The 144,179-nt window shown below is 35.0% G+C and overlaps 4 protein-coding genes across 8 annotated transcripts; 3 read left to right on the forward strand and 1 right to left on the reverse strand.

Annotated features, from left to right (window-relative positions):
• Window positions 1-529: 529 nt before the first annotated feature.
• LOC123556421 (transcription initiation factor TFIID subunit 1-like) lies at window positions 530-76,195 on the reverse strand. 5 transcript variants are annotated; one of them, XM_053542628.1, is made up of 48 exons: window positions 76,049-76,166; window positions 73,374-73,521; window positions 69,710-69,899; window positions 69,364-69,475; window positions 68,707-68,829; window positions 67,225-67,332; window positions 64,876-65,033; window positions 64,514-64,640; window positions 62,155-62,316; window positions 59,416-59,624; window positions 58,978-59,193; window positions 58,048-58,273; window positions 56,675-56,758; window positions 54,895-55,016; window positions 52,903-53,025; window positions 51,809-51,877; window positions 51,350-51,466; window positions 50,472-50,645; window positions 43,905-44,078; window positions 43,388-43,578; window positions 40,668-40,782; window positions 37,667-37,808; window positions 36,667-36,687; window positions 36,037-36,167; window positions 35,460-35,540; window positions 34,326-34,448; window positions 33,317-33,463; window positions 32,506-32,705; window positions 31,823-31,943; window positions 30,841-30,960; window positions 29,589-29,725; window positions 28,934-28,993; window positions 28,468-28,579; window positions 27,465-27,673; window positions 26,806-26,914; window positions 18,979-19,077; window positions 15,698-15,790; window positions 14,800-14,884; window positions 14,531-14,598; window positions 14,060-14,179; window positions 12,892-12,984; window positions 10,938-11,090; window positions 9,276-9,399; window positions 5,025-5,140; window positions 4,477-4,557; window positions 3,735-3,819; window positions 3,169-3,290; window positions 530-1,969 (listed from the first exon to the last, which is right to left on the reverse strand). In XM_053542628.1, exons 3-48 carry the CDS (start codon window positions 69,827-69,829, stop codon window positions 1,727-1,729), a joined length of 5,925 nt encoding a protein of 1,974 aa, XP_053398603.1. In that variant the 5' UTR covers window positions 69,830-69,899; window positions 73,374-73,521; window positions 76,049-76,166; the 3' UTR covers window positions 530-1,726. The 5 variants fall into 5 exon arrangements, with proteins under 5 accessions (XP_053398603.1, XP_053398605.1, XP_053398604.1 ...); XM_053542630.1 differs by having other exon boundaries at window positions 69,710-69,913; XM_053542629.1 differs by lacking the exon at window positions 73,374-73,521 and having other exon boundaries at window positions 76,049-76,195.
• A 404-nt stretch (window positions 76,196-76,599) lies between these two features.
• LOC123556422 (histone-arginine methyltransferase METTL23-like) lies at window positions 76,600-77,814 on the forward strand. The gene has a single exon (XM_045347094.2). It carries the CDS (start codon window positions 76,647-76,649, stop codon window positions 77,298-77,300), a length of 654 nt encoding a protein of 217 aa, XP_045203029.2. The 5' UTR covers window positions 76,600-76,646; the 3' UTR covers window positions 77,301-77,814.
• Window positions 77,815-83,457: 5,643 nt separating this feature from the next.
• On the forward strand, window positions 83,458-101,820 carry LOC128556854 (uncharacterized). The gene is made up of 5 exons (XM_053542633.1): window positions 83,458-84,412; window positions 87,888-88,034; window positions 91,980-92,189; window positions 95,438-95,641; window positions 101,322-101,820. Exons 1-5 carry the CDS (start codon window positions 84,349-84,351, stop codon window positions 101,600-101,602), a joined length of 906 nt encoding a protein of 301 aa, XP_053398608.1. The 5' UTR covers window positions 83,458-84,348; the 3' UTR covers window positions 101,603-101,820.
• A 5,844-nt stretch (window positions 101,821-107,664) lies between these two features.
• LOC123556424 (multiple epidermal growth factor-like domains protein 10) lies at window positions 107,665-141,803 on the forward strand. Its single transcript, XM_053544427.1, has 10 exons — window positions 107,665-107,803; window positions 117,142-117,354; window positions 121,110-121,253; window positions 122,210-122,332; window positions 122,565-122,702; window positions 135,256-135,393; window positions 138,158-138,295; window positions 140,152-140,293; window positions 141,059-141,168; window positions 141,502-141,803. Exons 1-10 carry the CDS (start codon window positions 107,665-107,667, stop codon window positions 141,555-141,557), a joined length of 1,341 nt encoding a protein of 446 aa, XP_053400402.1. The 3' UTR covers window positions 141,558-141,803.
• The last annotated feature ends 2,376 nt before the right edge of the window (window positions 141,804-144,179 follow it).

Genomic DNA, 144,179 nt, shown 5'->3' on the forward strand with positions numbered 1-144,179 from the left:
ATAGACAAAAATGTCATTTTTATACAGATCTTGAATCTTTACATCCAGATAGATGGAACAAAGAGATTAAGAAGATTTGAAACAAAACTAGTCTTTGTGCATAAACATATGGATGCAGATTAAGCTATTAATGTGTGAGCCTTAAACATTAGCTACACATTCCTTGCAGAGTTAGTGTCATACAGCAGTTCACGTGTTGATGTTAAAGATGCCACAAATTAGGTGTTAATTCTGCAGAGGGCTGGAATACAATTAGCACTATATCGTGTTCTCACAAGAACACAAATACGATCCTGTGATGTATTTCTAATATTTTATTCTCAATGTTTTCTTTAGACATCAAATTGTTTTAGTTCTGTAAAGAGTACAGGTATTTATTATTGACCGAGATACATGTCCCAAGAGATGTTTTGAAACCTGCAATATAGCACAGGTTTTTCTGAGGTGAGAAGATTAATAATCTAGAACCTGGCAGATTTTAATGAAAAGGATTATGATATCCACACTTCGAGGGTTCAACGCAGTGATTTATATGCAATAAAAGTGAAAATGAAATAGCGCTGTGAAGTTTTACTTCTATCTCAGTTTTCAACCAATTAATCACTTCAGATTGTAAGATCGGGTCGGCAGTGCCTTCAGGGAAGTATGCCAACATTTGAAATATTGTAACTTGAAAAAATATTCGCTCGATGCCCTCAAGTCTCAACATGATTCATAACAACAGCATTGTGAGCTGTAAACACAGTTCATGTTGTGTTAAGTCACAACACAAAACATGACATCTATTTTACAATGATTCACAGATCTCCAACAGCTTCATATAGTCAAGTATATATATTAAAATGAAGCACATTCACATGTACCAGCACTCAACTTTTAGCCAGTTTCTTAATTAAAAACTTTACATGCATGTAAAGTTCAGTAGTAATCAACTTTATCTTCTTGTTCAATCTAATAGTAATACATCCATGCCTGATATCTATTTTGAATGCTTCACATGAACAAAACTTCCTTCGAACCACCTATTAACACTAACAAATATTTCCCAGTGCCAGAACACGCCTGTAAACTGTTGCAGATCACAGCTAAAATATGTCAAAGAACTGCTTACAGATCACTACTAAAACACACCTATGAACTGAACAACTAACATGCCTGTGAACTTTTTGCATGTCACAACTAACAGACCTGTTGTGAACTGTTTGCAAGTCACCGCTAAATCGCACCTGTGACCTTTTTGCATGTCACAACTAACAGACCTGTTGTGAACTGTTTGCAAGTCACTGCTAAAACGCACCTGTGAACTGTTTGCAAGTCACGGCTAAAATGCACCTGTGAACTGTTTGCATGTCACAACTAACAGATCTGTGAACTGTTTGCAGGTCACTGCTAAAATGCACCTGTCAACTGTTTACAGTCTGTTTCATATTTTCCTAGTATGAATCCAATCTTTTCTGTTTCTCTTTCCTGAATTGGTGAGCTTATCCTGCTTTTTATTAAAACAGTTCCTGCAGTTGTAGGTAAGTCAGAACGTCTGTATTGCACAAGTTGAGTACACATTCTCAGATATTATGAGCTGTGTACTGAAATAGGTTCATATGTCAAATTTACCTAAACATAGTACATATACTTGACACTACACTTTTCTCCATGTTCATAATCTGTGACCTGACAACTGCTTCAGCCTCTTACTTATCACTTCAATTGTCAGGTCAACCATTTCAGATTATTGCAGGAATTCTTCTATATCAAATCCCTCATTAGAATCTTCTCCCTGGTCGTTAGCCTGACCTTCATTCTCGCTCTCTGATTCCGATACCTCAAGGTCATTGTTGAGAACAGTATCCATTGGTTGATCCTCCAGCTGATTCTGTTCCTCCTCGGCTGCCGCTTGACTAGCAAGAGCACTGTGACGGAAAAACTCGGACGGATCAAAACTGTTCTCATCCTCTAGCTGTGGAGGCTGTACCTGCAAGTATATAAATACACATGACCTTTCTCATTTCTTTCATCAAAAATTAATGTCTATATAAAACCATGTATGAATGTAACCTTTTTGCTTTAGTCATACATTCTGACAACAGAAACTGTCATTATTTTTTAATGTTTGCAGTTTTTCTAAAAAGTAACCAGTATTAAGAAGATAACAACAAGCAAGTAACAGTTTCCTTATGTCTGAGTTGAAACCAACAGAGACAAGTTTATTTGTCAAAAGTTCTGTACAGAACTCAGGTCCTACTGTGAGTAACACTCACAACACTTGACTAGGCAGTAAGACACCCTAACATACTGTGCTGACCATTTCAGGTAGATGTTTGACTTACCTGATACTGTGCTGACCATTTCAGGTAGATGTCTGACTTACCTGATACTGTGCTGACCATTTCAGGTAGATGTTTGACTTACCTGATACTGTGCTGACCGCTGCAGGTAGATGTCTGACTTACCTGATACTGTGCTGACCGCTGCAGGTAGATGTCTGACTTACCTGATACTGTGCTGACCGCTGCAGGTAGATGTCTGACTTACCTGATACTGTGCTGACCGCTGCAGGTAGATGTCTGACTTACCTGATACTGTCGTGACCACTGCAGGTAGATGTCTGACTTACCTGATACTGTCGTGACCACTGCAGGTAGATGTCTGACTTACCTGATACTGTTGTGACCACTGCAGGTAGATGTCTGACTTACCTGATACTGTTGTGACCACTGCAGGTAGATGTCTGACTTACCTGATACTCTTGTGGCCAATGCAGGTAGATGTCTGACTTACCTGATACTGTAGTGACCATTGCAGGTAGATGTTTGACTTACCTGATACCACTGCAGGTAAATGTTTGACTTATCTGATACTGTTCATGACCATTGCTGGTAGTTGTTTTTTTTTGTTGGGTTTAATGTCGCACTGACACAATTATAGGTCACCACCGACCTTCCGTAAGCCAGCTTGATGGCTTCCTCACATGAAGATTTCAAAGCCTTGACTGAGGCTCGAACCCACATCGGTGAGGGGAAAGTAATTTGAAGTGAGCAACCTTAACCATTTGGCCATGGATGCCCCCTGCAGGTAGTTGTTTGACTTACCTGATACTGCTGTGACCACTGCAGGTAGATGTTTGACTTACCTTATACTGTCGTGAACATTTCAGGTAGTTGTTTAACTTACCTGATACTGTTGTGACGCAGCAGACTCCATGCAACTCTGTTCATCCTCCATGTAAGTATATCCTTGCTGTACAAGATCCTCCTGGGTGTTCTTCTCATCTTCAGAATCATCACTTAATTTACCTGTAACATGAGTTCTTATACCTTAATTCACTTGTAACATAAACAGAGTTCCCATTCCTCTTTTACCTAAACCATTCATCAAAAATATCTATATATCTGGTGAAAAGTAGTCAATAATTCCTCTTTGAGAATTTTCTAACTGATTTTTCTTATCACCTTAAGTACCATATTTGAATACCATTAAGAAAGTAGATTGTTTCTGGACCTCACTTGTTAAAAGGCCTGTCTTGTTTTTGTTTTGTTTTTTTAAATTTTAGTCATAACTTGATTGATTGAGAACAATTCTTATCCTTTAAAAAAACTGTTAGTTGTATTACTAACATTTTCATTGTAATAGGATATGCTCTTTGTTCCTTGCAAACACAGTAGTTTTTAAGTTCTGTAACCTTTCACCCAAACATTTTCTTAATTCTGTTCCGGCTCAAAATAAGAACATTTTCTTACCAAGTATATCATTTTCTTCCTCCATTCTGTCTGGTGTGACATCCATGTCACCTTCAAAAGCTTCACGCTTCATTTCCTTCTTTACCTGAACAATATATACAAAAGCTTTCTTTGTATCAAAGTTAAATGCTGATTTGTAACTGTACATTACTTTAGTAATAGTTTGTTTCAACATTCATACATATTTCATAATTGTTTGATCTCTGCAACCAGTATTCTTTAAGCTGGATGGCAATGAAATTTTAGCAAATATTATATATATTAAGACCACTTTTACATACAAAAGATCTAGCAGATTAAACATCTGGCCATTTCGCTGATATTTTTAGTTATTCATATTTCTGGTTACAGATTTCAGACAATCAGTGGTAAAAATGTGTCTTTCCAAATTAAATTTGTTTGAAAAGCTTGGCTCATTCATTAAAAAAAAGAGACTGATTTATGACCCCCAAAAAACTTTGTTTCTGGAGATGCATTTCTAAATACCCAATGAGTGGAATAGATCTTTATTGTTGGAAGTCATTTTTTGACATTGCTATTTACTGTTAGCAGGTAATTTTCTACGAAATAAATAATTGCCTTAAGCCACTGCCAGTGGCAGTTTGGAGTGTTCATGCTCACAAAGAAATGCAAGCAATAAATCAGAGATTTATCTTAGGACTGCAATGCTGTTACACTTGTAAATTAAGTTAGGTATAAACAATGAAATTACTGACTATACTTGTAAAACAGCCAATCTTACCTTTTTCCTGGTAAATGAGTCTTCGTCTCCTTCTATATCAACAAAGTCCGAGTCAGACATGCTCACTCCTTGGAAATATGGCTGAAATTGACAATATTTACTAAATAACTATCTCTTGAGCAGTATAACTACTGCCTAAAAGTACAGGTCATTTTGCAAAGCTAAGCATTATTCATACTGCCCACAGTACTATTAAGAATGCAGCAGACTTTTGTTGTTTAAAGGGGTCTACATGGCTAAGTGGTTAAGGTTGCAGACTTCAAATCACTTGCCCCTCACTGATGTAGGTTTGAAACACCTTGCTTGGGACACAGAATTTTTCATGTGATAAGCCATCCAGCTGGCAGTCTGAAGTTTAAATATTAAACGATCAAATTAGATCTAATATTGATAATCCTATTCATTTAAATCTGTGAAACTCATCCACATACTTCATTATTTCACAGTGAAACCTATGGAAGTGTCACCATTATCACATTATATATTTTCTGAAATAATCCAATATAATACAGTACTAGAGAAGGGACAGACACATCTTCCACATATACCTGTGAATCTTGTGTAACACCTGTGTTCGACTCATCCATCTCTGTATATTCCTTGATAGTTACACCTTCTTTAGAGGTGCCCATACTGTAGCTGTCCAGTGACTCATTGTCTAGACCTGTAATATAATAGTTGCATCCATTATAAACATGCAATACAAAGTCCCCTACTAGAAGGCACCTAATTTTTTCTACTACAGTATTACATAATGAACTGATATATGTCAATGATGTATAAACGATATTGTATTATACAATGTATATACAATATGTTATGATAAAACTTTTGGATTAAAATTTGCATATACAACAAGAGCTGTCCGTAAGACAGCGCACTCCACTTTTCGGCGATTTGACAGTAAAATGAATTTATTTCTCAATAAGAGACCTCTACTTTAATAGGAAGATACACCAAGATATAACAAGAGCACTGCCTTGCGGGTGCTGACGCTCATCTGATTTTTTTGTATAATAGAAATATTGTCCTACCCATGATTTTCTAAGTCCAAAAAGGGCCATTATTCTTGCAAAAAGCAGGATGGAGTTATGTTTCTTGATGTACAAAGTCAGCTTATGATGGTGAAAAACTGTTGCAAGATTCAAAGCAATAGCTTTGATAGTTTATGAGAAAAGCTGACCTAAACATACAAGAGGGTCATGATGACTCTGGATCGCTCACCTGAGTAATATGAGCTACATGTTTCAAATGTCAAACTGATGTTAAAATATTAAGAAAGTCAGTAGGTCACATTCATGGTCAATGAAATTCAGTTTTACGATTTGTGTGCAAAACTGTGTATGTCATCAAAATTTAAAGGCTGTATCTTAAAAAACAAGAAAGTAGGTCAGTAGGTCAAGGTCACAGTCAAGTGACATCATATTACTTGGGGTCATCAGGTAATTATAATTAAACAGTCTTGGAAATAGGATCAGATGATTTTTTAAGTATTTTTCCTATATAACTCAAATAATAACTAAGTGACCCCAGGGCGGGGCCTCTTTTAACCCCAGGGGCATAATTTGAACAATTTTGGTAGAGGACTACTAGACAATGCATCATACCAAATATCAAAAGCCTAGGTCATATGGTTTCAGACAAGAAGATTTTTAAAGCTTTTTCCTATATGTCTATATAAAACTTGGGACCCCCAGGGCAGGGCCTCTTTTCACCCAAGGGGTACAATTTGAACAATTTTGGTTGAGGACTATAAGACAATGTTACAAAGCAAATATCAAAGGTCTAAGTGTTGTGGTTTCAGACAAGAAGATTTTTAAACTTTTTTTCCTATAGAAGTATTTGTAAAACTTTGGACCCCCGGGGCGGGGCCATATTTGACCCTAGAGGGATAATTTGAATAGTCTTGGTAGAGGACCACTAGATGATGCTACATACCAAATATCAAAGCCCTAGGCCATGTGGTTTTGTACAAGAAGATTTTCAAAGTTTTCCCTATATAAGTCTATATAAACCATGTGACCCCCGGGGCGGGGCCGTATTTGACCCTAGGGGGATAATTTGAACAATCTTGGTAGAGGACCACTAGATGATGCTACATACCAAATATCAAAGCCCTAGGCCATGTGGTTTTGTACAAGAAGATTTTCAAGGTTTTCCCTATATAAGTCTATATAAACCATGTGACCCCCGGGGCCGGGCCATATTTGACCCTAGGGGGATAATTTGAATAATTTTGGTAGAGGACAACTAGATGATGCTACACACCAGATATCAAAGCCCTAGGCCCTGTGGTTTTGGACAAGAGGATTTTTAAAGATTTTCCTTTCGGTTGCCATGGCAACCAGAGTTCTGCATGGAATTCAATTCTTTGAATAATTTTGAATGGGGGCCACCCAAGGATCATTTCTGTGAAGTTTGGTGTAATTCTGCCCAGTGGTTTTCAAGAAGATTTTTTTAGAAATTGTTGGCGCACGCTGGACGACGGACATCAAGCGGTCACAATAGCTAAAAACTTAACCAAGAAATCTGATTTTCTATGTCCAAAAGGGACAATAATTCTTGAAAAAAGCAGGATGGAGTTATGTTTCTTGATGTACACGGTCAACTTATGATGGTGAACAAGTGTTGCAAGTTTCAAAGCAATAGCTTTGATAGTTTAAGAGAAAAGTTCACCTAAACATAAAACTTAACCAAGAAATCTGATATTTTCTAAGTCCAAAAGGGGCCAAAATTCTTGCAAAATGCAGGATGGAGTTATGTTTCTTGCTGTACAGGGTCAGCTATTGATGGTGAACAAGTGTTGCAAGTTTCAAAACAATACCTTTGATAGGAGAAATGCTGACCTAAACATAAAACTTAACCAGGCCGACGCTGAGGCCGACACCGATCAAGTGATGACAATAACTCATCATTTTTTTCCAAAAAATCAGATGAGCTAAAAAAGTAAAAATATAATCTATTTATAGTAACAACAAAGGGAGGTAATTATTAAAACCTCATGGTGGTGAACATTTGTGCCAAGTTACATCAAAATCCCTCTGCATGAAGAAGAAATGCTCTGGACAAAGTCATTCTTAAATTTAACCTTTGACCTCTAAGTATGATCTTGACCTTACACCTAGGGACCTTGTTCTTGCGCATGACAATCCATCTCATTTGTGCCAAACTACATCAAAATCCCTCCACGAATGAAGAAGAAATACTCCGGACAAAGTCATTTTTGTATCTGACCTTTGGCCCCTAAGTGTGTCCTTGAGATTAGACCTAGGGCCCGGGTTTTGCGCATGACATGATGCCTCATCCAAGGGAATACTTGTGCCAACTGAGCTTTAAATCCAGTCTTGCAGACAAAGTTATAGACCAGACAGGAAAAAATCCTATTGACCTTTGATCTCAAAGTGTGACGTTGACCTTAAAGCTAGGGTTCTGGGTGTTGTGCATGACATGTCCCCTCATCAAGGGGAACATTTATGCCAAGTAATACTGTAATCCCTTGATGCATGACAGAGTTCTGGAATGGACAGGAAAAAGCCCTGTTGACCTTTGACCCCCCAATTGTGACCTTGACCTTTGGGTCAGGGGTCCTGGTTTTGCCCATGACACGTCACCTCATCATGGGGAACATTTGTGCCATGTGACATTAAAATCCTTTAATGAAGGACAGAATTATGGACTGGACATGAAACAGACCCTGTTCATGCCGTGTTAACATTTGACTGTTAAGTGTGACCTTGACCTTTGAGTTAGGGGTTTAGACGTTGTGCATGCCACATCGACTTATTATGAGTTACATTTGTAATATTAAAATCCCTTCATGGAAGGAAGTATTATGGAGCAGACAGGAAAAAAGCCCTGTTGACCTATGACCTCCAATTAAGACCTTGACCTTTGAGCTAGGGGTTGGGGTCTTGTGCATGACACATCGTCTCATCATGGGGAACATTTGTGCCAAGTAATATTAAAGTCCCTTCATGGATGACAGAGTTATGGACCCGACACGAAATTGCGGACAGAATGACGGAAAAGCGCATTCCTATAGTCCCCGAAACTGGTTTCCAACCAGTAGGGGACTTATGTCACAGCAACATCAAAATTTTACAATTATCACTGCCACTTGGCTTCCTTTTGCCAGTCTATTCACAGATATTTTGTGATCACATACTAATTCTTTTCAGGCTATTTTGTATTTTTTTGAGAAAAAGAAAAACATTACCGGGTACCTGCAATTATAGGTTATGGTTTCTTATATTGAAATTCTCATTCTAGCATAAAACTGCTGTTATTGCCACTTTTTGGGGGTCTTTTAACAGTAGAGAAAATGTGTGTTTAAGGCGAGATTCTCGTGCTCACATGCTGTTTTAACACCTTTTTATATATATTCACATTCTGTGGCAAAGCATAAACCTATAACAGCCCCAAAACGAAAAATTCAAAAGGAAATGACGTCAACCTGAAAAAACAATGTAGACTTTACCACACATTTCATGGAAATTTAATGACGCAGAGGGACCTTCTGGATTCCGCAGATGTTATAACACAAAAAAGCATGTTATCCCTACAACAGATTATGTGTAACCTAGATCTGTCAAGCAGAGAACTTGTTAGGTTATTTTAATGTGTAAACAGTGAATTACCCTACTGTAGAATAGATGTTTTAACTAGCAAGAATAAGAATTAACTACATGTATAAATAAATAGACTTTAGGGATGCTGTTCAGTACAATTCCATTCTGGAAAACTTATGAGATCCTGTCCTTTTCTACAACCAGAAAAACACACAATATAAACCTACAAACCTTGTGCAAGATCATCATGTGTGATGGATGTACCAGTAACAACACTCTCCGATTCTGCAGCCTCCAATGCAGCCTCCTGGGCAGCCCGGATATCTTTCTCCAACTGGGTTATGGTCTCATCATTCTAAAGTTAACATGAAGAGCTTTTTCTTTTACTTGCTATACAGAACTTAGAAACAGAAAAATATACATTATTCAGATATTTGGCCGAGACCCGATGATGTGTCCGAGCAAAGGAAAGTGCATGATTTATCAGAGTTCTAGCTAAAAATGTCTGACTGTATTTAGATATTGAAAATGAAATTGAAGGTCCTGCATATTCTCCAAACAACATATCATCTGTAAAAACAGGTTTCATAAAAAATGCTCTTGTACTGTTAAAGTTATAAAATCTGTGAAAGGATCCTTTGGAAGCACATAATGCTACCAATCAACATAACAGCAGACTTGGTTTGACTCAACCTGTTTATAAGAGGTAATGAAACATGCAGTGCCCTCAAGCTCCTAGCGCCAGCTTAGGCGGGATTCAATTATAGCAAAATTGAATGCTCTCCATGATCCAAAAGGACCAGAAAATGTAACAACACATGATCTGTCTTTTGTAAATGATCAATTGACAGACAGATGGTTGAATGAACTGATAATCTGACAAAATAAAATAGGTATGAGCCGTGCCATGAGAAAACCAACATAGTGGGTTTGCGACCAGCATGGATCCAGACCAGCCTGCGCATACGCGCAGTCTGATCAGGATCCATGCTGTTCCCTAACAGTTTCTATAATTGCAATTGGCTTTAAAAGCGAACAGCATGGATCCTAACCAGACTGCATTGATGGGCAGGCTGGTCAGGATCCATGCTGGTCGCAAACGCACTATGTTGGTTTTCTCATGGTGCGACTCAATTATGCATATTGTCCATGTTGCCTTCTTTTTATGTCCCGGGTTTCATGACAAATTCTCTTGTATTTTTACAGTTATGGAAGAATCTGCCATTTGTGACTGGTGACTGAACAGGGAGATGGATGAATGGACAAACAGAAAAAACAACAATATACCCATCTTCTTTAAAGAGAAGCATAATAATATGAGCCGTGCCATGGGAAAACCAACATAGTGGGTCTGCGACCAGCATGGATCCAGACCAGCCTGCGCATCCGCGCAGTCTGGTCAGGATCCATGCTGTTCGCTAACAGTTTCTCCAGTTCCAATAGGCTTTAAAAGCGAACAGCATGGAGCCTGACCAGACTGCGCGGATGCGCAGGCTGGTCTGGATCCATGCTGGTCGCAAACCCACTATGTTGGTTTTCTCATGGCGCGGCTCATATAATTATGTGTATCATCCCCTTTTCACTTTCTTTTTATGCACCAAGTTTCATTAAAAATTGTCTTGTACTTTTAAGTCATTACAGGATCCACATTTTTGTCATAAATTTGGATTATGTTGACATAGCAACCACAGAGTTTCAAGATTAAACATTTTGTAGTTTTAATGTAATAGCAAGATCTGACTTTGCCACTTTTTGTCACTTGAAAAAACATCATTTAATTTAACTGTCTTTGAACTGCATCAAATTCATTTTGTCTCTTACTGTTAAGTAAATATTCTTTTAAAACCCAATGTAACATCTATCTAAACTCTTAAAACCAACAATGACACCTACCTCCTGAATGGCAGACCTACATACATCCAGCATTTTCTTAGCTGTAGTGGTGAAGGCATGGTCCTTGCCATTATACCTGATACTATTGTCTAAGATCAACTGTATATCTCCAATAAACCCCTCCTTACTCTGGTACTGGTGACTCTGAATTTTCTGTAGTCAAAAATATATTATTAACATGCAACACAGATAAAACAAGAGTGCCAGAATGTCACAATATACGCCCGTCACAGCAAATTTCTTTACACTAGCACCTGTATTTGCAAATGGAATTTTAATTTTCTAGTTGTTTACAATGTTTTGTTTTTTAAAAATTATTGTAATTCTTTTATTTTTCTAAGTCTACAAAAAAAATCCTTACCAGGTAGAGATACCTTAAAATACACCCAAAATTTGAAAGTAACATCAATGTTGTACCACAGAAAAGTGGTCTTGGTTTTTCCCTACGGTCAATTATAAAAAAGTTACAATGTAAGTTATTTATAGTAACAACAAAGGGAAGTTAATCTTTAAAGAGAAAAAAAAAAAAAAAAAAAAAAAAAAAAAAATTAAAAAAAAAAAAATTACGAGTCCACAAAAAAATCCTTACCAGGTAGAGATAGCTCAAAATACACATTAGAACTGGATGTAACATGCATGTTGTACTACAGAAAAGTGGTCTCGATTTTTCCCTACGACTTGTAATGAAAAAAGTTACAATATAAGCTATCTATAGTAACAGCAAAGGGAAGTAATTCAAAAGAAGGGACCAGTGCATGACACTCCTTCTCATGATGGTGTACAATTGTGCCAAGTTACATCAAAATCCCTCCATGCATGAAGTAGAAATGCTCCGGACAAAGTCATTCTTGTATCCGACCTTTGGCCTCTAAGTGTGACCTTGACCTTAGACCTAGGGACCTGGTTTTTGCGCATGACACTCCCCCTCATTATGGTGAACAACTGTGCCAAGCTACATCAAAATCCTTCCATGCATGAAGAAGATATGCTCCGGACAAAGTCATTCTTGAATTTTTCATTCTTGTATCCTTTGGCCTCTAAGTGTGACCTTGACCTTAGACCTAGGGATCTGGTTTCTGCGCATGACACTCCGTCTCATGATGATGAACAATTGTGCCAACTTTCATCAAAATCCCTCCATGCATGAAGAAGATATGCTCCGGACAAAGTCATTCTTGAATTTGACCTTTGACCTCTAAGTGTGACCTTGACCTTAGACCTAGGGACCTGGTTCTTGCGCATGACACTCCGTCTCATGATGGTGAACAACTGTGCCAAGTTTCATCAAAATCCCTCCATGCATGTAGAAGATATGCTCCGGACAAGGTCTGTGGACGCCGCCCGCTCACCCGCCCATCCGCCCGCCAGGGGCGTTCCCATAATACGTCCCGTTTTTCAAACGGGCGTATAAAAACTTATATTACAAACAACAAAACTGAAATATCACAAATTATATGGGTCAGTGTATATAAAAACAATTATGCCATAATTCTTCTCGCAAATAATGGAACTCCCGAGAAAAATCCAAAATGGTCTTCACCATAGAAACTGCTGCATGATCTTTTAAGGTAAAGGTTACTTCAAAAATATGTACCCACTGGTCAAGCATCAAGAAATATTGTTTGTCTGAATGCAATTTTGTAACTGTAAGAATAAAACTAATTTATTTATTTATTTTGTTGGGTTTAACGTTGCACCGACACAATTATAGGGCATATGGTGACTTTCCAGCTTTGATCATAGATGAAGACCCCACCGACGAACCACTGACCTTCCGTAAGCCAGCTGGATGGCTTCCTCATATGAAGAATTCAATGCCCCACATGAGGCTTGAACCCATACTGATGAGGGGCAAGTGATTTGAAGTCAACAACCTTAACAACTCGGCCACAGAGGCCCCGAATAAAACTAAATCTGATAACATTAAACACAAGATACACATATAAAACAGTACCTTTAATATGGAGGCAAGGTCCATTGGCTGCTCTATGACATCATAGTAATCCTTGATGATTTTTTTGTTTACTGGATTTTGGAATGGCCATGTCTGAAATACACAAGTGCAAAAGATATATATGTACACCTTATATATTTAAACATAACACTTGTGAAATGACTGACATAGGTTGTAGTACTGACAAAGTTGCCAATGACACAGAACTATATAATATATTATAGAGAGTATAATATGCAGCGGAACAATTTTAGGTGCCAATGTCATCACAACTATATACACAGATAGCTTAAAAATGCAACTATACAAGGGTAGTTGACAATGGCACCTGAACTATATACCAAGTTGTAAATGGCTCCAGAACTAAATTTTGGGAGTGAAATTGCAGCTAAACAATAATAAAATTCCAAATCGCACCAGAAATACAAAACCAAACAAGAAGCAGCGTTCAATAAACGCTTGGTGTCCCCGGTGGCATCCTTGTCGATACAAAGCAACCTAAGTCCAAAACGAAGTCAAGTTCAAGGTCAAACTGAGGTCAGGTGATGTCTGAAGATGAGGAATTGTCACAGGTTACATCTGCATTAGTATCAAGTCATTCTAGTAAGGGATATTGATGCTAGAAGAAACAGTCCCATTTGGTTAACCAAGAGATGGCCCATATAAAGCAACCTAAGTCCAAAATGAGGTCAAGTTCAAGGTCAAACTAATGTCTGAAGATGAGGAATGGTCACAGGTTACATCTGCATTAGTATCAAGTCACTGTAGTAAGGGGTATTGATGCTAGACGAAACGGTCCCATTTGGTTAACCAAGAGATGGCCCATATAAAGCAACCTAAGTCCAAAATGAGGTCAAGGTCAAACTGAGGTCAGGTGATGTCTGAAGATGAGGAATGGTCCCAGGTTACATCTGCATTAGTATCAAATCATTCTAGTAAGGGGTATTGATGCTAGGCGAAACGGTCCCATTTGGTTAACCCCGTACGGACGGACGAACAAACGGACGGACAGGACAATCACTAGATGCCGGGGGCATAAAAATATAGCAAAACAATTCCTTTATTGGGCAAGACATCTGGCATTCATTCTGTACCATCACTGTAAGCGATCTGACGCTGATGTTCAAAGAAGATGACAAGGAAATAATGTATTGGTAACTTTACTCACATTGTCGACCAGTTTGATTCTGTTGAGTATATTTTCCAGGATGAAGGAGAAGGCCACCTGATCATTGTCATCCAGCAGTGGGTTTATAGCTTTCTCTAGACGCATTAACTTATCTTCTTTCTGTAATGATCAAAATGTTATTTGTGATTTAGTTTCCAATGAAGACTTTACTATCAGCAGCTGTAAGTGTCTTGCTTAGATTAAGGAAAAGACATGAAGTAGTATCAGCAGCCAGTGGGATAGACCTTACAGTGTAACAGCTCTATAGGTAACAAATTATAAATATAGTATTTTGAAAATAACACTTGCTACATGAAACTTGTTATGGAAGAAGTACTAATTTGGTCATTACCACGGCACAAGGTTATAATAACAGAACATGTTTGAACCACAATTAACACCGATTTGGTATTGAGATATGCCAGCTTTAAATATACACATATTGCACAACTTAAGACAGAGAGGCCCTACCTCTGCCAGTCTCCTGAGACAGTGGTCTAACATACTCTGTGCTGTCATAGTCAGGGTACTCTTTGGACCTGAAATCATCAAATCAAACATGTGTAACAATACTATAAACAAATGTCCTGTTTATTTCCAAATTCAATCAAAATATCAAAGCAATGATATTCAAATGTATCTCATACAACTTTCAACTTAAAAAAATGGTATAAATCTCCATTTCAACAACAATGTATTTCTACTTTATTGAATTCACTTCAAGTTCATGTTACACATACCATTATACAAGCTACTATTCTTCATAATCAAATTTACATCCAACAGAAAATCCTCTCTTGACTTGTACTTCTTTGCTCTCAAATTCTGAAATGAAAAAGAACAATTTTCCATTTTAACAAATCAAAAACTGTCCTGAGCAGGGTAGAAATACAAGCTCCTTTTATAGATTGACAATTTATTTTTCTGGGTTTAACGCAGTTTTCCACAGTATCTCAGTCATGTAATGACGGGCAGCTAACCTAACCAGTGTTCCTGGCTTCTGTATCAGTACAAACCTGTTCTCCCCAAGTAAATGCCAACTTCCCCACATGAATCAGAGATGGAGGAAGGATGATTTCAGACACAATGTCTTTCATCAAATCATCATGGAAAACATACGCCCCGCCCGGGGATCGAACTCACGACCCCGCGATCTGTAGACCAATGCTCTCCCTACTGAGCTAAGGGTGTGGGCTTTAATAGATTGACAAGAAAGATCAAATCTGCCACAATTTATTTTGCATCTTACTTTGATTCTTTCCTTATAACTTATTATACTCCCTTCATAAAAGTTCCTAATCAAACAATTTCAGTTATTTATCAATATACAAAGACATTCAAAATGGAAATGCATTTAAGGCCACCAATGCCCCGAATATGAATGCTCTGACTTAGAACTGCAAAATTCAAACAGCCGTATTGGTTTACCGCAAATCTAAACTATTGAAATTTTGAAAGCACTTTATAAATGTACATGTAACTAACCTGAGAACAGTATATAGGAAGCTCTGTGTCTGAAATTTGTGACAAAAAGAACCACTAAAATATGCAATTCCTGGTAACAAAAACAAACCCAGTTTGATAGCTAAATGTTTATCCTTTCACTACCATGCTTTACAATATCTGTATCAACCATACCTCTCTAATATGTTGGAGATCCATGGGTTCCTTGACAATCTTGAAGTAATCTGGAACATTTTTGGCACTAACTGGGTATAAAAATGGGTGGGTCTACAAAAACATTAAAAGAATTAATGAGTTAACAAGCACATACATATTTCAAAATAACACAATACATTATCTAACTTCCTTCTCTTCAATGTTAGAATTTCAACTGGACAAGAGGCAATGTACATCTTGCTGAAAAAATATCTTATTTACAATGAAAAATACTAAAATACAAAATCTCTTATCTGCAAAGTTTAAAGCACTACTATTTAATTACCTGGATATCTAATAAAGCTCGAAGTTAAAGAATACATCAGTATTAGTTGCAAGTTTCTATTTCCTACATTTTGAAAGCCTGTCTCATATTAAAGATGATAACCTATTTCAAAATCAGGAACTTCTATCGCCAAGTGGTCAAGGTCCCAAACTTCAAATCAACTGCCCTTTTCCAGCTAAATGTGGGTTTGAAACCCCACTTACGAGGCAGAGTTCTTTGAAGCAGGAAAATTATTCATCAGGAAGGGTAAGTGATTCTGCCTCAGCACCTGTGCCTTAACTCATGCCTTAATTTCTTTTACCAGTATCTAGGCTGGAAAGTCAACATCTGACTTAAACTTGTGACAAAAACCAAACAAATCAACAACAAGAGGGTCATGATGACCCTGGATCGCTCACCTGAGTAATATGAGCTACATGTTTCAAATGTCAAACTGATGCTAAAATACTAAGAAAGTAGGTCAGTAGGTCAAATTCATGGTCACTGAAAGTGAGTTTTAAGATCAGCATGCAAAACTGTACATGTCATCCAAATTTCAAGGCTTAAAAGACAAGAAAGGTCAGTAGGTCACATTCATGGTTACTAAAAGTCAGTTTTAAGATCAGTGTGCTAAACTGTACATGCCATCCAAATTTCAAGGCTGTATCTTAAAAAACAATAAAGTAGGTCAGTAGGTGAAGGTCACAGTCAAGTGATCCCTAATCGCTTGGGGTCATCAGGTAATTATAATTAAACAGTTCAGGAAATATGATCTGATACTTTTTGAAGTATTTTTTCCTATATAACTCGTATAACAAGTGACCCCCAGGGTGGGGCCTATTTTCACCCAGGGGCATAATTTGAACAATCTTGTTAGAGATCCACTAGGCAATGCTAAATACCAAATATCAAAGGCCTAGGCCTTGAACTTTCAGACAAGACAGGGTTTTTTTTCGGCCGTTTTTATAGCCGTTATTGGGCTATATTCCCAATGCCAAAAAGTTTTTTTCCCAAAATGAGTGCAAAAATTCCCAATCTACATTCTGAAAAAAAAAATCATCAAAATTGCACAAACATTGACCAAATTATGGACAATTTTGTAATGGCAGTATGTTAAAGAGGTTGTACAATGTGAAACAAGTGTATGAGAAAGTGCTTAAACACATCCTTACTATATCCTACGGGACTAAATATTTCCCAATCTGGAATATATACTCGTCAAAATTCCCAATTTTGGGGGTATAGGCTATGTTCCCAAAACAGCAAGAAAAAACCCTGCAAGAAAATCTTTATTTTTTTCCCTATATAAGTCTATGTTAAACTTGGTACCCCCAGGGCAGGGCCTCTTTTCACCCCAGGGACATTATTTGAACAATTTTGGTAGAGAAACACTAGGAAAGGCAACATACTAAATATCAAAAGCAAAGGCCTTGCAGTTTCAGACAAGAAGAGTTTTAAAGTTTTTTCCTATATAAGTCTATGTAAAACTTGGGACCACCGGGGCAGGGCCTCTTTTCACCCAAGGGGCATAATTTGAATAATTTTGGTAGAGGACCACAATGCAATGATACATACAAAATATCAAAGGCCTAGGTCTTGCGATTTTGGACAAGAAGATTTTTAAAGTTTTTTCCTATATAAGTCTATGTAAAACTTGTGAGCCCTGGGGTGGGGCCTCTTTTCACCCAAGGGGCACAATTTGAACAATCTTGATAGAGGACCATAAGATGATGTCACATGCCAAATATCAAGGCTCTATGCCTTGAGGTTTTGGACAAGAAGATTTTTAAAGTTTTTCCTTTCGGTTGCCATGGCAACCAGAGTTCTGTATGGAATTCAATTCTCTGAAAAAATTTGCAAGGGGGCTACCCAATGATCATTCCTGTTAAGTTTGGTTTAATTCTGCCCAGTGGTTTTCTAGGAGAAGATTTTTTAAGACTAGATGCCCACGGGCAACATGTCGGGCCCGCCAGCTGTCAAAAGGACTGGGAGTTGCACATGACACTCCTTGTCTCATTAAGGCAAACATTTGTGCCAAATAAAAAAGAGATTGCAAAAAGTTACAATAAAATTCTAAGTCCACACAAAAATCCTCACCAGTAGAGATAGGTCAAAATACACCTGAAAATTGGATGTAACATGCATGTTGTACTACAGAAAAGTGGTCTTGATTTTTCCCTACCACCAGTAATAAAAAGGTTATGAATATAAGCTATTTATAGTAACAAAAAAGGGAAGTAATTCTATGATCTTGCGCATGACACTCTGTCTCATGATGATGACAATTGTGCCAAGTTACATCAAAATCCCTGTATGCATCAAAAAGAAATGCTCCAGACAAAGTCATTCTTGTATCTGACTTTTGACTTCTGTGACCTTGACCTTAGACCTAGGGTCCTGGTTCTTGCGCATGACACTCCGTCTCATGGTGGTGAACATTTGTGCCAAGTTACATCAAAATTCCTCCATGCATGAAGAAGAAATGCTCCGGACAAAGTTGTCATTCTTGTATCCTTTGACCTCTAAGTGTGGCCTTGACCTTAGACCTAGGGACCTGGTTCTTGCGCAAGACACTCCGTCTCATGATGGTGAACAATTGTGCCAAGTTACATCAAAATCCCTCCATGCATGAAGAAGAAATGCTCCGGACAGTCATTTTTGAATTTGACCTTTGACCTGTAAGTGTGACCTTGACCTTTGAGATAGGAACCTGGTGTTTGCGCATGACAATCTGTCTCACTGAGGTTAACATTCATGCCAAATATAAACAAGATTGCTCCATGCATGTCAAAGTTATGGTCTGAACAAACAAATCCGGATGGACGCACGGACGCAAGCACATACACCGAACAGCCATTGGACAACTATGTCTTCACTTCCACAAGCGGGCTCGACAAAAATGTTGATGGAAGGACGATGCACGACGGACATTGAGTGGTCACAAAAGCTCACCATGAGCCTTTGGCTCAGGTGAGTTAAAAATGTTAAAACTTACATTTGGCATATCTCTCATTTCATTGAGCACCTGTTCAAATATGCTTGACATGGTAACCACAGGATCAGCTCTCCTTCTGTTGGCTGACTGTCGAGGCTTCTATAATATAAATTATTTCCTTAAAATAATTTCATTTATTCCTCGAGACTTAAAATGTTTGTTAGTTGCTAAGGATTCGGGATTAATCGGCCTTTATTATTCAGTTGAACTGGTTCTCGTTTTGTTAATACAGTACTGATGTGCATGTTCAGCGAGCCGAGAACACAGCCAGTTGTTCGATATAAAAGCAAAAAGCCGTGCAGATTTCTCACATTGCGTCTGAAAGGGCGAATAGACCGTTATTATACACTGACAGAATCTACAGTTCTTCTACATGTCGTTCAGTAAAGATAAACTTAAAGTAATCTTAAATTGAGATGCCGCATGAACGTGTTAGACCTAAACGACAAGCCGGGAAAAGGAAGGACGAAGGTCACAGGCAAAATGTAAGAGCAAAATCGTCAACAACAGGAATATCACCATAGGACGAGAGGAGAGAAACAAAAGGCCGGCCAGGAACGAGGTGCGGAATCAGATACCACCAAATGACCTTGGAGCACGAGGGACCGGTAATTGTGCAAACGATATCGAGAAGGAAGAAACAGACAGTTACAAGATAATGCTGGTGGGTGTATTGATAATATTATTGATTTTTAAGTATTTTTACATGGTTCGGGTATTTCACAAGACTATGTCATGGTTAGAGGTAAAATTTCAAGGAGGGTGTGGCGGTGTAAGTGTATAGGTCATCTATACTAGGCTCGTCTGTATGGTCAGCATGTCTAATATTGAACAAAAAGTTACAGTCTGTAGGAAGATGCGCAAATTAAATCATACCTTCTGTTAGTCTTACCAGTGTCTTATTGGCGGCACATCTGCTTTCCTCCCTTGAACAGATTTTCAGAGACGAATATATCAATTTGGCATTATTGCCGGTCAAAGGGGGCACTTAGTTATCAAAACGTTTTTTGTAAGAAAGACATTTTAGACTGTCTACCGACGGTCAGGCTGAAAACACTCGGGCAGAATTATTCTATATGCAGTGGTCGTAAGCGTTCATTATTTATGCGGCGACATATCTAACCAATCAGTGATAAAGTTCAGAAAATGCTTTGTTACATGTACAAGTTTTAGCATGGCGTGTGCTCGGTGGGCAGTTTCAGTTGCGTCGGGTGATATCGCCCGCATCCTGGTCTTAAAACATAACAGACTTGTGGTGGCGATGTGTGCAGGTTAATGACGCAGCGGAAACGGTTCGGGCGAGTACACGTCACTGCATGTGCAATTACTTCATTAATATTCAAATTTTCCATAAAAAAGCACATACTTCGCTCCACATTCGGGAGTGTCCTGCAGTCAGTATAACTTTTCAGTGAAGTATCAAAACCCACATCCCGGGATAATTTGCAAGTAGAACATTTCAGAGACATTTTGAGGGTCAAGATTGGGGTCGCGCCCGGAGATGAAGTTCAAATGAAATTTCGTCTCAGAGCTCAAAAAAAAAAAAAGAAATATCGATATAGTTAACTTAGCAAATTCACCGGTCAAAGTAGACTATATCGACCCAAAATAACAGCTGTTAAATTTCTAAAATAGGTCAAGATCTAGGTCAAGGGACTTGTCATCAAAAACGCAAAACGCATACCGTCTAGTACGTTTAATAGTCTTCTCTGCTAACACAAACACTGGACTGACACAGAAAGTTTTTATTTGATACAACACTTCCTTTTGAGGAATGGATAACATTGCAAAATTTGCTAGGATTTAAAGATACGCCACAAAATACCTGTATTCTTTTGTATTTCCACGACGGTAGTTTTACATGATTTGCATGAAAAGATTGAAATATACAAGTATTTAGTAACAAGTTGACGGTGACATAGATTAGGCCAAAACAAGGCGTTTAATGACTTAATACTATATTTAATCAATGTAACAATATGTACAGAAATTAGTGTATTAAGTTAAATTTCGAACACATTTGGTTTCTTCAATGTAAAGTAGTCATTCTATGCTATGCTCTTAAAACTATGATGATAAGAGATTGATTGAATAAGTTTTTGCATACGAAGCTGTAAAACTCATTTATTTAAGGAAGGGCCTTGATTATCCATCATGGCTGTATATTACTTGTAATTTAAGAATGATTTTCATGAAGTTTCCGTGGTTAAAAAGAAAAGGTTACTAGGTCGTGGTGGGCATTTAAGAATTTTGTGTTGGAATCAAACATGAAATCAGGCAAACAGCAGAACTATCTAGACGATTTTACTGGAGGTGGTTTTTGCGGCTTTAAAAGTATTTAAGGATTTGATAGCAGTTGGCAAACGAAAAAACAAAGCAATAATGATTGAAATTTTGGGTTCAGAGCCTGATTTGTAGACCTACAGATGGTGATCCGAATTCTGACCACTACATTTCAGAAAGTAAATTAAAAAAAAAACAAACAAAAAAAAAACGATTGTTTCACAGAATAATTTTTATTCAGGACTGCAAATGTATGTGGATTGTTTCGTCTCTGCTTCATCCGGCTCATTCTGTTGATTTAGCAAGCCTATCACCACATAAGGGTTGAGATTTATTTAGATTTAACAATACTAGGATTCTTGCGATATTACAGTCGGTATACCCGTTTTTTTTTTTTTTTTTTTTTTTTTTTTTTTTTTTTTTTTTAGGACTATTTTTGGACTACCAATCAGGGTAAACAGTTGTTTTTTCTGCAAATGCTTGGGGTGAAGGTTTGGATTAAAGGTCATTGGTGTCACGCAAACTGTTGCCTGACACGTGGCATAAATGTGGCATAACTTCCGATAGAATTGTTCTAGAACTATTATATTATTCCCCATTTATCTGGGGTACCGACTTGTCGAATAAAGAAATCAAATTCAGTGGCGATTATGTTTGGGTGCCTTCATATAAATATTTTATTCAAAACCAATCACGTGCCTGGTCGTTTTAATGGCATTTGAAATGGCCTGCTTCGCCTTCAAATTGAAAAGATCAAGACATTCTTTATTTAGAACAAAGAAGCATAAAATACACATTTTATTTCATTGGTCGGAAATCTCTACCGATTCTCTGATAATGTGTAGCACTGCTTTTAAAAGCATTTGAAATATTTCGACAATTATAACCGGTAAAAGTATAGCCTATACTTAGTGAATACGTCATCATGTTTATTCATGACGTATGGTTTAGTGTAAGGGTTCTCATCAAAGTTTATCATACCTTACGAGCATTATTTTCATTAGTTTTTATATGAGAGTGTTTTAAAGTAATCTATTACAGGGTTGTCATACGGAATCAATTCATTTTTGCGGCGGTAGACATAAACCTGTTTTATTGCAGATTTATTATAACTACGAATAAAGGATGTTTTACAGTTGTTTTCATATTAGCCTATTTGGCAGGCCACCTATTCAGATTAATTAAGTGTACTGGTAGATTCAAAGCGTCGGTGGGATCCGGTATTTAGAGAAGAGGCTGACCTGTCTTTTACGGACAGTATTTGGTTATACGTTTAATAAATTCTAAGACAAATCAGAAAGGGGATTTTATTTTGTTGAAAATACAAAACGAAACCCGTGTAGCTTGCCCATAATTCCATTAATTTAACGCGATTCTATGAAATATTAAGATACTATTTTCTTATGGGCAATATCCCCGAGTCAAACATTCAAAAGACCAAATAGTTCAAGCAGTTTCTGAGAAAATGTTCATCGCTACCGACGCTTTACATGCTAGAGGTTTAAATTTATGACAATTTTTTCACAATTTAGACACAAATTCAAATAAAAACTTGTGTGTGCCAAAAGTTGATACAATTCTTCATTGATTTAGGTAAACTATTAAACAATATCCGAAATTACGAATTTTGGTGATTTGAAACTATGTATGTACTTTTACCATGTATACACGCAAATAAAACAAATAATTTTTCATGACTACTTACTGTGATTCAGAAGTTCTGACGTCACAAATAACCTAACATCGAATTATTTTGTTAAGATCTAGTTTGCCCAAGATTTTTACGGTTAACCAAATCACACTATAATGTGTTATGCCACAGCAACTTTTTTCCCGGTAAAATGTTGTTCAGATTTATGCTATTAGGGATAAGTGCATCAATACGCTTAATTAGTTTTTCCTGTACGTACTGATCATTCGTATTAGAAATATTACAGTATCTTTCGGTAACACCGCGTGATATTTTCGACTCCAGCGGTTGGCTGGCCGTGTGGATTGAATGTTTACCTATATTTTATGCGTTCGCTATAATTTCTTTCGCGCGGATTCATTGCATTTTACTTGAGATTTGCCGCGGTCACAGAGATGCTTTAATAGAAAATTGTAAATGTCTAATATTTCTTTGTGTTGATTTTTTGGGGGATAAATTTTTGCAAAATTTATTGTGGCGGAAAAAATCAATAAATCGAGAGGAGACGGGACGCATGGTGTTTGTTAAACAGCTTTCTAGCACTGAGTGTTTGGTAGCAGCTCTTGACTTGCTTCGTGGCATCGTTTGGTGCGGAGCCGTGGTGAGCTGAGGTCTGCTGTCATACATTCGGGTGTGGTCCGTGTGCTGGGTGCCGTCTGCGGTTTTTAGGGGTCATCGCATCGCGTGTTGTCTCATGCTTGCGCCTGGTCTCCTCTCGCTTGAAGATTTGAGCGGCCAAAAACATGCCAACTTAACTTTTCAATGTTTTTCTCAGATCTATTGATGCATTTACCTTAGCAGATGTAGAATATATTAATTTAGAAATCAAGTATTTTAAGTCATTTGTTCGTCATAATGTGTTATATGATCTTAAAACATTTAACAGTATAACAATGAGATAAATAAAAGACAAAGAATGGTACATGTTCTTATTTTATGTCGAGTAATATGGAATAATATAAATTATTTCCTTAAAATAATTTCATTTATTCCTCGAGACTTAAATGTTTGTTAGTTGCTAAGGATTCGGGATTAATCGGCCTTTATTATTCAGTTGAACTGGTTCTCGTTTTGTTAATACAGTACTGATGTGCATGTTCAGCGAGCCCAGAACACAGCCAGTTGTTCGATATAAAAGCAAAAAGCCCGTGCAGATTTCTCACATTGCGTCTGAAAGGGCGAATAGACCGTTATTATACACTGACAGAATCTACAGTTCTTCTACATGTCGTTCAGTAAAGATAAACTTACCCTCCCGCCACACCCCTAAGGTTGCTAATGCAGTAGTTTTTATGGTTAACTTAGTTTTTTTGGTGAAAGACCTGACATTCTGGAGAAATTTGTGTCAGATTTGCTGCGTTTTGTATTATACTTTCAGGGTACAGATTTCTTATATGGCGTTTATTGAAGATGTCAGTGAGCTGTTAGTGCAACGTACACTGTGAAGTCTCCGATATCCCAATTATAATCATACTCAAAGAAGTTACGAATGAATGTTCTGTGATAGAAGCCAAGTCGAAGGAACTTCAAAGTACCGTAGATAGATAATTCCTGGAAATTAACTTTTGGATAGTTCCCGATTTATGGAATTCAGGTGTATTGTGTTGATAAATAACAGCATTCGTTAGAATGTTTTTAACTGGAGCTGTCTGCTTTTTTAGGATATCGGAAATTAAATTAATGTTTAAGACATTTTCTGTAAAAGAATATATAGGAAAGAAATTACATGAACTTGTGTATTACTTTAGCTTAGGTATTTTCATTTATATCTTAGCTTCTAGATAAAAGATAGGCTCACTGGCAGTTATTTATGTGTTTTGTAATTTTTATGAATCGGTAATTATACCTTAAATGTTAGGACTGTCGCTCAAATAATGTTGAATTGAGGGGATCAGGCGAGATATCGAGTTAATTAGATTGCTAAACAATAACCGGTTGGGTGTTTGTTTTGTGGCGATTTACACGGTAGACGCCGAACTAGAGATATATCTATGCGTTTGGTGTGATGAATTTTATTCCGAACAGTTCAGTGTAATTTGCGTTGTCGTCTGTCAGTTATGGACACGGTCCGCTCAGTTTGGTGAAGCTATGTTTGCCTTTATCGGGCCTATCACAAGGGCATTATTGTCTTAAACAGTGCACCAAAGGTTTTTCATTGCAAAAGATGCACCTTGCTATTTAAGGTTGGTTGACCTGAAGTTGCTTTGGGTCACTAGGATTTCGTCCTTATAGTACTGGCGAGTCCTAGATTGCATTGCGTTGCGTTGCGTTGCTTGCTTGTGAAGTGGTTGTAGTGCACCACTATAGGTTCTGGTGATGCCTAGGTTGCTTTGCTTTTTTGCGTAGTGAAGCTTCTATAGTGAATAATTACAGTATTGGCGAAACCTAGGTTGTGTCTGTAATGTATCACTATGGTACTGGTGAGGCCAAGTTGCATTCCGTTGTCCGTAGTGCTTCACTATAGTGTTGGTAATGCCTATGTTGCGTTGTTTCTTGCGATATGAAGTGTCTGTAATGCATCACAATGGTACTGGTGAGGCCCTGGTTGCATTCCGTTGTCTGTAATGCTTCACTATAATGTTGTGTGGTGCCTATGTTGCGTTGCTTCTTGCAAGGTGAAGTGTGTCTGGGGTGCATCAGTTGGTGTTTTGTGTGGTAGGCCCGGTCAGTCCGTATTTTGTTTTACTAGCTGAAGAATTGGGCTGTCTCATGAATATTTAACGCATGCCGTTTTCGTGGACAATAATGCCAATATTGTCGTTCTTGTTTTAGCACAGACAATATCAGACAGCTTTCTAGCACTGAGTGTTTGGTAGCAGCTCTTGACTTGCTTCGTGGCATCGTTTTGGTGCGGAGCCGTGGTGAGCTGAGGTCTGCTGTCATACATTCGGGTGTGGTCCGTGTGCTGGGTGCCGTCTGCGGTTTTTAGGGGTCATCGCATCGCGTGTTGTCTCATGCTTGCGCCTGGTCTCCTCTCGCTTGAAGATAGAGCGGCCAAAAACATGCCAACTTAACTTTTCAATGTTTTTCTCAGATCTATTGATGCATTTACCTTAGCAGATGTAGAATATATTAATTTAGAAATCAAGTATTTTAAGTCATTTGTTCGTCATAATGTGTTATATGATCTTAAAACATTTAACAGTATAACAATGAGATAAATAAAAGACAAAGAATGGTACATGTTCTTATCTTATGTCGAGTAATATGGAATAAATATAAATTATATTGTTGTGAATATTATGTGTAGGACTATGATACATTACAAAGTGTAAACCAGGAAAACTTTTCCCCGTCTTTGTTATCTATATAGGTTACTAGTATATTAACAGATTTTGACTAAACCACAGATAAATATGCTAAATATATGTAATGCAAGAAAATATGGCAGTACACATTGTTGATATATGGACAGCAATACTGTTAAAATATCCTTGATATAAGGGTGTTGCTAGTTAATATTTTAATTTACTTGGAAAATTATCTAGTTTCTATGGAGGTTTTAATTTACTTGAAAACTTGTCTAGTTGCTCTAGAGATTCTGATTTACTTGGAAACTTGTCTAGTTTCTATGGTGATTTTAATTTACTTGGAAACTTATCTAGTTGCTCCAGAGATTCTAATTTACTTGGAAACTTGTCTAGTCTCTATGGTGATTTTAATTTACTTGGAAACTTATCTAGTTTCTATAGAGATTTTAATTTACTTGGAAACTTGTCTAGTTTAGACAAAAATACAGGCTTTTTGTTGGGAGATAATTTTTTTGCAGAAGTTTTTTTATTAAAAAGTAGTACTATCAACTCTACAAATCTTGAACTTAAATTTTGAACATTAAAGGTAAGCAATGTTTCTACCTTCAAGTAATCACAGTGTATTGTTGTTCCTGCCTTTTTCCTTTTCTTGGATTCCATAGCTTGTTTTGGAAATTTCAATACTAGTGATTTTCTCTTTATCTGCTCAGCACTGAAGAGAAGATGGTATAGTAAGTATATACAGTAAATGTTTCAAAAATCTGAAAATACCAAAAATTCTGATACAAAGTATAAAGAATCACTGAATGTAACTACAGATATTCCTGACCCCAAAAGCTGTTTTGATAAGGGAAATGTCTATGTAAGTGTTCTGCATATTGTCTTCATATTTTAGATAAGTGATGCTAGTTTTATGAAAATCCTTGCAGCAGTTCAGGAGTCTTGAGGTCCTTTCAGCAGTTGAGTCTTGAGGTAGACACAAAATAAAGCTATATGACCTTTGACTGTATAAATGCAAGTGTTTCCTTGACATTAGAACCTGTGAAATTGGTCATGCATGTATCTTGCTGTATTACAAAGGCAAGCAATATGTGCATTTCTTTGAAAATCCATTTAAATGTTTCAGAGACAGACCTCTAGAAAGAAATGACAACAAGTCCAAATATATATGAATGGATGCCCATGACTCCAATTCAGCCCAAAATATACTTGTATTTGAGGGTACAATTTTCTCTCTTTTTACTGCTGTGATCAACACTTACTGTTCAATAAGACTTTTGCTGAGCTTGAGTTTAGTCCCTACAACATCAACCAGTCCATGATCCTGCAAAGTCTCTCCTTGTTTTTCTTCTTCCTCTTCTGTCATGGCAACCTGGACTGGTGCAGGTATACTCCCGACTGTCTTATTGTAGTTTGGACATTCTTTATTGGTTCTCATGTGACCAGTCTGCCCACATGCACCACACTTCATCTATAAAAGAAAACCTTGACTGTGCAAGTGTACAAGCTACAGTCTTGTTGTGTTAAGAATATTACTGGTAGATTCTGATATGCCTAGTATTTCTTTAGCATAACACAATGTAAGCCTATTAAAATGCATAAAAAAATAAAGAATGGCACAGAAACATCCATGTACATACTGTTTCATATGTATTTACACATCTATTAATATCACAACACTTGAATAATCATTCTTATTATATACCTATATAAAGTCTGTAAAAAAATCGGCTTGTATTTTACAATTAAATATGAACAGACAGACATAAATTCCGTATTGTACCTTTTAAATTCCGTATTGTACCTTCCGTATTGTATGCTGCCGGACTATTTTCATTAATATGCATGACCGGACACATTTCTATAAATAGCGCACATAAAAACTTCACAATAATCCATATAATATTAACATTGAAGATTTTGTTTAAGAACTATACAAGAATCAAAGTGGTAAATGTATATAATAAAAGGGTCATTATAACAGTAGCTAGATCTGGGACTTTGTATTCGGTTCTCGTGGATTTTGCAAGGTCGGATCACACTCGGCGCTTGTATGCCTCGTGAGATCCGATCTGGCAAAATCCACTCGAGCCGAATACTGCATCCCAGATCAAGCTACTGTTATAATAACCCTATTATACACTGGTAATCTTTAAGAGAAAGTATCAAATATTTCGACCCTCTTACCAATCAGAGAAACTATCAATGTACTGGTACACACTAGACTAAGTCATGCTCATCGGTGAGCAATGAAACATACTTTACCTTAGATTTCAACAACTGAACTTCTTTCTTTTTCTTCTTTTTAGCTGATGAATCAGGAGCAGCCTTATCTTTCTCCTCATTTCTTTTAATACGTCTTAACTGTTCTTGTAATCTATAGCAATGAAATTTTGTCAATCTTAGGTACATTTTTGACAGTCGTAGATTAATGTTATTTCATATCACACTATTTATAGGTTTTAGGTTTAAGCGTGTCATAACATGTATGATCCAAAACCTAAAATAAGACAGTCAGCCTAACAAGAATAGGCAAAAGACCATAGTACAATGGTCTAACTGTAGATAATATTCTGTTATTTAAGTATTTATTATAAGACTGCAAATAACATTGTTTAGTAATCTAATGAATAAAATATAATTTAATGACTGCTGAAACAAAACTGTTTCAATTTTGCTATTTTTGTAAGTAACTAAATTTAGGCAATTAGGATCTAGAGTTAAACATTACCTTCTTCTTTCTCTTCTCATTTCTTCCTTAGCAGCATCATCCATAGTGGCAAACTGTTTACTGAAATAATAAAACAGACATATATGTCTACTTAAACATTTATTACAAGACTCCAGCTCAATGTATTTACTATTAGAAATCTTAAACTCTATATGAAAAGCAAACGAATATAACAACTTTTTGCTTTAAAAAGCATGATAAATGGTTTTCAGTTCTAAAAGTGAAGTTAACCTCCACTGTGAGATTTTCTAGAAAGTGAACAATAACTTTCTGAACAACTTCTAGCAAAGTAATCTTTTCAATACATGACATAATTTATCAACAGGTAGCTCTATTTCAGGGTTCATCATTATGTTTTGTCCTGTATTCAGGCCATTAATTGAAACTCAGATTTTGCTGGCAAACATTTTGCTCATCAATCCAGTGAATTCAAAACTCCAATGTTTTTTCTCTGGCGGGCACCTTGGCAGAACGGCCAAATTTCTTTAAGTCAACTCGATTACTTCCTCAAATGAACAAATTCTAGCATGATTTCGAACCCTCAGTGAAGAAGTGCAAGTGAGTTGTGCACAGCAACCTTTTCCACTTGCCCATGATGGCTCCTCTGACCAACTGAAATTAATCCATCATTTATATGCCTAAAAATGTAACTTACATAAAATTTGGATCCTTTGTTTTCTGAATGCGGACATAGGCATCAATAACAGCTGGTTTAAGCACCCACTCTACCCTGGTGAACTCTCGACCATTATCATCCACAAACACTCGGGTAATCTTCAACTTCTTTCCTGTCTGTTTTAAAAGACAATAAACTGAATTATATGTACAACTTATTACTAGAGCTGTCACAGGAGTGATGAATTGCACTCCCACAATACGACCTTGTCACAGAAGTAAGCCAATGTCAAAAGCGAACCTTAAAATCAGTAGGTGTCATCTGCTGGTCATGATCAACTTCTCTATTAAGCTTCATGATCGTAGGCCCAAGTGTTCTCAAGTTATCATCTGGAAATGATTTAACTGTTCCGGGTCACTGTTACCTTGACCTTTGACCTAATGACCTCAAAATCAATAGGTGTCATCTGCTGGTCATGACCAACCTGCCTTTCAACTTTCATGATCCTAGGCCCAAGCATTCTCAAGTAATGTTAAGGATATGGTTTAACTGTTCTGGGTCACTGTGACCTGGACCTACTGACCTCAAAATCAATAGAGGTCCTCTGCTGGTCATAACCAACCTCACTATCAACTTTCTTGATTCTAGCCCCAACTGCTCTCAAGTTATCATCCGGAAACTGTTTATCTGTTCTGGGTCACTGTGACCTTGACCCCTGTCCTGCTGACCTCAAAGTCAAGCTTGACCTGTACTTTATGATGTTGAACATTGTACCAAAATTTATGATCCTAGGCCAAAGCATTCTCAAGTTATCATCTGGAAACCGTTTAACTGTTCCGGGTCATTGTGACCTTGACCGTTGACCTACTGACCTCAAAGTCAAACCTAACCTGTATTTAATAATGTGTATCAAAAATTATTTAAATCTGTTAAGCCTTTCATGAGTTTTGTCCTGAAACCATGAAAACCAACAGAACGACCAACCAAGCTCACTCCTATATACCCCTATAAATATTTGTTTTGTGGGGGTATAATAACTGCACACAAAGAAATCTTACCTATTAATGAAACTTTTATGTGCTGAATTGGTAATAACTTTTTCATATATTTCTTTTTATGTTATATTCTCAAAAGCTCGACAATAACTTAAGGGCTAAATACCTGAAGTCCATTTGTACAGTCATTTCTCATTTGTAAGTATATGATTTTTATGTAGAGAGGTCCAGTACGTCCTTTCCTGTCATTTAACAAAATAATCTTCTTCTAACTTGATAAGGTTAAGGACACTTACAACACTTGCCATAGGATCTTCCTCTTGTTTAACTGAGTCTTTCTTCTGTTTGTCATCTTTACCTTCCATCATCATCCTCTGTAACTCCCTTCTCTCTGCTTCCTCTCTCTCCATCTTTATCTACAATAATACACAATGCACTTCAAAAACATTTGTTTTCATATCTTCCTATTTCCATCCTTTTACTTGCTGCCATCTCAGTGATACCATTTGGTTTATATCTATTTGTTTCTGTCCTATATAAAAACATGACTCATTACAAACATATCCATTTTTCACTAACCAAGGTCCAGAGCAGCTTAATTAGGGAGACAATCTCACTGGAACTATACAGAATTTCAATTCTATCTCCGCATAGTGTGCAAACCTACTTTTTTGACCAATCAGAGCTAGTTATTTTTCAAAAAATGTGGCTTCTTATTCCTAAAGACCAATATGACTTTAGCAATAATTTTTGAAGAACGGCTCTACATGCTAAAAAGTGTTGACTGAATATGCATGCATACCAATGACAACCCCTTCATCGTATTTCAAAGAAAACCAACATTCTTTTGTTACTTCGAGGTGTCAGACAAAGGTAGATAGAGATTCCAATACAATCTGAAAACTTCAATTAAATGAACATGACTGATTCTGCAATTCTGATTTCACACTATGTCAGACAGAGTTTATGAAGAGAATTTTTCGAGAAAATGACATCTCGGTCGGTCACTCCCTATTGGTTTCTTTTTTACAAAGAATTCACTTCATAAACTCTATCTATAACAAGGAATTCAAAACAAACCACTATGTTTCAGCTACAGATTTTTATTTTGAGGCTAATGTGTTTGTGTCAGTCTTCCATAAACTGCTTCAAGTAATTTCAATTATAGCCAAACTTATGCACCAACAAGCTCCCATTGCAGAAAATACGACATCCTTTAAATTAACATACATGTGTAATTACACAGATGATAATTTTGTAGATTCAACTATATATTACCTGAGAGCTTGTTTTCTTGTTAGACAACATACTCTCCAAATTTTTCCCAATCTCCTCAAACTCTGAGTCCTCCGAACTGGAGGCTTCATCTGTAGACAGATGCTCTGTTGATGATAATATTCTGAAATATAAATATCTTTTCTTTAATTTTCTGTGACTCATAGATAGTGGACTTGCAGCTACAGATACTGACATTCATGAATTTCAAAGAAATGTAATTATATGTAGAAGTGTTTCCTGTTTAATACACTGGCTGGAACATAAATAATTCATGCACTGCCCTTGGCTCGAACTCATCGTCAGGTCCTGGCAAATTCCCTGTATAGTGTATATTGTTCACTTCTAGCTTGAACTACTGATAACTCAAACCAATTATTCCTGTTCTGTCAAGTTACAGCAAATGAAATTTTACTATAATACATATGAGCCGTGCCATGAGAAAACCAACATAGTGGGTGTGCGACCAGCATGGATCCAGACCAGCCTGCGCATCCGCGCAGTCTGGTCAGGCTCCATGCTGTTCGCTTTTAAAGCCTATTGGAATTGGAGAAACTGTTAGCGAACAGCATTGATCCTGACCAGACTGCGCGGATGCGCAGGCTGGTCTGGATCCATGCTGGTCGCAAACCCACTATGTTGATTTTCTCATGGCACGGCTCATATATCATTACGATGTGACTCACTTGTTCTGCAGATCAAACAATCTCTGACATTCCTCCTTATATCTCTCCTGGTGTTCTGCCACCGAGAACCTGTTACCTCGGGCAAACTTGTTCCAGCCGCCTCCCTCATGTCCAACTTCCTGCTGTGCTGCTGCCTTAGCCTGCTCTGTCGACATTGTTCTTACAACATCTATAACCTCCCATCTTGACAACTTTTTGATCTGAAAAAAATTTGAGGTAATAAATCAATTAGCTTTTTCCCTGTTTGTATTACAGTACGACATGCAAATCAAAGTCTGCTCACTAACAAAATGCCTTACTTCAATATAAACACATTTATAGGCTGAAAGCTGGCTTGATATATACATATTAAACAAATTCATGAAGACTGAAAACATCTTAAATAATTTTACTTGTAGAGTAGCAGCTACATCAATCCTCTATGATGTAATTTCATGCATGGCAAAATGACAAAGTATCAATAAAAGACCTTACACTTTATTTTCTAGGTATAACAAGCTTTATATTAAACAGATCTGAATCTCTCAAAAGAACACAGATTGAAATCTTGCAAGGCCTCATAAATAAATGAGATCTTGTTTATCAATGAAAATGTTTTCTTTGCACTTTGTTTTATAAGCATCTAGGCATTCCATCAATTCGTTAGTGTGATAAGATATTTCTTGAGAAAACTGCCAACAGTTTACTATTATTCTGTTTATTAATTTACTTTTTTTATTATTAGCAAAGAAGTTAGCATACCTACCAAAAATTGTGGAAAAAATCCATTTCAGATATTACTAGTTTTAAAACCACAACAAAATACACTTACCTCATGTTCTGGGACTCCAAATTTTCTGAGAAGATTTTTAGCATCCTTTAAGTAGAGTTTCCTGAGATCAGCATCTGTACCTGTCACAGTCTTCTTCTGTGGTGTGTTATCTTTACCCTCATCTCTTGGCTGTGGCTTGTTCGGTACCTTAAAGTGACAAACAGAGGTACAGTTCATTTAATTTTGCTTAGTTTAATAACTTCAGACAGCAGTTTTGAAAGAACTTGCAGATGAAAAAACACAAAACACCACTACTTCCTCAAAAGTCACTGACATCTTTACAACAGAGACTGAACTAAGTGTATCAAGACTCTAGATGCAGTATATGGCAACACTAGCACAGAGAAAATGTAATCCAAGGGATATCCTTACAGGGACACCAGTCATAAATAAAAGCTGTTGGAGGACAACAAGTCGAAAAAGGGGCATAATTTTGTAAAAAATGCAAAGAAGAGTTATGGAACCTGTGCATTGCATGTCAAATCAACACAGTGAACAAGTGTGTGAAGTTTCAATCTATTCCCATAAGTGAGTACTGAGATACCAGCTTACATACAAAAACTTAACCAAAACTTCGCTAAGTTGAGAAAGGGGCATAATTGTGAAAAAAGCAAAACAGAGTTATGAAACATGAGCAATGTAAGTCAGTTTATCACAGTGAATTAATAGGTGAAGTTTAAATCCATTCCCACAGGAGGTTACTGAGATATCGGCTTATATACAAAAACTTATTCAAATCTGGACAACGATGCGGACACCGACACACAGGTGACTTTTAATAGTCGAGCATAAAAGTTCTTGTCATTGATCAAGAATGTAGAAACTAATGTGGACTTAACTGATTAGATAAAGATACAATTTATGAAATCACCTTTTTTTACCAATATAAAAGATAGAACGCAGAAAAATAAGAATTTGAATGAACATACCATATTAGACATTCATAAGATGAAACAGCCGACAATTGTGCTGACTGTGTTTACTTAAAACATATTCATCAAACAAATACCTTGATATAAGAGAAACCTTCTCCAACCCCAGTGGGATCAGCTACACCATTCAGGTCCAGTAAACATTTTCCTTTCATTGCGGAGATATAAGCTCGGGTAGTGTTCCATGGAGCTGTCTTTACCTGGAATAACAGTGATTCCTCATGCATAAATTTGATATTGTATCTTCAAATATTAAATGCTTAACAAAAGTCAGTTCCGACCAGTTTCATTTAGTGTATCCAGTCTAAATGAACCAGGGCATCGGAAACTTGCCAGTTTGTTGGTTTTGGACCAATTTTTACATTTTCACACAGATTTATTTAATAAATGAAAAAACGGAATAAACTGTCCAATAAAAATGGAGAAAAAGTATAAAATTTGGTCTGAAATCTCAATACACAACCTGCCAAGCAGGAAATTGTTGATGGCACAAAAACTCAGATAATCAAGAAACATGTCAAACATTCCGACTGTCACTTTGGTAATCGGTATGTAATTAGTATGTGTCGCTACAGTGCTCTTGTGGCACATCTTCTAATGTTTGCAGGCAGCCGATTACAATGTCTTAAACACTTTTAACTGGGCCTGAATGCTTTTGACAGGGACCCATTTCTTTTGATTTCTATCATTAGCTCACTTTAAAAAAAAAAAATGATTTAATTACTTTGACCTGGGCCGCAACAGCCATTTTGTATGTTTTAAAGACTGATTAGAGAAATCTTTTGTATAAAACATTCTTTGTTAAAGCTTGGTAAATGGAATGCTTTAATGTGACGGTAAATCATTTTTAATGCATGACACACTAATGTTTTTACTTGTTCATGTTTTACAAATAAAGTATAAATGTATAATATGGTGAATGGGGTAATACCGATGTAGTAGGAGGTGATTTTATATCGGACCGATCGAGTTTTTAAAATTTCCAAAAATCTGTACTGTATGATAAATATTTCATTTTGCCTTCAAACATAGGTATAAACCATAAAGCACTAATATTTCTAAATTCTAAGTTTAAGTTATACATGATGTTACTTGAAAGCCTGCACTTCTCATGTGGTATCAAATGATCTTACAAAATCGAAATAGAAACTAATAAGGTGAAAACAAATATCGGTATCTTAAATGACTTTAACACAGATAAAACTGCAAACCTCATCTTCTATCTTGAGTTGTGTCTCTTCCTCATTATCCTCCTCTGGTGCAAGGAATGATTTCTCTCCATACCCTGCATCCTGGCAACATACAAATGGAAATTCCAATCAATCAAATGGAATAAAAAAAGAAAGATCCTAGATCTGGAATTTAAGCTGCCTGCATCAAAGATATTTTGTACATAATTTTGACCAAGTCCATGGCCATACCTCTGCTGTTGCTGTGTAAAATGGCAAACAAAACCCAACTTGTGCAACTTCACATGCTGAACAACATATATAAAATAGTTTCAAATGCATTTGACACTAATTTTGCCCAATAAACTGACAGATAAAAGAACATCTTAATGGCCTACCCCAACAAGACAAGGGGGAGGGGTATAACAGCAAACTTGTGTTATCATAGTGAAATTTGGTAAACATTATTTCTAGGTTTAAAATAGGGTACTTCATTTCAAAACTGCCAATTTTTGCAAATTCAACATACTGCATTATTGGAGGGAACAAGTAAATCAAAGAAACTGATCTTATAATCCACTCTGTCTAAAACATGTATGCCTGAATTAATGAGAGTTACCTTAAGTCTTTGTTCTGCAGCCAGCATACTGTAGTAACCACAGCACTGTTCTGGTGACACCATATTTCTCATCTCTTCCTCTGTCTTCAGTCGGAAATCTGGCTTCAACACCCACCAGTTAGAATCCATACCTATAAACCATTAACAAACAATGAAACATAAACATACGCTCTTCAGATGCACTGGTATAATTATATGAACTGTTAGAACAAATGTGAATAAATCTTTCCTTGCACATATATCATTAAATATGTAGACATTTTCTTTAACAGTAATATTCAAATAAAGACATCATAAGGAAAGTCCTTATTGATTAAATTAAATATGAACTTTTTGTGTATTCTGTGGAATCCCCATTTAATAATCTTACAACATGTTGCATGCATTTAAAGGAATAAAAGATTATTATTTCTAGATTTCTTCCTGCATAAATAAATAATTTTGGTGGTAGTTATAATGTACAAGTCTGAGACCCCATAGTAAAATGGTATGCAAAAGCAAAATACAAACAAAAACAAACCGTTTAAACATAAATACATGAAGCAACAAAAACATAAAACAAAAACAAAATTTAATAACTTTGTTTGAACAAATGTCTTAAGAAACTGTTTTTTGTAACATTTTACTTACCATATTTTCTAGAATAACTTTCTACACAGAGAAAATGGAAATGTGCTGTAATTTTCTACATTACTTGATAAATTTATTTATTTTGTTGGTTTTTCGCACTGACACAATCATAGGTCATATGTCAACTTTCCAGTTTTGATGGTGGAGGAAGACCCCAGGTGCCCCTCCGTGCATTATTTTATCACGAGCGGGCACCTGGGTAGAACCACCGACCTTCCGTAAGCCAGCTGGATGGCTTCTTCACATGAAGAATTCAATACCCCGAGTGAAGCTCAAACCCACATCGATGACGGGCAAGTGATTTGAAGTCAGCGACCTTAACCACTGGGCCACGGAGGCCCCTTACTTGATAAAATCACAATACTATAACCCTGATGCCCATCTACTGATTACAAAATATTTCCCAAATTCAGGCAGTCTTTAAGTGGCTTAAAACTTCTATCAGTGCAATGTGAAGCCAGTAGCAAATCTGTTTTAAGTATTAATCATTTCACTGTCCACATTTTTGTACTTTGAAATTTCATCCCAATTATTCAAAAACATTTATTTCAATTAGCTTGTTTGCATTATACATAAAAATTTACATTAATCCAAAATGTCCAGAAACAAGCAACATAAAAATTATTGTATCCTTTGAAAAAAATGTGTTGTCTCTGATGCCAGGACAGCTCATCATGATGTCAGGTACTACTAACCTTTAGCCTGCTGGCAGAAAGTGATTCTGCCTTTGTGACCAGTGCAGACCAAGATCAGCCTGCACATCCGTGCAGTCTGATCATGGTCTGCACTGTTTGCTATTCAGCTAGCAAATTTTCAGTAAACACCCCTTCAAATGATAAATGATACTGCCAAAATTGAATGATGGACCAGTCCATTATAGAAATTTAGCAGGCTAAAGGCTAACAATTCAACAGTATATTTGTGACTTTATCTGACCTTACTATACAAGGTATACAAGAAAGCTGGACAGAGGAGCACTAACAGGGTATTAGTTTCATACCAGTTCTTTTGAAATCTGCACACAGCTTTAGCCTTTTTCTGATACTGCTCTCAGAGTGGGAGGGGAATGCTTTCTTAATGTCGTCCATTTTGATTCTTCTAGGATTGTCTTTACTCTTCCAAAACAACCGGTATATGAACACCTGTTCAATATAAAAGCAAACATGAAAATACCTGTCAGAACCTAGATACAACATATTTTACAGAACTGGACCATTGAAGTCAATTTAATTTCAATTCAAAAAACAAGAAGCTGCGTTCAATAAATGCTTGATGCCCCCAATGGCATCCTTGTCGATACAAAGCAACCTAAGTCCAAAACGAGGTCAAGTTCAAGGTCAAGTTCAAACTTAGGTCAGGTGATGTCTGAAGATGAGGAATGGTCATAGGTTACATCTGCATTAGTATCAAGGCATTCTAGTAACGGGTATTGATGCTAGACGAAACAGTCCCATTTGGTTAACCTCGTATGGACGGAGGAACGAACGGACGAACGGACAGGACAATCACTATATGCCTCCCGCATCAGTAGATGCCGGGGGCATAACAAAAACCTGAGAGAAATTAAGTAGGCCTAAAAGTAAGTTCCGTCATTAAAAAGAAGAAGGAGCTGCGTTCAATAAAAGCTTGATGCCCCCGGAGGCATCCTTGTCGGTACAAAGCAACCTAAGTCGAAAACGAGGTCAAGGTCATGGTCATGGTCAAACTGAAGATGAGGAATGGTCACAGGTTACATCTGTATTAGTATCAATTCATTCTTGTAAGCGGTACTGATGCTAGACGAAACGGTCCCATTTGGTTAACCAAGAGATGGTCCATATAAAGCAACCTAAGTCCAAAATGAGGTCAAGGTCAAGGTCAAACTGAGGTTAGGTGATGTCCGAAGATGAGGAATGGTCACAGGTTACATCTGCATTAGTATCAAGTCATTCTAGTAAGGGATGTTGATGCTAGATGAAACGGTCTTTCATGCAAAATTTAACTCTTCTCGTAATAAATGTTTTCAAATCAAATGAAAACTAGAACTGTCACAGGAGTGACTCATACCCCCACCATACGGTCTTGTCACAGAAGAATGGCAACCATAGGAAATCTTAAAAATACTTAGTCTTTGGAGTACTTCATCCTGGGCTTCCACATGTAAGTAAAACTAGTATAATACTAGTATAGTAATACTAGTAAATATATTAAATCTCTAAAATTAGAGATACACTAAAAGTGAATACAAAAAAAAGTCTTATCAACCCATGTTACTACAGAAAAATGTATTTACTTTTTACATAGGACTTATAATAAAAAAGTTAGAAAAATACCTAAAATATTGAAAATCTAAAAATAGGATTTCTAAAAATAGACTAATTCCTGGAATTTAAGGTGAAGAAACTCCATACAAAAGTTAAAAAAAGGTCACTTCCCTTTGGCTCTAAGCCAATCAGAATGAGATATAGTGAATATACATCAAAATTAACCTTAAATTCTAGGTAAAAGGGGACACAATTCAAGAAAAATTAGTGTCAGAGTTATGCACCTTGTGTCACATGATGTGGGTGATGAGGTGGAACATCTATTTTAAGTCTGAATCAAATCCATTCAGTAGTAACTGAGAAATAGTGAAAATACATAAAAATTAACCTTAAATTCTAAGTAAAAAGGGGCATAATTCATGAAAAATTGGTGTCAGAGTTATGCACCTTGTGTCACATGATGTGGGTGATAAGGTGGAACATCTATTTTAAGTTTGAATCAAATCCATTTTGTAATAACTGAGATATAGTGAAAATACATCAAAATCAACCTTAAATTTAAAGTAAAAGGGGACATAATTCATAAAAAATTTATGTCAGAGTTAAGCACCTTATGTCACATGATGTAGGTGGTGTGGTGGAACAACTATTTTAAGTTTGAATCAAATCCATTTAGTAATAACTGAGATATAGTGAAAATACAACAAAATTAACATTAAATTCTAAGTAAAAGGGGACATAATTCATGAAAACTTGGTGTCAGAGTTATGCACCTTGTGTCACATGATGTGGGCACATGATGTGGGTGATGAGGTGGAACATCTATTTTAAGTTTGAATCAAATCCATTCAGTAGTAACTGAGATATAGTGAAAATACATCAAAATCAACCTTAAATTCTAAGTAAAAAGGGGCATAATTCATAAAAAAAATTGGTGTCAGAGTTATGCACCTTATGTCACATGATGTGGGTGATGAGGTGGAACATCTATTTTAAGTCTGAATCAAATCCATTTAGTAATAACTGAGATAGAGTGAAAATACAGCAAAATTAACCCTAAATTCTAAGTAAAAGGGGACATAATTCATGAAAACTTGGTGTCAAGAGTTATGCACCTTGTGTCACATGATGTGGGTGATAAGGTGGAACATGCATTTTAAGTTTGAATCAAATCCATTTGGTAATAACTGAGATAATAGATTTCGGGACGCGACGGGACGGGACGCGACGCGACAAAACTGACTCCTATATACCCCCCTCAAACATGTTTGGTGGGGGTATAATTATATTCCACTTCATTAAAGGAAAAGGTAATGTTAGTCTAATATTTATTCTTATGCTAGATATTCTCAAATCTTTAAATTTTCAAGAGCCTTAAAAACATCTCAACATTTGATACAAATGGCAGCCGTTTGTTTCCATGGCAACATAAAACATTAAACAAAATGACATTACTTGCTTTTAGATATTAATCTGAACTGTATTTATTAATTCTGAAAAATTTTCTCTTCTTTTACAGAAATTATAATGATTTACATTTCTTACTAAAAATGGTGTTTATTTAATATAAATTTCACTGTATGTGTGTAACTGATATCATTAGCACTGAAATGGCTACCCCCATGCTGAGCTTATATAACTTTAAACTAAAACAAATATCACTGCCATCAATAAAAATTTATTTTTGATAAAGAAAGAGAAAAATTAAATGAAAGTTAAATCTGGAAAATTTAAACAAAGTTTTATCAAAATGGTTACCTGGAGAAAATCTCTGATAAAATTATTGGCTCTCTTAGAATTTGGCCCGGGAACCTCATACAATGGATTTTGCTGCCCGACACAGAATATAGTCTCTACATCACGGATATAAAAACTGAAATAATCAGAAGAAGTACAGTGGTCTATTTACATACTCTTCCCTAGCGTCTCTACAAATATACGGTCAAACCTGTATTACGCAGCCTGCAAAGGAGCAATACAATTTAGATACTGAAATGGCTGCTTGACAAGTTGAAAATAAAGCAGGTCAATTTGGGAAGTAAGCTGACTGGCTACTGTTGATGTGCTTGCTCAATACAGGTGGCCTCTAAAGCAGGTTCAACTGTATTGTTTAAATAGAGATGGAGGTAGACAGTATAGACAACTTACATTATATGTGTATATCACAGAATATTTACAACCAAAATACATTTCCTTCCATGAGAACCTGTGTATTATAGTAGTTGTGTTTCAAATTATAAACAAGAGCCATGTTAGACATGGCTAATCCCCCTGCCGGGCATATTATAATTGAAGGCTAAAGTTCCTGGCAAGTTAGTGTCTGAAAGTATTAATGTTATTTATAGTAACAACTAAAGGAAGTTAATCTTTAAAAAAAAAAAAAAAAAAAAAAAAAAAATGCAAGTCCACACAAAAATCTTCATCAGGTAGAGATTGGTCAAAATACACCTCAAAATTGGATCTAGCATGCTGTTTGTACTACAGGAAAGTGGTCTCGATTTTTCCCTACGACTAGTAATGAAAAAGTTACAATAAAAGCTATTTAAAGTAACAACAAAGGGAAGTAATTCTAAAGAAGGGAACTGCGCATGACACTTCGTCTCATGATGGTGTATAATTGTGCCAAGTTACATCAAAATCCCTCCATGCATGAAGAAGAAATGCTTCGGACAAAGTCATTCTTGTATCTGACCTTTGGCCTCTTAAGTGTGACCTTGACCTTAGGCCTAGTGACCTGGATCTTGCGCATGACACTCCGTCTCGTGGTAGTGAACATTTGTGCCAAGTTATATCAAAATCCCTCTATGCATGAAGAAGATATGCTCCGGACAAATTTTTTTAAGAAAATATGATAAAGGGGAATAACTCAAAAAATAGGCAAGGTAGAGTTATTGTTCTTGCACACTGCACTTCCTCCCAATGTGTTCTATCAGTGTATGAAGTTTGAAGAAAATCCCTCCAATACTTTTGGGGTTATGCTCCGGACAAAATGTTTTAAGAAAATATGATAAAGGGGAATTACTCAAAAAATAGGCAAGGTAGAGTTATCGTTCTTGCATACTGCACTTCCTCCCAATGTGTTCTATCAGTGTATGAAGTTTGAAGAAAATCCCTCAAACACTTTTGGGGTTATGCTCCGGACAAAATTTTTTATGAAAATATGATAAAGGGGAATAACTCAAAAAATAGGCAAGGTAGAGTTATTGTTCTTGCACACTGCACTTCCTCCCAATGTGTTCTATCAGTGTATGAAGTTTGAAGTAAATCCCTCCAGTACTTTTGGAGCTATGCTCCGGACAAAGATTGTTGCGGACGCACGCACGCACGCATGCACGGAGAGCATTTCTAATATCCCCTTCGCCTTTGGCGGGGGGATAAACTAGAGCTGCTTTTGAGAAAAGCGCATGTCTCCCACAAATGCCTATATACGAGTCAACCATGCACTAAGACCTCATCACTGCCTAATCATCTGACATGTTTAGGTCTTGGGGCATAAATGACTCATATACTACTATTCACATGATTAGTAGTATACGAGTCATTTATGCCCCAAGACCAGAGCGATTTTCGGTAATCAAAGGGCCATAACTCTGAAGTGCCTGGGTCGATTTGGCTAGTTATCGAACTTGGGCGAGGACTTATTGGCAAACATATTTCGTTCAAGTTTGGTGAAGATCTGACGAGAAATGTTCGACTTAGAACGCGGACAAGATTTATGACAGACGGACACACACAGACAGGAGTAAATCAATATGTCTCCCACCACAGTGGTGTGGGAGACATAATTACAGAAATCTTATCTCTATGGTCACAAGAAATATTGTTTATTTTTTAAACGTGTTACATGCATTTTATCAGCCTATTCCTCTGTAATGAAGATTACATTAGAAAGACAATGCAATAAATTTTGTTGTTTAACAGATTTTTTTACTTCAAAAGTACATGAAAATGCCCAAATTAAACACTGAAAGTAAAATAGAGCTGGTGAGAGGCCAATTGCCAAAAGAAATTCTACCCAACTTGTAAACACACTTATTAACTTCATACCTAACTCAAAAACATAAAACTGCCAACAACTTCTATACAGAATGGACATAAGCCAAAGGTCATTTCATCGAAAATTTTCTCTTTAATTCTGAACTTGTTATATCTGTTCATCTAGTAATACAGTAGCACTTCAAACAATATCCACACCTTACCATTGTCAAATAACCTTGAAGCTTGAAAACTGTAATAGTTTAGTTTAAACATATTCTATTTCAGAAATTCATGATACATTTACAAAACATTTGTTAAGGAATTGGACAAAAAGCTATAACAGCTTACAGTTGTCCTCTCTTTAAGACTGTAATACACATACTTAATGTAAGGTCAGATTACTCACTGAATGCAAATTTATAAATCTTCAAGTAAACAGGTAACTACAGTTTCTATTACTCATCTCACAAACGGAATTAATTAACATGTTGAACACTTACTGGTTCCTGGTTCTGATGATAAGAAAATCTGTAGGTGCCATTTTATGTTCATATATGGGAGCTCTAAACATGTTGTTTTCCAGAGCTTGCTGGCACTGGCCGGGCAACAGTGTACCAAGAAAAGGAGAAGAGTGGGCATATGCTATTTCACCATACTTGTACTGTGGCGCAACACTATCTTTGCCCGGTTTCTAAAAGATTAAAAAAAACAAGTATTGAATAAAAGTTCCATTTAAAGCTTTCAAATTAAAATAGCCAGCATCTTTAAATGCATTTTATATTGTCAAGATCATAATGCAGACTTCATAAGTCACGCTGTAATTTCTAAAAAAAAGCTTATTTCTTTCTACATTTAAATTTTATAAATTATAATTATAGAAGCATCACTGCTTACTCGAAAATGAACGCAATATTCTTGAAAATAACAAGCATAAAAAGACATTCTTTCTGTGGAATTATGTACTTTATTACAGAGGATAAAGGTTCCAACATATAAATACTGCTGTAATTTACTCACTCTCTTGTAGTAATTTTTGATTTTGGTTGCCATGCCAATCTGCACCATAAGGGGAGGATACTCCTCAGAGTGTTCACACAGAATTAGCTCCCCATCTTGACCAGTTAAGTCCTGTGGTGTGCGCATGAAGAATATCTCACCACCACCAAATGCTTGTCTTTCCTGATCCCGTAACTGAAAAAAAAAAAAAAAAAATATTGGATATCCCTTTTTTTTTTTTAAATGTAAATAATTCAAAAATAAATTATAACAGTCTGCTGTAAACTCAACATATCTGTTTATGAATCACATGGAACCGTGTTTCACAATGACTTTAACTAAAACCTACTAGTATACATTCCAAGTTAAGTTAATACAGTGAAACACCGCTCGCTCGAGCATCCATGACTCGAGCACCCGGGCTGGCTCGAGCAGTTCATGTGGTTCCGGCCGATTTCCTTCTATTTTCTATGTGAAATTATTATGACTGGGTCGAGCATCGATAACTCGATCGCTCGAGCATGACACCTGGTCCCTGCATATTAATTTACTCTTTGTTGCTTATGGCAAACTCGAGCAGAGGTGTCAAAATTTTCACATCTTCAGCGGTCAGAATGCACCAGTTAATTCAAAATTTTCACACACCGTGAGAATTGCATGATCTATTCCCCAACTATCTTAAATGTTTGTTTGTCGGTATATTTGATCTGATAATGAGATTAATTATTGATGAAAGGTGGAAGAAAAATTTTATTGATCAAAATTGTTGTTAATTATTACTTTTTTCTGCGGGATCGAGAAGATAATTATGAGATCTTAATATTTTAATCAACAGTTGTTTGCATGCAAATAAAGCCTTTTCATAAAATTGAGACGATATTATGACATCTTAATTTGGAGAAGAAAATTGCGAATTCGATTTCAGTATTTCAAATAAAAAAAATGTCTTAGTTGTTTCTTCACATTTACGATCTATCATAAATAATGTTTGTAATACGTTTTTTGAAAATGTCATGACGCCTCAGTCACAATCAAATGCATACTTTTTAGGTGCTCTATGTTATACACCCAAATTTAAAAGTGCATGTTTATATATTCTGTCTTCAGCACTTCAGGAGTTACATATCACTACCCAGTTGCAGGTAAAACTACTTTCAGGTGTCTGATGTACATATAAAACGAACGCCATGCTGTCCAATAACAGAAACAAGAGGACCATGATGGTCCTGAATCGCTCACCTCTTTCCGCATGACCCAGTTTTGAGTATGACGTCGTTTTTTCTATTATCTGACATAGTGACCTAGTTTTTGAGCTCATGTGACCCGGTTTTGAACTTGACCTAGATATTATCAAGATAAAAATTCTGACCAATTTTCATGAAGATCCATTGAAAAATATGGTCTCTAGAGAGGTCAATAGATTTTAATAATTTTAGACCTACTGACCTAGTTTTTGACCGCAGTTGTCCCAGTTTCAAACTTGACCTAGATATCATCAAGATGAACATTCAGACCAACTTTCATACAGATCCCATGAAAAGTATGGCCTCTAGAGAGGTCACAAGGTTTTTTATTATTTGACCTACTGACCTAGTTTTTTACGACACGTGACCCAGTTTCGAACTTGACCTAGATATCATCAAGGTGAACATTCTGACCAATTTTTATGGAGATCCATTCACAAGTATGGTCTCTAGAGAGGTCACAAGGTTTTTCTATTTTTAGACCTAATGACCTAGTTTTTGACCGCACATGACCCTGTTTCGAACTTGATCTAGATATCATCAAGATGAACATTCAGACCAATTTTCATACAGATCCCATGAAAAATATGGCCTTTAGAGAGGTCACAAGGTTTTTCTATTATTTGACCTACTGACCTAGTTTTTGATGGCACGTGACCCACTTTCAAATTTGACCTTAATATCATCAAGATGAACATTCGGACCAATTTTCATACAGATCCCATGAAAAATATGGCCTCTAGAGAGGTCACAAGGTTTTTCTATTATTTGACCTACTGACCTAGTTTTTGACCTCACGTGACCCACTTTCGAACTTGACCTAGACATCATCAAGGTGAACATTCTGACCAATTTTCATGAAGATCTCATGAAATATATGGCCTCTAGAGAGGTCACAAGGTTTTTCTATTTTTAGACCTACTGATCTAGTTTTTGACCGCAGTTGACCCAGTTTCGAACTTGACCTAGATATCATCAAGATGAACATTCAGACCAACTTTCATACAGATCGCATGAAAAATATGGTCTCTAGAGAGGTCACAAGGTTTTTCTATTATTTGACCTACTGACCTAGTTTTTGAAGGCACGTGACCCAGTTTCAAACTTGACCTAGATATTATGTAGGTGAACTTTCTGACCAATTTTCATGAAGATCTTGTGAAATATATGGCCTCTAGAGAGGTCACAAGGTTTTTCTATTTTTAGATCTACTGACCTAGTTTTTGATGGCACGTGACCCAGTTTCGAACTTGACCTAGATATCATCAAGGTGAACATTCTGACCAAGTTTCATGAAGATCTTGTGAAATATATGGCCTCTAGAGAGGTCACAAGGTTTTTCTATTTTTAGACCTACTGACCTAGTTTTTGATGGCACGTGACCCAGTTTCGAACTTGACCTAGATATCATCAAGATGAACATTCTGACCAACTTTCATAAAGATCCCATGAAAAATGTGACCTCTAGAGTGGTCACAAGCAAAAGTTTACGGACGCACGCACGCACGCCATACGCACGGACGGACGGACGGACGACGGACGACGGACACCGCGCGATCACAAAAGCTCACCTTGTCACTTTGTGACAGGTGAGCTAAAAAGGCCAAAATTCAGTGTTATATTGTTTCACCTTAAAAAATGTGCTATTTGTCTTTTCATTTTAATTAAAACCTGAACCAGCAAGACCTTTTTGTGCTGTTTGGTTTACAGGAAAATTCGTCTTCTTTCAGCTGCAAGTTATTTCAACTGTCTATGTTACCCACAACAGAAGTTATGTACTGAAGACTGACATGACCGTTTTGTTATATATTTTGCCTTTTTGCTCTTCCTCATATCAGATAATGTGATTTCATTATAAAATAATTCTTTTTTACTGTCTTATTTGTCTCTGTGTGAACTTCAGTCTACCTTCTTCTGAAAATAATAGCATTCTTTCAGGTGGAAGTTTCTTATCTCCTCAAATTTGACTCTGAACAGACAATGTTAAATGCGCCAATTTTTTTGTCCTGTCCGTAGACACCTATTTTCTTTGTGAAGGATGCAAGATTAGAGTTTAATCACTGTGGGTATGAAAGCTGCTAGGATAGTGTCTAAGTTGATAAACATTAGACGGAATTAAGCTGGGTTATATAGATATAAATAGTTGCTGAATTGCAAAATGTCTTGTCCGTAGACACTAAAGAAACGAAGTTTTTTTGACAAATATCATTTATAAAATCATACTGGAGCTATTTATCAAGTTTCAATGATACACCACACTTAATGTTTTTACAAAATATAGAATAAATATATTTCTAATGAAACTTACTTCTTCCAAATGCAAAATGTTACCCATTTATTCTTGTGTGTACAATCTGAATCTGAGAAGTACAATGGATATAGAATATGTTTTAATCTTATACATGACTTATATAAATGTTAAAAGGTATCAAAAAAGGAATAATACATTTCTTTCTAACCCTCCCTTTGTTATGGCAAAAACAAGGCATGCAATGGAAGTGTCTACGGACAAGACATTGCACAAATACTATTCAATATATTTTCTGTTTTCAATAAAAACCAGCACTGGACCTTAGAAATATATCAAGAGTTCTTTGAAATAAATCAAGAGACTCTGAAATACAAAAAACCCCAATCTTTTACAAGTTAGTAGTAAAACAGAAAGAATGAGAAGATAGAAGCAAAATCATTTGACATTTGGTCATATTCTAGTGGAGTATGGATCTATTGTTAGACATGGTGTGGGCTGTCCACTTTCAACTTAAACATTTTGTTTATAATCCACTCAAGATGCATATTTCTGTGCTCTTCAGGGCCAAGATATAATGGTGATTGGTTTTCAAGATTTCATTCTATTCATCTGCCTATCAACTTTTATTCTGTAACTGAGTGAAATCACATAAAATTGAAGCAGTTTAAATCATCTTAAAAAAGAAATTACAAGCAATTTACTATGTGATTACCGTAGTCTCCTTGCAGCTTTCTCCCTTTCAAAAATGAGAGCTATTTAGATTTGTTTGTTTTTGGGGGGTTTAATGCCCTTTTTCAACAGAATTTCAGTTATGTAACTTAACAATTGTTAATTGATTCTGTACTGTACAAACATGTTCTCTTCAAGTAACTGCCAACTTCCCCACATGCATCAGAGGCAGAGGTCTAGAATTTTGAAATCATAGTTTGATTTACGATTTGAGTTACTAACATTTGTTCCAGTATTTTTCCAAGAAAATAATATTAATATAGGTGATAACATGAAAAATAAGAAGTAAATGTGATAAAAAGATAGTTAAAAAACGTTGTCTCCGGTCGTACTATCTTATACAATGGAAAAAGGTCAATATTAATCAAAAATATTACTGGCTAGAAAAAGAGAATGTATCTTGGGAATTTTAAGAAAAAAGCATAATATGTAAGTCATTAGCTGACTCAAAACTAAGTGATAAAAACTTATCACAGTGAACATTTAATTATTCTGTAAACAGGTTAAAATTCACAGGAATTTTATTTTGCAGGACTACTTAAAATATTAGTACGAGTTATGATTCTCACAGAATAAATGTCATATGAGTATTTTACAACATACAGCTATTTAAGCAGTCAGCAAGGGAGTTTGTTTCATTAGTTTTCCATTTAAGACACAGTTGCAATCTTTTTAAGATGTTGTTCTGAGCTATAAGTTTAACAAGTTCTTCCTACTTTTTTAATGTTTCTACTTTAATGAACATGTTTAGATGAACTCATAGAGTTCATCATGTTAAACTTTGTGTTTATACTTTTTTACCATTTCTTGATTGATATGGTTGATAACAGCATGTAAATATATTTGCCTCAACAAAGTCTAGTCAGGTGGTTTCTTCCACCATCCAATTTCAGGAAGATTGTGGTTTATTTTGTTTAGTTGATGTTAAAAGTTATTACAGATAAATAAACATAGTCTAAATGGTGTACATAACAGGCTGCAAGGTCAGTTCTTAAGCCCATTAAATGCATGAGCATTGATCAGAAACATCATTACTCTATCTGTCTTTTAGACAGAAATTATATTATGGTCAAATGTCTTGTCCGTAGACACCAAGCTGAAGGAGAATTTTAACAGCCTATTTCAGTGAGGATCCTTCCAAGTATCATTATTTTTAGTATATAGTGAAATATGAACTAATTCATGTAAGCAATAGCACAGAACTTGTCACATAATGACATTTTGATTTAGTCACAGTTGTTCAAATCCTTCAATTATTCGAAGACACATTCTGAAGACTGTCAATTATACTTCTTTTCATAAATTTGTTTGTTATTTACTTGTTCTTGATCATTTAAACATAAAAGTTCAACAGAACTAAAAGACTGTCTTCTAAAACCTATGTAGAAAGCATTTGGCAATGATGTCTTGTCCGTAGACTTTTTGGGTAAATTTCGGCTTTCATTTTAAAATTGCGATATCTCTGACAAACATAGTCGCAATCACAAAAATGAGACCATTATTTAAAGAGAAATGACTGAATTTTTAGAAAATAACATATTTGAGTTGAATAAATGCATTTCAAAAGGTATGCAAAAACTGAAAGCAAGTAGTAAACAAAAATTTCTAGAATTTTGAACTTCAAAAGAAGATAATAATTACAAATCTTTGTGTAATTTATTAGTTTTTGGGGTTTTCTACACTACTTTTATGTACCTTATCATGTGGTAACAATTTTGTTGGGTCTTAAAGAGTTATTTGAATAAAACAGTCCTTTAAAAATGGTCATGTCTGTTTTATTTTTTCCCTGAAGATTCATCTTTATATTGAAAAAAAAATATTGTCGAACTATCAGACAGCGACAACTACCATTGTTTTTGTAGAACCAAGGTATATGGTAAATTAACATTTCAAAATAAAAGAGTTTTACAAACTTTTATTTTTGACCCCAAGTGGAACAAAAAAATGCATTTGATTGTGACTGAGGCGATGAGTGTTTTATCATTACGCATCACAGTTTCCTCTGCAAATGGTCTCGATGACAATTGGTAAACCAAACTTCAATTTTCTTCGTATGTTGGTCAATGTTTGGGTCGCTCGAAACCATGGATAACTTGAGCATTTTGCTCATCCCCTTGCGACCTTGAGCGAGCGGTGTTTCACTGTAGCTTACACGGTCAAAAGAATTTGAACTCAATCTGAGATTGTTTCCTTTGGGATGACCTGATGAAAAGCATTGAAACAAATAATCCTGTTTCATGAGGAATGTCATAATTTACCTGCATAAAACAGATGTTTGCACTGTACTTATCATATATCCAGAACTACTGTTGTTTAATGAAAATACTTACGAACTTTGCATTAAGATATATTATCTTCACTTACCCTTGCTTTCCTTTTAATGACTTTAAAAAGGGAATCAACAGGGTGAGGTCCAGGTGTTGCTAAGGCACCATGAGAATATTTCTTCAAAGGATTACGGTGAAATGTTCGTAGTTTAGTTTCACTGAGGAATGTTGGGAAAAATGGCTGCTGTAACTCTACTGCTGGTGTAGAATGCTGCAAGAAAATATATCCACATATCTTGGACCTTGCTTCTATCTGAACAAAATACAATAGGGTTATTATACAAGCTCGATCTGGGAAGCTGTATTCGGCTCAAGCAGATTTTGCCAGATTGGATCTCACGAGGCGTGCAAACGCGGAATGTGATCTGCCTTGCAAAATCCATGACAGACTAATACAAAATCCAAGATCTAGCTACACCTGTAATGACTTTTTATTATATACATCCACGTTTTTGCTTGTTTATTCATAATCGAAAGAAATCTTAACTGTTTGTTGATGTTAAAAAGAAATGAATGATGTGCGCTATTTATATAACCATGTCAGGTCATGCATATTCAATGAAAGTAGTTCGGCAACATACAATACATAAGGTACAATAAAGAATTTTTTTCTGCCTGTTCATAATTACATGTGATATACAATCCGAATTTTTGACAGAATTTATATAGGTATATAATCAATGTGAATATTATCAATATTTATGCAGACTTTTATAGTAAATTGTTTAAAAATGCATCTTCACCTCCGGCAAACTGATTTCAATTCAATCAAATGATTAAATAATTATAAGAGATTCTACCATACTTAATTGTTCTATAATTAATAATTTCCATCACAAAGAATGCCTTGAATACTGATGCCTTGAAGGTACCTGGTGTGAAATAAATTAGTGTATAACTATTTGAGAAGCATACCTGTATAAGATTGACCCCCATGTTAGATCTGAGAGCTGTATCCAGTAATTTAGGGTTATAAAACTCATCATTAGACATATTGAATGGATCAATGTTAGAATTTGTCTGTTGGGGGCTCTGAAACACAAATTAATACTTTAAGCTTTGTGCTTATAGTCTCTAATAGACTATATTAGCTGAAGTCACATTTGGTTTATTTGACGGAATATGTCCAATTATTACCTCTTTTTTTAAGGTAACAGTACATTTAACAAACCAATTTTTCATTCTCTTAATATCTGAACTAACTTTAAAAAAATTTTTTTTCGAATCATAGGATACAAGGATATTACAAAGAAATTTAAAGTCACTGTGTCATACAAATTTTTACCTACAGAGTATTTAAAATGAAAACAAAATCCTTTCAGTTTTTAAAATTGAGCTGCTTAGTTAGGAAAGATAAATGAGCATGTAGCTTACATCTTCCTCCTCCTCGTCTTTGATGATGCCTGCCTTACCAAGTAATATACGTGACTTCTTCACCTCCGACTGAAACAAAAATGCATGTATATCACTATTTATGAATCATAGAATAATACATGACTTCTACATCTTAGGCTGAAACAGTAAAAATGATGCTGACATTTCACCAATGCATTGCTAGTTGACGAAAGTGTTGCATATATTGGCCATTTTATTTTAAACTAGATGTGTATCAAATGAACACTGGTGCCCCCAATTAATGTCACTGTACAGTCATACATGCAAGTTATCAGCTGATAATGCAATGCTGACTAAAGGGCTGTAACTCTTGCATGGCAGAGTGAAATCCAAAATAAAATCCAAGGTTCACAACTTCACATGTTGAATAATTTTCCTATATTATTTTCTTATGACTTTAGGCCAAACACTTCTTGAAATGCTACAAAAACTTTTAAACCATTTATATATATTTTTTGACTAAGTTAACGGTAATAATTATGGTCTTACAGTGTGAAATCACAAACAAAACCAAATGTGAACTTCACATGCTGAATGACAAACCTACCAGTATGATGTTTGAGGGCTATTTCAAATACTTTCTAACAGACAGACATCCAGATAAATGCAAAAACCAAAGCAAATCTGTCACCCATTCTAGTATACTAGAGGTCAACCATGGTTCCCTGGTTGGACGTGATTTTGACAAACCTATGATGAATGGAAATGATGTCTCCCCCAACTGTCAAAATTATGGAAAAGTGGTACAAAAAAAAAAAAGATGAATCTATAATAATAAACTGAGTATAAAGGATCATATTTCATAAAATTAGTAGGGCAGGAGAAAAAGATCTGATATACTTATTTGAATACATATAACGGTTATGTTTAAACAACACCTCAAGTATTCTTGATACATGGATCTGAAGTGCAAAAAAAAACAACACAAAAAGCTGTAAAACTCCTTTTCACCCTCGAATCAGGTTGATTCCTTCTTATTGTGATAACCCCATGCAAATTATCACATCATTTTGTCAGATTTTTGTATTGTTAATAGAAAATACACCTGTAAATAAATGAAAACATGGCACTACCTTCTCTTTCTTAGCTGGAGTTTCGGGAGCACTGGGGTCCTTATCTTCTGGTATCTCCAGTATAATGTTATCATCATTTGGATCTATTGTCAAAGTCTTTGGAGATGGAATGTAATCCATATTCTGAGAAATAAAATAAAACACACACACAAAGAAATGAGCAAGTGAAGTGTTTTCAATAACTAGCTTTATAGGAAATTTATTAAACATAATTTCCTTGAATGGTCTTTAAAAGAGTTAAAAGCTTTGTATGTCTTGCAGAAACAGTATTTGCATCAAAATCAGTTTCTTTAATTCCTCTACAAGATCAAACAAGAGGTTCGTTGACCCTAAGCGCTCACCTGTGTACAAGGCTTCAAGTGTGTTTGTGTAACGTAATGGTACAAAGTTAGGTTTCTTCTATGTTAGCCTATATTATATACATGTCACACACATTTTTGAACTAAGGGCATAATTTGATTATTATGGTAGACAGTACAACTCTGACATAACAAGCCAAATATCAAGGCTCTAGCTATTATTTATTCAGAGAAGAAGATTTTCAAAGTTTCTTATATATTAGCCTATAGTAAGTACATGTCACACACAGGGGCATGGTCATTTTATACCTTAGGGCAATACTTCGGACAATTATGTCACATCCTTATACCACATGCTAAATATCAAAGCTCTAGAGAAAAAGATCTTTTAAAGTCTGATAGCTGAAAACCAATTTCTAACCAAAAAGAACCATAGTTATGTTCAATGAACCGGAACCATTTGAACAACTTAGAAAGAGGGCTACCCAGAGATTATTTGTGTAAAGTTTCATCAAAATCCATTCAGTGGTTTTGGAGGAGATATTGTTCAAAGAAATTGATGATGAAAAGTGACCACGCTCTCTGGCAGCCATGTTTTTTTAATGAACCAAAAAATTTAAACATTATTTGTAGAAAGTCACACAAGGACCATTTGTGTGAAATTATTTTAAAATTTGACTAACAGTTTCATACAAGAAGATTTTCTAAGTTTCTACTACATAAATAAAGGGAAAAGTGACCATGCCCCCTGGCAGCCATGATTTTTGACAAATCGGAATAACTTAAACAATCTTGGTAAAGGGTCACACAAGGACCATTTGTGTAAAATTATTTTAAAATCGGGCCAGCAGTTTCACACAAGAAGATTTTTAAATTTTACACTATATACATATTAGGGAAAAGTGACCATGCCCCCTGGCAGCCATGTTTTTTGACGAATCAAAATAATTTGAACAATCTTGGTAGAGGGTCACACAAGAATCATTTGTGTAAAATTATCTTAAAATCAAGCCAAAAGTTTCACACAAGAAGATTTTCCAAGTTTCTACTGTACACATATCGGGAAAAGTAACCATGCCCCCTGGCGGCCATGTTTTTTGGATGAATCGGAATAATTTGAACAATCTTAAGAGGGTCACACATTTTTGTAAAATTATTTTAAAATCCGGCTAGCAGTTTCACACAAGAAGATTTTTAAATTTTCCACTATATACATAAAGGTAAAAGTGACCACGCCCTCTTTGAGGAATTGGTATAATTTGAACAAACTTGGTAGAGGGTCACATAAGGACCAGTTGTGTGAAATTATTTCAAAAGTGGATGAGATGTCGTTTGAAGTTTTTTCTATTTTTAGCTCTGACAGCCCCTATGTGCAACCAAGCGAATCTGTTTGAACAACTTTGGTAGAGGACCACCCAAGGAACATCATGGCCAAGTTTCATCAAAAGTCATTCAGTGGTTTTGGAGTAGATGTCATTTAAACACAATTGTTGACGATGGATGACTTGACGGATGAATGGACGGATGCATGACGGACGAAGGACTTAGCATGATCACAATAGCTCACCATGAGCAGTTTGTTCAGGTGAGCTAAAAATACTCTTTACATAGTGTAAAACACAAACAATTTATTAATTCAACATTGACAGCAATCAAGCACCTATAAGCCTGCCGAGTTTAAAGTGTTTGTTACCTCAGAATCCCAGATGATCTCATCCTCCCAGTTACCATACACGAGATCCTGATTCTCTATAGGGAATATTGAGAACCATTGGTTGTCCTTTCCCTGTTCCATTAGACCTCCTCCTGGGGTCTCTGCAGGAAAACAAGACTTCAAACATGATCAGCAATTATTCTTTACCATTGTTTAACAACAGCTGAGAGCATATTAGACAATTTCTATGCTAGATAGTGAAATTCATTTAAGTTACTGATTTTTCTAAAAGCAGTCAAAGAGCACAAACACATTAACCATAAATTCCAGGAAGGATTAGTTAAGAAAAATACTAGTGCCGACACATTGTCTCATTATGGGGAACATTTGTGTGCTGTACTAAGATTATCCATCAATGCACATTAGTTATGGAGCAGAATTTTTTTTACTTGACCTTCAATAGTGACCTTGACCTTTGACAGACAATCATGGATCATATGCGCAACAAATAGTCTTATCATGGAGAACATTTCTGTGCAGTAATAAAAAAATCCTTCAATGCAATTAAAGGTAATGGAGCAGAAACAAATTTTTACTTGACCTTAAATAGTGACCTTGACCTTTAACTGACGACAAGCAAAGATCATGTGCTGACATAATCTCATCTTATGGAGCAGAAACAAATTTTTACTTGACCTTAAATAGTGACCTTGACCTTCAACTGACGACAAGCATAGATCAGGTGCTGACATTATCTCATCTTATGGAGCATAAACAATTTTTACCGGACCTTAAACAGTGACCTTGACCTTTAACTGACAAGCATAGATCATGTGCTGACATACTGTCTCATCATGAGGAACATTTGTGTGTACCACTAAGATAATCGGTCAATGCATATAAAAGTTATGTAGCATAAACAATTTTTACTTGACCTTCAATATTGACCTTGACCTTCAATATTTACCTTAACCTTTGGCCGACAAGACTAAGGCATGTACATGCATAATGTACATGTTGCCTTCTATTTACATACCAAGTTTTATGAACTTAGCTTGAATACTTTTTGAGAAATTGCAGGATCCTGATTTGCGGTCAGACAGACAAACGCATGGACTAATGGACGTACGGAAAGATGGATGGAAGGCATTCCTATAGTCCCCTCTGGTGTTCCACTGGTAGGGGACTAAAAACCCAGTAAACATAAGATATAACAAGAGTTGTCAGCTGACAGCGCGCTCGAATATTCTCAGTGCTTGATAGTATAATATAAGCTGAGTAAAACTTTAACATTACAATAAGCATACTCTAAGTCGAAAAGGGGCCATAATTCAGTCAAAATGCTTGATAGAGTTGCCTCCTCCTTTTTAAAGACTGTGGTCATGATGGTAAACAAGTATGCAAATATCAAAGCAATATATATCTCAATGGACTTTGAAAATATTTGGGGTGGTACGCAAACTTTAACATTACAATAAGCATATTCTAAGTCGAAAAGGGACCATAATTCAGTCAAAATGCTTGATAGAGTTGCCTCCTCCTTTTTACAGACTTGGGTCATGATGGTAAACAAGTATGCAAAATATGAAAGCAATATCACAATGGACTTTGGAAATATTTGGGGTGGTACGCAAACTTTAACATTTGTGTAACGCTCATGCTAATGCTAACGCCGACGCCGGGGCGAGTAGGTTAGCTCCCCTAACTTTCAAACTAGCATGAAATACATTCAGGTTTTCTGCCTCCACATGTGTTAAACATTCCTTTGTATTTCATACTACTGAACTACAGTTCTATTCTGAAGACCAAAATTTCTTACCTGGCTTTTGTCCAAACTGTCCTGATATAGATCTCATTATAGGTAGATTACCTGGTCCTAACCTGGTTTGTATACCTGGACGATCTGTAACACATGTATAAACTTAATTAGGTATGCTTGAAATGAAATAGGACAAAGGCGTATTTTAATGTATAGAAAGTTCCTGGACCTGAACCATATTAAGCAAAGTTATCTGGAATTATGGCATCCACGTTGCATGCTTGAAAGTGTCAACCAATTTCCCCCTTAAAAGTATAAGAAAAGCGACAGAAGGTTTTATTAGCAAAAGGGCTGTGATAACTCTAGATCGCTCACCTGAGTTTCTGAGCTTAAACAGGCTGCAGATTGTTCAACTTAGGAAAAAGACTGTAATATGCTCAAGGTGTCTGAAGTTCTAGAGGCAGTAGAAGTTGATTCCATAAATTTGTGTGACTGATGAAAAACAGTGCTTCTTTTTTAAAATTAGTGGAAACAATTTTTGTAAAACATGTATGCCCCCTCCCTCATCATACCATGTCTCACTTCAGTGATTACTATGACCTTAACCTTTAAATTACTAACCCCAAAAATAAAGCAAAAAGGTCAATTTAGGAAATAAGCTGACTGGCTGAAGTCATCAACTTCACTTGTCTAACCATGCTATAAGGTTTGGAGATACTGGGTCAAATGGTTAAGTTATTCAGTCGACATGGTTTTCAAAGTTTGGGCCCCTGTGACCTTGACCCTTGACCTACTGAACCCAAAAATATAGACGTCATCTACTTCATAAGCCGTATTATGCTACCAAGTTTAAAGGTCCTATATCAAAGCGGTTCTCTAGTTACTGGGCGAAAATCGTTTTCAAGGTTCAGGCCCCTGTGACCTTTGACCTTATGACCAAAAAAATATATAGTTCATCTACTTCATAAGCCCAATCATGCTAAAAGTTTGACAGTCCTAGGTCAAGTGGCTCTCAAGTTATTGGATGGGAACCGTATAAAGGTTCGGCCCCCCGTTGGCCTTGACCTTTGACCAAGTAATCACATAAACTACAGGTTTCATCAACTTCATAAGCCCAATCATGCTACCAAGTCTGAAGGTCCTGGGTCAACACATACAGTTTTTACTCCAGTACAGCTTGATATGATAGCTGAGTGCAACCTTTAACCAAATTTTCTAAGTCAACTAAAGGTTATAATCTGATTGAAATGCAACAAGAGTAACCAAACTAGGAAACCTTGTGTGAAATTTAAATCCAATACATGCAAAGATTACTGAGAATCTTGCATGCAAAACATTAACCAAGGTGTGATGCTGCCATTGCTAATGTTGATGACTGTGTGGGCTGTCACACTGTTCTTGGATAAGTTGAGCTAAAAACTGTAAATGCTTACTTTGTTGTAGATACTGTGCAGCTGTTCTATGACTGGTACTGGGAATCCAGCCAGCAGCAAGAGGTCTTGTTTTCTGTGCTTGCATCACCCTCTGTCTAGCTTCCTCCCCACTCCAGATAATATCCTCTTCCCACTGTAACTGTGTTATCATCAGGAATGCTTCATCAGGAAGATCTTGGGGTGGTTCTACTTTCACTGACTCCTCAATGGTACCAGGCTCTTGCTTCTGGAAAATTACAGAGTTGAATATTTGATAAAGGGTGTTTATGAATATGCATGTGTATGTGGACCATACTACTTAAAACATCTCTTCAATACTATACAAGCATTCAATACCATGTTACCCGAGTTCACCTAACTACCTGACTATTGAGGTGAATTTATAGAGTTGAGGGAGGGGGGAAAGGCCAGAGGAGAGAAATCTCAATATAATATCATCATCTGGTACAAACTATCTGTCCTCAGGATTATTTACTGCTCAAAAAAAACTAGGTTCACAAATTCATATGCTGACTGACATTACTACAAAATTTCAAAAATAATCTTTCTGAGAAACATGCAACGTAAACTTTTAGGTCTGACATGCATTTTTCTGACTAAAGTAATGGCCATTTCTCTGGTATGGCTGAAAAAAACAACTCTAGGCACATAATTTCACTTGCTGAATAACAATCTGTTGATGACTGATGTCTCAAGGTCAAATACAGATGAATGGACAAACCTAATTATGTATTTAAAGGCAAATCTGAGTGCCTTCCATGAGTGGGAGGATGGGGCACAAAAATTTCCATAACCAAAAAGGACATCTGAAGAGACATAATATGATAAAACATGCAAGAGACAAATTTTTCAATTAAACTTTCATGCATTCACTCACAGCTGAAATTAACTTTAACATAAATGGACTGAGATTTCTGAATGCAAACTTACAATTTCTTCTGTTTCCTTCTTTTCTTCAGGTTCCTTTTTGAGCTTGAACCCATAGTCAAATCCTTCGCCAGTCTCATTGACCCCTAGCATATCATACCAGTACTGAGCTGGACCATACCTCCATGGAGCTACATCAATATCGCCTTCCTTTGTGGAACCATCAGCTTTCTTCTCAGATTTGGTTATTACTCCAGATTCCTTCATTTTTAACAGTTCCTGTTTGTGAAAAAAAGATGGGAATGTTGTATGACACAAAGATACAAGAAAATTAAGCAGTTTAACAGATCCCTGGTGAGAAGGCCAAGGTCAAGATGCAAGGAATGCCAGAAGTCATGTTGCACACTACAGAAACACTTAACCATATATCTGTACCAGTATTCTGCCATAAGACAAGTAATAATAATGCCTAGTTTCAAAAAATAAAAGAACAGGATATACCTCATCACTTGGTGCCATTTCTTCTGGTAGTGCTGGTCTGCCCATGTTCAGTTTGATTTTTGTACCAAACAGCTGAGCAACATAATCATCATAATCCTCCTCCTCGTCATCACCTACACCACTGATACCACTGTCTGATTTATCCTCCTGGGAACCAGACGTTTCCATATCCTTGTTCTCCTGGCTCCCAGCTTCAGATGGTTCTTCAACTTAGAAAACAAACCAATGTCAATGAAGCTTCCAACAAAATGATTATTTTGAGACAGTGTTACTACCAGCTGTTAAATTTAGATGCAATTAATATTCAAATGTAAAGAACTTACAAAATACCTTCCATATTTAAAGTGGTATTTCCAAATTGGTTTATTTTGGGACAAATCAAACACTCAGTCAAAAATATCTAATATCTTTGTACTGCAAAATTCCATTTTATGTAGTACCTCACAATTAAAATTTTTAAGTCTTTTTGAGGTTAAACTTTTAAGATTTAAAACACAAAGAAATCTTTATGTTATACATAATAATATCAAAACTATTAACAATTAGGCTCTGTATTGCTCACCTGCCCTCTACACTACGTTTTATGCCAAATATCTAAGTTCTATGCCCTGTGATTTATGACAGGACTTTACCTATGTAAGCCTATGTAAAACAAGTGACCCCCACGGACAGGGCCAATTTTGAACCTACAAGCAAGATCTGGACAAGCTTGACAGAGGACCACTAGACAATGTTCTATATCAAATGTCTAAGTTCTTAGCACTGCACTTTTAGAGAAGATGGTATTAAATGTTTTTAACTAAGTCTGACCTTCAGGCTTAGACAAAAAGAGTTTCAAAGTTTTTCTTATATAAATGCTATGTTAAACAAGTGAACCATGGGGAGAGGCCAATTTTGAAAACAGAGACATACAGGGAAATGATTTGAAAAAGATTGGTAGAAGACTACTACACAAAATCTAAGCTCTTGGCCTTGCTGTTTTGGAGAAGAACATTTTAAGGTTTTCCATCTGGTTGCTATGGCGTGACAATCCACCTATACAAATCGCTCACCCTGAACATAGTCCAGGTGAGCTAACAAGAGGACCACAGTGGCTGTAAGTCACTCGCCTAATTTTGACTATCTAAATGATGCCATGTTTGATTCTAGCAGTTCATGGGAAGGTTGTTTAAAAGATATTAGCTCCAGCAGCCCTTAAACAAGGCCTAGTACCCCCAATTGAACAAAATGATAAGAGTACCTTGTAATGATGCCACAGACCAAGTTTGACGAAATTTATCAAGCGGTTCCTTATCTTTTTTTTTTCAGCTCTAGTGGCTGCTAAATGAAGCTAAATGTGATGCATTAAAAGGGCCATGAAAAGATGTTGATAACAATTATTTCTTATTTTAATAGATCTAGTGATCCCTATAAGGGGCCAAGTGCCCCCATTTGTTTGGGATTAGACCTTATAATGATGCAACAGGCCAAGTTTGAAGTTGTTTCAAGCTTTTCTTTTTTAGCTCAAATTTGAGAGAGGACATTGCCAAGTTTTGGCTAATTCTAACCATTAGTTTCAGAGGAGAATATGCTTAAGTAAAAAATTAATTACTGTTGACAACCATGACGGATGACTTACTATCCATCTATGTTAATAGATCACACTGAACCTTTGATCCAGGGGAGCTAACAAGGAACATGTCCTCTGTGTTGTAGGCCGTGACTAAACATGTTTGATTTATTACCAAAGTAATGCATAATTTCTCATGGTCAGGGCGTCAAGTGCTTTTGGGAGTCAAAAATATAGGTAGGATCCTGAAATATAGGTATTTGGGGGCCAGAAATATATGATTATATAGGTTGCTTATAATGAAGAAAACAAGTCAGACAAGTGTTTTATCCTCCTCCACCACCTACCAGCACTCTCTTTTATTAAACATAAAATACAAAGGAACAGAAAAAGTGGCTACTTTTATGATTTTAAACAAATAACATTTTAACATGTATCTTACTTTCATAATAAACTATTAATACACCAACAGACAAAACTTTACCAATACTGGTACTCAAATCAGTTTAACAGGGAATTTGGCAAACCAAGCCATATTGCTAACAACATATATCAGTACATTGTTAATACAAGTATAAAATATTGAAGAATTTGTCTCAGTCTAGCATTATCACACTTTATGTCAGTTTTGCACAATGTACAGTGACCATAAGAGTCACTCTTCCCCTTGACACACCATAATTTCAGTTCATGTCCATTGCCACCTATCTCGAAACTGATTCTTATTAGCAGCCATTATGAGGCTTAATTATGAAACATTAAGGCTTGTTTATTCTGAAAACAAAATAAAAACATGTGCATTTCCTATTCACATTTTCATACATGAAAGCTTTAAGAAATGGAAAATATTCCAATTGAAAAAAGAACTTCCATTACTTAAAGCTTTCCTAAAGCTGGGCTGGGCAGGGTTACTACACCTGAAAGGAATACAAATTTCAATGCCTAAAAGGTAACAGCATATTTATAAACTCAATTATCATAGAATTACTTCTTTTTTAATGGTTTGAATGACCTTTGTATTCCTTGCTTACCACAAAATTTCCAGATTATAGGTATTTATAGGTATTTTGGCAAAATATAGGATTTTATAGGTTATTATAGGTAGAGGGCTAAAATATAGGAAAATATAGGTAAATATAGGTAACTTGACGCCCTGCATGGTTCATAAACTGACTTATATAATGAAGTACCTTTAATTTCAATATCAGATGTAGGGGTTGACTGAGGCTCAGAGATAACAGCTTCTGCTGACACAGACTCTTGTGTTGTTGTTGTTGTTGCTGACGTAGTTGTACCAGGTTCTTCTTTTGGTTTTATTTCTTCTGTTTTAGATGTATTTGTTTCTACCTTAGCTACATCAAAGCAATGATTAATATTAAATAATTCAATAGACTGGTATGTTCTATAACTGCTTTAAGCAATTAAAATTTAATTTCCTGCATAACACAAAATAAACAGTTCTTAAATGCTTTCCAGTTATGAAAGGTGAGATCTGTCAAAAGGACGGTGAAACAATATGAGAATGAAGATGTGTGAAAATTGTAAAAAAACAAAATAAATCTGGTTGGTGTAGAAGTGTGTACAAGTGGTTGGAGTGTGAGAGATACTAAAAGCAATAAAAGATACAAAATAATGTGAGAAACATTAAAAACTGTTTTATGGTAGGAGTGGCAGGAGATAATGTGGGAGGTGGAATGACAGGTGTATGAGGATATTACTGCAACATATAAGATGTGTAAGTTAGAACGAGAAAAGAAAAACAATTTGGTTTTAGAGGGATTCAGGGAGAGGGAGGGTGTGTATTAGATGTGCAGGGGGATATAAGTTTACTAGTGGGGTATGAGCGAATGTAGGAGGGATACTGGTACTAAGAAACATCATAAGATGCACGTGTAAGAAGATAGAGTAAAATAGCATGCCATGAAACTTAAACCAACACAATTACAAAATCTGACATCAGTTACGGAGACCTTTCAAGTATTTAACCCTAAACAAGATTTCTGCCCCTTACTAAGAACAATTCTTATGTAAAATTTGATGATTACAGGGGCTGTAGTTAAGAAGATATAGTGAAACTGACAACCTTGCCATAAAATATTAACCTGCAGTATTTTGACCACAGTGATCTTTACCTTTAAACTGTCAGGAATATGTCTTTTACCAAGATCAAACTCAATGTGAAGTTTGGTTAAAATATCAGCAGTAGTTTAGAAGTATACAGCATAATTAAAAAGCTTGCCAAAAAAGCTTAACCTGAAACCATTGCTAACAGTCGGGTTAGTACAGTAGCTCTCCTTATTGTTCGAATAATCAAATTAAAACCTGTGACATAAATATCTGTTAGGATGAACTAGGATCAGCTAGAAAATGACCTCACAATGATCAAATATTACAGCAAATGTCACAACCTAAAACTAAAATGTAAATAAATTTCTTGAAACAAACAAGAGCTGTCACTAATGGTGACAAATGCCCCCGCAGCACCTTGACCTTTGACCTGGTGACCTTGACCTTTGACCTGGTGACCCCAAAGTCAGTAGGGGTGGTGTACTCAATAAGTACTATCAGCATGTGAAGTTTGAAGGTCCTGGGTGAAGTGGTTCGCGAGTAAAGTGCCTTCATGCAAAAAGTTAACCTTGGTCCCTGTGACCGTGACCTTTGACTTGGTGACCCCAAAGTCAGTAGGTGTGGTGTACTTAGTAAGTACTATCAGCATGTGAAGTTTGAAGATCCTGGGTGAAGTGGTTCGCGAGTAAAGTGCCTTCATGCAAAAAGTTAACGTCGGCCCCTGTGACCTTGACCTTTGACCTGGTGACCCCAAAGTCAGTAGGGGTGGTGTACTCAATAAGTACTATCAGCATCTGAAGTTTGAACATCCTGAGTGAAGTGGTTCGCGAGTAAAATGCCTTCATGCAAAATGTTAACATTGGCCCCTGTGACCTTGACCTTTGATCTGGTGACCCCCCAGTCAGTAGGGGTGGTGTACTCAATAAGTACTATCAGCACGTGAAGTTTGAAGGTCCTGCGTGCAGTGGTTCGCGAGTAAAGTGCCTTCATGCAAAAAGTTAACGTTGGCCCCTGTGACCTTGACCTTTGACCTGGTGACCCCAAAGTCAGTAGGGGTGGTGTACTCAATAAGTACTATCAGCATGTGAAGTTTGAAGGTCCTGGGTGAAGTGGTTCGCGAGTAAAGTGCCTTCATGCAAAATGTTAACATTGGCCCCTGTGACCTTGAACTTTGACCTGGTGATCCCAAAGTCAGTAGGAGTGGTGTACTCAATAAGTACTATCAGCAAGTGAAGTTTGACGGTCCTGGGTGCAGTGGTTCGCGAGTAATGTGCCTTCATGCAAAAAGTTAACATTGTGATGAACTAATGAACTAACGAACCAACGGACAGACAGTTGAAAACTAATATGCCTCAATAAAAAACCTATTTGTAACTTTAAAAGTATCTTTACTCCAGATGGCAATTAAGGTTTTTTTTAAATAAACTTGGGTAAAAATCATGACCTTCTAAATTGAAGTTATAACTGCTAGAAATGACATACCACTTTCTTTTCCTTTCTCTTCCTTCTTTTTATCTTTCTCCTCTTCTCCATCTTCTTTCTTTTTCTTCTTTCTCTTCCAGATATGTGGATGATGTACAGGTTTGAACAAGCGAGAGAAACGCAAAACCTGTAAAGCAAAATATAATTAGCAGTTTTCCTGTTTTTTTCAACATCAATTCAATTACTCAACCCTCTCTAGTCTTTTAAAGCTTACTCTGTCAGCTTCTTCAATGAAGAAGACAAAAAATCACAAATTGTCTCACATAAAACAACAAGTCTGCACAAAACTTTCTTTTTTAAATAATTTTTAGTTGTCCAAGGAAAATACTTGGCTAGATGAAATATGTTTTGTCAATCTTTACCTGATTTTTCCTAAATTCTGGGAAATATTTGGTAACATCTGCATTCTTCAGTTCTGGAGGTAACATAGCAGCCAGTGGGGTGTTCAGGGATGGTGTGGTGTTTGTTAGACCAGCTGAACTCTCTGACAAACCTGGCATCCCATTGCTGGCAATACTCCCTAAAAATATATTTTATTCTTATTGCGAAGTTCTGCTTATTGTCAGGAAGTTTCATATCAAACATAGACCCATTATTATAACGACTGTTTTACAGTATTCACACACAAAGAAGTTCTCAATGACAGATCTTAAGTAGGCAAACATCAACGTAACCTAAACAAGAGATCACAGAGTGATCTTGGCGCCCACCACTGAGCCATTTTTGACTGTCCCAATTTCATGACTAGCCCAAGGTCAAATTTCATTTCGGTACACAACACTGTGCATGTGATCCATGCATGTGGTCCAAATTTGAAAGCTGTAGCTTGAGAAATGTGGCAGTAGGTCACAAGATCAATTTCAAGGTCAAAGTTCATTTCAGTATACAAAACTATGCATGTGCTTCAAATCTGGAGGCTGCAGCTTTAGAAATGTGAAAGTAGGTACTAGGTGAAAATCAATGTCAAATTTCAATTCAGAACACAAAAATATGCATGTGGTCCAAATTTGAAGCCTGTAGCTTCAGAAATGTGAAAGTAGGTCACTAGGTCATTCTCAAGATCAGTTCATTTCGGTACACAAAACTATGCATGTGGTCCAAATTTGAAGCCTGTACCTTCAAAAAATGTGAAAGTAGGTCATTAGGTCAATGTCAAGGTCAGAGTTTTTTCTGGTGTACAAAACTATGCATGTGGTCCAAATTTGAAGGCTGTAGGTTGAGAAATGTGAAAGTAGGTCACTAGGTCAAACTCAAGGTCAAATTTCATTTCGAAACACAAAATTATGCATGTGGTCCAAATTTGAAGCCTGTACCTTCAAAAATGTGAAAGTAGGTCACTAGGTCAATGTCAAGGTCAAAGTTTTTTTTTGGTACACAAAACTATGCATGTGGTCTAAATTTGAAGGCTGTAGCTTGAGAAATGTGAAAGTAGGTCACTAGGTCAAAATCAATGTCAAATTTCATTTCGAACACGAAACTATGCATATGGTCCAAATTTGACGCCTGTAACTTCAAAAATGTGAAAGTAGGTCACTAGGTCAATGTCAAGGTCAAAGTTTTTTCCGGTGCACGAAACTATGCATGTGGTCCAAATTTAAAGGCTGTAGCTACAGAAATGTGAAAGTAGGTCACTAGGTCAAAATCAAGGTCAACTCATGTCAAGGTTCATCTTGCCACTCAAAAATATACATGTGGTCCAAATTTGAATGTTGTAGTTGTTGACAAGAAGATTTTAAAAGCTTTTCCCTATATAAGTCTATATGAACCATGTGACCCCTGGGGCGGGGCCATATTTGAGCCTAGGGGGATAATTTGAACAAACTTGGTAGAGAACCACTAGATGATGCTACATTACAAATATCAAAGCCCTAGGCTTTGTGGTTTGGACAAGAAGCTTTTCAAAGTTTTTCCCTATATAAGTCTATGTAAACCGTATGACCCCCAGGGCGGGGCCATATTTGACCCTAGGGGGATAATTTGAACAATCTTAGTTGAAGACCTCTAGATGATGTCACATACAAAATATCAAAGCCCTAGACCCTGTGGTTTTGGACAAGAGCTTTTTCAAACTTTTTCCCTATATAAGTCTATATAAACCATGTGACCCCCGGGGCGGGGCCATGTTTGACCCCAGGGAAATAATTTGAATCATTGGTAGAGGACCACTAGATGATGCCTCATACCAAATATCAAAGCCCTAGGCTCTGTGGTTTTGGCCAAGAAGATTTTCAAAGTTTTTCCCTATATAAATCTATGTAAATTATAGAAATAAACAAAGGGCCATAACTCACTCATAAATTGTTGAACCAGTCTGATTTTCAGGGGGACATAACTAGGGTACCAATACATCATTCTGTTAAAGTTTAGTCAAAATCCCCCTAGTAGTTTCTGAGGAGATGCGATAACGAGAAATTGTTAACGGACGGACGGACGGAATGACGGATGGACCACGGACGCAGACTGAGAGTGATTTGAATAGTCCACCATCTGATGATGGTGGGCTAAAAAGGACAACTTCTCATCATACCTATATCATGCAACCATCTTTCAAACAGTAAAATTCTTTAAACTGACAAATAATGAAAAAGTTATAAAAATATGAATTTTTCATAAAAGAGATAAAATCAAGTATTGCCCAATCTCATAAGATGACAATTTGAAGCAAATTCAATAATTCTAAGATTGAAAGATCATACTGTAAGATGAACCACCTGATACATTTATGGTAGGTTTGACATCAGGTTTTAACTGAGATGGGAGCCAGGATGGTGGAGGCATCAGCTGAGAATCTTTATCATCATAATCATCATCATCATTCTCTGAAATCCATAAAATATAGACATGAGCAGTCAGATATCTGATCTAACAGTCAAAATAACAACGTACAAAAATATAAGGTAAGGGTAGATTAGGTAATGGTGGCCTTTTTGATAAATCTGTCAAAGGAGACAGTGTACTAGGCTATTTCAGTGCTTGAAAGTGAATTTGGAAACATTTCAGGAGAAAAAGCTCGACTACAGGAGATATTAATACCCTCAATTAAGATGATGATTTTGGACAACAGTTTGAGTTAAATCCATTTCATGACAACAGTAAGGAAGTGTATCAATTTCTAAATATAAATTTTAAAGTGACATATGATGTCATATAATTTGTAAACTAAAGCTAACTACATGTAGTTTGTCTTTTACTTAATCACTATGCAATCAGGATCTTTAATGCATAAAGCTTTTTGTAAAAAATATATGCCCCCACGACAGTCTATCAAAGGTAAGCGGATGTGTAATTTTCAATCTCAAGCATGCCTTGACCTGAAATCTTTGGTCTAATGCTGTCAACACTGTACAACACATGCCCCTTGAAAATGCTTGAATGAATAAAATAAATTCAAATCAGGGGTGCTTGGTTCTCTATAAAAAAAGGTGATCATGACTGCACATGATTTCCACAGATTGCTTGAATAATTTGGATAGAGGATGGAAAATATCATACTGTGGAAATATTTAAAATTGGGCTTGCATTTTCTGACAAGAAGATTTTTAAATTTTCCACTTATGCATATTGAAAATACTATATACATAATTATATGAAAAAGTGGCTACCCATACTGGTGGCCAGACAAACATTCTGACCACATTTTATGTACCAGTAAATCAGGTGAATGTATAATTAACATAGTTTTTCTATTTTTCTATTATATGACCTTGTGACCTAGCTTTTTACCCAAGTGTCTCAGCTAAAAATATTTCCCAGATTTTAAATAAACAAACATTCAGACAAAGCATCATGAATATCAGGTAGAAAATGTGCCTTCCATAAAGTAACATTTAACCTAGTGACCTACTTTCTAACTTAAGTTATCCCGCTTTTGAGACTGACCTAGACTTCATTGAGACTAACATTCCAACAAAGTTTTATGTAGATCAATTAAAAATGTGGCCTCTAAAAGAGTTGAAAAAGGTTGGCTTTCACATGATTCACTGCATTTGCCTCACCAGTTCTATGGCAATCAATTCTGGCTAACAAGAAGTATAGGTTAATAAATTTATAAGAGCCACAATCACTTTTTGTGTAAACATTTGTTAGGACAAAGCTCAAGTGAAAATTTGTACTATCATTTTTCATGCATTTTCTGGTACTGCAGTATTTTAGTGTGTGAGACAACTTTTACCAGTCAGACAAATAATGCAAACCTTGTCTCAGCATGTGCATGGAAGACATTGCATCACTGATTTTAGCTTTATCCTCTTCTTCCTCATCCGCAACTTCAACAATATCAGAAAAATCAACTGCATCGGATGCCTTCTTTTCATAATCTGAAGTAAAAATGAATAAACATGAGTATTGTCCAGAACATAGCACAGGAAAGTTACAATGATAACAGATATTAGATAAAAAGATAAAACTAGGACCATAGAAATCCTTAATTTTCATTAACCATAGCATAATGTGATCATTAGTTTTATAAATCTGACACCTTTCACACCTGTCTGAAGAATATTGTGTTTTCCTGTATCATTTGGCTTTATTGTAAATGTTACTCTTACAAACTACAAATGTATTATGTTACTTAAGGACAAAGTAAGGTACATTTTTCAAAAATGTAGAAATTTTCTACTAAAACCCTAGATAACCTCCAGTTCAGGCTCTCAAGCAGGTAAATGAGCAGTGAAATATACTGACTTATTGCAAATTACTGATATTTGTTTCTGAAAAGGTAATTTTCATAAAAACGACTTAAGTGTTTTAAAATACAATGTGAGTCATGATACAGTGAGATGAATAACACTTTCTTCAATGAAAGACCTATAAGGACAAGAAAATGTAGTAATATGTATGTCCGAGCTTACCTGGAGATAAATCGGTGGAACTATCTTGGATTTGTTCTGCATCATCAGTTATCTCCCTTACAAGAGAACCTATACCCAGGGCACTAAGGGATCCTAGATGCTTCTTTGATTCCTGTTAATAAATTTGCAAGCTTGTATCTATATCAATGTTTACCTTTATACACACATCTTGCTCCATAACGTTTGTGCTATTTAACAATATTTTACTTATTACCACAAAAAAACAAAGCAGCACATGTGTCTAATATATTTCTCTTTATAGAATTTTAGACTTTTAGTTGTTGACCTCCTATACACCAAAATTCTGCCTCTAAAATTTACAACGTTCAAAAGGATCCAGTTATACCTCATCCAGAAAATCTTCCTCGAGTTCTCCCTTCTCATCAATGTTACCAAACAGGAAACCTGTGAGTGATGACACAGCTGCCTCTGCAGAACTCTGCTCTGAGTCATCAATATCCATCATGCTTTGTTTGCTTCAGTCAAAAACATAAACTTGGCAAAGTGCTGGCATTCTGTTCCAATTTCCGGGTGCCCTTTCAAACAGAATCTGATAACCTTAACCCTTAGCCTGCTGCAGGTGAATTTAACAGCCTTTGCAAACAGCTTGGAACCAGATCAGACGCCGATTAAATCGGCGTCTGATCAGGTTCCAAGCTGTTTGCTACTCTGACAATATTTCTTCCAATTTTGGAGCAGATTGAATGAACTTTACAATTTTAGCAGACGACATTTCCAGCAGACGACAATTTATCTAGCATGCTAAAGGTTAAATAGAGAAAAGAATCTCATTGTAATAAAGGTACATGGATTTATCAAATAGTGTTAAAACATGTAGAACATGGTCAGAATGTATTAAGTGTATGCTTCAAGATATATCTTGGTCTAATACACAACTGGTTATTTTGCATTTGAGAAAATGTGTTATTCTCCACATTTGGCAAAAATATGACACTGTGAAAGGTAATATAAGTATGATATATATTTATACATCTGGCATGTTATGACATCTGGCCAAACACCTAGACTGTTAGTGTATACCTGATGCTAGGGATGCAATGGATTCATACAATACCAGTGTACCAACAATAAAAACAATCCTGTTCAATACTGAATTGCAATTTTCAAATATCCAGTATCAAAAAATGCTTTATTGTACAATGATATATAGAACTTTTTACATGGAAAATTAAGTCGAACAGTTCAACTTCAACTGAGCTTAAAAATAAATTTTGAGCAAATAACAATATCTTTGGAAGACTTTACAGCTGTTTACCATGTTTCATATATATTGCACAACAAAGCCATTAGCTCATGTTTAGGAAGTCATTTTGAATGCCAAACATGCAAATGACATTATAACATTTTTTTCCCATAAATCACCATAACTACTCTACTCAAAGTTTAACAGTGAAACAAATAAAGAATTTATGAGGACAATGCAAGGAAAAATAAAAGTAAGCTGTGCTATCAGAAATCTGTGCACTGTAAGGATTGCTTTTATTTCTAAATCGGGCCAGTGTTTTCTGACTAAAGATTTTTTAAGTTTCCACTGTATGCAAATATATATATAACTATATATATATATATATATATGTGGCATCCAAAAGAGTTAGTGAATTTTATACGAAAAAGTCACTAACACCTCTAAACACCATGCTTTTCACAAATTGAAATCAATTTTAACAAACTTGATACAGGGTCACTGAAGGTACACTGCTGTAAAATCACTTAACTACATCAGAGACAAACATTCTGACCATGTTTAATATAAATCAGATAGATCAATTATTTTTGCTAAACATTCAAATACATGTATATGTTAGCCTAAACAATGATGTTATAAGAGTTTGGAGAAGGATGACAAATTACATATTTTTGCACCTTATGTAAAAAAAATATTTAAACAAGAGCTGTCAGTGGACAGCACGCTCGACTATTCTCAGTGCTTGATAGTATAATATAAGCAATGAGTAAAACTTTAACATTACAATAAGCATATTCTAAGTCGAAAAGGGGCCATAATTCAGTCAAAATGCTTGATAGAGTTGCCTCCTCTTTTTTACAGACTGGGGTCATGATGGTAAGCAAGTATGCTAAATATGAAAGCAATATCTCAATGGACTTTGAAAATATTTGGGGTGGTACGCAAACTTTAACATTTATTCTAAGTCGAAAAGGGGCCATAATTCAGTCAAAATGCTTGATAGAGTTGCCTCCTCCTTTTTACAGACTGGGGTCATGATGGTAAACAAGTATGCAAAATATGAAAGCAATATCTCAATGGACTTTGAAAATATTTGGGGTGGTACGCAAACTTTAACATTTATTCTAAGTCGAAAAGGGGCCATAATTCAGTCAAAATGCTTGATAGAGTTAGCTCCTCCTTTTTACAGACTGGGGTCATGATGGTAAACAAGTATGCAAAATATGAAAGCAATATCTCAATGGACTTTGAAAATATTTGGGGTGGTACGCAAACTTTAACATTTATTCTAAGTCGAAAAGGGGCCATAATTCAGTCAAAATGCTTGATAGAGTCGCCTCCTCCTTTTTACAGACTGGGGTCATGATGGTAAACAAGTATGCAAAATGTGAGAGCAATATCTCAATGGACTTTGAAAATATTTGGGGTGGTACGCAAACTTTAACATTTGTGTGACGCTCACGCTAACGCTCACGCCGACGCGAGTAGGATAGCTCCCCTGTTCTTCGAATAGTCGAGCTAAAAACTTATTTTTTGATAAAAATCATTTATAATTGTTTTAGAAATAGGCAAATTATACGTGTATAAAGTATTTGCAATCAATGCCAATAAAAATGATTTATTTCAAGAGTCTACCATTTACTGTGACAACCCTCCTACATAGAATTTAATTTAATTTTTGATATCATCATTTTCGTCAAAGGTCATGAAAACATAGAACAAAAAATTCAAATTACAAAAATGCAATAAAAACATAATACTTCTATGTCGCTTCTTTATAAATCCAAGTTAAAGAGTACATGTATATTGAAAAACATACATCAGTATGAAAACAAGAGCTCGGAGAACATGAAATGCCCCTCTTGATGCATTCAGTAATGTCACTGTGACATTAACTTTTAACCTACTGACCTCGATGTCTATAGGGGTCATCTGCTGGTCCTGACCAACCTCCCTATCAACATTCATGATCCTAGACCCAAGCATTTATGAGTTATCATCCGGAAACCATTTAACTATTCCAGGTAACTGTGACCTTGACCTTTGACTGACTGACCTCAAAATCAATAGGGTCATCTGCTGGTCATGACCAACCTCCCTATCAACTTTCATGATCCTAGACCAAAGCCTTCTTGAGTTATCACCTGGAAACTGTTTAACTGTTCTGGGTCACTATGACCTTGACCTTTGACCTACTGACCTCAAAATCAATAGGGGTCATCTGCTGTTCATGACCAACCTCCATATTAACTTTCACGGTCCTAGGCCTAAGCATTCTTGAGTAATCATCCAGAAACGGACTGGTCTAAGGACCAACCATACCGACATACCGACCATGTGGTCATGGTGGTGGGAGACATAATTACCAAAATACAGAGCTATATTGCAAAAACAACGGACAGCAATGCTTGCAGGCACCTATTGATAACATCTTTCCCGATAAGAACGTTCAAGTATACTTTATCCTGGTATGTGTGAGGTTTTTCTAACACTCAATTTTTAATTTGTAGTTTAATCGTGCAATTATTGCTTTCTGTAGCACAATGGAATATCCTGGTGACTTCTGTCAGCAGATAAAACTTAGATAATAAATGTATTTATTCTGGAAGCATTACTGAACTATGAACTATCCTGAGTACGAATCATTCATTTTTCATCCGTATCCAAATAGAAGAGTTTCCCGCAAAAACATTTTTTTGATAAACAAAGAACAATTTTAAGCTACGTTTCTGTATCTGTAATTCTAATGGTTAAGTAGTGTACTTCGTGTCGCTTCATAAAAAGTCCGATAGACCACACAAACCTGATGTTCTTTACCATTTTCCACCCACTGTCTCGGCAGATGAAATTGAAAATGTGTCCGTTAACTGCTTAAAATCTGTCGACTATTTCACACTAATGACACATGACGAAAATGGCGGTCAAATTCTTTGCAAACAAGAAATGTACCGCTGAAACAACATGAACAAGGCGACACTACATAATATCAGATTCACAAATATATGAATATTTTACATATTTGAAAAGATAAATCTTTCCTTTAAGTAATGAAACTAAACAATTGTAATTAATGAAGAAAAAAACTACAGTCAATTGAAGCAGGTAATGTGTATAATGGATACACATTCTAACGATCAGTGACCATATAACAGGTCCCAGAAAAGTCACAAATTAGCTATATAACCAATAAAAAATGTTTAAAATATGTGAATATCAAATATAAAATAGTTATTATCCCATTCAAATGGTTTATGAGACAAAAGACAATCACACAGAATGGAGATCTATGCAGTTTCAGTTTCAACACATGTTGCGAGTTTTTGTGATAAGTCATTTATAAAATTGTCTTATACTATAATGATTAACACAAGTGGAAAATTCTATGATTATTTATCGCAAAATACTGCCGCAGTTATTGAAAATGTGACTACAAAGATCTTGGTTTTTTGTTATTGTCTTTCATCTTATAAACTTTTTGGACCTGGTTATGACCATTTTGCATCTTATTTTGACAAATTTTGCATTAGGCCACACCAAATTGATGTCTTGTTCTTTGGATTTTTTTCAAAAATATTCGGGGCGAGCGAGCGGAAAAAAAATTAAAATATTTTTTTTCAAATCATCATTTATTGGAGCGAGCGAAGAGCGATGAAATAAAAAAATTAAATAATCGCTTACAAGTGTCATGTTTATCACCAAATCAAGTGTATTTCTATTCATAAGTCGGAAAAACAAATGTGTGTGAAGTAACTTTCAGACAGCATTGTCTTTGGAGTATTGAATGTTTAATGTGTGATGCATACAATAAAAAATAAAAAATATATCAGCGCTTTTATTATACTGAAATGTCTTATTTATCCCATATCGCTTAACAATTTTCTCTGCGTGTGACATTAGACCTTTTAACCTTTGAAGTGCTGGACAACATGTATCTATTACAAATGCAGATCACACAGCACTCTATTGAATCTGTTAATCTGAGGTGGTACTATTCGGTGCAAAGTCTGCAGGCTGGGTTTTACTGTCAGAAATCAAATGAAAATCCAGCACTTTGAGAGTATGACTATACAAAGTAAACAAAAACAAATGCTGACACTTTTGAGTGACATATAAGCAAATGTCTAGAATTCCTGATGTATTGTCATGTACCATCTTTAATATCACTTAAACCAAATAAAGAATTGTAGAATAATCAACAAAAACAAAAGCTTGCGTTTGAGAAACACACATAACCCCGGCGGGTTTTACACGACTGTATCTGCGGAAATATTCATCTTATTGTATAGCGCAGCAGCCCTAACATCTTTGTAAAACTGCAGCTCGGGGAAATCTCAACAGCTGTTGCTGAAAATACCTGCCGTTGGTCATCTCGGCATGAGATAAAAAAAAAGACATAGGGGGCTGCCATTTTGTTATGCCCGATTTTTAAAGTGATCGAATATTACAAAATTTAATCGAATAAACTCATACTACCAGGGTAGGTATCCCTTCTGTGCGGTAGGGAGACTACGTAGTCGGATTGGTGACTGTATCAGAGAACATGTTCTTCCGTTGCTCCGATAAATTATAAGCAAGGTGCATTTAAATTTCGGAATTTCCATTTTTTTTTTCGTTCCTACTGATTTCGACCCAGCGCAAAAAATATACTAGGTGCGGGTGGTAAAAAAAAATTAAAATTAAAACTTTTTTTTTCATTTCCCGTCGAATTGGTGCAGTAAATCCGACGAACAGGTAATCAGTTTGGTGTGGCCTTATTGGTATTGGTTTTATAGCTACTTCTAGCTACAGGAGAGATCGCCGTCACGCATTAACACCTGTTTATCTGGTGGTGAGCTAAACAAATGTTTTTACATTGTGTATGGAATCGGAATTTTTAATTTTTTATAACTTTTTCGCTAATTTACGGATTTTAAAAATTCAAAAAGTTTTGAAATGCTATGATTTCCAAACTTAATATCTTTTTAAAATGAAAAACCATTTCAAATGAAATATGATTTTAATAGCAGCATAATGATGCTCCGAAGTTTTATAAAAAACACTGTAAGTTAAGCGTTCATAATTAATCCATTTTATTTTGAAATAATAATTAAAAGTAATCAATAAATTGCTTGTTTTATACCCTTTCCATTTATCAAAAAAATACTGATATCATTTGTGTTTTAAGAAAGTTTAAGCCATTAGAAAAACATCACTGTTTACAAAAAATCATAGACGCCCGATCGATCAGCATCTGCCCACCTGACCTTTGTCTTATCAGTTCTGAAAATAGAAAATACAACGGATTTGTAGACAAACACGATCTCTCCTATATACTAAAACAGCTAGTTTTGTGACTTTTCTGGGACCTGTACAAACCAAGTCCAAGACCTCTCTTCGACTCCATCGGGAGTGACGTTAATTATTACTTGTTCTCCACGTTTGGTCTATATTATTTCTATTTCTTAAGTCATAAGATGTTGAAATATTTTTCAGATTTACCTATATTTGAGACTTATTTAGAACAAAGTGAGTTTCACCACTGACACTCATTTTGTATTTACGGTAGCTTTGATTAAAATATTTACATTATTAAAGAACATAGTTCCAAGAGATATACGAACAGTAATTCTTTGTGAGCTGTTAAAAATTTAATAAGGATATGTATATTAAGTAAATATTCTAATAATGTAGTTGTCAATATCCCTACATCAAATATTCATAACAATTATTAAAATTTCTAAATTACAGGTTTTCGCTTATAAAAGAAATTAACCCTAAATCAAGTTGAAGCATTAGCCGAGTTCGGCAGGGCACCACATATATGCTGATATGATTTTCTGTACATTTGAATAGACACCGAATTTTTCAGCAATCTCTTCTCTATAACTATGATATGAGTGTTAAAATAAAACACGATAAAAGTCTACAGCTACTAATAAATAATGTAGCCGTATGTGTTTAGTAACTTTCGGACAATTGAACTAGGCCATTATCGTAGAAGAAGAAATTATTACACTAGAGTTGCACAATTAAACTCATCCAAGCGGTGTCGCATTCGTTTTTCATCCTGTATAAATAATCCTAACATCTTACTGCTATGAGGACGTTCGTATTTTCTGACAATCGGGAGGACGACAGTATTACAGTTGTTATACCAGAGATACTAGATCCAGAGTATGGCATGTACACATGGCCTTGTGCGCCCGTTCTTGCGCAGTACATTTGGTACAACCGTAACTGGATCCGCGATAAAACTGTTCTTGAACTTGGAGCTGGAACTGCTTTGCCAGGAATAGTAGCTGCGAAATGTGGGGCCATTGTGCATCTTAGTGACAGTGCTGTTTTGCCAAAGTGTAGAGAAAACTGTGTGAAATCATGTATTGCAAATGGGCTACATGAGCTCAAAGTGCACGGGATCACGTGGGGACGATTCGGGAAGGAGATTTTCCAGCTTCCTAAACTTAACATTATCATAGCATCAGATTGTTTTTACGACACGAAAGACTTTGAAGATATTATAGCAACCGTGTCTTTTTTGTTGGAAAGAAATCCGGGATCAGTATTCATTTTTACTTATCAGGAAAGGAGTTCATCTCGCACAATCGAACATTTGCTAGAACGATGGAATCTAAATGGAAGCCGAATTCCTCTGTCGGATTTCGATGCTGACAAACCCTGTTTGGCTGGCTCAGACCTGCCTGGAAATCACACTATTCATATGTTCAAAGTTATATCTAGAGACATTACGTAAAATTTTGTACTATAAAATAGATTGCATTGAGCACACTTGTGTAAATCATTAATCTGAAGGGATTCAGGCGAAACGCAAACATTAATTCAGACACGCCTTAAAATACCTCAGTGTAGCCATATGTCTCAGTGTTTATAGTGCTGAAACAAGATCGGGCCGATGTTGAGAGTGGAACAAATAGGTCATAGTTTATAGTTTTTCTGTCAGAATATAATTACGTTGCAAAAGAAGTTAGCTTAGCCTCAAAAGTTACCTATATAGCGAGTAAATTTTTACTGAGGCATCATATAACAACATTATTTGGGATCAGTCCTTTCGTTTGTATAAAATTTACCTGAAATTTGCGTACTTAATAATTACGATACTTCCGTTTATTACCACCCGATATGAACGTTAATCGCATAATGCAGTGTGACATAGGTCATTCTGAATATGCTTAGGACTTCATGTATAAGACAGATAGACATAATTATGTTTTTGTTTTAAAGTTTAATAAAGAGTCAGAACATTTTCAGTAATCTTGTCTTCCTTTAAATCACAGCTAACACGAAACACCTATACATGTCCAAAACACTTCTACGTTGGTGCACGGAAATGGCAAATTTATCATGCCCGGCTGCGTACTGAGTGTAGCTCTCTGAACCAACATCTCTACAAGAAAAGCATCTATCCTTCACCCCTTTGTCAGTGCGGAAGCATTGAGAGCAATCATCATTTCTTCTTTGAATGTCCAGGTTACAACGATATCCGTAGAAGACTCCTTCAAACAACCTCCAGCTTCTGCACTGTCACTCTGCACACTCTTCTGTACGGTGACCAGAATCTTAGCGATGACATCAATAACAGTATATTCCTAGCAGCTCAAAACTACATTAGGGAAAGTAAACGTTTTCCATGAGCTTAACTACATTAAGAAACTTTCCATTTTGCTCCAAACCTTCATCAATCCAAACCAAACCTCATACATTTATTTCTGTTTCCTCTCATTTCTATTGGACGCCTTTTACTTCACTATTTATATTATTATTTGTTTATGCAGATCTTATTATCGGAAGGAATCTTCTTAATATGCATAAAATTTCTTTCATTTTTTAATGTTAAAATTACTAATTACAATAAACTTCTATTTTCTAATCTCGATTCTTTTCAAAACTTTGTCCTAACTTGATACTAATGTTTCATGTCATTTTTTCGATTCAATGCATATCAAATAAATTTTTGTTCGATAACACATTTCAAACAAACTGCCAAATTTGCTGTAAGTTATCCCATATAGGAGAAGACCTTTATAAGCTTAGCTTTCGGATCTAATCCTTTTTCAGCATGTATGATAACAATATTGTAAATTGTAATATGCACATATGTTTGAAATAAAATATGTTTAAACTAATTTTGTATATGTATATATTCTAACTTAAAAGACGAGTCGTTGTGTCCTGTTAATAAATCACAGAACAATGAACCTGACGCAGTTTATCTTCTTGTGCCGTTTAAAAAATTTCATATATCGCCTCTCGACTATTTATATCAAAGCGCGGAAGTAGGAAAGTAGGATGACAGTAATACGGGTAGCAGTCCTGTAAGGTAGTAATGGTACGATATGACATTGTTGTCAACCTGTTATCCCACAGTCAAGAGTAATTTGCTGTGATTGGCGTATTTTGAGACAGTTTGTCACTCTTGTTCGAAATTGGGAACTATAGAAATATTACTGTATTACATTTAGGTATTCTGTTGATTGTTTATAGATGCATATTTTGATTTTGAACCGATGGTCACTACCTCAAATAAACGTTTGTCATTGTCATTGTCAATTCTGGAGCTGTAAAATTATGGGGGAAAAGAAATTCTCGTATAACAGAGGTCTGTATGGCTTCCGTGTTGAAACAGCAACGAGACGTTTCCTCGCATCTTGACTGAAGATTTCATTTTTCATTCTTAAGTGGCGGAGGAAGACATCGAATGTACGTCTGGGCATTATTTTAGACACAGGTCGGCACTCAGGTTGAACCACCATCAGCGATGTGATTCAAAGTCCGTGACCACGAAGACCAAATGAAAATGATAAAAACATGCAGTGCCACAATCGTACATAAGCATCTGTTTGCTGGTCTAAATCAGTCTACAGCTTTGTTAACCTCGCGTTTGTCAGTTATCACGTACGGTTCTTAAATTTACTTCAGATTTCTATGTTTAATCTGTTCGGAACAGTGACTGTTAATACGATTTTTTTTTTTGGAAAATTATATGTTCCTTAGACAAAGGTTAACTTTACGAGTGGTTTGGAAGTCCTGAAAGTTCCAGCGAATGACCAGGATTAGGAATCTGTCTACCATCTCAGTGAACCCATTCCAGTCAATGTTTCTGCGAAGCCCATATTATGCAAACATTGAAAGCGTACACTGAAAGTAAAAATACATTTTTTAAGGAGACCCGAAATACACATATTTTGCCCTCAAAAAAAAAAAATAATAAGTACATACATACATATTTAGAAAATACTCTGCGTAATGGGAATTACATGCTTCCCGGCAATTTTGAAACAAATACCACATTATCATTCAAAATCACCAATTTGAAGAAATTACAATGTTATGTATATCAGATAATAGACATGTACGTCGATCTAATGTCCGTCTTTGGCAAATTAAATAAAAAGTGTTATTTTAAATTACATGTTTGAATAAAAATATTTAAAATCTGAAAATTACTTTGTTTAATTCATTAACTTTAAATTCATTATTCTCATATATTTTTGCCTTTAAAAGATATAATCAAAAGATGAAATACATAAAGTTACGCGAGTAATGGAAATAGCCTTCCCTACTCTCAATTTTGAAACAAAAACCCGATTACCATTCAAAATCACAAATTTGAAGAAATTACAGTTATGTTACAGCAAGTAGCCTCGGGCAAGGTATAAACTCCGCTCATTCCATGTCGTTACAATACCCCTAACAAAACCAGTGTAAAGTCAAGATTATCAAGATAAGAGAGATACTCGCGTTAAAATGGTATAAAGGGAAACAATCAAATTTAAACAACTTGGCTTAATAATCAAGGGACAATACTCTTCAAAACACGGTCTCATTTCTGGACATGGAAAGCGTACACTGAAAGTAAAAATACCGCTTTCTAGCGTAATATTAGTAAGGACTCAATATTGCTACACTGAAATAGAAAGCAGATGTTTTACTGGTTAAGATATTATTAAAATGGACGATATAATTATGCCCCCACCCCCCTCAAAGAAAAGGGGGCATACTTTGTTTTGCTCGTCGGTCTGTTGGCTAATCAATATCTAGAAAGTACTTGGGCATACAGTAACCAAACTTTATAGGATAATTGCCTGTGATAAGTAGAAGAACGCTACTCTAAATGTCTGTAGGTCAAATGTCACGATGACCTTTAAACCAAAATTGGTTTCTGCTTAATAACTCGAGAACAGTTTGGCCTATTAGCGTCATACGTCATAGGATAATTGCATATGGTGAGTATATGATCCCTATTGTGTTGTGTATCAGTATGTCAAAGGTCAATGACACAGTGAACTTCGGACTGAAAATGGTTTCTGATTTGTAACTTAACAATGCTTTGGCCCGACAGTTAATATTCATGTGATGATTATCTTATGCCAGAGGTCAAGGTCACACTGAGCTCTCCCATCATTAACTTGAGAACACTGACCCACATTAATCAAATTTCTTAAGATGATTACACGTGGTCAGTAGATGATCCATACTGTTTTAGGAGACAACCGGTCAGAGGTCAAAATCACATACATGTAATGTAAAATTACATTACGCACTTGCCTTCGGCCGACCATCGTAGGGGCATGTGTGTTTTACAAACATTTCTAGTCTGTAATATACTTACTACTTGACTAACCAGCCGATTATCCGATTAATTTAAGCAAACACATCATTGACTATAGCCTTAATGCCATATCATATCGTTCTGTTCGTTTAACCTGCAGCTGGTATCACTATTTCAGATTTCTCCTTTTTAGAAAATGACCGTGTAGTACATTTATATCTTCTAATATTTTGAAAGGTAATCAATGCTCCAACTTACCATAAGGCGGGGATAAGATGAATGCTTGTGTTAGTCCGCCCAGAAAAGTTTTCTGATAGAAGCGAAACTTTGTTCGAAGGTCTTTGAATATGTAGTATAAGTGAAAAATACCGTCATTTTGCTGTATAACAATTATAAACAAAACTATGTCAAAATTGTTCAGATGTATTCTAACCAACTACGGCACGAATAACGTACAATGAAAATTGAAATCCATGTGTGGGATTTCACAATTGTTTGCACTGGAGTAAAAGTATTTTATTGATATATTATATATTATTGATAATCTTCAAACATATCCATACCGCAAACAAAGGGAGAAGGGGCGGGGGGCGGAGGGTGGGGGCGGGGTTAGGGTACAGTGGTATGTTGTAAAGATTAGTAAGAGAATAATTTCTCTGTAACAAAAATGGTGGAATTTTATTAGACCGGTAAGTGTTTTATTTCACAAATAATTGTGTCATATGGCTGGTTCCTTCAGTTAGATTGTTACTCTGTGCAAACGTGTTCAAGTATAACTTTCATCGCTTTTATTTGTTCCATTAACCCTTACCTTACCTTGACAATACCGTTAAAAGGGGTGCTTACCAAAACGATAATGACTGAAAGGCGAACACTGTAGATCTTGATCAGACTGCATGGCTGTGCAGGCTGATCATGGTCTACACTGATCGCAAAAGCAGAATCAATCGTGTCCAGCATGGTAAGGGTTAAGAACAGATATATAGTAAGAAAATACAGATGATCACGATACAGTTCTTTTGGTTTGTTACGGCTTTTCTGATTTCCTTCCATTTCATTTTCCCTTTAATATGGGATGGATATGTGTTTGGTATGTAAGTATGATTTTCGACACTGATATATAGACCTTTTTCTACTTTCTTCAGGACAAAAGGCGGTATCGAACTACAATACCGACGTCTGGCAATTGAATCACAAATCAAATTTCGCGTTATTTTATCAACATAATAAAGACCGATATAAAAGATGCTAAATAGTTTCTTGTATAATATTACACTGATCACCATCAAGTAAAACTACAAATCCTTTCAGTAAAACAAAACATGCTTATAATGGATATAAATTGGAAAAAAATATGTAAAATGATCAATATTCATCGTTGTTTGTGCGTGTGCGTGTGTTTGTTTGTTTGTTTGTTTTTAAAGGATTACCGCACTGGCCTATATTTACAGTCAAATTAAATTTCACAGTAACAAAGAAAGAGGCCTACAGTAAAAGTAAATGGTCAGAAAATGTGTGCAGTTGAAGTAGATCGAAACCACTAACTTGGGTACATATGAAAATCTACATAACACAGCGTTTAAAACGTGCAGAGAAGTGTCATATTTACAGGGACAACGGATAAAGTATGCAAAAAAAATTAAAACATTACACTGTAACACATTAAACAAAACGTACATCTGACTATAAAAGACAATGCTGCTAAAAGAAATGAAATGTTTTGCGTCACGGAACTGACACAGATTCATGGTTGAGATTGTTAATAAGAACTAACGAAATATGCAATAGCAACATCTATAAAAACGTATATATCAGGGGAAAAAAACGTCGTGAATGTACTTAGGAAACGTTAAGATCGCAATCTGTGGGTATGAGCTTTGCTCAGTCGTCATATAAGAAAGGAACACTGTGTTATATGTTGAACTGATTGACATGCCTAGCAATAACTATATGCATAATTGTCGATTTAAAATTCTGATTGATAATATTAGTACCGCAAAGATTTCTTACGCAGTCATTCTAATGTAAGTATACAAACAAATTTAGACAAAACGTGTTTCGGAATCTTTAGAACATTTTATGTTATGTTTAATTTTCGAAACAAAAAGAAATGAATATTTAAAAAAACAACATATATATACAAACAAAAACAGTCAATGAGACTTTGAAACAAATATCATATTAATACTTGTGTATATATTGCTAGGCTTCAAATATTTCCGCATAATTTACAATCACGATACTGACAAGGAAGTAAACAGAGTAAACCTGACATTTATTTATGATATTTACTTTTGTACACGTTCTGTAGGCCTTAAGTACTCGTTACCTTACTCAAGTATTATAGTGCCATGATATGAAAATTTACTATTTTATGGAACAGGGAGGACATACAGTGGTATGCTGTAAAGAATAGTTGTGAGAAACGTTTCGATGTTACAAAAGTGGCGGAAAATTTAACCACAAGTACATGTGCTCGAGTTTTGTTTTTGACCGATACGTGGGATTTTACGTTATATTTCACGAAATGTTTGTGTCAGTACCAGGGAGCAAATTATGTTCTTTAGCAGCAAGGTCCATGTGTGTTTATGGCAGGTTTTAGGCTCGGATGAAATTATTCTTAACAAAATATTACCTTTATCCTTAGTAAATATGACATTTCTCTTCTTGTTATAAATTCTGTTTCATTTACCAAAGTCGATGGTTCTATTTCAATTGCCGGCACTTTCTGACATTTTTTCTATTACTGTAAGTTCCTTTTTGATAGATTCAAACACATTTAATCATTTCACATTTAATTTAGCTGTAAACGTATTTTTGTTAAAGTGGTTTTGTATGGCGGACGTTTGACACTGTACAAAAAGTCACACGAAAACATCCAGTACCACAAAAATGCATTACTTGCTGGACAAGTTCGCCGCTGAAAAAAAAAACCTTAAGTTTGATCAAATAGTCATTAGGTTCAAAGTGTATACAAAGAGAACACAAGCGCATGAAGGAAGGCTAACTGTTGATGCAAAACATGCAACAGAATCCGTTTTTTTAAAAGTATCTGCATTTTGGTAAAGCACTTAATTTTTACAGCATACCACTGTACGTCCTCAGCCCTGAATATTTTTTTTAATCATTGTGTGGGTCTCCTGAATTTTGATTTGGCTAAAACGAATATAACACATATCAGAAGTTTTGGAATAAGCGAAGTATAATTTTGCTTTGATAAATCCAGAAGAAGATGACCGTTAAGTTTCTTATCTTTATCTCTATTTGTGGCATATACCTAAAACGTGCGACTGCCGGTAAGTATTGTTTGTCCTCTTAAACAAAAATTGTTAAATTTACAATTTACGTTACTTTTTCAGCTACTAAAGAAAGATATGATAGAGATTCTACATGTTAAATCCAATTTCTATTTTCAATAAGACTATTGTTTGATCCATCGTAACCGTTAGGTTTATTTTTGTGAATTACTGGTCAAAATATAAGTTTGATAAGATTATTTCAGAAAAACCATTGTACCATGTGGTCTATGAGTCATTAACATATAAAAATATACAATAAACATGGCAAAAATCCATAGCATATCATCATTATAAACAAATTGAATGGACATACAATTTTGATATTACCATGACTATTATATATAGTACTTGTAGTTTTGATGAGTTTTTCTTCAGCATAGATTAAATGTTAATGTAAGATCGCAGGATGACACTTTTTTTATCATATCATTGGACTAGTTGTTGCCATAGCAACCACATTATTTGCCATAACAACAAATTTAAATGATTTGGCATTTTCCACATTGCCATCCATCTATGTACCATGTTTCATGAAAAATCATATTGTACTTTTAAAGCTATCGCAGTATCCCACTTTCCGTGACTTACGGACTGACAGGCAAGCATATGGGGGCAACGCATAAGTCCCTTCCGGCTTAACACTGGCAAGGGGAATAACAACAATCTTCTAATATGTTGTAGTGGATGAAATACAAGTAATATAGTTCAAACTACATAAAGTAAAATAAGATCAAAATAAAATATGAGAAAATGACAAAGATTTTGTTTTGATAATACAAAACAGAGGTTTTATGGCTATATATTTCCCCCGTTACCATGGAAATAGAAAGAAATTAATTGCATTTGAATTGTTATCCTATGTTTTTGATAAAAAATTAAGAATCATCGTATCATATACATTTATATTTCAGTGTATTTTGGGGATGAATTTAAATACAATGAACTTTCATTAGAATCTCTAGTAACAGTAAATATTAATTTTGGCGGCCATTTCTAAAATGTTTTACCTAATTGTTGATCATGATACACATACACGCGCACACACACAAAGCCAACACATTAGGACAAAACGAACAAACAAAAACATACTGGGAAGTGATCACTTATACTATAAGCGGGTACTAATACTTCGGTAATTAGATCGCATCTAGTTGTGTGAATGTGATCAATGATAGCCGAGCTGTCCTTTGTAACACGTGTCGGTATGTTGAGTAATTGTGTCAAGTCAAATTTCAATAACAAACCTTGCCATTTTTTATTTACAAAATAGCCTGATATTTTGTTAGGTATGTACTTAATAGATTTTAGATTTTATTGTTTATTAAATATTATTAATATTAATATCCCCAAAATATGAGTTTCAAAATATAAGCGATCAACTTTATCTAGTATCTGCTCAAAAGTGTCTATCCATAATTGACTAGCATCCGGAGGTCTATATACAAACATTATAAGGAACGGTTTAGAAGTATCACATTTTACCTGAATACAGATTGATTCAATATCTCGGTGTTCGGGATCAGCACGACGTATATATGGTACTTTATTGGCTGTAAATATTAGTATATCTCCACCTTTTTTCTCAACCCTGTCTTTCCTTTCACAAGTATAATTACTTATTTTGAGATAGCTGCCGTTTATCTCTGGTGTCAGAAAGGTCTCACATAAGCCTAAAACGTTTGAGCATTTATTTGAACCTAATGATATCGCATCTGATCAAGTTTATTAAGGACATGTCTAACATTTAAATTGGCAATATGTAGCCCTCGTTTATTATATGAAAAGATGTTCTTATCATCATCATCATCATCATCATCATCATCACCACCATCATCATCATTATCATCACTATTATTGTGTGGCATTAATACATCTCTTTTGCAAAGTGACCTTTCATTAGAACGCACAGAAGCTTTGAAGTTAGTATTTTTTGTCTATGAATTGTTTTTTATAACACCTTCATTACCATTATATTTTACTGATATACATTCTGAATATGAGTTATCTTCCAGCAATGAAACAAAATTACTCTTACATGAGATTTCCCAGCACTGATCACACAAGTCTCGTAAACATTTAAATTTGTTAACACTTTGAAAGTTTACGGAGCATTTGTCTGAAATGTCCTATACTGAAATTGTGTCACTTTGCGACGTTGAAGCCGTGTCCCACATATTTCTTGAATTTCTTTGCCACCAACAGTTCTGGTTGTTACGACTGTTCATATCACAATGGTCACAATACCCCCGTTCACCACGCGACTGACGTCCTTGTAGGGTCCTGTCACGAGGTACACGTGACTTCCATCCGTCACGAGGTGCACGTGAATTCCGTCCACCACGTGCAGAATTGAAGCGGGTTTGCTGGAGACGCCGCCCTCCTGAGTAACACTCCTTTTGCCATTTTGACGAGTCATCCGAATCAATACGAGTTGAGCGAGTATTTACAAGATGAACACGTTCGTAGAAACACCTAAGTAACTGACTAGACAAAAACTTTAATTATTCACATATAAGTTGTTTTGTCTACTTTCAAAGGCATAATATACATATTTTGCCATTTTTTTCTAAATTTTAACATGTTTTGTATTTAATAGTGATACAAACTTTTACATATTCGGTATCAACTCAGTTCTAAAGTCATTATATATTTGACATTCTTATACAAAATTGAACTCATCCTTTAAAGCATTGCATACACTACATTTTCTATCACCTATAGGTGTGCTTCTTAACTTGATTAAAAAGTTTCGAAATTTACTTACTTCAACAATATCCAAATAAGGTTGAAACTGAAATATTGCAGCATTTCTATAAAATAGAGCCCTACTAGAGTTTTCTAATCTAGTGTGTTAGTTTTCAACAAATTGATCAGTAAGTCTTTGTTTAACTTGTAGTAAAAATACATTAATATCACCGACGTTCTGGAAATACCAGGCATCATAGAATCCTAAAGTACATAATAAATTCTTAACAAGTGAACAACAGTTATGTCAGATTTTAACATATTATACACTATTTTAACATATTTAATACTCTCAAGGTGTAGTATTTTACCCAGTATTTTATAATATATATGATACACCATTTTCTGTAGAGGTGGAAGTAGGTTCTGTTTGAAATTTTGAGCTACAATTGAATATATCCCCATCAATATCTTCTGACGATGAATTAAAAAAATAAGCAAGATAATTTGAACATCCATCCCCGTTTTTCTCAAATAATGTATAACATAACTGCTTTTGTTTTACATTTAATGAGAACTTAAAGAGAAAATGTAGATCAAATAGTAGTTTCGTCAGTACATTGTGATAGTAAACGCAGATTTATTCACTCATTGCAAATGTTTTGTACCTTTGAAGAAGTACATTACAACATCCTTAGAACTGATTAATCAGATAAAATGTATTCTTTTTAATAACCGGAATTCATTTTCTGCGAAAATACCACTATAATATGTTATACACAAACAGATTGCAACAATGTCTATCCTGGTACACCAACATTTATGGACAACCGGTACAGATGCCATTGTAAAAATGACGCACAATGTGACCAACAGACTGGTAGCTGTTCAAGAGGATGTGACTTTGGATGGATGGGACCCGGATGTCAATACCGTAAGCTGTGTTGATAAATACAAACGCTACCTTTTGGTGTAAAGCAATCTACTTTCAGTATAGCTGTATATGGTTAGCTTTGGCGATTCCCATGTTCAGTACATTTACTAGATTAACGGAATAATCATAAAATGCAAAATCGTTTCTTTCCTGGCATAAAACTATTGATTTTTAGCTTGTCTGAATTTTGAAAAAACAATCTACGAGGTATTGTCGTCGGTGTCGGTTAAAAGATTTGTTTATGTCCCCTTTTTCTAAAAAAACTGTAAAAGCTACAGCTTTGAAACTTTGCCCACTTGTTTATCATCATTAGGTGACTGTGTTGTCCAAGAACCTTAACTCTGATAATGAGTCTGATATGCATTTTGTCAAAATTATGGGTCTTTTTGTACTTAAAAAATTGGTTTTCTTGGTTAAAATTGTTGTTTAGGTCCGCCTTTCCACAAAAACTGTAAGAACTACAGCTTTGAAACTTTGCATGCTTGTTTAGTTTATCATGATTAATTGACTGTGTATGCCATGAACTATGACTCTGGTATGCATTTCGTCAGAATTATGGCCCTTTTTGTACTTAGAAAATTTGAGTTTCTTGGTTAAATGTTTTGTTTAGGTCCGCCTTTCTCAAAAACTATAAGAGCTACAGCTTAGAAGCTTTGCCCACTTGGTTATCAGCATTAGGCGACTAATCACGAAACTACGATAACGAAAGCGCGACAACACGATGATGATAACGCGGTATTACGATAACGAAAACGCAATAATACGATAGTACGATGATGATAATGCGGCATACTATCGCGTTTTCGCCATCGTACTGTCGCGTTTTCACTATCGTACAATCGTATTATCGCGTTTTCGTTATCGTAGTATCATTATTAGTCGTACTGTCGTGTTATCACCATCGTACTGTCGCGTTATCATCATCGTACTGTCGCGTTATTACCATCGTACTGTCGCGTTATCATCATCGCACTATCGCCTTCCGGTGCGCATGTGCATGCTCAAAATTAGAAGATTAGAGGCTATGCTTTTAGAACTACAGCTCCGCTGTCGCGATAGGCTGATTCAAACGCAGGTCCTCGCGTGCGAAAATCATGATCCTACTTTAGCTACAGCTGCTAGTTAGCCAAAAGCCACATAATCAACCATCCATTTTGTATGCCTTTTCAGCTTTCGTCAACTAAAGAAACATTTACAGAAAATGAATTTAAGAAGGAGAAGCGTTTGGGATGTTGAACATGTTCAAAATGCTATGCAGATATAATTTGAATGCATTTCTCATTCCTGTAAAATCATAAATAAAATTTCTGAGTAAAGGGGTGTTAATTCTGTCACTTTTGGTTGTAAACTGCTTTACTTTTTTTGACATGTGAAAATCGAAAATGAAATGCTATCTACTTTTGCAGAAAATTGCCAGACTTTGATGCATTAAAATGAAAATATGTGTCATGCAAACTGCAAAAAAAATTCTTCGAATATTGCGATGCTTTGATTTCAGTGTAGTTATGCATCTTATGGAATTCAACATCGATAACTTAAGCTTTACAAGACATGCATTTGCTTCTATTTTCAGTGTAGAAATAAAAGCCATCATATTTTTGAAAATATTCATCATCTTTGTGAAAATATTCATGTCAGACAAAAAAACCCACTCTAATCATGGTACAACATGACATTCCCTTTTCTTGTTATTAATCTTATACTATACTGTATGGAAAACTCAAAACGAGTTTTTGCCAAATCATATATCTGGTTTTAGCTGAAAAACGTTATACAACCCGTGAACAAGCAATTGAAATCATTTTGAATTTTAACAGTACTTAAATAACAAGATAAATAGAAACCAAAACACTGGTGGAGAAATTTATCTTTGCGCAAGGGCACCGGAAGGCGATAGTACGATGATGATAACGCGATAGTACGATAGTGATAACGCAGAAGTACGATGGTGATAACGCGACAGTACGATGGTGACAATGCGACAGTACGGTGGTGATAACGCGACAGTACGATGGTGATAACGCGATACTACGATAACGAAAACTCGATAATACGATAGTACGATGGTGAAAACGCGACAGTACGATGGTGAAACGCGATAGTATATCGCATTATCATCATTGTAATCGCGTTTTCGTTATGCTAATCGTAGTTTAGCATTATCATCATCGTGTTGTCGCGTTTTCTTTATTGTAGTTTCGTGATTTCGCGTTTTCATCATCGTACTATCGAGTATTACGTTTCAGATCAACACATTCAAAGGCGATAGCCCTAACGGAATTCCGTAAGAGTGTCTCTGTCTTGTCGATAACGAGAACGTACTTTACCTGCTAATAGAACAGAACAACAGAACACAATTTCGCAGAGCGGATTCTTTTAAAAATATCCGTATTTATAAGAAAGACAATATAACATTGATTTTATTTTACCTCTTGATAAAGCCCACTGTAAATTTCCCATTAGTTTAATTTGAATAATACGTCATATATAAATGGTCAACGTCCGCCAACACGCAGGAATGATCGTAATGTTATGATTTCAAAGATTGCTGCCGACGTGCGTACGGGATTGATCTGGAAATACTATGAATTTCCGTCTGTTAAATACAGGCGGTTTTTAAGAAAGATTTAGCATTTTTGCCTTTTTAATGTTGTTCTGCTATTCTGCTGGAGTTGTTCTGCTATTCTGCTGAAGGTGTTCCTTCAACAGACTTAAATGATTTACTTATAGTCAATAAAGCAATAATGGTAACATGTGTGTCGCAAAAATAGTCTTAGGCTAATATTAATTGTGCACAGTATTACCCAAGTTGCATGATTTATAAAGTTAAGGTATGGCCAGATTTTTGTCTCTGACTTTTTCTGATATGCGGAATTTTAACAGACAAACAATTCCGTGTCCCTTGAAATAAACAGATCTCATGAGCAGGGAATCACTAGTTGGCCTTCTTAATCCTTGTAAAATTGAGAAACCTCCAATGGCAGTATTGTACACATTATGACCGATCTTAAATGTCTGTAACTTACATTTTCTTGAAGAATAGAAATCAAGAGAAGAAAAAACGAGGGTCATTTGATGCTAGAAAATAATTTCAGTCAAGCAAACACACTGTAAAATCAACAAAGCGAGACGCCAAATTGTAGTTGAGGTATATGACACAAGTGTCCATGACAAATTCTGTAATGTTATTACATGTACTTCATTATGACATTGCTTACAAAAAAAGGAGCACATTGCTTGCTTACTATGAAAGTAGTATATCATATGAATATTGCATTCCTGAGAGGCTGATATAAAAAAATATTACCTCGAGATATATGAATATCGACCGAGGCGTCATTTTCATATCACCCTCTCAGGAATGAAATATTTATTTTATTATACTGAAAACGTGTAAAATAAAAACATTTACTGGAAAATAAACAAAATGAGTTAAATGATTTATTGACATAATCATTAGAAAGTAGATCATTGATACACATTATGGGATGTTACTAGAGAGCATTCCGAAATTGTGCTGTGCAATATTACTGGTTTGCCCGAGACGCGCGCGTATTTCAACGATGGACACCGAGAGCAGAAACATTCGAAAAACGGCGAAATTTGTTATTTCGAAACGAAAAATATAAGTGTGAGCACTCATTTCCTTAGTTAGATCATTTCCTACCCGATGATCATAGTTTCGATCGAAAATATTGTATTCGTGTATGTTAAAGAAGTATGTCGATAGTTCATGCTATATGCGATTTAATATGAACATAGTCATTTCAAGATCCTATGCTGAATTTTTGAAACTTGATTACGGTGGCAAGAATTACCACATCAATGTCAATTACAACTGTATTTACATGTATATTATTAAAGGAATACAGTTAATACAGGGCATATAATTGTACTGTGGGAAACTGTTTACTTCTGTTTAAAGGTTTAAGTGTACTTTTACAGGCAATATTGCAAAATACATGAAAACGGTCAGGGCAATTGGAAACACAAATGTATCAGCTGAGTCTGCCACCAAAGCGGTCGATGGTGACATTCAAACATGTTGCAAGTCAAATCCTAATCGGACTGCAGGTTTACAATGGTGGAGAATTGAATGGGACAGAGATTACCTTGTGACAGGTCTCGTTCTTAAACTTCCAGTAGACAATCTTGGTAAGTTTAGTTTCATGTTTTGAATTGGGACAAGTGTTTTATTAATTATAAATATCACGTGGAGTACTAATTAAATTATTACAAGTTTTACACACACTACAATGGCCCTAGAAAAATATTGTGCCACCCATTCATCAGTTTAATTGAAACGTAGTTGGGGTGATTTTCATATTATCAACGCTTTGAATTTGCTGTTTTAGGAAAACGTTCTATTCTCACTACATACAGAAGGAAGTTGCTAGCTGATTAGAATATTGGATATGCCGACAATTTACATCTAAAATGTTCGTATGCTATCATAGTGATGTCACTGTTGAACTCAGTGCAGACCAGTTCACTAATATAGTTCTTGCTAAAAAAGTTGTATATTTTATGACGACATAGCTTTACACGGAAACACATGGATACAGAAACAGTCATAGCTATATTAACATCTTTAACGTTCAATAGTGGAGAAACACATCACTTACCTCCCCCATATTTTTTTCAGGTAGTGGAAATAGTGTTAAATACCAACAATTTATAAGCCTGCTAGATAGCCACTATTTAACACAAATGCCATTACCTTTGTTACTATAAAAACACAGTCATAACACAAAAGTGACGTGCAAATGATAGCAGAAATCTGAGTCCTCAGATATAATTAAGTCTTAATGTGCAATATAAATCTGTATTATATAACTTACTATAAAAAGTAACAAAATTACAAAATCTTGTACATGCCTGTTACCTTACCAGAAGACTGATCAATAACCTGCAATTGACAACGTCATTTTAATGTCATTTTACTGAACGTTTGTTAATGTAGACATTTTATATGGGTAAATTATTTAGATTGTTGCATTTAGACATATAATTAACTGCTCGTTATAAACGGCAAGGAAATGCCGTACGTGCCTTCTTATACTCCTAAGTGTATTATTGCCCTCGTTCTTGCTATGCTCCCGAAGTCACCGCTTCGTCCGTACGTCCACCCGTTTCTCAGCCAGCACTGGTTTGAATACAGCGAATCTTCATAGGAAGCTTCACTATGATAAGGACATTTGCATATTGTCTTCATGTTCGTAGAATAATTGCCTTCTGACTATTCAACTATAGTATATTATAGTGAAACTTTTTTTCCAGAGTATTTCTCAGCAACCACTGGTTGGAATTTAGCCATGCTTGAAGCTTTACTATCAAAAGGACATGCGCAGATTATCTTCGTGTTCCGGTCGAATGATTTTTCACACATTTTTTAGCTCGACTATTCGAAGAATAGTCTAGCTATTCTACTCACCCTGGCGTCGGCGTCGGCGTCGGCGTCGGCGTCACACCTTGGTTAAGTTTTTGCATGCAAGTACATACAGCTATCATTTAAAGGCATATAGCTTTGAAACTTATTTATTCTTTTTCTAGGTCAATTACCAACCTCACTGGGTCAAGTTCCATAACTCTAACATGTATTTTGAGCAAATTATGCCCCCTTTTGGACTTAGAAAATTCTGGTTAAAGTTTTACATGCAAGTTACTATCTCCAAAACTAATGCAGATATTGAATTGAAACTTCACATGTGTCTTCGGGGTTATAAAACTAGTTGATAGCACCAAGTCCCATAACTCTGACCTTCATTTTGGCCAAATTATGCCCCCTTTTGTACTTAGAAAATTTTGGTTAAAGTTTTGCGTGCAAGTACATACAGCTATTACTAAAAGGCATATAGATTTGAAACTTATTTTTTCTTTTTCTAGATCAATTACCTACCTCACTGGGTCAAGTCCCGTAACTCTGACATGTATTTTGGCCAAATTATGCCCCCTTTTGGACTAAGAAAATTCTGGTAAAAGTTTTGCGTGCAAGTACATACAGCTATTACTAAAAGGCATATTGATTTGAAACTTATTTTTTCTTTTTCTAGATCAATAACCTACCTCACTGGGCCAAGTCCCATAACTCTGACATGTATTTTGAGCAAATTATGCCCCCTTTTGGACTTAGAAAATCCTGGTTAAAGTTTTACATGCAAGTTACTATCTCCAAAACTAATGCAGATATTAAATTGAAACTTCACATGTGTCTTCGGGGTTATGAAACTAGTTGATAGAATCAAGTCCCATAACTCTGACATGTATTTTGGGCAAATTATGCCCCTTTTGGACTTAGAAAATCCTGGTTAAAGTTTTGCGTGCAAGTACATACAGCTATTACCAAAAGGCATATAGCTTTGAAACTTATTTATTCTTTTTCTAGGTCAGTTACCAACCTCACTGGGTCAAGTTCCATAACTCTTAACATGTATTTTGTGCAAATTATTCCCCCTTTTGGACTTAGAAAATTCTGGTTAAAGTTTTACATGCAAGTTACTATCTCCAAAACTAATGCAGATATGGAATTGAAACTTACCATGTTTCTTCGGGGTTATTAAACTAGTTGATAGCATCAAGTCCCATAACTCTGATATGCATTTTGGTCAAATTATGTCCCGTTTCGAACTTAAAACTCTTTTGATATTTAACATTTTGGGTAATAATTTCCTGCTTCTGTGACAATATTTCGAATAGTCGAGCTTGGCTGTCTTACGGACAGCTCTTGTTTTATAACAAACTTCATATTTGAAAAATGTTTCAATTTTCTTCCAAACGACTTGGCTTTATCATTTTAGATATCGTAACAATAAATTACTAGTATAATAGGGTATAAGATATAACATTGATCTAAGTCAGAGAACTTGTCAGCAGATGTGCGATAATAACTCTGTGGAGTATGTAGAGTTTCATTATATTTTTGATTGTGTACATTTATTTCTGAACCTAAGAGATCTAAGAACACGCAATATTGTATCTTTTCAAAACCTGCTCCAAAGCTCCGATAGAACCGTTTTGTTAAAGGTTGCATTATTTGTTAAACATGTCATGCAAAAGTAAAGTAATATTATCACCTTACACCTGCATAATATAACCGTTTACATGATATGTCTAGTCATGTTTAGATAGAATTATACTGGTGTTTGCTTGTATTTGAAATGTTGGAACTGTCTTGAGACTATTTTGTAGAGACTGTTTGTGCCATGCAGATGCCCTTAAGCGCATTGTATTGAAATAAACTGGAACTGAAGTTATTGCATTTCTACTTGATGCTTTAGCAGTTTTTTTTTCCGAACAAAATCGATAGATAATCATTTAGTTGAATAAAATGAACTTGATCTAGTGAGTCAGATAGGTCCAATTTATAAATCAAAAATTGATATATTAGTTAATCAATTTTTCAGAGGATTTTCGGAGTTTCCGAGTTGAGACAGGAACTGGACCTACTAATTCAGACTTTGGAAGAATATGTTATCAACATACTAATTCTCCGGGTTCTGTTGAAATGGAGATAATGTGCGAGCAGTCCGTGAGGGCTAAACATCTCAGAGTCATATTACCTATTCCTGATGTACCTTTAAGATTATGTGAAGTTGAGATTTACGGAGGTAATTATAAAAATCTTGTGTATTTTCAACACATCAAATAATGCCTACATACCAGTTCTAACATACATGCTATATTTAAGGCCATAGCGACAAAACTTCAAACACAGGCCTATCATTCTTCTATAGCATTAAATGGAAAATTCAATAATATTCTTCTATGTAAACCTATCTCAAATCTTGCACAACTTATAGCATACAGAAATGTCATGACAATACAGTCTCTCTACTTTTGCCTAAAATCTTTCCACCTCTTCTTTAAACATCTGCAATTCTCCCAGGGAGAAGTGACTTAAATTCTAGCACGTTCAAAGAGGTCAAGACAAGTTTGTATCTGCTAAGAACGAGCACATTCAGAAAGTACTTGTCGGACTGGACAAGTGAAAATAAAAGTTAATGCCGAGTCCTATGTTAAGTACCATACTGAATTCTTTTGGACACGTACACAGCAGTAATTAACCATCCAACTAAGGGTTATGACTGCTGTGTACGAATCCAGTTGAATTCAGTATTGTACTCAATACGGTAAAAGCACCTCTTTATTTCATACCATTGTATAACAAAGATGACAAAATAAAAATATTCAAACACTTTAAATGACGATAGTAAATATTTCCACATTCTTTACACCAAACATAAGAAGTTATTATTCTCCCATTACGCATATGTTAAAAATACAGCGCTAAAAGAATTTCACCACATTTAACTGCACCATGATAGGAAATCTGTGTGTATATATATTTATATATGCTTATTTTCATTTTCATCTCATCAGTGTTGATCATGACTTCTATATAAACATTGTGTAATATAATAGTACATTGCCACTCACATTTGAGTTGTAAGAGATAATTGTAAAAGAATAAAAAGATACTCTAGACCTCTTATATACACGCTAAAAGCAAGCCAGAGGAATTCTTACCTTTGCTCTAAATGTAATACATAAGTTGGATACAATTTCATACTAAGATCAATAGAGATAACGCATTCACCAAATTCATATAAATGGTGTAAGACAAAAAGGTACCATTTAATAAATATTAAATTAAAAAGGAACTGGACAAGAAATCCTCCCTTATACAAACTAACTTATACATATCACAATAAAACATACTAGTACTAAGACAATTTTAAAAGTAACTAAAAAGTGGCGCCTCTTATATAACAGATTTGTTCTAGTTTTAAGTATCAACTTACGGGTTTTGGCGGTGATGTTAATCATTTCCTTATTGAAGAGATAAAACTTTAACTTATTCTCATCTGATAAATTACTAAAATAGTTTTAAATGGTTAGTGCCTTAGAAACTAACTCATCCCTGAAACTGGTATGTAGAACAGTATAATAATACGTGCATTTCATTTTCAACTGAATTACGACAGATTGGACACATTCTTGTTTCCTGTTCTGAAATATTTCCATATCTATCTGTTTCTAATCGAATCGGGGCTATACCATATCTAAACTTAGCCATGCTGCTTTATGTGTAATTGATAAAATAATTTTAATATACTTTTCAGTCTGAAACTTTTGTTTAATATCAATTTGTAAATTCTCAGTTTATTCTTACCTCTTCCACGTGGGCTAACGTCACTATGAATGATTCTACTCCATTCAGGTACAATCTTATTCATTGAAATTGTTACAACCTTTTTACAGTATTGCTTAGAAGTTATACTAGTACATGTGAAAGATCAGTCTTTAATACATACTTCTAATATTGAAATTCCCAGTTTATACAATTGTTATTACTTTTATACAAACAGAAATTGAAAACTCTAAAATTAATTCTAGTGTTATCCATTGACATAATTCTATACAGTTGTGTTGAAACAGATCTCCATCGGTTGCCAGGCCAACTCACAATACAAAGCATTATTGGGAGTGTATTTACCAGTACCTAAAATAAAGCGCATGGCTCAATCTGGAACTGCATTTGCACAAGATTATGATTTTGTTCCCCATATGGATGCACCATATGCAATTACTAGTCAAACTGTACTCTCGCACAACCTCGACTAAACATTATAAGGAACACCATCAATAGCCCTGCATTTAGTAATTAGTAGTCCAAGAGCCATGCCAACACTTTGTGAAACATTTCTAGCTGTTACATTGTAATCCAAATGTTCATTTAATAGTAAATAAGGTATATTGCCTTACAATTTTCAATTTGTTAACACCACATGTAAATTCATACGAAGATCTACTCGATGATTGAGATCGAAAATGAACAATATTGCTTTTAGAAGGAGAAAAAAAGGCAATTCCTTTTAAAACACAGAAATCATTTAAAATGTCTAACAAATATTGCAAGTCTTCCTCATTGTCAGAATAAGTACAATGTCATCAGCATATAAAAGATACATTTTTTTTCATTCCCTATACAGATACTTTTATCTACAGATTTCAACTTGACAGCAAGGTCATTTACAAAAAGATCTAAAGTAAAGGTAACAGGGAACAACCTTGTCTTAGACCACAATGTACCGTAAATCTGTATAGAAAATATTTATTCTAATACTTGAAGAAATATACAGTAATATAGTGACTTTAAAGCTGTGAAATCTTTCCATCAAAAACTACATCTGGGTGACAATGTCAGAATAATTTGTATATTTGATCGATTGATAACGTTACAAATAAGCACATATAGTGCTTGACTCCCTTTCATGCTACCATTACTATAAATATTAACAATAAGATCATTTAATAATTTGGGTCATTTATGGACGATTAGGGTTAATTTCAGTGATAGCTCGATCCCAGCATCGCACATTATATTATATACAATAGTTAAAGAGAACCAACTATTTGTTAGAGCAAGTACTCGTTGTAAAATACTATGTTCGAATTTCTACATATCAGAAACAAGTTCTATAAATAGCGCCAATCAAAGCTCACTTCTGATAAGGTATAAAAGGTAGACGGATGACAGAGAATTCATTTGATGTAGACACATTGAGGATTCAACTAATAAATCATCCCAGTACCTTGATGAGGAACGTATTGCAACAACATTGTCAGGGCGGATAAACTATAAGAAAGAAGTCGTTTGAAATTCATAGACTAAAGAAGTGTTGCAGAATTTCAATAAGGTTTTATGCTGTAGGGCCAGCGCATATGTGTTTTGCCTTAACGGTAGTTGAATGCTATTATAGACGATAGCAAATACAGGCTGAGCATCGAAAAGCTGAGGCAGAGATAATCTGAGAGAGTAGGAGAGTTTCAGCTTATAGACGAGGTTCAGCGTTATTGACAATGTACAGTCAAGGCATCGGTGATATACCTATATGGAAGTTGAATGCTATATATGATAGCAGATAGGTGTTGAGCACCCGGTAGTCAGGGCAAATATATTGAGTTATAGTTTTAATTAAGAGGACATAGGCTGAGCATCTATGCGATAGGACCCGTATGTTGTTGTTCAAAGACATCGTCTGACAGGATCGAACTTCGACAAAAAGACCAGTCGAGCATAGCATCTTCAGCCTATAGGAGTTTGAGCTGATTTCATTAGTTGAAGGTTGATAGTTAAAACATTCAGTGATTCTTGCCTGATCCCTGAAAGTATCTACCTCATAATTGAAATCCTTTACGAATCATTGGTACTCGAATCATTTAGGCATGGTAGCTGGGGGAAAATTAATATACAAGATATATGGTCTCACCAGCTATACGTTTTAACAAAGGACGTTCTACATCGTTTGTCAGCTAGTCTAAGACATAGTCACTTTAGCGATTGCACCTATTTCATTGTTCAACTAAAGGCGTAGGCATGTCCCTGCGTCATATAACTCGTATCCTTGTAGACACACTTTATTTTGTAAAAGATTTCGATCAACAAAATCGTAAGCTTTCTTAAAATTTATAAGGCGCAGAAAGTTGACCTTTTAGCCTTCTTTCTGGCATCAATTGTATTTCTTAAAGATGAGATATCATCAACAGTACTACGTTTCTTCCTAAATCAATACTGTTCAACAACAAACATATTATTTTGTTCAACCCTCATTGATAACCGATCATTCAAAACTGAACAATATATTTTATACATAGCACACGATAACGAAATACTTCTGTATGACAATGGATCGCGAGGATCTGATGTGTTTGCCTTTGATATTGGGTTAATTATTACCTTACCCGATTCCGAAGGTATTATTCCTTTTTCAAAACAGACATTATTTAAGTTATGTAGGACCGATATTGTACAATCATTCTTCAAATCATCACTAGGAATACTTTCAACTCCAGAAGCTTTACCAGACTTTGCTTTCAATACCTCAGATAAAGAAATACAAGCATTTAACTCTTCACATGTCTGTACATCAGTATTTGAACAGCGTGCAGTGTAGGATTTACTATTGAAACGACTACTAAAATCATGCTTCCAATTGGTAAGACCTGTATCAATATCTTCAGACGTTGTACCATCCTCACAATTTACTTCAAAAGGTATACATTTTTTACAATACCTATTTTACCTATTCCAAAATTCTTGCTGGTTATTTTCACAATCATCTGAAAAAAGGGAGCATTTTTAATTTACTCTTTTTAATCTCCCTATCAAACGCTTTTCTGGCTGTAATAAAGCTAATTGTAAATGTTTTTAATACTTATACTTTTACATTTTAGCAAGTTTCTTTCAGCAGCTCAACTTAAATTCCATAAACCATAAAGGGTTAAATTGTCATTTCAACAAGCTTTAACTATTTTGCTCTTTTTTATTAGACAAGCCAACGGACAGATCTATATGTTTTTAAAAGCCTTAGTTTCTCATACATATCCTCTTTTAACACAGTGCATAAACTAGCAAAAAAGCTACCAACCTCACTTTGATTACGTAGACTCTGCTCTAGTCTGAAAACAGTATTATAAATATTACGAACAACTTGATAATAACTTAAAAAATTGTCAGGAATATTTTTCAAGTCAAATTTATCAAAAGAAGACATATTACGATCATAACGTAATACAGACTCATCCACATTTAATTTGTGGCAAAAACTGGATAAACTCAAATTTCCAGAAAAGAACCGAATGGTCTTGTATAGAAGATGGTGTGTGGCCAGGCCTCAATTGAACATCTGAAATTAGCTTACTACTTTTTGTGACTGAGAAATCGTTCTAACAATTGATATGTTCATGCTGAATGATATAGTAATCAACTACAGCACATCCTGTTGACGAAACTGAAATAAAATAATTTTTTATACAATTTCGGCCATTTAAAACACACATATATAAAAAATATTACTGTCAATTGAATCTTTAGCAATTTATCACCATTATTTATTTATTTATTTACGTTTCATCATTGTACACCACTTACATATACGTAATAAAACAGTGTAAAGTGCACAAAGACATTCAGATTTCAATTACATGAGACTCATTCTAAACATTCTATCATCTTATAAAACACGATTCTTATTTCAATAAATCAGTGAGTTGTAATCTAAAATGTTCATATACAGTTAAATAAAGAATCCATGATATAACCATGTACACTTCAAATATTACCTATTTAACCCATATCACATTTGACCTGAAAACATTATTCTAGCATGTGTAACCTATGTTAAGTATATACATATTAACACTTCAGAGATATAACAACATTGTTAATCTTACAGAGAGTAATTGTTTCATATTCTGAAAAAATGAATGTTTTAAAAATTTAAGGAAGACAGACGTCATTCAATATGGAAACTGATCAGTCTTCCACCTACCAGCAATTTCATTCTTTCCGAAGTGTAGATGGACATGACCTTTCACAATATTCTGGAATCAGTAAAAACCTTGAATCATTGACAAGAAGCACATGCTCGGCTACTGCTGGTAATGAAAGAAATCCCTGGTGGTATGTGAATCTCGGGAACATTTTTGACATTCAAGATATCTACTTTTTTGGAAGACGAAATCATCTAGGTAAAGCGTCACTTAGCTGCTTGAACTTTATTTGAAATCGTATGTGTTCCATGAAAAAAATCTTATAAGTGACAAAACAGTGATAACAAAATATTCATGAGGAAGATACTTTTACCTTTCAAATCTGAAATTTTGAACGAATTATCTTTACTATTTAAAGACTTAAGTATGTCACCGAAGGTATTTAGAGACGTGACGTTAATAGCGTCAAAGTAGTACCGTATAAGTACTTTTTTCTGTGGGAACTTTATTTCTGCGTTTTCTGCGGAAGACAATAAGACCGCAGATTTAAAATCCGCAGAAAATTGTGCCCTGACATGCCGTGATACGACGATACAAGCCGCCATTATAATCCGGTTAAGTATAAGACAATGTCCGGTAGCGTTATCAGCTTTTGTCCCACAAGTAGCCGAAGGCCGACGAAGCAAGTTAAAAAATTGTTTTGCTGTTTAATAAACCATAATAAAAAACATCGAATTTATTTTGATTTTCGTTCACCATTGAGCAGTCAGTTGTCAGTTTCAATTTTCTTAAATTATGTGACAAACACAATCCATTATATCTTTTGTGTCTATTGTTAACTGAGCCGTCTGTAATGTAACAGGTTTGAAAGGTTCGGAATATTGTATATTCTATAAATCATTGTTTAATATGCTACGTAGAAAGATGATAAACTATAATACTTGATCTAAATTGAAAAGCTGAATTGTCAAACCTGTCACAAAACATGTAGCCCAAGGGTTAAACAGGTATACTTAGTCGTTTATATCATTTACTTCCGGGATCAAAGTTAGATATGTTAAGGAAAAATGCACGACGTATTGTGTAATTTTACATAGCGGCTAGACTGCTTAATTAAATATATATGCTGAAATATAATTATCTACGGTCAGAGAGAGAGTTAGATTTAGAGTTAGAGAGAAAGATGGGTTATAGATGCTAGATTGATAAGGTCACCTTTACTTAATAATATCTAGCTAAAATGTTATGTTTAAATATTAAAGACTGTTGCTATGATAAATAAAACTGGTTAAAAGGTTATGTTTGTTGTACTAAATGGCCACGCTACGTTACAACGCGCGTTTCTGGAGCCGCAGACCAGGATGGACCTTTGGAATGTTGTCAGGGCACTACGATGAAGTACGCAATACCACTAGATGATCACGCCGAGAAACAAGGTTAGAAAACTGTCTATTCTATTTGCTTGTTAAATAATTTATTTTAAAATGGCAGACAACGCTTCTATTCAGCAAATTTTTCAAGATTTGGCTATTCAATTAAAAAATGTTTCCACCGCAATAGGAACTCAGAGCGTACAACATATGATTTCAAAATTTGATGGTAAATCTGAAGATTTTAAGTCGTGGGTAAATCAATAGAAAAATATTCTATTTTAAATGATTTAAATGATGAAAGAAAGAAATTAATTTGCTATCAGACTGCAACGGGGCCCAGTGTCAGATTTTATACATTAGATTTATAAACGAAAATCAAGACTGTACTTGGGCTGCTTTAAAACATGCTTTATTTACTAGATTTTCTGAGGTACACGACTCACATCATGCTTTATATCTTTTGCAAAATATAAAACAAAAACCTGATGAAAATGTAAATGTCTATGCTGAAAGATTATTAACTTTGGCAGAAGATGCCTATGAAAATCAAGATCAAGGTCGAAATCATATTGCAAATTTAGCAATTATCCAGAAACAGTTAATAGGTCATTTTATTGACGGATTAACAGAAAATTATCTGAAAATGAAAGTTATGCGTGATTCGCCGGAAACTTTACAGGCTGCAGTTACGTCAGCTATGAATGAACAAAATTTAAGAAATCGATTTAATTTACGATTCGGAAATGTTACTAGCCAGCAAAATTTTTCAGAAACTTGTCAAAAAGCTAAAGAGTTAGATCATATTCAGCCACAAATTCGTTGTCAATATTGCCGAAGGCTAGGTCATAATGTCAAGCAATGTAGGACACGTCAAAAATATGTTCATGCAATATTATTACGAAAGAAAGCCACTAGACATATGCAGAAATTAAGCCAAAGTAAATTTCAAAACAATTACGATTGGAAAAAATATATTGATTGCTGGAATTGTGGGAAATTAGGACATTTTATGAGAGAATGTAAGAGTGTATTGAGACCTAAAAAGAATATATTTAGGCCTTTAAACTAAGATCTTCCTATCATAAAGAAGTCGATGGTAGGAATAATGATTTATCAACGTATTTTATAGCGCTAGCAGGAAATCCAAACTCTTGTACAATTAGAATAGGGAAACAGAAGATTAGGGCATTAGTAGACTCTGGAGCAGAAGTCTCATTAATTAACAGGAGGACATATGAAACATTAAATAGAAAGCCAAAACTATTTAAAAATCATAAAGTTTCATTACAGTCTGTTAATGGTAATTCACTGCATGTAGATGGATACACCAATCTTATTTTTCGAATAGGTGGTGAAAAAATAGAACAAAAATTTTATGTGGTCTCAAATATGAATAGAAAAGCAATACTTGGAAGGGACTTTCTCATTCAGAACAAATGCAGAATTTATTTTGATCTTTTATCAATGAGAATTAAAAATAGCTATGTCACATTACAAGAAGATGTACATATTGCTTCAGTAGTTCGGTTGCAAAAAGATACTGTAATTAAACCTCAAACAGTGCATATTTGTTCAGGACAATTACGAAAAGACTCTAAACTAAAGAATTTTAAAACCTATGAATTAAAAAGTGTTGAAGATGGTTATCTTAGTACAGAACCTGGTTTAATGGTAGCTAATTCAGTCATAAAGTTACGAAAGCATCGTAGGTTTCCTGTTATGTTAGTAAATTCTACAAATAGAACAATTAAATTAAGAAAAGGGTGTGCCGTTGCAACTGTTGAACAAATTGATGAAAAATGTATAGCTTCTGTTTCTGATGTCAATAAATTATCACACAATAAGGGTGAAAATCAAGTATTAAATACAAAAGAAATAGTAGCACCTAAAGAACACTTTCAGTATGTAGAAAAATTAGTTAAAACAAAATAGGGACGTTTTTGCGAATAATGACTCAGAATTGTCACAGACAGATACAATTACAATGAAAATTCCTACTGTAGAACATGAACCGATAAAACAGCGACCATATAGTGTCCATTAAATGACAGAAAAATTATGAGTGATGCTATAGATGAAATGCTTAAGGCTAACGTAATAAGACCTTCTCAAAGCCTTATGCAAGCCCTGTTGTGTTGGTTAAAAAGAAAAACGACAACAGTACCAGATTTTGTATAGACTTTAGGAAGATCAACGCCCTGGTGAGACCCACAGCATACCCTTTACCGCATATCGATGATATATGGCTCTTTTAGGTGATTCAAAATACTTTACTACCCTAGACTGTCGCTCAGGATTTTGGCAATTCCGATAGATGAAAAAGATAAAGAAAAAACTGCATTTACCACATTCAGGGGTCTATTCGAATTTAACGTTATGTGCTTCGGATTAGTTAATGCCCGGGGGTGTTCCAGGAATTAATGTCTAAGTCTTAGAGGGATTAGATTTTGCTGTGGCATATTTAGATGACTGTCTCATATTCAGTAAAACATTAGAAGAACATAAACGCCACTTAGATATTATTTTTCAAAGGTTAAGAGAGCATAAACTTAAACTTAAGTTGAAAAAGTGTCAATTCATGCAGCCTAAAACCGAATACTTAGGTTTTGTCATAGATGAAGATGGCATCAGACCAAATCCTGATAAAGTTAAAGCTATTAGGTCACTTCCGGTTCCAAAAAATGTGCGTGAAATTCGAAAAATAATTGGGGCATCCTCGTTTTATCGTCGATTCATCCCCTCATTCTCAGAAATAGCAGAACCTCTTATTAACCTTACAAGGAAAAAGTCTCCATTTATTTGGACAGAAGAATGTCAGAACAGTTTTGAGAAAATTAAAGAACAATTAACAGCTATTCCTTTCTTATCCTACCCAGATCCAAACAAGCCGTATACATTGTATACCGATGCCAGCGATAGTCACGTGGCAGCGTGCTTAACTCAAGCGTGTAATTCACCAGAATCAGATGAAAATAAAGAAAGGCCTATATATTTTCTGTCTCATAAACTAAGTGAAACACAAAGAAATACAGCACTATTGAGAAGGAGGCATATGCCATTTTTTATTCTTTGCAACTTTTTAAATTACTTTTTACACAATGCTGAATTTACAATCAAAAGCGACCATTCTCCGCTTCAGTATTTATAAAAAAGTGAAATGCAAAACAAGAAATTCAGTTATGGGCATTGTCTATTAGTGGTTACAACTGTAAGATAGAGTATCTTCCAGGAAAGGCAAATGTTATTGCTGATTTCTTTTCACGGCCACCAGATTCTGAAAATAAACAAACAGAAAGTGAGCAGGAAATCGAACCAGATATTAACGACAATACCTACAAGTTTCTGACAAGTATGAAGTTAAAAGTATAAATGTTATAAACTCTAACAACTTAAACCCGAAAGAAGTGGCTAAAAAAAGAATATCAAAAACAAGATTCTTTAGTAGAAACTGTCCCAGCATTTGCAGATTTAGATATGAGATTAGAACAAGATAAAGATCCTGCAATTGTTCAGATGAAAATGCAACTTAAGCATGGTGACCCAAATAAGGCTGAATTCAAAAAATATTTAGAAGTAGACAATGTTCTATACTATATTTCGAACCCAGATGAAGAACCAGTTATGAGACTGTATGTTCCTAGTCATTTGAAATCATTAGTTATAACAGAATATCACAACAATGGTCACCCTGGTACACAACGTATGTTTGCAACTATAAAAACAAAGTACTACTGGCCAAATATGTTTAAAGAACTTCATAGGTATGTAACAACTTGTGTTGATTGCCAGTCTAGAAATTTGAAAAAGGGTTTTAAAGCTCCTTTAAGAGAAACAAATATTGCACCATTTCCATTTGCTATTGTTTCAATAGACATATGTGGTCCTTATGAAAAAACACTTAGTGGCAATCGTTACATCATTTGTTTTGTTGACATGTTCAGTGGTTTTCCAGAAGCTTTCGCAGCTCCTGATAAAAGTACAAATACAGTAATAGACTTACTTTTGAATGAGATATATCCTAGATATGGATGTCCTCTCCAGATAATTCATGACCGAGGGTCAGAATTTACAAGTTCTGCCTTTAGGGAGGTCCTGAAAGAGTTAAATATTGACAATGTATCATGTACAGCATACCACCCAGAAAGTAATGCCAAACAAGAACGAATGCACAGAGTTCTGCATGATATTTTAGCAAAAAGAGTTCAAGGTAATACACGAGAATGGGATCTCCATCTTAATATGTCTTTAGCAGGCATACGTCACAATGTTTCTTCAAGTTCAAAATTCACACCTTTCTATTTAGTTTACAACAGAGACCCGATTTTACCAATTGATAATTTGCTAAAGCCTAGAGCTAAATACCACGGCGAAGAGTTTCACAAGATAGTTCTTCAAGAACAACATGCAAGTTTCCTTACTGCTTATAGACATTTAAAACGTTCAAAACGAAAACATAAGGCACAAGTAGACAAAAAAGCAAAAGACATTAAGTTCGAAATAAATGATCCTGTCTATTATAAGAACTATCAAAGAAAAAACAAGCTTGAAGATCGTTGGAAATCGCATTACAGAATCCTTGAACAAAAAGGTCCAGTTACATACCTTATTAAGAACCAGCTTGACAACTCAGTTGTTCAAGTGCATGCAGATCAGATAAGGCTTGCTGACATTGTTGAATGGCCCGAACGCAAAGCTGTTAAAGGTTATCCAAGACGAAGGGTAAATTATGTAATACCTCCAGATGATTCTAGCTCAAGAAGTAATGATGAATCTGATGTTTCTGATGCTGAAATATCAAACAAAATCAGAAAAGTTAAAATGCCTAAAAGCACAAATAGGGTCCGTCAAGAACGTGAAAATTCTTCCTCAGAAGATAACATTCCTTTAGCTCAGTTAAGAAAACATTTAAGAACAGAGTAGGGAACAAAAAAGACTCAGAAACGGAACAAAAAGCAAGCAATACTGGCGAAAGTTCTGCTAGTATGGGTAACAATACAGAAGAAAACAATTACCTTGATAATGAATCCCGTATGGAATCAGGTGCTTCGCATTCTGATCAGTCCATAGAGACAGATGACATGGATACACAGTCTTTGTCAAACGAGTCTGAAAATAATCAAAGTAACATGGTTATTGAAAATGTAACAAGACACACAAAAACACCTAATCATGTTATGAAACATGATACTGATGACAAACAAAAATATCTGCAAATGATATTAAGTCACATGGCTGAGAATGAAAAAAGCAAAAATGAAATTATGCAAGGTCTGCTAAAGACATTGTGTTAGACCTTAACTGCTAGACAATTGTTTAAGGACTTACGCGAAGGTCCTATCTTAGAGAATATTTTGCTATTTTATAGCATAAAATGATTTAACAAGAGATTGGTAAGAAGAGTAGCGCTATATGATGACGTTGATAAATCCAAATGACTTCACCAAGGTGTATATTCATATACACTGTATTGTTTTGTAAATATCTTCAATTAAAGTTATTGTTCATACATTTATTATTATAATTGTTCGGTGTTGGTTAAATTCCTAATGCACAAAGTTATATTTCTGCATAGTAAAAGGCTAGTAGAAAATACAAGATAGAACCTCAACGTAACATTTGTTTCTTTAATTCTGTTTAGAACAGAATACCTATGCTGTTATTCACATTTGAAATTATTGTTATCAAAATATAGTGTTCTGAGACCTGTGAGAAAAATTATATCGTGAGGTTCACTAGTTTACGCATACATTAGTATTGTAAGACGCATGAAAACAGTCATAGTGTGAGGTTTGCAATGATGATCATTTCTTAATGTTAACACTAAAGCATAAAAATTGTATATTTTAAGTTTCATTTCTGCAATTTAATGTTCGCTGCAGTCTGTAGAATATTAAAACCGGTGTCACGATAAGTTTCTCCACGCACCCGTTTCATTTACTGGTGTTTATGATAGATTTCTCCACGCACCTGTTCCAGAAACCGGTGTTATGAAAGGTTTACACACGCACTGCTACAAAAATCCGGTGTCATGGTAAATATCTCCTAGCACCTGTTTAAACGTATTTCTGAAGATTTTAGTTTAGATTAAGAAAAAGAATTAGTTATATTCAACACATTTGAAGTTTTCTATACGAGATTTATGTTTTATTAAAGCACGTACGCTTTGCCAGTATCTAATGATATTTGAATTTTTACACGTATTTTTCTTAATAGTAAAAATGCAGATAAGACTAAATTTAAGAGGCATAACAACATTTAATAATCTATCATAGAATAAGCCGAATAAGTAAGGCTTACATTACGTAATTATTTTATTGCATATATGATTTGTTGATTTAGATTTAGTGTTCTCAGACCTTTTTTTGTGAGAACAAGCATATTATTTTACTAGCAATTATAGTTAAAGCATATTTACCGCGATACATTTCCACAAAATGAATAAATTGCTGTAATCGTATTAATTCTATTTTTTGTATCAAATATACATGTTTCAAAGTTCATATCCTAAAAGTATTCATTTTAAAGTTATATTGTTCAATTTTTAAATTAATAAAGTAAACATGGTCACAAATGCTGTGAAATAAAAAGAAAAATGCGGCAACCAGTCCAAAAATTTTGTTATTCGTTTAACTATGTATCAAATTCACTTGCCCCAATAATTTTAGCGAAATAATTCATAAAATATAAGTCTGTTTGCAAATGCAAATTAAATGTTAGAGTATTTCATATTTAAAACAATTTATTTTCAGTTAAAAGATAAATATATAATGTACTTACCTTATAATAACTTGAATACGTGTAATAATTCCTCCTGTCCATTGTTATATCCTTTTATTATATCTGAGTGCTCGTATTACGGTGGAACTTTAATTAAATTTCAAGCAAAATTTCTAAACACGTCTGCACACAATACAAGCAAGAAGACAATGCCAGTTAGCTAACAGCTTCTACCATATATGCAAAAGGGAACTGACAAAATTCACGGTTGAACGCACGATATTGACCAATGAGAAACTGCGTAACAATAACAGCCTCAAGGACTTATTATCAGTCAACTATATCAGCAACTTCCTGGTGGAACGCCAAAGTGACAAAGATAAAATCATGAATAATACAACAATCAACGAAAATTAACCCGAGCTATAATGATATATCAAATTTTCTCTCCATCTACAATTAAAGAAACTTTGTTAAGACAGAATTTATGAAAAATGTTAAAATGAAAAGGAAATAATCTGAAATTCTGTGTAGAAAACAACAAAGAACAAGACAAAATAGAAACATTTTAGCAACAGATATATTTACACAATGCCAGATTCTCGTCACAGTATTATACTTTTATTCCCTATGCAATTCTTATTGAAAATACCCGACACAGTTTGCAAATAAAATTGATTATGAAGACTATTTTACCCCGCTGATATAAAGACTTTATTTTGCCCTAGCTGAAAACTGCAAATATTCAACAATTTGAAACTATATAACTGGAAGTATTTTAGACAATTTTAGTGATTAGCAAATTCAAGATCCCACGGCCTGCTCCGCTACTCCGCAACGAGATGTGTGCATATAGAATTCAACAACAACAGAGAATTATTACGGAACTATGAGACGCCGATGTGAACAACGCGAAACAGCAGACTTGGTGCCACATGACCGACAACTGATGTTCCTACGCTGCAGAGAAATGGCTGATGTTGGAGGCAGATTTTTTAAAATTTGTATCATTTATTGTTTATTTCATTTGAATATTTAAAAAAAAGAAAGGAAATTTATAAAAAAATAAATAAATAAATGTTTTCGGTGCATACAAATGTATTTATAAAATGTATACTCTATACAAAATGTATACTCTAGATACAAGTCTCTCAGAATTTATACTTTTGAAAGAATATTCAGTAATTTAAATGTGTGATTTAGATATCCGACTTTCGGCGTATACATTGTAGCATGAGCGCAATAAAAAAAAAATACATGTTCAAGGCATATAAATACCTTGATCTTTAATCTGTACTTTATACATGTGCGCGTATTTAATTTTGAATATTAGCATGTTTCAAAAGATATATCGTATCTATAGAAGATGTGATTTTATGGCTGTTGATATCTATAAACATGTACATGTAGTTTAAAACCAGATATGTAATTTTGCTTTCTAATTTCAGAATCACTTATGTTTTATATGTATGACAAGCTCTGATAGATGCATCAGAAAGACGGAATTTCCACAAAATGAACGAAAAACGAAACAAACAGACGTTTATCTGACGAACGTGATACTTTAGAGTTATATATATTATATCTATATTCTGTTATATACATGTAATCGTGAAAATATAGACAGATGTGACTCGCAAATGAAAAACTGTTTAATTTTAATGTATAATGTAATATTATAAAACTACAGACGAATGTTCTGAAAAGATATATAATGCACTTTATTTGTATGAAAGAAATCATCACGTTTTAAGAAATTCCTCGATTATATTTGTATTATGCTTGCACTAACTATTCTGATGCCAAAATACTGAGAAATTGTATCTATCTGTAATATTATGTACTTTAAATTGTCTTTTAATATGTATGTGTAAAATTACCCCAAATGTTTAAGTCGTGCATCCAAAAGCTAATTATGTTTACTAAAATTTATACCTGGCGAACCTCGGCAACATTTCTAAACGATCAACATTAAGGATTTGTTTTAGCTTAGATTTACTATTAATCTTTTTTTATTATTTTGTGGAAGAAATGAAGGGATTTGTAATGTAACAGGTTTGAAAGGTTCGGAATATTGTATATTCTATAAATCATTGTTTAATATGCTACGTAGAAAGATGATAAACTATAATACTTGATCTAAATTGAAAAGCTGAATTGTCAAACCTGTCACAAAACATGTAGCCCAAGGGTTAAACAGGTATACTTAGTCGTTTATATCATTTACTTCCGGGATCAAAGTTAGATATGTTAAGGAAAAATGCACGACGTATTGTGTAATTTTACATAGCGGCTAGACTGCTTAATTAAATATATATGCTGAAATATAATTATCTACGGTCAGAGAGAGAGTTAGATTTAGAGTTAGAGAGAAAGATGGGTTATAGATGCTAGATTGATAAGGTCACCTTTACTTAATAATATCTAGCTAAAATGTTATGTTTAAATATTAAAGACTGTTGCTATGATAAATAAAACTGGTTAAAAGGTTATGTTTGTTGTACTAAATGGCCACGCTACGTTACACGTCTGACGATCGTCATATTTACCGTTATTTGTATGGGACTTGAAAAAGGTGTGATTAACAAAAAATATCATACCGTTACAATGCACAGATGAGAATGTTTGCAAAATATAGATATAAATATGCCATTTTTCGTATCTGTTTGGCATGACCGAATTTATAAAATGACTGTTTCTCCTTGCGTTTAACACTCAACATTATGTAATGGTGATGACGATGTTATAACCATCAGTATACGTCATCTTTTATTTTCAAACCTGAAACCAACATAAATGTCAAAGTAACAACAAAATACGTACCTGTCTAATTGAAATTAATGAAACAACCGGTGAATACAGAGCTGCAGAAATAAATCCCATCAACGTGAGGAGGAAGACACCGCAGAAATTAGGTACGCAGAAATTTAATACCACCTCATTTTTGAAAAAATCGCAGAATATTAAGCCCGCAGAAATAAGTACTTATACGGTATTACGTCGTCGTGCAAGGGGTGTATTTTTCATGTCATTTATGCGTCAGATATGCGTATTACTTAGTAGATCTCTATGAATATTTAGAAATAGTTAAAAATGATTTTGCTGCAAAATTATTTATTTTCCCTTTCATCACGGGCCTCCTATCTACACAACTTTGTATTCCTATGGTGCATGGGTACTTCGGAATTTCAGTTGGCATGACAACACAAATAAGATTTATTTGTAAAATGTGGCAGACTTTGATTTTCCTTAAATAACAGAATTACAATATACTCATTTAGTTTCTAGTTCCTACATGAAAATAGTCATCTTATTCCCACAATGCCATAAATCCATATTTTGGCAAAATTGAGATTTTAGTGTCATTAGGTATGTCTCTATGACCTCTGTATGATGGTGAGTTTGTGGTCTTGTAGAACTACCATTAATAGGCTAAAGTTTAGTTCAGCAAGGCTGTACGTAGTGTAAAGTCATTGACACGTCGTTTCCCTAGAAGCTAGTTACGGCATTGTGGAAATAAGGCAAATTTATATCATGTCATTATTTTATCAGTAGGACATGAATATAAGAAGCAACAGACTCGCCCACACTATGAACGACATGTTGTTTTAACCCTAATGAGAAGTGACGTAGATTTAAACCATATATTAGTAAGAGCGACCTGTCGCTTCTGACTATTATTATTATAATACCATTACAGAAAATTAATGAAATATCATGGCATATTGTATGAGATAGAAATGTCATGGAATAAAGCATGAAATTATAGATTTCTAGCCAAAATGCATAGAAACAAAATAGACAAAGCTATGATGCTGAAGCTCTATTTATGATAAGCACACATGTACTAGACAATGCAAGGAGAATGCACAGTGCTAGGCAAATGCAGCCACCGAAAATCCGAGGCTAAGATGCTCAACGAATTCTCAACGTAATGCTAATGTATTTTAAAAGGAAACAGAAATATGAATCCAGCGCAAGTGCAAGAGAATACATTATTATAACACTGAAATTGTGTCTGCAAAATTAACATTTATATTTGATGCATTAATACATTTTTATCCATCATTGTGTTATTTGTATAACGGACTCGGTTTGGATCGGACATCATGTGCCACGCCATGATTAACCATCCAAGCAAATGACTGCACTAACCTGCACACTCAACAAAAGAAACAGGGGGGGGGGGGGGGGGGGGGGGGCATGTCTGTTTCAACAGACCCGTGTTAGAGGCTTGTAGCAAAGTGATCCACAAAAATATATAAAAATCTATGATCAATTGGCCGAAGAGTTGTAAATCTCTGTTCGAAATAAGTTACAGTCACTTCGAGGAACACTGTTGAACGGTCGACCCTTTAGGTCAAGGCCCCCTCTAACGGTAAAGAACGTACGCCCTTAACATCAATGATAAGTGAAGGCCAGTCGAACGCCAAACATTTAGTGCTGATCTAGTGACCAACCTAGGGAGTCAGCTTGGATCTTTGCGATACAGCGGCTGTATCAAAAGTCATTTAAAGGCAAGCCAATTTCGTGGATCTTAGTTTTTATTTATACGCTCACATGTAACTGGCGGACATCAGTTACTATTTAAGTTAGAACAAGACGAATTTTTGATGCATGGCATCAAAATAGCCGCAATTTCTTTGTTCTTTAAAATGTCTTAGACATAGAAATATGGAAGCTGTCTATGAAGTAAAATGTTTAGTAGAATAAATGATTATAAAATTGCACAGTGTAAAATTATGATTGGTGCACGGTGATGTTAAGATTCCATACCATCAATACTTCAGATTTATACGTCATTTATTTAGGACAGGTGAAATATCAGACAATTATCCTTCTGCATGCCATACGACATCTTAGGAATTGTTTTACACTCAAACTAGATTACCTTGGACACATGTCAAGCTCGACAGGTGTCAAAACGATTAACAGCACCAAGTTTTGACCTTTGACCACAAAGTATGACTTTGAGGTAGGGGTCTCTGTAAAGAAATTTAGTTCCATCTAACTATTTCTGTCTAAAAATTATTTTAACCCGAGTTATGTTTTGAACCCATGTGCACACCGGGACAGCAGCTACTAGCAACAAAATGTACCAAAATATAAATTTATACCACTGCATCACTGAAAAGAAACAGTAACTATGATAACTGTTATGATAAAAGATTTTTTATTCAGTAAACAGACGTCTTGGAATGTGAAATATAACTTGATTACAGTTTTTACACGGGTCAAAAATCTTCTCGATTTAAGGTTTTTTTCAACTGCTAATTTCAACCAATAGCTTTAGGGCCGTCATTCAGGAGATTATCTTCAATGGAATATTAGGGCTTTACATCTCTATAATTTGTCATACACGCAGAGTTAAAAATTACCGTTAAAAATCTGATAAATTGGTGCCTATTTTGCAAAAGTCACACACATACTCCTTTCATTCCAACACAAAGAAAATCATTCTTCATTTAAATCAAAGTTATCACAGTAACTTTGAATCCAAGTTTTGCAAAGTAAAGGTACTGATCTACAGATTTCGGCTAAAAATGATCTTTCTTTAACTGTTTGGTCTTATTATGAACGTTAGAAAATGAGTTTTCGTTTCTCAACTAACTTAAAAAAATAATAAATCAAAAAAACAAACATCATTTCCTTTTAATTACGCCTTAATTACATCTTAACACTTTATATTGTAAAACATCTAATCCCTTTTCTAAATCTGAATCCATTGTTAAAATATTCATTCTGTCCAACTTTAGCTCAACACCATTCAATATCTGTTTAATATTATTCTTAAATATCATTCTTTCATATAAAAACTGAGGATACATTGTTGAATATATTTACTAATTATGTTCTTACACATGGATCAAAATAAACGGTAATAAATTATTGACTTCTTATCTTATTATGCACTGTACTATTAGATAAGACTTACTGATATCAAAGTAACATAATGCGCACTTCTAAATCGTTTATACATATTCGTTAATCTAACCAATAAGAAGACTATTTAATAAGTTTTCTTTAGGTATCATAGTTTTTACGTAATTGCAATTGAAGATTTAGGGCAATTCAGATCTTTATGATTTTTTTTTTTGTGTGTATGATTTAAACTAGTGAGATTAGTAAAACAAAACTGAATCTCAATTCATCAAGACGCGCTGACCACCTGTTAACTAAATGTTGATTAAGATCTCTATCCACGGAAGAAATTTATTGCAGTGTCATGGTTCCCGGTAATAAATCTTCGTAAAGTAGTGGAGCAGATAAATTCGAAAACCAGTCTGTATAGACTTGCATTCCTACAGGTATTTTTGTTAGAGAGAAAGAATTTCAATCGCTAATTTTGCGCGAAAAAGATCATTTCAAATATTCTATTACCTTATAAATATATTTACATTTTTCACTTAAGTTAATTTATGATGTAAAAATATGCGAAATTCACGGAAATAACTATCAAATAAATCAAATAAAGTATTTAAGAAGAGGACCCTTGACAAGTCTACAAAAATGGGGAAAAGTTCTTTTACGATTGTTGCTGACAATTTAATGTTATATTTATGATTATATACCTGCATCAAAAAGAAATTGAATGATTTAAAAAAATTCAATTTGATTTTATACTTTCAAATTTTATTAAATCATTTTGTGTTATGTACAATTTTTATAATCTAAACATAACAGGTAATACAACAGCTGATCCTAAATTGATAACGTCATCTCCATAGGACAAATTTTTAAGCGTACCTACTGGAATCCGCCTCCTGGCGGCTTCCAATAAAACTGCCAAATAGATACTACTACTCCTGCACTTGTTAATTGGACCATACTTTTTGTCATTTTAATGCAGTAAAATATCAGATGGGAACAAAAGTCACGACTATCAATTAAAACTAGTCTTTAAAATTATATTCTAGCTCTTAAGATGATGAGATTTTGCAGCAAAATGAACAAGTCCACTGCTGCCCGCGTGTTTACTGTAGAAAACGGGAAAATAGTTTGTATGTAATACAGGCTGAACGTTTCTGATATTCTGTAAATATCAAGTGTCTTTTGGACCGTTCAAAATCCACAGAATCCATAATGAAGCCTTCATATATTTTGTTGCAAGCTTTTGACATCTTGGAAGGAATACTTGTCTCAAGAGAACATAAATTCCTCTAATACAGGTTTTCTCATGGAACGGCCCACTTTATTCTTATTCAAGCATATTCCAAAGGGAAGTTGATGAAATAATTATTGTTCAAAATTCACACTTAATTTAGAAAACAATATACGGTATAACCATCTTTTGATATATCGAAACGAAATGAAGCCGCAGCGCGAATGAATTAAACACGCTGCGTATAAGCGATTCATATTGTTGAGATACAATAAAGCATGGTTTTGCAATATATAGGTGTAATACTGTTCGATTCTGAAACGTCTTTGCTAATATAGTAATTAAAAATGAAGAAGCGCTCTTTTTCGGCGCATGTACGGCGCCAATTAATATATCGACGTGACATCAATATTGTCGTGTTTTAACTGAAACGTGCTTAGTTTTCTCATAAACCAGATTAGTTGTCAAACTACATCCATTTCATTGTCCTTTTATTGTTCGTTCATGTCGTACATGCAAATACCGTGTCCTCGGCATATTTGGAAACTGATTGCTCTTATTTGACTTTCAAATTGGTGAACAACATTTCAATTCATGAAAAAGTCGCATATTTTTCAAGTCTGTTTTGCAACTATTTCAGAAACGCAATTTGAAAATTACACTCTATCGGTCGGTAATTCATCAGAATTAACCAAAGAAATATTTCAAGATGATGGAGTAGGAAACGCGACTCATGGTTATCAACCTAAAGAGACACAGCTGCAGAATGTTGAAAGAGGTCAATTTTTGAAAGTTGAAAGGAAATTACACGAAGATGGTTTGCTAGCAATATGTGAAGTTCACGTTTTTGCGGGTAAGTAACTGTGATAACACTTTAATCTAATTAAACACACTAATAAATTATGTGCAAATCCAGACAATAAGGAAAACAATAAGTATGTCTTTTCGATGTTTTCAGGCTCAATACATTGATATCAATTTAATTTAATAAAACACATTCATAAATTTTATACAAATCAAAGGACAGCAATGCCGTGTTTGCTGTGTGCTATGTACGTACGGGGAATCTATTCTAAGGCTTACCTTTTTATTCAAAAGCTTATTACCTGCGGCCTGAAGGCCGCAGGTATATTGGAATGCAACAAGTAGTGTAGCACATGGGGAATGGGTGATATCACGTGATTTTTTTACCGATATGTGATTGGTTTATCGCAATATAGCTGGCGAGCTATATGATATATATAGAGAAATGCTTGTGATCTGAATTCCTCATTCATTATTTCATATATTTTATTCAAACTTTTAGCAATGATAAGTATTGATACTTAGTTGTGCATAAGAGATTTTTAAATGCTCTTTAATTTCCTGGATTATGGTTCTGTGTTGTTTTACTCTATATGTCAACGACGTCCAGGTGAAAGCATGAATTACATTTGTGACAGCTCTAGTAAAGTGTTTCAATAGTCAAGGAATGTGACCAGTTGAGATAAAAGCTATGTTATACATAAAAGGGAAATATACTTATTTTGCTCGAAACAATGACTTTCAGAATTTAGAAATACCAAAGAGCTATAAATTTTTTTTAGATTAGATTAAAAATAGATTATCTCCTGTTGCGATTCTGTGTACTTCATACTTATTTGGAAATGTATATTTCATAGATCTACTTGTAAAACACGTAGAATGGAGTAATATTTCCTACATTAAAGCGTAATGGTACGATAAAAAAAACCAAGCTCGCTTTTCACCCATAAATTACTTTTTAGTCTGTGGTCACACAAACATCAATAACAATTTCTGGTCCGTTTAACTTCTGGCCGCAGGAAATTTTTCGACTTGTGCGCAATATTGACTGTAAACCTGAATGTATGTATGTGATTTATGTACATGGTTTATCAATAAATACTGTTCAAACTAAAGAACAGTAAACTGTTATGCTGTTTTTATCCTGAACGGTGTTCCTATGCATGTCACAATTCTAATTCAAATTGCAAATTAGTTGCGGAAAGAAGAGTCACCTCGACTGTGTTGACACATATTATTTATTAGTGCTTCATTGCTTACCGCGACAGTCAGTAATATATCAATGATGTTACTGGAGTATCTTTTCATCGAATTGAATAAATAAAATGAGAGGCTCTTCTGACAAACTCATTTGACCGACGTCTTCTATACCTAAAATGACGTCAATGTCAAAATGTTATAACACTAGTATAATACAATATAAATTTTCTGACAAGGCTTTATTTCATTTACACAATGTCAAACTTGTTATCCCTCGACGAAATTTTTGCGTTGTCCGTCCGTCCGTCCTAAGCCATATCTAGGAAGTGGTTGGGAATATTTTAATAAATCTTCATATACATGTTCACCATTATGCGGCCCGTCAAGTTTCAGTCACATTGCCCAAGTAACGCCAAAGGCTCAGGATGAGCTATTGTGATCGCTCACCGTCCGTCCGTCCGTAGTCCGTTCACACTTTCCTTTAAACAACATCTCTTCCTAAACGATCAGGCCAATTTTGATGAAACTTCACAGCGATATTCCTTGGATAGTCTTCTTTAAAATTTTTTCAAAGAACTGAATTCCATATAGAACTCTGGTTGCCATGGCAACCGAAATGAAAAACTTTGAAAATCTTCTTGTCCAAAACCAAAGGTCGTAGGGCTTTTATATTTTGTATGTAGCATCGTCTAGTGGTCCTCTACCAAGGCTGTTCAAATTATTCCCCTAGGGTCAAATATGGCCCCGACGTGGGGTTCACATGTTTTACATAGACTTATATAGGGAAAACTTTGAAAATCTTCTTGTTCAAAACCACAAGGCATAGAGCCACAATATCTGGCATGTGACATTATCTAATGGTCCTCTATAAAGCATAATTTTTCAAATTATGCCCCTGGGGTGAAAAGAGGCCCCGTCCCGGGGGTCCCAAGTTTTACATAGACCTATATAGGTAAAAATTTAAAAACTCTTCTTGTCTGAAACCACAAGACCTAGGCCTTTGATGTATGGTATATAGCATTGCCTTATGGTTCTCTACCAGGGTTGTTCTGGGATGAAAAGAGGCCCCGCCCCGAGGGTCACATAGTTTTATATGAGTTATATAGGAAAAAATACTTAAAAAATCATCAGATCATATTTCCTAGATTTTATATTTTATATTTCCTGTTTAATTATAATTACCTTATGACCCCAAGTAATTAGGGGTCGCTTGACTGTAACCTTGACCTACTGACCTACTTTCTTGTTGTTTTGTTTTAAGATACAGCCTTGAAATTTGGATGGCATGTACAATTTTGCACAACGATCTTAAAACTGACTTTCAGTGACCACGAAAGTCACCTACTGACCTACTTTCTTGTTTTTTAAGATACAGCCTTGAAATTTGGATGACATGTACAGTTTTGCACATCGATCTTAAAACTGATTTTCATTGATCTTGAATGTGACCTACTGACCTACGTCTTTCTTGTTTAATTATAATAACCTTATGACCCCAAGTAATTAGGGGTCGCTTGACTAAAACCTTGACCTACTGACCTACTTTCTTGCTTTTTAAGATACAGCTTTGAAATTTGGATCACATGTATAGTTCTGCATGCCGATCTTTAAACAGACTTTCAGTGACCATCAATGTAACCTACTGACCTACTTTCTTGTTTTCTAAGTTACGGCAAAACGATTTGGACCACCTGTAATATTTTTTACAGATTTCAAAAGTAATCCTGCATAATCTTTACCTTGACCCACTCTCCTAATTTTCTAGTTTTTAAAGCTTTAGCTAAAAATTTATCCAAGCAAGCAACTATACTCAGGTGAGCGATATAGGGCTATCATGGCCTACTTGTTTAAAAACAAGTGAAGTTGTTACCACAACCATCCCGCCGCCAGTCATTCTCAAGATATCTTACTTGATTGTGCTCTCTTAAGGACATCTGTTATATTAAGTTCAAATGTACATGTTAAACAGTAACATTTGGTGCCAAACTACTTGAAGACAATATTTCGTTCTAGTTACACTTCAAGCTCACATTTCCAATTACTCCATTTAATTATAAAAGCTAAGCTTATTACAGTAAACATATTCCATTCAAAATAATTTCATTAGTCAGGATCAACGTAACATACATTTGTTATGTACATTTAAAACATTCGTTTTCTGTTAAATTGACTTTGACTAATGAAATTATTCGCTTCTTAGTAGCATCCTTAACTTTTTGCCGGATATATTTTTGCCATTCCCCGCCACAAACCCTTCCGGCGGGGGATACCAATTCGTGGGCAAGAAATTGCACCTACCTTAGACCCTGTTAATGGTATATATATTAGTATTTTTGCGTTTTATACGGGTACGGTGCGTCTATACACACCTTCTTAATCGAAATGTCAAGGCAGACTGGACAAGAAACATACCTAAACTTATTCCAATAATTTTGACATTTTTGTGTTTCATTTCATCTGGTGACGTTTTTATTGTGTAAAAATGTTCAGTGTGTGAATATATCAAAAGTACAAAACAGTTATTTTGGAATGTGTATTGACAAGTAAAATTTGAATTTATGCCAACTGTAAAAATAGGGCTACTTTGTCTTTACTTATCTCTAGATTGTCTTGTAAACAAATGCGGATGGAACTGTTCATTACCATGTTATTGCCAAGGCGATGTCACCGGAACCGTGAAAATTGATGGTTTATGTCCTAGTGGTTGTCTTTCTGGATGGACTGGAAATGGCGGGAAATGTGACATCGGTACGGTGATATCGGTATCGATTAATTAAATGTGTTAATTTGTTTCAAATGTAACATATTAATCAAAGTACTTTTCTATCTTAAAACATATTATATTTATAAATTTGCAAGGTTTTATGGCTTATAAACGTTCTGATCTGATAACTGAATATTAAACAGAAAATATAACACGGATGTAGTGTAACAAATATAAGTGAAAATGTCTTGCCTTGATAATAATATGAACATTTTAATTGACGTCTGTGAAACTTAATGAAACATCCATTTTTATTGTATATTGTCATTAAATATATTTCATTGAGGTCAATGTAACGAATTTCTAGCACTGAATACGAAACGGCATACTTTAGCATTTTACATAGCTGCTACCTACAGTTTTTACCACTTCCTAGATTGTTATAAATTTTGGGGAAAAAATTAAACGAAAATTATTGCTTGTTTTGTTTTGTTGGGTTTAACATTATACCGACACAATTATAGGTTATATGGCGACTTTCCAGCTTTTGTTGGTAGATGAAGGACACAGGTGCTCCTCCGTGCTTTATTTCATAACGTCCGGGCACATGGGTAGAACCACCGACCTTCTGTAAGCCAGCTGGATGGCTTCCTCACAAGCAGAATCCAATGCCACGAGCGAGGCTCGAATCCATATCGGTGAAGGGCATTTGATTTAAAGTCAGAGACCTTAACTTCTCGGCCCTGACAATCTATTGAACAAACAATTATTAAAAAATAGCCATTTACACTCTACTATTGCAGAAAGTCATTCAATGTGTTCATATCATTTATATCTATGCAATCATAAGGCAAAAAGTCGTATAACAATAACGTAGAACACAAAGGAAATACATTTTCGATACTATCGTTAATTAGGTAAGGTCAAAGCAAACATTGATAAAAAATATAGAGAATGAATTAACCTTCATCATACCAGACAATTGCTAATATCGTCACAGGATGTTGGGGAGATGAATGCGAGAATGAATGTGGTAACTGTTTAGAGCAGCCATGTAATACAGGCAATGGAGAATGTTCTGGTGGCTGTAACGGACCGTGGTATCCACCTCTGTGTATTCTAGGTATAAGCTGATAATTTTGAAAATACCATGTTTATGGAGAATGTAATTTGTTAATAAAATTCTTTTAAATTCTTTTGTGATATTTCATGGATCTATGTGTCTATGTTTTAGATGTTTAGATAGAACTGTTAAGATAGAACTGTTAAGTATAAGATAGTTCTTTTGATTGTCAATAGATAAAAGATATAATATTTCGTGCAATAGATTAAAATGTCTTGTTTCCATTGTCAAGGCTGTGACAGTAACACTTATGGTATAAACTGTTCCAATAGTTGTGGCAACTGTAGAAATGACGTCCGATGTGATATTATTACCGGAGTTTGTCCGGATGGGTGTGATGATGGCTGGCATCTCGCTAATTGCAAAACCGGTAAGTAGGATCGATCAACTCCTAAACGAAACTTCATGTAGGTTTATACTTCATTTTGTTTAAACATCGCAGCAGCATTGTTTGTGCCGTGTGATTGCCGTAAAAGTAATCCCGTAATCATTCAAAGATGTTATATGCCGATGTCTTCAGATCATTTAGCATGACATTTATGTTGTGTTAGTGTTACTGTTTACTGTTTTAGCTTGGACATTACGGACTGGGCGATTCAAGTACTCCCACTTTGTTTTGTATATTGTTTAATCACGCCTGTTTTTTACAGTTTCTGTGATATACAAGCCCCACAATCTTGGATCCCTCTCGCTATATTCTAGTTTGTATAGTTCTGCACATTGTTTTCTCGTTTAGGGGGCTCGTCCATTATTCTTAATGGGGAACTTACGCAGCTTTTCAATGAAATACGCTGTGTTGTATCACTGAAGGTGCCGTGAAATTTGGTCACGTGACCACATGTTTTACAGGACTAAAACGGTGGGATAAAGTGAGTAAATTTAAATTATGTTATTATAGTGAAGGAACAGCGAAGCATTATTGCTGAAATTTATCTGGCGGACGTGAGCAAAGGGAATTTTCAAAGGAGCCATGTTTCTGGATTAATCTGGCAAAATATAAACAGTAAAGAAAAACAATTGCTCGAGGATTCCAGATGATACGATCTGACTAAATTACACTTTAATCTGATGACCACCCATTCAATCATCGGATTTCCAATATTGCTATGTTTATTTCTACTTACCCACTTTTATTTGAACCAATCAGATAACTTGTTTCAACAAGCGTTTGGCTTGAAAGATATTTGCTAACATTATCTTTAGAACATACTGTGAACATCAGATCATAAGTTTTTGTTTCTAAACTATCTTTAAAATTTAAAAATGCGAAATAAAAACAACACGCCTGTGTCGGGAATCGAATCCGGGCCGCCGCGGAAATAAAAACTTTCCCGCGTTCTTAACCACTACAACACAGAAGAATACATACTTACCATTGGTTAAATATGAAACTTTATTATTAAGGCAGTTTACCTCCAGTACCGTTGCACACGCTTTTCAATTTTGAATGGAAAAAGTAAGAGCAACAATTATTCTCGATAAGCTTTATTATTGTATTCCTTCGCAAAGAAAGAAAATGAAAGATTTATTTTGGTGCAAACTTTTGGTATCGTATGCAAATCAAACTGCTACAAAATATGTATTTTCAAATCAAAGAAATGCCAAAATAATGCATACGAACGTAACTTTTTCAAGAAAATGTCGTTAAACATTCTAATGCGCAGAACACGTGCACAGTTTTTCTAAAATATTTTGCCGCCATGTTTATTTCAGGGAATTAAATATATGATTGTTCTTTTACCTCAGATTTCCTTACTGAAATATAGTTTGATAGTTTGATAGTTTATTTTCAATATTCCATTAGGCCAAATGGCCCATGAGGATATACAATGGCAAGACAGTGTACATCAAAAAATCTATATGCAACTGAAGTTAATGTGCGGAGAAGGTTTACAATGCATTGCATAATAATATCCTTAATGCGTGATAATATCAGTGCCTAATAAATAAATAATATTGAAAATTACAAAACCATGCGTTTTACAAACCACACAATCTTATGGTACATTTTCAGACGAGTTTTGTTTGAAGTCTAGTTTTGCAAACTCTTTGTTTTATAGACATATTTGACAAACTATAACACGGTAGTTTGTGTAATAAAATGATTACCATATATTATTGTCTTTATTAGCAACGTAATCATACGCTGACCTTGTCGAAACGAAATACAAGATCAACGTATTACTCAAAACTAAAGAACTTGTGATTTGTAAAACACATTTTACTTTACATTTATTATAGTGTAAAGTATACACAGTCTCAAAAAAGTTCACATGCTAGGAGATCAACATTATTATGGCCAAAACAATCTGAATGTCACATAACTGCAATAGAGTTAGTACAAAGGATCAAATTATTATAACACAGGTCAAAACATAAATAGTAACTGATACATACAAGTATAATGAGCACAATATACCGTCAGCATTATAAATAAGACCGAACTTATATGTATTTTCTCATCAAAATAAAGGCACGACTTACTATGCATATTCCAAATGATAAAACTATACATGAGTAAAACATACATATCAAACTCTTCTTCAATCATCAATTCCTATAAGTATTATTATCGGTATATAACTTTTCTTTTCTAAGTTCAAAGGCATTGTTTACGAATTTTCCAAACTTCCGTGCTAAGCATATGTTATCCGTATTCAGTAATTCAATGAATTTTGGCATATTTGGTCTCTTCCAATAGTAGCTTGGTATAAAACGTTTTCTTAAATCAGTGTATAGTTTACATTCCAATACAAAATGAAATTCGTCTTCTAAGACATCGCAAACGAAACATTTTCTATCATTCAAAGGTGTACTACTTGGTTTAATCCATCTACCAGTCTCAATATGCAATCTATGAGATGATACTCTCAGTTTAGTAACACTATTACAAAATCGATTTACATTAATAGAGTTGAGATATGGTTGGAACCTAAAGTCTGTTATTTGTCTATAAAACAGGGCCCTACTTGAGTTTTCTAGCCTACTCGACCAATTTTGTACAAACTGATCTTTTAACCTTTGCTTCACATGACATAGAAATAGGTCAGTGTTACCAACACTTTGCATTAACCATGCATCATAGAATCCTAATGTACATAGAAGATTTTTAACTAATGAGCACCAATTTGTTTTATTAGGGTTATCTTCACAGTCATTTTTCAATAAAGTGTATACTTTCTTAACATATTTGTTTTCATTTGTATGTAGTATTTTGATCCAGTATTTTAGTATGTTATAAAAACGCATTGACTGGAATGAGAGCCTACCTAGCTCACCATGTATAAAATCATTTTGTGTAGTCTTTTTCACGCCTAAAATGCGTTTACAAAACTGCATATGTACTCTTTCTACAGCATTACCGTGTATAAAACCCCAAACCTCACAAGCATAATTCATAATAGGCATGATAAGTTTATCAAATAACTCTAATCTATGGGAAAGCGATATGTTAACAAATCTACATAGATGTTTATTCATTTTAAAAATAGCCTTCATTGCTTGCCCTGCAATGGTATTTTGGGCTTCTGTAAAAGAACCACCCGTAGTGAACACTATGCCTAAATATGTAAATTTATTTACAATGTCAATCTTACTGTTATTGTACTTAAACACTAAATTACTTGGTAGTCTGCCACCTTTTTTAAAAATCATAATTTTTGTTTTGGCAGTATTAACTGTTAATTTCCATCTATCACAATAACTAGCAAGACTATCTAAACCTTTTTGCAATTCCTCACTACTGTTGGCAAAAATAACAATATCATCCGCATATAAAATCAAAAATATTTTGAACATATTAACATCTATTCCCTCTAATTCATTCTGAATGAAACTATCCTGCAAATCATTTAAAAACATTGAAAAAAGAAAGGGAGACAAACACTCCCCTTGTCGTACGCCTAGTGTACATTCGTATTCATTGCTTAACATGTTACAGTATCTAATTCTAGATTTGACAGATGTATACATAGAACGTATTATGTTTAAAATATTACCACGTATGCCAAGTTTAATCATTTTCAGCCATAAGTTATCCCTAACAATATAATCAAAGGCTTTAGTAAAATCAATAAATGCGCAAAACAGTTGTCTCCCGTGGTTAAGCATATGTGTAATTAAACCATGTAATACAAAAATATTGTCAACAGTTCCCAGTTCCCATTTCCTTACTGAAATATATATTTCTCCTTATTCACTGCTAGGGGTATCCATTTAGTATAGATTTGCACTGTCCGATCTCCTTGATCTGTTACTGACTTTATATTTAAAGAATAAACGCAATGACATTGTGTAAACATAGATTTTCGCTTTACACACCCCTCTTGGACAAGAAAGCCTTTTCACTTAAAAATTTGTAAGCATCCACTGGCAAAATATTAATGAAACATCGGAACTTTTTCTAAAACAAAGTTCAATTTCAATCATTTTCAAAAAGCCAGAAATATTGCACATTGTGCTGAATATATAAACAAGAGGGTCATGTTGACCCTGGATCGCTCACCTGAGTAATATGAGCTTCATGTTTCACATGTCAAACTGATGCTAAAATATTAAGAAAATAGGTCAGTAAGTCACATTCATGGTCACTGAGTTTAAGTTTTAAGATCAGAAACAAAAAAAAACTAGGTCAGTAGGTCAAGGTGAAGTGACCCCTAATTACTTGGGGTCATCAGATAGTTGTAATAAAACAGTTTAGGAAATATGATTAGAAAATTTTAAAGTACTTTTTCCTATATAACTTATATAACAAGTGACCCCCAGGGCAGGGCCTCTTTTCACACCAGGGGCATAATTTGAACATTCTTGTTAGAGAACAACTAGGCAATGCAAAATGCCAAGTATCAAAAGCTTAGGCCTTGAACTTTCAGACAAGAAGATTTTTAAAAAGAGATCTAATATAAGTCTATGTAAAAATTTGGGACCCCCGGGGTGGAGCCTTTTTTTTCACCCTAGAGTAATAATCTGAACAATCGTGGTAGAGAATTATAAGGCAATGCTACATACCAAATATCAAAGGCTTAGGTCTTGTGGTTTCAGACAAGAAGATATTTATTTTTTTCCCTATACAAGTCTATGGTAAAATTTGGACCCCCAGGCCGGGGCCACTTTTCATCCCAGCATAAAATGAACAATCTTGGTAGAGGACCACTAGATGATATCACAAACCAAATATCAAAGCCCTCTGGTTTTAGACAAGAAAATGTTCAAAGTGTTTATCTATATAAGTCTATATAAACCATTAATTTGACCCCGGGGCGGGCTGTATTTAACCCTAAGGGGATAATTTGACCAATCTCAGTAGAGGACCACTAGATGATGTTACAAATAAAAATATCAAAACCTATACTAATACTATGTGACAGATGATCTAATAAAACAAAAATCCCGCCCCCCCCCCTGACCCCCCCCCCCCCAAAAAAAAAAACAACAACATTTTAGAACTATTCCGGAAACTATACGTTTCAGCCGAACAACGCGTTTTCTTTGTAAACAATGTCAAAGTTCACCTGGGTGACATTGCTGAAAAAGTAAAAGTGCTTACTTGTTACAGTTTTACCTCCTGTACAAACTTTAAATGTATATATGTTCCATAGTTATTCCAATACCAAAAACTGTCCGATCTTTTCCGAGAGAAATAAAACGAAGCAATTTTAACTATTTGTTTACACTTCAACCATATGAAATTAAAGGCATGTACTATCACGAGACTCTCGTGGTGAATAAACTGAATTTACTTTAAAGTATGGTGTCTCAGTTGAGCCAGTTATCTGTTAATTTTAGAGAACATACATTAAAGAAGTGTTATGAGATTGCATGTGTAGAAATATTTCAAAGTCTATACGCTATATAAACGACGACAGAAAACAATTGAATAGTAAGACCATTATTTTCAGGTGTATACTGGACACAATCTGACTGAAGTACATCTCCTATTACGCTACGCATAGGATCTGAGAACGACCTATTCATAGCCTCGTTCTGACGACCCTTTCGCTAGCCAATCAGAGCCTAACTTACAACATCTTGCAAATCTACCTGTAGCCTTGACTTTTGATATTTACAATTCTTATGTCGTAATGTATCAGATAGCCGGCTAGCTCAGTCGGTAGGCCACTTGCTTTGTAAGCGAGGGGTCCCGGGTTCGAGCCCTAGAATGACTGCACATTTTTCTTACTCTTTGACATTCGAACAAGTCTGACTGGATAAAATAAAAATAGCAATACTGGAAATCCAAAATATACAGAAGATGAATGTGAATGGGTCGTTCTCAGATCTTCGTTTAGAAGATCAAGTACTTTAGTCAGATTGATACTGGACACTAATTCCAATGTTCGTAAATTCTCGTGAACCTTGGTTAGTACTGGATCGCTGCGTTCAGTAATGTAAAGTCAGTGTCCATTTCTATGCCGGAATTGCAATACACATTTATTATCAGTTTTAAGTATATGAAAGTGTGAAATAATAAAAAAATATCATTCTTTAACGAAGAGTCAAAATACAAAAAAAGTTAGTTTGAGATATTTCTGATTTTAATAATCAAACTTTTCGAGAAAAAGGTTCAACTGATTGCATTTTTTTCTCAAAACTTTTAAATGTTTCATACAGTAGTTATCTACACTTGCATACAAATTGTATTACCTCCTAACATGATTTATTTCGATATTTGGCTGTACATTTTTTTCTGCGAATTATTCTCACAGCGTTGACACATTCTGCATAAATTCTCAAATTGTATAATTGATAAATCAAAATTGGTTAGTTTACAACGGATGAAACATTTAATAAGGAATTAATATACACATCCGGTACAATAAGGTCTAACTTGTCCCCCGGTATGCGGAAATACAGTGGCCCGATGTTTCAAGATTGTCTCAAAAATCTTGATAAAGCAAATATTTTGATTGTTTATTTAATTTATAAATACATTGTATACAATTACGTATGTGTAAAAAAAGATACGATTAAGAGTTTCGGTAGTTATCGCAGAATTTCCGCCGAATTTTCCGTGAGATAAGCAGCGCGTAAGTACATCAATTCCAATATAATAAATTAAACCTTCATTAAACCTGAACAATCCTTAAAACGAACCTTTTGATCATTGCTAAATCTTGTTCACATTGCGTCAGAGACTTGTCTTACAATTTAAGGCAGTTTGGTACACCATACATAAAAAAAATCTTGTCAACACATTGCACTACTTTTATGTATGCTGAAAATATTAATAGATGCAGTGGTCAGATTTGTAAACAGATTTTGGAATAAGTTTAGTTCTCTTCAGTAAGACAATTCTCGTATGCATTAATTGAAACTTTGAACTAACTTGCTATTCATGATATTTTAATAAAGTAATTGAAAATGATTTATAAATGCTACCGAAATTTTGGAAAATTACAGGTAAAATATTTACTTCGTTTATTTCCAAATTTCAGTTTTACTTTTTATACAGCTTCTTTCAGTTGAGGTCTTGCAAACTGAGCTGTTTTTGCGCTATGGAACAGCTGCATTTGAAAGTTTTAGTTCAATTTATTTTCACACCGCAAATGAAGGTCATTCTAAATTCGAGATGGCGGAAGTACCTTAATCTCTACACACATAGACTTGTATAATCAGTCACTGCTGTAACTTGGATAATATTTGAATTTCCCGACCACCTTTGTTATTCGTGAGGGTAATTTTCCATTTGAATGGCTTAAATCAACCATGCGTGGTGAACTTTATTGTTTTATTTTCAGCGCAGTCTTAACGAAATATATGAAAATCATACGCGACCGATTATAAATGTGTATGAGTTTATATGTTTACCTGACTTATTTTTAATTACGATTATTTTATTATTCTATAAATTAACAATACATCGGAAAACATAAGCATAGTAGAGAAACCCATCACATCCCCACCCCTTAACCCTTATCCCCAACCCCATCTCAAAGTGGAAGCGGCAGTGGCAGCGGCAGTGGTTCGAGAATAATTTTCAATGTAATTAAAATTATACGAGACGCAAATTCAGTACGTTTGGGAATTCCGTATCTCAACAAAGGATAGCGCAATGAATGTCACGTCTTCGGAACAACACAGTAATAACTGTGACACCTCTCGGTCGGCGATCCAGTCAAATTACAAGTGATAATTCGGGGTCTTCTTTTCCTTCCAACGCAACAGCAAAATTACGCAAATGAACAAACGACTAGGTATTTTAGACATTTTGGAAACGAAAGTGGGTAGAGTTGAGTAGGAATTGGTCAAAATTGTGGAAATTTGTACAAGATAACAAAAAGTCATGTAGCGCGTCTGTGAATAAGGTTACAGATAAGGTTGATAATTTTGAATTTTCTCTTGCCCAGCACACAGTCAAGTCTCACAATAGCAAAAGGTACTATGTGCAGTAGCAAACTATGCGAAATGATGCAGTATTTTCCCGAATAGAGGAATAGTGGAAGTGAATAATAAGAAACTTGAAAGATCTAAGGAAATTTTACGTATTTTCTTATTTGAGAGAAACTTGCGCAGACTCTTGGAACATTTATGGTTAAATGACACAAAACAATCAGAGATATTGACTTTGAAAATATTCTTTGTGTAACAGTGACGTGAATTTTTTTTGTATGACTCTTAGGTGTAATTGTCTTAATTTCTACAGGCAATTCCAGCATAAAAGCTCAAAAACGTTGTAGCGGAGGAACTGTGTTATATATAAAAGAAATTTTAAGCAAATGTATTTTTTTTGTAAGAAAATCATTACAATACTATTGTATGGGTAAAAAACAAGGATAAATATCAAACAGGAAATGCCACGTTCCCCAAATGCAGTCTCCCTAAAACGGAGCCCACAGCATTTTCACACACACACACGCACGCACGCACGCACACAGTAAACAAAAGATGACAGAACAAACAAACAAAGGAACACAGTGGGACACCGCCTTGGAACGGTCAGTGGCAAAAACACCACTGCGGAGGGAAATGGTGCGCACCCAACCTCACTCTTACCCCCACCATGTTTCAAAGTCACGGGACACTGTAAATAAAAGTAATTCCCGACAGGTGAATTTCTAACACACACATGGAAACAGAAGGCATGCCATTTAAAACACAAAATTACTCCTGTATAATTACATAAAAAGCAAACATTAAGAACCAAAACCTATGTACTCAGTGCCTTTGCAGAAGGCAGAGCAGCAAGAGAAACGCCCAAAAGGCGAAACAAGTCAGAAGACAGAAATCAAACGGTTCAGTCCAGGTGGAATTTAAAAACTGCTTATCATAGAGACCTACCCCTCTTCCATCAGGCACAATCAAAGAGGGAAGCGTAGTGTCCAACTGTAAACGGGTTGAACACTAAACATACGGTGTGTCTCAAAACAGTTGGGGCGTAACATCTTTTAATAAAACTTTGTATAATTTTACCAAATAGCGTTGGGAAATTGACCCAAAACCTTATTAAGTTTGTAAACAACATGCCAATAATAATCGGATTTTGAAATACCTTCTCGGAGAAGTGTCTTTAAATTACTACAGAATTTTGAAACAAAATCTGAATTACGTAGTAAAATTTAGCAAAACATTTTCGCAATTAGAAATAACGGTAGCCTTGCTGAAGAAGTTTATTTTTAATATACTGATTAATTGATTACGTTCATTGAAATCCTCAACATGACTGCACGCTCTGGCAAACCGGATTAATTGAGAAATATATACCCCATAATATGTAGCACTAGGTACATCTCTATCAAAATGGGAAACGTTTACAATACTAAAATTAAAAGTCATCCCTTTTGTCGTAAATTTTGGTATGTATATTGTTATAAATATAAATATAAATATAAATAGAGGGATGTAAGTCTAAAAATGAAGCAGCAGTATCCGAAATGTTTTATTTAACCGGAGCTCCCGGGGATAAAAAGTATTCACTAACTGTGCAATAAAAACGAAAACGAATTATCTATGTTAAGAATATGCTCCAGATAGCATGATATATTATCAAATGCTGTAGTAATGTCTACCTGCGTATCTGGGGAAAGGCTGAACATAAAGTCTCTTTCTTAACAATATAAAAACAATTCTATGACAAGTGGTGCTCAGTTTGTCCCCATGGGATACCAACTGCATGTCTGAAAGCAGCATTCCAAAATCTGACGTAAATGTTGTTCAATAAATAGGAAAGGGCTTTAGAAACTTCGTCACAGGTCCACAGTGTATAATGCTTTATCGACATAGCAAGCGAGAAATGTAGCATTCTCCCTGTCAAAACTCTTTTGAATAAGGGCACTTAGTTTGTCGTTTATCAAATTATGTGGTAAAGTGGTATATAAAATAGAAAAATCGTATGTACTGACTGAAAATAACTTGTAATTACTAATTTTAAACTCCATGATTTCGCCAGAATTTTTTATTTACCAAAATAAGTGTTTACCAGAGTGTCGTATACCTTATCGCAAATTTTCACATGGACCTTTACAGCAATAAGACATGATGTTAATAGCTTTAAGGGGTGCGGTTGTCTAGTAGATAAGGCGCCGGTCGCTCAATCCAGGGGTCATGGGTTCGAGCCCCACTGACTTGACTTCTCATGTGACACCAGTACTGGTTTTTCCAGAAAGCGGACTCGAGTTGGTTCCAATAAGCTCGAAGCTTTCATCACAGTCGAGCTAAAAGAAAATTAGTATAAACGAATAGCTTTACAATGTGTGTAGTAGTACAAGAGCTTGAATTAGCGCTGGAACGAGCTTATATGGTTGTTTATGTAATTTAAGAATCCAATGCATGTTTGGAAATTTAACTTGTTGGTTATCTATACGAACTTTCAAATTAGAAACTTCAGTGATATGATCTGTGCCAAATTTTGTTCAGCAGAAGGATTCAATGTATAAGCTTTAGTTTTGTTTAGTTCGTTTTGCAAAAAGTTTATAAGGTGTAAGCGTCAAATGATGATATTATTGTTGGCCGCCTTGTCTGCTGGAACTAAGACATACTTAGAATGAAATTTCCATTTTCAGATGTCATAGAGTAAACTTGAGTTTTTATGGAAGAAGGTGTTCAATTGTTCGATAAAATTTTATATGAGATTCAACAGTGTTGAAAATATTACGTTTCCAAGACGTCAATGCATTTGTGATAGCATTAAAACTTGATAACTTGATAAGCTTTTTTTCCGTTTTATTGCGGATATTTATCTTTCGTGTGTATATACTTTGCTTGAAATTTCACCAGCTTATAAACATAAACGATGATATATTATATAGTATGTGATGATGTCACGGTTTCTATAGATAGTGACAGATATATGCCCGGTCCTCACTGTGAGCGCAAATCAAACTATACTTTTATAAACTCACATAAATTAAACTGATTGACTTATGTAAAACTATGTCATTACGAATTGCAAACGGATAACTGGCAAAAGACTTTGATGGGTCATTAGTTTTGTTGACAGCCAATGATCAAGTACCATAGATTATTTACATGTTGAAGTATTACGAGAGTGATCCAATCACTATGCATTGTCATTTAGCATATTATGTAACTATGTCACGCAAGCTTTAAGATCTCCTTTAAAAAAAAAAAAAAAAAAAAAAAAAAAAATCGACAAAGATGTCCAGAGGATAACAGTGCTGCCTTAAAAACTGGAAGATTGTCCATTCTGAATAATGTTCTTTAAACAATATTTGTAATTTTACTATAGGCACCTTTTGGTAATATTTACACAACTTGTTAAATGGTTCAAGTCCAGTAATCTTGATAATACTTTAAGGCCATATCGAGAATTATCCGGAAACTCGGCATTACATTTAATCCTTATATCATTTTCCACTTGTTTGTTTGTTTTGGGTTTAACGCCGTTTTTCAACAGTATTTCAGTCATGTAACGGCGGGCAGTTAACCTAACCAGTGTTCCTGGATTCTGTACCAGTACAAACCTGTTCTCCGCAAGTAACTGCCAACTCCCCCAAATGAATTATCAGAGGTGGAGGACGAATGATTTCAGACACAATGTCTTTTATCATATCGCCACGGAGAAAATACGCCAGGCCCGGGGATTGAACTCGCGACCCCGCGATCCTCAGACCAACGCTCTCCCTACTGGGCTAAGCGGGCGGTGTGCTAGTTATTTGCTGTTAGCATGATAAATAAAATGTAACTTGGGCATAATCACTCCTTTCATCCATGTACTATTGTAGGATTAATGTACACTGATATATGATCACATCTGCGGATGTCTCTAAATTGTATTTTGGTTTTTGTAATAATTATATGCAGATGTTGAATTACGTGTTTAGAGGTATGGACGTTATTATACATCTACTGCTGTCCACGAAAGGCTCAATCAAAGCGAGCATTTAACTTTTTCATTTTTATTGTTTTGGGCCCCCTGTGGTTTTCCACCTTTTCGACTATGACAACAGAAATTGATGTCTTTGTTGTGTGAAAAAAGAGGCAAATGCCCCAAAACGAGAAACTCATTCAATATATGACATGCAAACGGAACTGACGTCAACATTAAAATTAACATTTGGGAAATGGTCAGCCCTCTTGCTCGTATTAAAAGCTTATTTGCTTAAGCTAAAACTTTAGTATTAATAAGATTACACAAACACTTCCGAACTGAAACCTCGAAACTATCAGAGAAAGTAGTAGCATAATCAATGCCATTTTACTATGCGAAATAGAGACAAACGGCTATAACTGCCCCGAAAAGTGGAAAGTGTAGTAATACGCTTGGCTGCGATCACGTCTATGGTAACTACGAATGTGGGTGTGAAACCGGCTACACAGGCAGTCTTTGAAAGGAAGGAGAACTATTGCATTAAACCATAATGATTGCAAATATATGCATGCATTACGGTTTTAATACTGTCATACAGCATATAATTGTACTTGAAAATAAATTATGAAATGTAATATATGCCTTGTACTAACTTTAGAATGTGCGAATGGAACCTATGGGTTAAACTGTTCTGGACGTTGTGGGTATTGCTTTGGAGGAGGAACATGCGATCATGTCACTGGGTATTGTCCTGATCGTTGTGCAGCGGGTTATGTCGGCAATATGTGTATTGATGGTAAGTTTTAAGTTCGTGTTCCTATCTACCGAATGTTTAAGTAATATGCAAAATTACGGATAATGTCATGTTTGTAATGCATGCTTTTGGTAGTGTTATTGATTTGTTGGTCCCGATCCCGAAATCTGAAACATGTTTACAATTTCCAAAAACAACAGAATGGGAGTTACAAATTGTACCGGAATCGTACCAGCACATATGAAAACAATACAGTAATGTTTTTATTCAAGAATAGCCCTTGGGACATGTTTGTGACCTCGACCTTCGGTCTCGGTCACAAACATTCACTTGGGTTTCTGCATACGTTAATACATGTATTATCTATACAGTGCAAAAAATCAGTGCATAAAAACGGCGAATTCTGCACCTTCTGAGAAAGTATGAAACTTGGTACGGTAGTAGATAAATATAATACGCTTTCTTTAAGCCTTGGAAGCGATTTGTGGATATCGAATATGGCTGCCAAAATCTAAGATGGTCGCCATAATTCACAGTTTTGAGCAAAAATTGTGATACAAGTGTGAATATAAGGCAAAAGAGCTTTAACATTGGAATAGTAGTGTAATGTTATACTACTGAACAAAAATTATATGACCACCTAAATTCAAGATGGCCGCCAAAAATCATCTATCATTTAAAAATGACAAAATAGTTTACATTACTTAAAGGGGGTGAAAACTGGGACAGTTATATATATGATAAATACCGTTACATATTCTAGAAAGCTATACTGAGACAAAATTCATTATAACCACCCTATTCCAAGATTGCCCGCATTATGAATCAATTTATAGATTCACTATTGACACTTGATTTTTTTCAAGTCATATTGTATATATTGTATCGACTAAAACATTATCTTATCTAATGTTAATTGTATTCTTTGATATGTATAGAAGTTGTTTCCCATTGTTTACATGCAAAAAAATATGAATGAAAGCTGCTCCCCCACCCGTCCCCCAACACACACACACTTTTGCATCAAAATGTCAAAGGTAAAAATAGGACTTAATGCTCTGATATTGATTAATACAAAATAACGTTGCAATACAGACACAGATGTGTGTATATATATATATATATATATATATATATATATATATATATATATATATATATATATATATATATATATATATATATATATATATATAATTCAGTGGCAAAACTAACATACAAATACAATTGCGACTATATGCAGTCGCCAAAGAGATGATGTAATGGAATAGGTCACTGATGTTTGGCGAGAATGAGGTTTTGATCACACTGAGTGGATTGCATGATGGCCGCATGGAAGCTAGACAGTAGTGGCCGGGGAGCTGCTTTGATCCACTGAAATATTGCTTCAATAGAAAAAGCAGTTTTCTCAAGAAATCACCTAGTTGTATGTCTTTAAAAAGACATGTCCATGAGGTTTCTTTAAGTAGTTTGTAAAATCTACAACAGAAAGCATACAGTGAATAAGTAGTATCTAACCAAACATGAACCAAGTGACTGTCCGCAAATACAATATTAGAACATATCTCGGAAATTTGAACTGATATTGGACCGTTTTGATATTTGTGAAATCAGTTAGATCATTATACGTTCAGAATCAGAAAATATCATGGTTCTTAATATTGGACTACACCCAACTATTCAAAAAGGTTACCCGTCAGATTCTGAGATATTATCACAATTTCAAAAATGAATTCTGACATATTTCGTGAATTTTCTACAGAGAAGTTCATGATTCTGCCAATCAAAATTTATTTCCGGTTCTGTCCACGTTGAGTAATTTTCAGTCATAAATTACTGTTATGTTATGTCAAATGTCCACTCAGTGCTTTTGAATGCTTTTCCACATATTTTCCACACAATACGTGTACTAAAAGAGTCTTGTTTAACATGGGTAGTCGACGGAAGTCCCCACCTGGAATGGAAGGAACAACTTACTTCCAGCCGCGTCCACTGCTGCTACGTAGGAAGTTTATTGCATATGTTTCTTTCTACAATATAGAATAGGTTGCTATGCAGAACATGAGTTGTTTGCGTTAGCCTTTTTCGCGATACACAATTATCCCCTGCCGAAGTCGGAGGGATATTGTTTTAGCGTTGTCCGCCTGGCTGTTCGTCCATGCGTTCTTGCATACGTTCGTCCGAAATTAAAAATACTTAAAATACAAAATGTATTTGAGCTAGAATCACCAAACTTCACATAATTTTAATTACCACATTACCTTATTTACATATAGTATTATCCCCCTGACCTATTAAAAGTAGAGTTTTCCCCTTGAATTGTTTAAAGGAAAAAGAATATTTTAACTAGAACCAACAAACATCTCATAATTCGTAATTAGTACATGAACTTTGCTCACTGTATTATTTCCCTTGACCCAATAAAAGTAGAGTTCTGCCCTTGATTTGGAACAAAATTGAAATGCTTATAATTCAAAAAAGCTTTTAACTAGGATTACTAAACCTCAATGACAAATCAGTACATGACAATTTCGCACATACAGTATCATCCCCTTGACTCAGTGAAAGCAGAGTTTATACTGATATTTGGTAACTTTCATAATGCAAATCTGATGACCTTGATCTCCAAATCTCTCGATTCAAATTTTAGCACATCATACAGTACTTTATAGTTTACCCCTGAACATAATTTTTCTTGCAGTGCAGAATTATTTTTCTTTAAAACAAGTTTAGCACTATGTAATGTAACCGTATTTAAACATTCATGCACCCATAAGTACCGAATTAAAGCAAAGTATGTTTGCAGAGTGCAGTAACGGAACGTACGGTCTGAATTGCTCCAACCGGTGTGGTTATTGTCTGAACAACGTAGCTTGTAATCCTGTAAGTGGAATTTGCGAAACAGGTTGCCAAGAAGGATGGAGGGGTGACACTTGTGTTGAAGGTATTTAGTAGATGCAATTCTTGGCTGTTGATGTTATATTCTGGTAATAACTATGAATTATACTCGAGGAAAGGGAAGAGAAACGTATAAACGAATAAACGTTTTGATTTATTCAACAAGTAAACATGACAGTGTCGTTTATTTGCTACTGCTCTTGGTGTGCATATTAATATGGTTATCACTATAACCTTTGCTCTACTGTCCATGTATTCTTGGTTGCAAATACGTCACAGAATGTGTGAATATTTATCGAATTTTCAAATGAATTTTCGATTGCAAAAATTCAAAATAAGCTTTTTCCAAAAATCGTTTGTAATTTGATTGTTTTTTTTTTGTAAGAAGGTCTCTGAAAAGACAGGTCCCAAATACTTATCGAGCTACCTTCTCTAAAACAAGACTATTATTATCATTATTAAAACCTATAAAACAAAACCGGAACCCAGCATTGTTGTTTGCGTTTGAAACGTAAGATGTTTTTCCTTGTTATGGACGTAAATTTCCCGAGCCTGTTTTAAAATCGCTACTGTAAAAAAGTGATACAAGGCTAGAGCTATCCACACGACAGCTAAGTCGACTATTCGAGAAAGGGTCATAATGTATGAAATTCAACCAATAGTTATCTAACGTAGGATATATAACTATAGTTTCAATTCAAAACATACAGCTGTTACAAGGATACAGTTTGATAGTCAGTTGCATGCAAAACTTCTGCCTTATTTTTTAAAGAATAATTTGAACTAAATTCAACCAAGGATTATCTAACTTGGCTATTTAATTCAGTAGGTTTGATAACTAGAAAGCTTTGTGTGAAGTTTCAATCTAATACATGCAATGGGCCCTGAAGTACAATCATGCACGTAAACTTAATCCAAGTTGTCATCGGAAGCGGAAATACAGTTACGTTAATGCAATGCACATGTTCCCTCGCACAAATAAAATGTTAATGTTAGTTAAAAGAAACGAAAATCACCTTACTTCGGCTATTCGTAAAAATAACAATTCTCAGTTGTTTATGAATCAATTTCAACATATTATTTATGCATGGGATTAGTGCGCAGGGAAGTCGGTCTATTCGTCCTGATCGTCAAGCATGTATGATTTTGACACTGATTATGGAGTTTTCTACTTCAGTGGCAAAGATAAACTTGAAAATATTAAAAAGATTGAATTGTTAGAACGTATGACTATTTTTTTATTAAGCTGTTGGTGACTTTAAACAACTACAGGAAATATGCGGTAAATGTTCTTGGTATTCACTTTTGGATTGGGAATAAATCGAAGAAGTAATAAACTATTTAAAACATATTTTTATGATATCATAAACGATATTTACTACATTCGGTATTTGGCATACATTTACATAAGTACTTTCTTTGATTAATGTTACGACCTCCGTGGCCGAGTGGCTAAGGTCGCCGACTTCAAATCACTTGCCTCTCATCGATATGGGTTCGAGCCTCACTCGGGGCGTTGAATTCTTCCTTTGAGGAAGCCACCCAGCTGGCTTACGGAAGGTCGGTGGTTCTACCAAGCTGCCCGCTTGTAATGAAATTATGCACGGAGGGGCATCTGGGGTCTTCCTCCATCACCAAAGCTGGAAACTCGCCATATGACATATAATTGTGTCGGTGAGACGTTAAAACCCAATAAATTGATTAATCTTTGATAACTTGTTTCTCTAGCTATAATACAGCTACACTAAAGTATGACAGATGGATAATTTTAGGCCTTTCCTGAGTTATTGCAGAAACAAAATGTGGTATAAACTTAATTTTATACAATAAGTACTTTGTACACTGCTACATTAATTCAATAAATTTAGTGATCGATTTAAAATTCTTGTTTATTTTGTTTAGCAATCGGCGACGGATCTCAGCATGAGGCACAAGGACCATCATTCGCTGTCGGGGTAATCGTCGGTGTCATTTCCGCCCTAGGTGTTGTTGGACTGGCTGGCGCTTTACGCTGGATAATTATTCTACAAAGAAGGAAAACAAAGTAGGAAGTCTTCATTGACGTTAACAGTCTCCGACTTAATTATACCACCAGATACAAAGTATATGCGGACTATATTGGTTCGTCCGACCCTCCGTAATTTGCATCCATTCCATATTTTCTTTATTGCAGGAAATATTTTCATAAAACTAGCTTCAATCTTTTACCGCGTCAGGATGACATGTAGAGTGCACATCCCTGGTTCCGGTGACAAGGTAACACTTGTAGGTCAATGGTCAAATAGCTTAAGTTCTTGTCCATTCCATGTCTTCTTAACCGCTTAGAATATTTTCACAAAAGTAGGATCATGCAGACGAAGTGCAGAGCACGTGATCCGGGCCGCTAATTTCGAGGGTATGGCCACACTTAGAGGTCAAAGATCAAACTACATTGTACTTAAATTTATGGTCACTCGAAATCTTCTTAACAACTAGTATGAATTTCACAAAATTAGCATCAGTTATTGTACTCATACAAAAGAATGCGAAGGGCACAAACAAGATCACTAGGTCCAAGGTCAAGGCCACACTTGAAGGTCAAAGGTCATGATCACAACGTTTTACTTTTCCGGTGTCTAAGTGGCGTCAAGGCGTCTTCTGAAACCTTTTTAATGGTGGTTCGAGTTAAACATAGCTTATAAAACTTTCTTATAAAAGCTTGAACACGTTTCGTATATACCTTTGTCTCCGTCTAGAATGAATGTAGATTACTATCACACCGGTGCATGAGTTGTGTTTTATTATTTATATTCTACTATTATTTTGAAAGGAAAACAGAACAGAATGTATACTCAAGCCCAAGCTATGGTTGTAATGGAACGTCTCCATATTCACCGAACTATGATGTTCTCGATCACAGTCATACAAACCAAGACCTTGGTAATACAATTTTATAAAACGCATAAACATTTCAGCATTAAATTTCTTTCTTATTAATTGATTATAGTCTTAACATATCATAATAGATATGCATTATGCATTTTTACCTTAATACTGAATGCGTTCAATCAAAAAGTGATGTACAATGGCGACCATTGCATCAGATTTTACATCCTATTTTCCTGCTGTAAATCTGCTAGAATTATTTTTTTCATATCAGCTGTTATATACTGTTTGATTATCTCAAGAGACATCATAAAACACATCAAAATTTCGGTTTTAGTTTGCGCTTTGCTAGAATATACTAATATCCATATCTATGTTTACTTTCAGGTATCTATTATAATTCTGAAGTATACATACACCAAAGTGAAAATGATACAGGATAAATTTGCACAAAAGAAGATACAGTCATTTTAATGAGAATGACAATTTACTCTATTTGAACTTGTAAAACATGTTTGTTCTATTGGAGAAAAGCAATATTCTAACAAATAATCCTTATTTAAAACATAGAAATTTTTATTTGGACAACAAAATTCGACATTATCGAAAAATGAGAGTTATTTTTGTGTGTGTTTAAACATACCTTTTTATATAAGCAATTAGTTAAATCGTTACAGAAAAAAATATACATATAATTGTGACTTTTACACCGTTCCGTTGAAACACATTTGAAACGCTTAAATAAATGCAAATATTAGATATCGGAGTTGTTTCAAACAAAACCATAAACTTATATTTAACGGAGAATTGCATGACAACACACGATTGTTACCTGTATAATAGTTTTTAGTTTTATTTTTCAAAGTTCCATAAGGCAAAATAGCCCATGAGGAAGAACAAAACATAATACATGGCAGGACAGTGTTTAACAAATGTATACAATGATATGGTTCATCGGAGAAGGTATACAATAAATTGCATATCAATTACAAACATATCAATCATTTAAGAACACATGATGATACAAAAATAATGATTTCATTAAAGTAATATGAATTAGTGCTTAACAGAACTTACTAGTGTCACATTTTGAATATTACACATGTTACAGAATCTCGTCATTTTACATATATATTTGTTTTGTAAATAGTGGATACATGTAATAGCTTTGACTAATACATATGTTATATTATTGTTTTATACTATGTGGGTAAATGTAGTACCGATAGCATTCGATCAATAGATATGTTATATCCTGTATGCTTATACAAACACATATATACACATTTTCAATCATATACACATCATATGTATACTATATATACACAATATGAAAGTTAACCTTGCCGAAACGAAACACAAGCTCAACATATCAAATAAACTGTAAATTATAGTTTATCATGATACTATTACGTTAAACAAAATACACTGCAAAAAAAAGAATTAAACTAGGATTCTTATGGCAGTTTGCCTTAAGAAAATACCAGTTAAAATGACTATAAATGAGAGGTTAGAATATTAGTTTAAAGCGTACAGTATACCGTGTCTAGGCGTACATATAGCACTTATGTTCATTTACTAAATTAATTAAATCATTTATTTATCTATACATACTACAGTAACGAAATACATACGTCTGTAATAAAAGAGAGTATCTAATATTAAGAAACATTAACATTATTTTCGTTGACAGCAACTGGGTATAACCTTTCTTTTCTTAAAGCAAAAGCTTTGTTCACAAAATTCCCTAACTTTCGTATTATGCAAACATTTTCAGAATTTAACAGTTCAATAAATTTTGGCATATTTGGTCTTTTCCAGTAATACATGGGAATAAAACGTTTTCTTAGATTATTATATACTTTACATTCCAATACAAAATGTAATATATATACACACCCTAACGACGACTGTACCCCTCCACCCCCTCTTCCTCTTGCGACTGATCAAAACAATAAACGGACAGATAAAAGATGAAAAACACCATTTTAAAGTAACTAATATGCTTTGATGGTATGTATATTTATATTTTATTTGAAGCTGAACATGATTTGTTTCTGTATACAATGAGTTAGTGTGATTACAGCTAAAATATAGCAAACAACTCGATTGATCACTGATTTTGTCCAGAAATTGTACATTGTCGGCGTCAAAAGTAGATATTTTCTTGCTTCAAATATGATCTTCATGTAAATTCCACTGTTTCATGGATAAAGAAACAATATTAGTTTGGTAAAATAAAATACAATATTTGCTAAAATCTCCAATTTGTTTATAATCGTCAGTGAAAGAAGATACGGTGTGATTTCCTGACTGTATGCATGCTTGCTTGATTACTGTACGAATGCTTGAGACTTCCGTAAAAAAAAGACTGTATGGCTGTTTGCAACTGACTTATTTATAAGATATCGGCGTTTCTATGCTCCTGTAGTATTTCTTCATAATTATAACTCGCAAACGAAGTTTGAAGGAGGATGGTATATAGGAGTCACCATGTGGTCTGTCTGTTCGGTCTGTTTGTATAATTATGTGTCCTCATAAATTTGGTCGTAGTAAACAGCTCTATTTTAGTTTTGTTTGTATTTGCCATAAACACACGAAATTTAACATGGAACTTGTCTTATTTTACTGAAAGTACATTCTGCGAATGAAATAAGCCCCCATTTTACAAGAAGAAGTGCCATAAAAGGAAAAAATGAGAGTTTATTAGCTCACCTGAACACGAAGTGCTGAAGGTGAGCTTTTATGATCAGCCTGTGTCCGTCGTCCGTCGTCGTCGACCGTCATCAACAACTTGACGTTTAAAAACACTCTAGAGGTCACAATTTTGGTCCAGTTTTCGAAAGGAACCTTGATATGCCAATACATGTTGTGTGCAAGTTTGATTATAGTCAGTTGCAAAATGTGGTCTCTATCGTGTTCATAAGCCAAAAATATCAGGTTTTGGTCCTTTAAGGGGCCATAACTTTAGAATACATGATGAGATCTGGCCAGTTTTTGAAAAGAACTGAGATATTATACTAATACAAGATGTGTGTAGTTCTTATTAAAGTTGATTGCAAAAT

The sequence above is a fragment of the Mercenaria mercenaria genome, chromosome 5 (genome assembly GCF_021730395.1).
Source record: "Mercenaria mercenaria strain notata chromosome 5, MADL_Memer_1, whole genome shotgun sequence".
Lineage (NCBI taxonomy): Eukaryota > Metazoa > Mollusca > Bivalvia > Venerida > Veneridae > Mercenaria > Mercenaria mercenaria.

What these genes read in the sequence shown, in the direction of transcription:
- LOC123556421 (XM_053542629.1), bottom strand. Translation starts at nt 69,829, where the DNA reads ATGATGGATATTGATGACTCAGAGCAGAGTTCTGCAGAGGCAGCTGTG. An exon ending in AAGTTATTCTAGAAAATATG is followed by an intron (nt 36,168 to 36,666) that starts GTAAGTAAAATG and finishes AATGGTTTATAG; the next exon opens with GTATGGATTCTAACTGGTGG. An exon ending in ATCTCCAACATATTAGAGAG is followed by an intron (nt 14,885 to 15,697) that starts GTATGGTTGATA and finishes TTTTCATTTCAG; the next exon opens with AATTTGAGAGCAAAGAAGTA.
- LOC123556422 (XM_045347094.2), top strand. Translation starts at nt 76,647, where the DNA reads ATGAGGACGTTCGTATTTTCTGACAATCGGGAGGACGACAGTATTACA.
- LOC128556854 (XM_053542633.1), top strand. Translation starts at nt 84,349, where the DNA reads ATGACCGTTAAGTTTCTTATCTTTATCTCTATTTGTGGCATATACCTA. An exon ending in GGGACCCGGATGTCAATACC is followed by an intron (nt 88,035 to 91,979) that starts GTAAGCTGTGTT and finishes GTACTTTTACAG; the next exon opens with GCAATATTGCAAAATACATG. An exon ending in ACTTCCAGTAGACAATCTTG is followed by an intron (nt 92,190 to 95,437) that starts GTAAGTTTAGTT and finishes TCAATTTTTCAG; the next exon opens with AGGATTTTCGGAGTTTCCGA.
- LOC123556424 (XM_053544427.1), top strand. Translation starts at nt 107,665, where the DNA reads ATGGGTAACAATACAGAAGAAAACAATTACCTTGATAATGAATCCCGT. An exon ending in TGAAGTTCACGTTTTTGCGG is followed by an intron (nt 117,355 to 121,109) that starts GTAAGTAACTGT and finishes ACTTATCTCTAG; the next exon opens with ATTGTCTTGTAAACAAATGC. An exon ending in CGGCAATATGTGTATTGATG is followed by an intron (nt 135,394 to 138,157) that starts GTAAGTTTTAAG and finishes GTATGTTTGCAG; the next exon opens with AGTGCAGTAACGGAACGTAC.